This window comes from Muscardinus avellanarius (genome assembly GCF_963383645.1).
Source record: "Muscardinus avellanarius genome assembly, chromosome: 1".
Classification (NCBI taxonomy): Eukaryota; Metazoa; Chordata; class Mammalia; order Rodentia; family Gliridae; genus Muscardinus; species Muscardinus avellanarius.
In genome coordinates, this window is record NC_137786.1 from 239,510,818 (window position 1) to 239,649,402 (window position 138,585).

A 138,585-nucleotide genomic window follows, 5' to 3' on the forward strand; every position below is an offset into this window, starting at 1 on the left:
TGGTGGCCCTTGTCCACTCCGCAAGCTAGGGCAGTAGGCAAGGGCTGGCCTAGCCCGCATTTGCCCCCACATCGACCGTCTTTTCAACCTGTAACTGAGAAGAACCGCCTCCCTAGTCTCCCTCCCGCCAGCCCTGGTTCCGGTTTCCAGGCCCTGTCTGCACTGTGCTGCTCTGGCTGTCAGGTCTGCAGAGTCCTGCGTCGGCCCTGTGACCCTGACAGTCTACCTGTTCTCCCATCGCTCCCTCCCCGTAGGTCTGGCTGCCCGAGGGCCTGGCTCGCTTTCTGAAGCCCTCCGGTGCAGCAGGCACTGCTCGAGGTCTCTGCCTAACAGAGCTTAACGAGGCAGGATAAAGAGGAATCAGTTGAGCTGCCATGGGAGGACGAATGCTTGTGTGTTCTAACACGTGTGCAGGAGGGCTGGGCACTAGGCGTTTCCTGCTCTCCAGGTGGTGATAGTAATCTCTCTTCACCCACCTGAGTTTTTCCAACATCGTGCTGTTCTGCATACTTAAAAAACTGTATTGTCAGGTGTGGTGGTTCATGCCTGTACTCACAGTATTTGGGAGGCTGAGAAAGGAGGAAGCCTCAGCAACTTAGACCCTGTTTCAAAATAAAAAATAGGGCTGGGAGTGTAGGTCAGAGGTGCAGTGCCCTTGGGCTTAATCCCCAGTAACAAACAGAACAAAAGCAGTGTAGCAGATGGGTGTGGTGGTAGGCACCTGTAGTCCCAGTATTTGGGAGGCTGAGACAGGAGGATTGCAGGTTTGTGGCCAGCCTCAGGTACTTAGTGAGGCCCTCCACAGTTTAGTGAGACCCTGTTTCAAAATAAAGAATAAAAAATAGAGCTGGGGGCATAGCTCAGAGGTAGAATGCCACTGGGTTTAATCCCTAGTACCACCAATAAATCAATCAATCAATAAATAAAATTTAAAAAGGCTGGGGGTAGCCAGGCGTGATGGTGCATGCTTGTAATCCCAGCATTTGGGAGGCTGAGACCGGAGGATCGCAGTTCATGGACAGCCTCAGCTACTTAGTGAGGCCCTCTGCAGCTCAGTGAGACCCGGTTTTAAAATAAAGAATAAAAAATAGGGCAGAGGCTGTAGCTCAGAGGTCAAATGCCCCTGGGTTCCATCCCCAGACCCGCAAAAAAAAAAAAAAAAAAAGGGCTGGGGGTGTAGCTCAAAGATAGAACACCCCCTGGTTTCAATCCCCAGTACCACCACTGCCAACTACAACAAGCCGGGCGTGGTGGCGCACGCTTGTAATCCCAGCATTCGGAAGGCTGAGACTGGAGGATGATGGTTAGCAGACAGCCTTAGCTACTTAGCGAGGCCCTCTGCAACTCAGTAAGACCCTGTTTCAAAATAAAGAATAAAAAAAATAGGATTGGGGGTGTAGCTTGGAGGTAAAATGCCCCTGGCTTCCATCCCTAGTAACAAAAACAAAACAAAGCAAACCAGAGCAAACAACCTGGCCGAGTGTATAGACCCGCAGGTTGGAGGCACCGGAGAAGGGCAGGACTTTGGGGCCTGGAGCCTCTGCTTGCTCCGCTCTTCCTGGTGTGACCAGGGTCTGCCCCGTAGGTCTGTACCCCACCAGGGCTGTCGGAGGCCCTTAGTGCTGCTGCAGCTGGGCTCAGACCTTGAACTTAAGGTTGCTAGTTGCCCTTTGAAAGGCCTGACTGAAGCCTTGCTCAGACCCCCGGCCTGACCACACTGGCCTGCAGCTGGAGCACACTGGTGGGCAAGGTCTGATTCCTAGCCAAGCAGGGGACTGAAACTGGCTTCTTAAGTGGGCTGGTGGGGCCTCCTGGAGTCATAGGCTGGTGACGTGCTCATATTTTGGGGACCGTTGCAAGTTTTCGAGAGCTCAGTGACCCACAGAAGCCAGGAGCCTCTTCCTGGTCCCAAGGTCCAGCAGGGGGATATAGTGGGGTCTGCCTCCTTTAGGGATTGGACTCTGGCCGCCACGGTTCCCCATCATTATCTTTAACCTCAGAAAGTGGCAGGAAAGCTGGCTGACCCTGAGCCCACCCCCCACACCATACCTCCCCAGGGAAACACTATGGTGTCCCCTCCTTTGGGGCACAGACGATGTAGGTCAGCCTGCCTGGCCTGGGAGAGGGTGCACCTGGGACTGGAGGTCCTCCAGCTGCCCCTCCCACGCCCTGCCTCCACCTGTGACTGGTTCAGGTGACAAGCCCTGGGTTCCCAAGGGGACCTAGGGAGGGTTGGTTTCACTCACCTGCTCTGCAGCTAGCAGGGCTGACTCAGGGCAGTCTGTGGGAGGCCCAGCACCCACACCACACCCTTGGTTCAGTTTCCCCAGCAGGCCCTGTGCCTAGACACGCCCCCAGTCACGTTGGCGTAAGCATGAGAGACCCCTCCTGGCTGTGGACCTGAGCCAGCCCCGGGAAGGGAAGCGGGAGGCGTCCTCCAAAGGCCAGCATTCGGTGGTGTTCTTAGGAAGCAGTGGCTTCAGCCTGTGCTCAGCCTGGGGAAGTACAGCTGGAGTCTTCACTACGCCTTCTGCCTTCTGATGCCCGCCCTCCCCCACGCTGGCAGGCAGCACCGGTCAGGTCACTTCTCTCAGGCCCGTCCACTCTTGCTGCAGCTGTGCCCCCAGGCCTCAGGGACGGCCTTCCCTTCGATGGTCAGCCCTGCTTTGTTTATTCAGGCCTGTGCCTGTCCCTGTGTCCCTGTGAGGCTTGGGCCCACGATCTCCTCCTGCCCAGCCTGGTCTTCCCAGCCTGACTAATAGCTTGCCTTCTCTGCCGCCGCCTTGGCCAGGGTGGGGCAGACCCCTTCTCGGCTGCAGGTGAATGCTCCGCCCAGTCCAGCCTCTCCCACACCCACACCTCCCACTGCTGCCTCTGGGCTTCTAGGGACCTGGGTCCTGCCATCCTGAGAGCTCTGTGGACCTGCTGGCAGCGTGGCCTGTGGTGCTGCCTGCCAGCCCGCCTATTCTCGGGGTGGACGCTGGTTGGAGGGCAGGAGGGTGCCCACAGTGGTGTGAGGTCCCTTGCTGGGGTCTCCAGGCTCACACCCCACCCCTCATCTTTGCTCAGGCAGGTAAGAGACAGGGTCAGGCCAATCTTGCTGTCCTGCCCTCCTTGGGAAGGAGGTGGGGCTGGTGTAGCTGCCTGTGGTGGCCTTTGCCGGGGAACCAGTGGACGGGACGGGAGGCTGAGCAGGGAGATGGAGCAGGCACCTGCTGGGGAGAGCTGGGGCCCTCCAGGAGACATCCACCCCCTTGGGGCCAGTGTGGACTCTTCCTGTCCACACACTGGCACTGTCTTCCCTCTGCCTTCTGCCCAGACAGCACCGCAACCCATCATGAGTCTCGACATCCAGTGCGAGCAGCTGAGTGATGCCCGGTGGATGGAGCTTCTCCCCTTGATCCAGCAGTACCAGGTGGTCAGGTATGGGTGCCCCTGTGTGGGGCAGCATAGAGGGCGGGTTCCCTGCCTGGCATTGCCACACATTGGGGGCTTGCCCACGAAACTTGTCCATGAACACAAAGGCATTTCATATAATTTTCACATAGTGTGAAATGCTATTTCTGTGGGTTTTCTGACCATTTGAAAATACAAACACATGGGGGCCAGGCATGGTGGTGCCTGTCTATAGTCTAATACTGAGGAGGTTGAAATAGGAGGATGGCAGGTTCAAGGCCAGCCTTAGCTAGTAGTGAGACTCATCAACCTAGTGAGACCCTGTTTCCAAATAAAAAATTATAATAGGACTCAGAGTGTAACTTGAAGGTAGAATGCCTCTGGGTTCAATCCCCAGTACCGTAAAAAAACCCAAAACACCTCAGCCTGGCTGGGTGTGTCGGCGCACACTTATAATCCCAGTGCTTGGGAGGCTGAGACAGGAGGATAGAAGGTTCATAGCCAGTCTCAGCTGCTTAATGAGGCCCTCACTAAACCCTGTTTCAAAATAAAGAATAAAGAGCCGGGCGTGGTGGCACAGGCTTGTAATCCCTGTGCTTGGGAGGCTGAGACAGGAGGATGGTGTGGGTTCGAAGCCAGTCTCAGCTACTTAGTGAGGCTCTCAGCAGCTTAGTGAGACCCTGTTTCCAGATATAAAATGGGTCTGGGAGTATAGCCCGGAGGTAGAAAGCATCTGGGTTCCACCCCCAGTACCAACAACAGAAAACAAAAACAAAACAAAAAACAAAATAAAGAATAATAAGCCGGGCGTGGTGGCGCACGCTTGTAATCCCAGCATTCGGGAGGCTGAGACCTGGAGGATCCCAGTTCGCGGACAGCCTCAGCTACTTAGTGAGGCCCTCTGCAACTCAGTGAGACCCGGTTTCAAAATAAAGAATAAAAAATAGGGCAGGGGGTGTAGCTCAGAGGTCGAATGCCCCTGGGTTCCATCCCCAGACCCGCAAAAAAAAAAAAAAAATATTAATAAAAAAAAAAAGGACTGGGGGTGTAACTTGGAGATAGAATGCCCCTAGGTTCCATCCCCAGTACTGCAAAAAACAAAAACAGAAACAAAACAAGCGGGGTGTGGTGGTGCAAGCTTGTAATTCCAGCATTTGGGAGGCTGAGACAGGAGGATCGGGGTTCACAGGTAGCCTCAGCTACTACTTAGTGAGGCCCTCTGCAACTCAGTGAGATCCAGCTTCAAATAAAGAAGAAAAACTAGGGCTGGGAGTGTAGCTCAGAGGTACAGGTCCCTGGGTTCCATCCCTAGTGCCGTAAAAAACAGAAACAAAACGGAAACCTCAGGGTGTCTGAGTGACTTGGTGATCACTTGCTGAGCATGCACAGGACATGGGGTCCAGGCCCAGCACGCAGCCAACCAGACGTGCATACGTGTCGGTGTGCGAGTGTCTGTAGACACGAGCCGTCGTCAGTCTGGCCGAGCAGCAGGTCTGGTGTGCAGGTTGCGGCCATGGCTGGGAGCCCAGTGCCTGCTCTCTTGGCCTCTCTCCTTCCTCTGGGTCCCTGGCTCGGCCTCGGAGAGGTGCCGCCCGTCCCTGGAGCGGCTCTGTGCCCCAGGCTCGCCCAGCCCCACACGCCTGGGCGCCTGCTCCATCCTCAGCCCTTCCCACTACTGCAGTTGTCTAGTCAGCTGTCTGTCTGACGCAAGTCATGGGGGAGCACGGTGTCCCCTCGCTCTCCCTCGCCTCCCCTGGGCCGTGTGCGTCTAGCTTCCCACCTCAGGTGCCAAGGTGCCAGCTTTGCCCCGGCCCTTCCCCTCTGGTGGCCTTCAGCTGCGCCCTCGCTCGTGAGGGCCCTGCCCTTGTCTGGTGACCTCACGCCTGAGTCCTGCCGTCCTGCGTGGTCCTTGTCTGAGCCCGCTTGTTTGGCAAGAACACAGAGATGCTGTGGGTGCGGCCTGGCGAGGGGCGTCCTGGATGTATGGCGGCGCCGCGCGGCTCAGACCTGACTCTGCTCGCTCTTCACCACACCCTGAGGTCCTCGTGGGGTGCATTGTCCTCCTCGTTCTCTCCGCATTTGTCAACGCCATTCTTCTGTGACACGGGCCAGCCGTCATCACCGGTCAGGGTGGACTGGACGGCACTCAGGTCGCTGGGCCCCACCCGCACTGCTGGCTGTGTGCGCATCCCGTGGCTGGGGTCTGAGCTGCCGTCTCTTCTCTGCTGCCCCTTGCGCTGTCTGCCTCCCACAGCTGCACTCCTCCCCAGAGACGCCCAGGTGCTCGCACGCAGGATACCATGCAGGCGCTCCTCTTTTCTGTGTTCCTTTTTTGTGTATTTGAAGGGAGCACTTGGGTTAAACCCGGGGTACTCCATCACTGAGCCACATCCCCAGCCCTTTCTCCTTTTTTTAATCTGGTAGTGGGGATTGAACTCAGGGCATTTTTGTTGTTGTTGAGATATTGGAGATTGAACCCAGGGACATTATGCTGCTAAACTACATCCCCAGATCTATTTATTTATTTATTTTTTGTGTGTGGTACTGGGGATTGAACCCAGGGAAATTCTACATCTAAGCTATATCCCCAGCCCTATTTTTTATTCCTTAATTTGAAACAGGGTGTCACTAAATTGAGGAGGGCTTAACTAAGAAGCTGAGGCTAGCCATGAACCTGTGATCCTCAAGTCCCAAGTACTGGGATTACAAGCATGTGCCACCATGCCCATTCCAGATTTTATATATATATATATATTTTGGTGGTACCTGGGGTTCCTGGAAACCCTTCTACCTCTGGGCTACACTCCCAGACACCTATTTTTTATATTTTTATTTGGAAACAGGGTCACCTAAGCCAGTGTGGCTGCCTTCGAACCTGTGCAATCCTCCTGTTTCCACCTCCCAAGCGCAGGGATTACAAGCCTGGTTATATTTTTTATTCTGTTTATTCTTTGTGTGTGTGTGTGTGTGTGTGTGTGTGTGTGTGTGTGTGTGTGTGTCTGGGGATGGCACTCAAGGGCATTCGACCCCAAAGCTACACCCCCTGCCCTATTTTTTTTAATTTTTGAAACAGGGTCTCACTAAGTTGTGGAGTGCCTAAGTAGCTGAGGCTGTCCACGAACCTCATTCCTCCAGTCTCAGCCTCCCAAATGCTGGGATAACAAGCGTGTGCCACCATGCCTGGCTTCTATTTATTCTATTCATTCATTCATTCATTCATTCATTCATTTACTTATTTTAAGGTACTAGAGATGGAACCCAGGGGCATACTACCTCTGAGATACATCCCCAGCCCTATTTTTTATTCTTTTATTTTGAAACAGTGTCTCATTGAGTTGCAAAGAGCCTAAGTAGCTGAGGCTGGCCTTGAACCCGGATCCTCCTATCTCAGCCTCCCAAATGCTGGGATTACAAGCATGTGCCACCACACCCTGCTTATTCTTTATTTTGAAACAGGGTCTCACTAAGTCGCAGAGGGCCTCACTAAGTAGCTGAGGCTGGCCATGAACCTGTGAACCTTCTGTCTAAGCCTCCCAAGTACTGGGATTATCAGTGTGTGCCACTATGCCCTGCTTACTTTTCATTTTGAAACAGGGCCTTGCTAAATTGTCTAGGCTGGTCTCCAACTTGGAGTTTTCCTGTTTAAGCCTCCTGAGTAGCTGGGATTATAAGCATGAGCCACCATACTGTTTCATTATTAATTGTCCTGATTGTGAGCCACTTTCAATTTTCCTGGTCTGATGGGTCATGACCCGTGGTGTGCAAGGTCCTTGGGTCTCAGGCCGGCCCTGCCCTTTGCAACCTGTCCACAGGCTGGACGACTGTGGCCTCACTGAGGTGCGATGCAAGGACATCAGCTCCGCGCTCCGAGCCAACCCGTCCCTGACTGAGCTCAGCCTGCGCACCAATGAGCTGGGGGATGCCGGCGTGCACCTGGTGCTCCAGGGCCTGCAGAGCCCCACCTGCAAGATCCAGAAACTGAGGTGAGGTGGCAGAGAGGCACAGAGGAGCTGGCGGGAGGAGCTGGCGGGAGGGGCGCTACTGACCTGTGCCTCCAGCCTGCAGAACTGCTGCCTCACGGAGGCGGGCTGCGGCGTCCTGCCTGGCGTGCTGCACTCTATGCCCACTCTGCGTGAGCTGCACCTCAATGACAACCCCCTGGGGGACGCGGGCCTGCGGCTGCTCTGCGAGGGACTCCTGGACCCCCAGTGCCGCCTTGAGAAGCTGCAGTAAGTGTGCCCGCGGGCTGGGCCCGGGTTCGGGTATGCTCTTGGCCCTGAAGGTTTCCCAGGAGCGGGCTGTGTGTAGGCTCGGGTTTCTGGCACCCTGTCACTGGCTGGCAATCCTGGGGCCTCCGGGGGGCGGGGCACCCTAGCTGGGGTGGGAGACAGAGGCCTGCACCGGGCCTCCTGCTGAGCCCCCCTGCCCCCAGGCTGGAGTACTGCAACCTCACCGCGGCCAGCTGCGAGCCCTTGGCCGCTGTGCTCAGGGCCAAGTCCCACTTCAAGGAGCTGGCGGTGAGCAACAACGACATCCAGGAAGCCGGTGTGCAGGCGCTGTGCTGCGGCCTGAAGGACTCCGCCTGCCCGCTGGAGACGCTCAAGTAGGTGTGGGGCTGCGGGGCTGTGGCCAGTGGGACTGCAGCACCCCTCAGGCACTTCTCCCATCCCCAGGCTGGAGAACTGTGGCGTCACAGCGGCCAACTGCAGGGACCTGAGTGGTGTCGTGGCCTCCAAGGCTTCTCTGCAGGAGCTGGACCTGGGCAGCAACAAGCTGGGTGATGCAGGCATCGCGGATCTGTGCCCAGCACTGCTGCAAGCCAGCTGCAGACTCAGGGTGCTGTGGTGAGTGGCCCAGCCTCCTGTGGGGGCCGGGGTTGCTGGCCGTGGCGACAGGGTGGCCTTGAACCCTGTGTCCTGCAGGCTCTGGGAGTGTGACGTCACTGCCGAGGGCTGCAGAGACCTGTGCCGTGTGCTCCGGGCCAAGCAGAGCCTGAAGGAGCTCAGCCTGGCCAGCAACCCCCTGGGGGACGGCGGCGCCCGGCTGTTGTGTGAAAGCCTCCTGGAGCCCAGCTGCCAGCTGGAGTCGCTGTGGTGAGTGAGCCTCGGTGGCTGAGGGTGCCGGGGGGTGCAGGGGCACTCTCCAGGTGGGCCCGGCCCAGCTGCCCCTGGTCTCTCCACAGGGTGAAGACCTGTAGCCTTACAGAAGCCTGCTGCCCCCACTTCCGCTCAGTGCTGACCCAGAATAAGTCCCTCTTGGAGTTGCAGATGAGTGACAACAAGCTGGGTGATGCGGGCGTGCGGGAGCTCTGCCAGGGCCTGGGCCAGCCAGGCTCCGTGCTGCGGGTGCTCTGGTGAGTGGCGGGCTGCAGCGGGAAGGGCCAGTCCCTGGCTCAGGACGCCAGTGGCTGTGTCCTGGCCACCAGGTGGTGTGGGAGCCCCTAGTGAGCGTCTTCCCAGGCTCGCTCTGTGGTGAATGCAGTCCAGCAGCTCTCCGGGAAGTGTCCTGCAGACGCAGCCTGTGGGGCCTCCGGCGTCCTGCACCGTCCCAGTCCCCTGGCTGGTTTTGCAGGATTGTGGCTGCACATCTCCCAGCTTTCTGGCTCCTGGGGAGGGGTTGTGCTGCCTGTGGTTTGGTGAAGATCTGCTCTTTTTTTTTTTTTTTTTTCCGGGTCTGGGGATGGAACCCAGGGGCATTCGACCTCCAAGCTACACCTCCCTGCCCTAATTTTTTTTTCCTTTATTTTGAAACCAGGTCTCAACCAGGTTGCAGAGGGCCTCACTAAGTAGCTGAGGCTGTATATATGAACTGCGATCCTCTGGTCTCAGCCTCCTGAATGCTGGGATTATAAGCGTGCGCCATCATGCCCAGCTTGCTCTTTTAGCAGTTTTTTTTTTTTTTTTTTTTTTCAGTACTGGGGATGGAACACAGGGGCATTCAATCTCCGAGCTACACCCCCAGCCCTATTTTTTATTCTTTATTTTGAAACAAGGTCTCACAGAGTTGCAAAGGGACTAAGTAGCTGAGGCTGGCTGCGAACCGCGATCCTCCAGTCTCAGCCTCCCGAATGCTGGGGTTACAAGCGTGCGGCACCTTGCGTGGTGCCTGTAGGACCTGTGTTGGCTTCTTCAGTGGCCGTGCTGTCTGGACGTGGGTCTTACTCCTCTGTGATCTTGCCTTTCTCTCTCTGGAGGGCCTGGTACTTAGCCCTTGACTCTTAGGGGATGGTGCTAAAATATCCTAGTCTCTCATTTTCTCTTTGAGATACTTTATTTCTGGAGAACTCCGATTTCCTAACCAGGGTACTAAGCGTTAATTTTTGTTCTTTGCTGCTTGTCTTAGTCTGGGCCTCCTTTGGTAGCTCTCCCTGGGTACTGGCTGCTTACTTTGGGCTGGGCAGCCTGGACAGTAGCCCCGCGGTCCACCTGGGTGCTGGGTCCTGTCCTAGGAGACACTGGCCTGCTACAGCTGTTGGCAAGGCAGGGGATCTGCCGCTGTCCCACCTCCACCCTGGAGAGGCAAGCCTGGCACAGCTCCTTGGCTCTGTCTCAGGCTGTGCCTTGGCCCTCCTGGGGCTCCTGGCTGTGGGTGCCTGCCCTGCCCCACCTTCCTTCCTTGTCAATACCCCAGTTTTGTTCTGTGCACTCTGCCAGCCTCCCATACCCCTTGCGTTGGGGCCTGCACCTCCCTCTTCTGGGTCCTACTCTTCAGAGGTCGTCAGTGCCTGGCTCTGCCAGGAAGAAGCCAGCACTGTGTCCACCGCCCAGCTGGAGGGGGCTGGCAGTGCTCACTTTCAAGGCCCACTGGCAGGGTATGAGCCTGTCACTGTCCCTGGCACAGCCTGGCGCTAACCTCCACCCTGCTCTCAACCAGGCTTGGGGACTGTGGTGTGAGTGACAGTGGCTGCAGCAGCCTGGCCTCGATGTTGCTGGCTAGCCGCAGCCTGCGGGAGCTGGACCTCAGCAACAACTGCATGGGGGACCCTGGCATCCGGCAGCTGCTGGAGAGCGTCCGGCAGCCCAGCTGTGGCCTGGAGCAGCTGGTGTAAGTGGGCCTCCCATTGTGGTCAGGGATGCCTGTGGCTCGGGGTGGGGTGGGGATGTCCCTGTCTACTTCCCCCTTTCTGCCCGTGCATAGCTTGTATGACATTTACTGGACCGAGGAGATGGATGACCAGTTACGGGCCCTGGAGGAGGACAAGCCATCCCTGAGGATCATCTCCTGATGCGCTTTCCTGCGGCTCCTGAAACACTTTCCTGGACACAGCACCCTTAATCCACCCAGGGCCCAGCTCCATGGGGCTCTTGCTCCAGGTGTCCTGGTGTGACTGGAAAGAAATGCTCTAATCAGCTTATGTCTGCGAGGAGGCACTAGACCCTTTACGGTTATTAAAGTACTTTGCTGGCAGGAGGGGTCCTTTTCCTTCCTCGTGGGTCGTGAGAGTTCTGTGAGGTCGCGAAGCGCACCAGTGCAGGTTAAGCCAGGGCATCCACTCCCACAGCGTGTCTCCTTCGTGGCAGCCAGCGGGGAACCAGGCTCTGGAGACTGGTTTACGGTGCTGTCCATCCACCATTAGACTCGTGGGATGAGCAGCTCAGCCTCACCAAGGTGGGGCTGGGACACTGCCATAGTGCACCAGGGGCCTTGTATGCATTCCTCCTCTTGCTCTCAACTCCTGCAGGAGGTTTTCACCCCCAAGCCAGGTCTTGGTGTCGAACCTGCTGCACACCCCTGTGTCCACCAGGGATGGTTGGGGGGCTCAGAATCACACCCCCTTCCTCTTCACAGAGGGCTGGTGGAGCAGCTGTCAGGTCTTGTTCTACAACAGCAGATGTAAAAATACCAACCCGAGGAGGCTGCCCTCCCCTGAGCAGCTGAGCTGCTCCTAGCCCTGTCCCCCAGTGAGACAAACACGGGGGGGGGAGGGGGGCACACAGCAATGTGTCTTGGGGACGGGGCTGGAGGTGTGACCCCATCACTTTATTTGTTCTGTTTGCTCATGGAGATGACCCTAAACTCAGAGCCACAGAGACAAATGGCCCCACACCAGGCCCCAGGCCTTGGAGTCTGGCCTGATGCCCTCGAGGGGCCAGTCCGTGACTCTGGCCCCAGCCGGGTGAGTGAGGCCTCCGGGGAATGGCTGGTGCCACTGCCCATCCACTGCAGCTTAGCCATCCTGGAGTGGATGGGCCATAGGAGGTGGGACCCTACCTACCCACGGTAGGGCTCCCCTCCTGAGCCTGTGGAGCCTCGGCACCAGGGTGCTCTGTGGCCAGAAGGGGAAGGGCAAGAGCCGGGCTCCAGAGTGAGCCTTGCACACCAGTTGCTCACCACCATGGATGAGTCCTGGGAGCGCCAAGCACACACGTGTGCATCCTTGGATGCGGAACAGTGGGGCACAGAGAACATGGGAGGAAAGGGAACGGCCTTGGGGGGCAGGTCTGCAGGGAGGGCAGGTGCTCAGGAGGTGGTTGAAGGCCCCTCCTTCAAAACTGGCATCTGTTCCTCAGGGGCCCCTTCCTTCTCAGCGGCCCCGGGCCCAGATAGGTCATCTTCGGGGCCTGAGTGCCCATCCCCATTGTTGACAGCCTGGCCTTGGTCACCCTGCTGCTTCTGCCGCCGGGTCTCCTTGTACCGCAAGGTGATGTCCCTGGGGGATGCAGAGGTCACATCACCACCCACTTACGCACCAGCTCCCAGGACCCCCTGGACCCCCTCTTCCTGGAGGCAACATGGGACAGGGCCAAGGCCCCCGCAGCCGGCCACAGTGGGCCAGACCATCAGAGCCTCAGGAGCCCAGACCTACCGTATGGTAATGGGGTCCTGCAGGGGTGCAGTGGTTGATGGGTGGGTGCCCACACCAGGTGGGCAGGGAGGAAAGAGACTACCCAGGAGCCAGCTCAGCCACTCACCGCAGGAAGAAGCGCCAGACGGTCCAGGTGAGCACCAGGACAGAGCCAAGGGTCCAGCACTGGGAGATGTAGAAGGGCAGAGACAGGGTGAGCGTGTGTGGGTCGTACTTCACCACGATGAGCAGCTCGGTGACCGTGATGGCCGCCACCAGCCAGGCCTGCTGGCCCAGCTTCCTGTGAGGCTTCCTGTGGAGAGTGGCAGCTAGCCAGGCCTGCCCAGCGCCAGGTGGGCCCCAGGCAGGCTCCAGGCCACGCCTCCCGCCCAGGCCAGCCTCAGGCCTCACAGGTCGTCCATGAAGTCATAGATCTCGCGCATGGCCACGCCGCCCACATTCACAAAGAAGACCAGCCGCAGCAGGACCAGGTAGTGCTCAGGGGGCATCCACAGCACGAACTTCAGATAGAACGTGTTCAGCTCTGCCAGCAAGAACTAGGAGATGGGAGGGGTGAGCGCGCGCCGGGCCCCGGGGAGCGCGGCCGCGGGCCGTCCGCCTTACCACCAGGATGATGCCGCACACGGCCAGCCAGCGGCGCAGGCTGGAGCCGGGCTTCCACTCGAAGCGCACCCAGCTGTACGGTGTGAACTGGAAGGCGATCCTCTTCATTTTGCCCCTGGTGAGACAGGTGTTGGCTGAGGGCCCGGCCGCCCTGCACCCAGGGGCTCTGCCTCCCCAGGGCACGGGCCCTCTCCCCACACCCTGGCCCTGAAGGGCTGCCTGCACCCCAGCACCCAGACAGAGGGCACTCCCCTCCCACCGCCCCTCTTCACGGGTTGTTTCCTTTCCTTTCTTTTGGGACAGGGTCTCCCTGTTTTGCCTTGGCTGGTCTTAAACTCCTGGGCTCAATGACCCTCCTGTCTCAAGCCTCCCCAGTAGCAGGGTCTACAAGTGTGTTCCTCTACAATTGATTTTTTTTTCTTAAATTCCAAATAAAAACGACAGCAGAACTGAGTCTCAGAACTTGGGAGGCTGAGAGAGGAGAATCACAAATTCGAGGCCAGCCTCAACAACTTATAATGCCCTCCACAACTTGGTGAGACTGTTTTAAAATAAATAATAGGGCTGGGGTGTAGTTCAGAGGTAGAATGTCCCTAGACTCAACCAAAAGTGCCACAAAAAGAGAAAAAAAACCACACGCAACTGCCTTGTGATGGTGATGGGGTGAGGGGGCCAGCGGGGTGGGGAGGGCGCCATTCCTCCATAGGCACAGCGCAGGCTGGCAGCAGAGGGCCAGGCGCCATTCCTGAGCAGCATGCTCCCCGCCCCCGCGACCCCCGCGACGTACTTGTAGGTTGGAATGTTCCAGAGGCCTTGCCACTTGTATGTCTTCAGGGACAGCCACTCGAGGGTCTTCATGCCACAGTAGATGCCCAGCCCGTTGCAGATGAGCACATCCATGATCCACTGGGCGGGAACCAGGAGAGGGGCGGTGCGCATGCTGCACGCCACGGCGGGCCCCCGCCCGGCCGGCGTGGCTGGCCCCTCCCCCCGGCACCTACGTGGTCCCACCAGCACTCGCTGAAGTTGGGCAGCTGGTGCTCCAGGCTGTACTCCAGGAACTCGAACATGACGCTGATGATCATGCACATCCACCAGTCCCGGATCATGAGCGTCTGTGGGGACACGGCACAGGCCTCGCCGCTGCGCACCTCGCCCCCGCGGCCCCGGGCGCCCGCGCCCGCCACCGGGCCCTCGGGGAGCCTGGCCAGGGCCGGGCGGCCGGGCTTCCTGCCTTGTGGTCTCTCTTCTTAACTGGTCACCACAATGCTGGGGACAGAGTGCAGATCCCAGTGGCTGGGGCCCGTAGGGAAACCCAGGAACCCATGGGCGGCTCCACAGGCCCTTCGTCATCATGCTCGGCCACCTCCACTCAGGGCCAACTTGGAAATGGCCCAGAGCACAGGGCGGGCCGGAGAGCCAGGTGTCAGATCGTCTCACCTTCAGGTACCAGCCAATGAAGTGTGCAGGCACAAAGCCATCCAGCTTGTCCTGTGGGGGCAGGGCACATCCTCAGGCACAGCTCCCAGCATCACCCACGCCTGGGCAGCCATGCCCCTGGCCACAGAACAACAGAACCGCATGCCAAGCAGAGGCCTAGGGTCAGCACCATCCAGCCCCAGGTGGCAAGCTGGGGCTGCCACGCATGCTGTTGGGGGCTCCCACATATGGGTAGGATGATGGTCCAGGTGAACCCCATTTAGCCCGAGTGGGCCAGGCCTAGGCCAGGAGGGACCAGGAAAAGGGGTGGGCCTGCCAGGGGCACTGTGCCACCCACAGAGCCAGGGGCAGTGGGGTGGTAAAGCCCTGAACCCTGGAGGACGCCCCTTACCCAGACATTGTGGAAGGGGTCGGTCTTGTTGTCTGCGTCGTAGATGAGGCAGTTTCCCCCATAATCCCTCTCTGGCAGCGGGACACCCAGCCTGGGGTCGACATACTTCAGAAACTGTCGGCCATCTTGGACGGTCTGCAAGGCCAGCGCCGGTCAGTGAGGCCGGGCCCTGGGGTGGCAGCTTAGATGGGGTTTCAGCCGTGTGACCTATACCACGGTCAGCCAGCTGTGAGAACAGCAGCTTGTCTGAGCAGCCCTCCCTCCCCAGCGAGGCTGGAGTCTGGCCGGCCCCTAGCCCCACACCCAAGCCTCTGCAGCTGCCCTTGCCCTGGGGCCAAGGGCACAGAGGACTTGGATCTGGTCCGAACAGGCGGTCCTAAGCTGCTGCTCCCAGGCCTCATGCCCCACAGAAGCCACCTGGCAGGCCCAATGTGTCCCATGCAGCATGGGACAAAGCCTTTCCAGACACATGAACGCCAACATCAGCCATACACACCTGTGGGCCTCAGAACCGAGTGCTTCTGGGACTGACCTCAGCAGGAGGCGCCTCCTTGAGCAGGCCACCAGCTGGGGCCCGACACCAAAGCAGAGGTGCAGGAGGGGGAGGGCAAAGCGCAGACACGGCCACACCAAGGCCAGCAGATGAGGCAGGAGGAGCTGGGCGGCCCGAAGCCTTGGCCCGGGGAGGGCTGGACAGGCAGGAGCACCTGAGCCGCGCCGCCTGGCAGTAACAGTGGGTCCCATCCTCAGGGCAGGACAGCTCCTCTCCCGGCAGGGCCACCTGTCCCTGGTGCTGAGCTAGGGGGCTGACAGGTGTCCCACAGGCCACGTTAATGTTGTGCCTAGAAGCCAGCTGGACCTGAGGATCACACATGCTGAGATAGACAATACCCAGGGACCAGCCATGGGCAGGAAACGAGCTAAAGGCCAGCAAGAGTTTGCATTTGAGGACAGCCATCCCATCCCAGGGCACCACAGGTCAAGCACAGCCCCTGCTCAGACAGGCAAGGGGTTAAGATCATGGGCACTGCCCTCCTGCAAAGGCCAGGCCCCCTGGAGAGTAGGGGCAGCAGGGGTGACCAACCCTTGACGATGGGGTTGTCAAGCAATACAAGAACCAGGTGAGAGCAGTGGACTACAGGACTTAAGCAACAAAGTAAGTAGTACTGGAATACGACTCAAATCCACGCTGCCACAGAAGATAAATAGTGGGCAAAAGGCCAGATACCAGCTGGGCATGGTGGCACATGTGTGTAATCTCAGGACTCGGGAGGCTGAGACTTAGTGAGACCCTGTTTCAAAAATAAAATAATAAAAAATAGGGCTGGGGGTGTAGTTCAGAGGTAGAATGCCCCTGGATTCCACCCCCAGACCCACAAAAAAGGGGGAAAAAAGACAACAACCCAGGGACCCCATCAAGCTGGCTGAAGGCTAGGGAAGGTGGCGCTGTGTAGACACCCGTCCTGAAGGGGAGGCCTGACTGCCACTTTTCCTGTGCAGGCAGCACCAGCAGCCTCTCCAGAGTGTGGCAAGGGAGGGCGGCAGTACTCTCTGTCCAGTGGAGCAACCCAAAGGCTGCCTCGTCAGTGATGAGCCGAGTGCACCTCAACGCCAGCCAAGTGCCGAGAAGACATCGCAAAACCCGATCAACAGCTGGGTGTGGTGGTGCACACTTGTGGCCCCAGTTCTTGGGAGGCTGCGACAGGAGGACTGCAGATTCAAGGACAGCCTCAGCCACTCAGAATTGGTGGCGTTCAGAGAACTCAGTGAGAACGCGATGGTACAGCGCATGTCTTGCATGCCTGAGGCCCTGAGTTCCACTGCCAGCAACCTAGTGAACACTTGTTTAAAAAAAATAAAAAAGGGAGCCGGGCGTGGTGGCGCATGCTTGTAATCCCAGCATTTGGGAGGCTGAGACCAGAGGATCGCGGTTCGCGGACAGCCTCAGCTAGCTACTGGTGAGGTCCTCTGCAACTCAGTGAGACCCGGTTTCAAAATAAAAAATACAAAAAAAAAACAGGGCAGGGGGTGTAGCTCGGAGGTCGAATGCCCCTGGGTTCCACCCCCAGACCTGCAAAAAATAAAAATAAATAAATAAATAAAATAAAAAAATAAAAAAGGGCTGGGGGTAGGGCCGGCATGGTGGTGCATGCTTATAATCCCTGTGCTTGGGAGGCGAAGACAGGAGGATCATGCAGGTTCGAAGCCAGCCACGTGCGCTGGCTTAAGAGACCCTGTTTCCAAATGAAATATAAAAAAAGCTCTGGGAGTATAGCCCGGAAGTAGAAAGCCTCTGAGTTCCACCCCTAGTACCACCAAAAAAAAGGGGGGGGGCTGGGGGTATAGCTCAGAGGTACAATGAACTTGGGTTCAATCCCCAGTACCAAAAACAAAACAAAAAAAGGGGGGGGGGCTATAAACCAGAGGCAAAGCAGCCGGCAGAGAGCACGTTATGAAGTGCAGGACCCCGGCGGCGCTGGCTGGGGCTAGACGAATGGCGGCACTGGAGACGGCCGCCACACACCCACGACACGACCGTGTGCCACTGCCGTATGTCTCCTGGACACAAGAAAATTGTCCACACAGTCTGGACAGGAATGTAGGGAACAGCTCGACTCGATGCCTTTCCAAGTCTGTCGAGGGGACAGACTGGCCCAGCTGCAGAGGGAAGGGAGGCCTCTTGGCCATGGAAACACAGGGCCAGGGCTCCTGGGGCACCCCTGCTCGCACAGTTCCATACAGACACCATTCACAGAAACAAGCTGCTGTGAGGCAGGGGCATGGTGGAAACCTATCAGGGAAACTAGACGTGCTTTGGGGGAGCTCCGTGGGTCCTGGGTCCACGGGTGGTGCCTCCACCATCACAATGAGCCACGGCTCGTGGCTCTGCACCTCTGCCCCGGGTGACTTCACAGCAATGAACAAGCTGGCCTGATCAAGAGCTGGGTGGGGTGCCATCCAGAGGGAAGCGCCCGTAAATGGAGGGGCATCACCAAGGTGTGTGTTCATGAAGCGAAGCAGAACAGAGACCTGCAACATGCCCAGCCGTGTTCCCACCCACCGGCACCTGCTGCAGAACGGGCACCAGGCGGGGGAGCTCCCGAAGCCGCAGCCGGCCAGCCACCGACCCGAGAGACACACGGGCGCTGACGCTCGTCCTGCGCCGCAATCAGACGAGCTGTCTTCCCCCGTGCCTGGCCCCTGCTCGGATGCCCTCACCCCCGCCCTGTGCAGCCCGCGCCCACTGCTGCTGCCCAGTCTGCTGTCCTACAAGTGCCTCGGGCTCAGCATACACAGCCTCCTCGGCCCCATTTCCACAGCCAAGAAGAGCCACTTACCTGGAAGAGGATGAAGATGAGGAACAGCTCGTAGACCACACTAACGCAGAGCCAAAACCGCCAGTAAGCTACCAAGACAAGACAACACAGTCCCGTCAGGTGCCAGCCCTGGCCTCCAGGCCCGCCCTAACCCCATGGTGGGGCAGAGCCTCTGTCCAGGGGCCCCACGTGTCCCTGGGGAGCCCTTGTGAAGCAAGGTCAAACCCAGAATCAAGCACCCGGCTTCTCTCTAAAATAAGGCATGTTGTTCCCTTGTTTCCTTTAACTCCCTCCTCCTCGTCGTGCAGCAGGGCCCCGAGAGCGGGGCGCGAGCAGCGATGGCCAGCGCCTTGCTTTCGCTCTGCAGCAGCCTGCAGCAGGGCTTCGGTACACATCTTTCATCACATTAAAAAAAAGCTCCTTTTTATTCCAATATACTAGGTTTTCATCAGGAATATAAATCCCCCCCCCCCCCCGGTGGTACTGGAGATGGAACCCTTCTACCTCTGGGCTACACTCCCAGACCTATTTTTATATTTCATTTGGAAACAGGGTCTCTTAAGCCAGCAAGGCTGGCTTCGAACCTGCGTGATCCTCCTGTCTCCGCCTCCCAAGCATGGGGATTACAAGCGTGCGCCACCACGCCCGGCAGGAATATAAACTTTTATTTTTCTACATTTAAGAGGATCGACTTTTTTTGGCAGTACTGAGAATGGAGCCCAGGGTATTCTACCTCTGAGCTACACCCCCCAGTCCTATTTTTTAATTTCTTATTTTGAAATAGGGTCTCACTACGTTGCAAAGGGCCTAAGTAGCTGAGGCTGGCTGTGAACCTGTGATATTCCTGTCTCAGCCTCCCAAGCACTGGGATTACAAGCATGTGCCTGGCTAGGATCGAAGTGTTTAATCTGATGAATCACATGAGCGACCAGTGAGGTCCCGACTGTGGTGGCTGGAGGCAGGCATGCACGTGGCCCCAGGGCCCAGCTCACACCTGCAGCTCTGCACAAGGCTCGAGCCCTGATCTACTTGCAGTGCGATGGTCACGGTGGCTAAGGAAAGGAAGTAGCTTCTCAAGAAGCTACTAGAGTGGCTCTGGGTCCCGAGACAGAAACCCCAGTGATAAGCACTCTTCCCCAGCTTGCTGTGAGGACCCTGTGGCTGACAAGTGCAGAAGTGGCTGACAGGGCTGGAGGTCCAGCCGACTCAGGCTCCCCGTGCTACGAGACACCACACCTTCCTTAGGATGCGGCTCAGCCCCGCCAGTCGCCAGGCCCCAGTCGCCAGGCCCCGCCATTGCTGCCTCTGGGCTCCCCACATCCCCTCTGCTGGACCATCTTTGACTTCTGTCCACTCGTGAGGTGCACCCTTACTATCCCGCAGCCCTTCTATTCTCCTGCGCTGGCATCCCTGATCCCAGAGCCCCCGTATCCTCAACACAGCTCTAAACGAATAAGACAGGGAAGGGCACACAGCCTTGGCGGTACGGGGACCTCTGCCTCTGCCAGTGTTCGCAGAGAGCCATGGATGGAAAGTGAGAACTCTGGCAGAGCACGAGGCCCTGAGTTCTACTCCCAGCCCTGCCAACAAAACAAACCAACCCAGGAAGGGAGGGGCTCCGCCAATGGGCCAGGCCCCGCTTCAAAGGGCCTCCCTTGGAGCTGCAGCCAATTAATGTTTCCAAATAAAGCAGCTCCCCAGACAGGTCAGCTGGAACCTCATTTCTGCTCATTAGCAGTGAGCTGGTGGCTGATGGCCACAGGCGGCGGTCTCACCAAGCATCCCTGTAGCTGGAGCTGGCAGAGCCTCTCAGGACCCCTCTCTGGAGCTGAAACACTCTTCCCACGGTTCCTTGAAGGGCACTTGCTTGGGACTCGTACATGCCCACCTCACACCTGTTAACTGGAGGCTCCCTGCCCACCCGTGAGGACCTGAGGAGGATGGTGGCTGCAGGACAGGCTTCCTATGTGAGCAAAGACTGGCAAAGAAACACGGAGCTTCTGCAAAGCAAACTAAACTGAAGGGAGAGAGGCCAGCAGAGCACAACATCAAACTAAAACCGAGAGAGGGAAGGCAACGTCCAAGGGGGGAAGCCACAGTGATGCTCACGCAGCTCCAAGAAACTGGGAAGCATCCAGAAGCTCCAGACCTTGCAGACAAGATGGCCCGACCTGCCGGCAACTGCAGCTCATGCTGCTCAACTGGGGAGCCGAGGGCCTCCCTGCGCGGCTCCTGGTGCTGCTCACTGGCTCCCTGCAGGGCCACCAGGCCCCACTGGGGAGCCTCGCTGGCCACCCTGCACCAACTGACCCTGGCAGGAGTGACTCCTAAAAGGCGAACATTCTCATCCTTTTAATTTTTTATTGTAGTATTGGGGATTGAACCCGGGGGTGGTGCCAGTCCTATTTTATTTGGAAAGAGGACCTTGCTAAGTTGCAGAGGCTGGCTTTGAACCTGCAATACTCCTGTCTCAGCCTCCAAATACAGGGATTACAGGCATGTGCGAACACGCCCAGCTTTATTTTTTATTTTGAAACAAGGTCTCGCTAGGTTTCTGAGAGTCTCCCCACATTGCTGAGGCTGTCCTTGAACCTGCAATCCCCTGTCTCAGCCTCCCAAGAACTGGGATCACAGGTGTGTGCCACCAGACCTGAATTCATACTCATTCTTTAGCTCTGATGTTTAGGATGTTTCATAAACAATTAGATAAACACACAGAGACACATTTGCAAAAATCCACCACAGACTAAATTTTCACAAAAACTAGGCCTGGCTGGGTGTGGTGGCATCTGCCGAGGTGGGAGAATCACTTGATCCCAGGAGTTTGAGAAAAGCCTGGAAACACAGTGAGAACCAGAAAGAAAGAAACAAACAAACAAACAAAACAAAACAAAAAAACACAGATAGGATGACTTGCAACTTTTGAGGCTACATACACAAGCACATCAAAATTTAATTGTAGCCAGGCGTGGTGGCGCACGCTTGTAATCCCCGCGCTTGGGAGGCCGAGACAGGAGGATCACATAGGTTCGAAGCCAGCCTCAGCTACTTAGTGAGGCTCTCAGCAACTTAGTGAGATCCTGTTTCCAAATAAAATATAAAATAGGTTTGGGAGTATAGCCCGGAGGTAGAAAGCCTCTGGGTTCCACCCCTATTACCACACACACACAAAAATAATAATTGTAGTTGGGCGTGGTGGCGCACGCTTGTAATCCTAGCATTCGGGAGGCTGAGACCTGAGGATCACGGTTCGCAGACAGCCTCAGCTAAATAGTGAGGCCCTCTGCAACTCAGTGAGACCCGGTTTCAAAATAAAGAATAAAAAATAGGGCAGGGGGTGTAACTTGGAGGTTGAATGCCCCTGGGTTCCATCCCGAGACCTGCAAAACAAAAACAAAACACAGACCCACAAAACAAAACAAAAAACAAAATTTAATTGTAGTTTTATTTTTGGCGGAACTGAAGATTGAATCCAGGGACATTCTACCTCCAAGCTATACCCAGCCATATGTATATGTATATGTATATGTATATGTATATGTATTTATTTTTTTGCAGTACTAGGGATGGAAAACAGGGGCATTCCACTTCTGAGCTACACCCTCAGCCCTATTTTTTATTCATTTTTCTTCTTTTTTTTTTTTTTTGTGGTACTGGGAATGGAACCCAGGGGCATTCTACCTCCGAGCTACGCCCCCAGTCCTATTTTTTATTCTTTATTTTTGAAATAGGGTCTCACTGAGTTGCAAAGGGCCTAAGTAGCTGAGCTATCTGTGAACCGTGATCCTCCTGTCTCAGTCTCCCAAATGCTGGGATTACAAATGTGCACCACCATGCCCAGCTTACTTTTTAAATTTTTGAAACAGGGCCTCACTAAGTTGATAAGGCTGTCTGTAAACCTGTGATCCTATGTTTCAGGGTCCCAAGTACTGGGATTCCAAGAGTGTGCCACCATGCCCAGCTAATTATAGTTATTTTTTAAAACATTTAAAATATTTCTGTATTTTCTACAATTCATACCCCTGTTGGGACAGAAATGTATTTTTAGGTGCTGTGCTGTGACCCAAGGGAAAGTGGCCAGCCCAAAGCTGACTGGTCCAGAGCCAGCACAGCCCTCCAGCTCTCAGGGTGCAGGGAGGGCCGTGATTTTGATGGCAGAGATGTGTTAGAACCTGGAGGCAGAGAGCACCCAGCAACCAAGGCCTCCGGCCTGACCTTGGGCCCTGGGTGTGCTCAGTGGGAGAGCCACGGGACAGGAGCAGGAGCAAGAGGGTGAAGATGGAGGGGCCCCTTGGACGGCAAGGGGAGGGGAGGTGCGGGCCTGCGTGCCCAGGCTCTCCTCGTAGCACAGCGGCTGTTGCTGGGGGGGCGGGACGAGGACAGGACATTCACACGCAGCAGCAGGACACAGAGCGCCGCTCAGCACACAGTGCCACACGGAGAAAGAAATGGCAGTTACCTGGATGAGGTCTGGAAAATGGCCCATCTTTGGCTTGTGTGACTCCAAAACATAAGAAAACCAAAATACTGGCCACAATACCTCTGCAAATAAAGAACAAACAGCCCCTCAGAGTGTGCAAACTTCTCCCAGGTGGCGGTGGAAGGTGGCAGGGACCCGGGGCTACCCGGTGGGCCACCCTGACACCCAGGGGCAGGGCTGGCAACTGTGGCAGGGAGCTGGCCCATGGCTGGGCTGACTCCACCTCCACCCAGCAGCACCTCCCAACTCTGAATGCCCAGAGGCAGCAGGACCCTTGGGACACACCGTGTCAGGGGCCACTGGTCGTCAAGGGTGTCCGATGTTACACTGCTACTGCCCGAGTGCTGTATTAAAAAGCCTTTATGCCATGCGCTCACTAAGGCTCCTTCAAGATGTCAGGATATAACGCCTTCTGCTCTAACACAGAGGGCCCGGTACGTCTTCCTCAAGTGCTCCTTTGCACTACTGGAGTTGTCTCCAACCCTAGCGGGGCTCCTGTGGTCACCAGATGGGAACACAGTACTATGTCTACAACTGCGTGGACAAGCCTGGAAGGACGGAGGTGCACAGGGGCTGCCTGCCCGCCTGCCCACCTGCTGGGCCCAGGGAGAGGGGCAGCTCCACCCAGCTTCCAGGGTTTTGGCCTCAAAAGAACTTTTGGGGCCATCGCCCAGGCACACGACCAAGTCCCCAAGTCCCACCCCACTGTGCTGTGCCAGGGCAGGAGCAGAGCCCCTGGGGCTCTACTCAGCAGGTGGGGCCCAGTGGGCAAGTGGACTGGGCTGTCAAGTGGAAGGCCAGCTAAATGCTTTCTTGCCCTCAGAAGGAAGAAAGAGGAGCAGCAGCTGGGTGTGGAGGCTCACACCTGTAACCCAGGAATGGGAGGCCAAGACAGAAGAATTTGAGGTTCAAGGCCAGCTTTAGCAACTCAGTGAGATACTGTTTCAAAATACAAAACAAAAGCTAGGAGTGGTGATGCATACTTGTAATCCCAGTATTGGGGGACTAAGACAGGAAGTTCGCAGGTTCAAAGCCAGCCTCAGCAACTTAGCAAGACCCTGTTTCAAAAAAAAAAAAAAAAAATCAGGTTGGGAGTATAGCCTAGAGGTAGACTGCCTCTGAGTTCAATCCCAGTACCATGAAAAAATAAAAGAAAAAAATTAAATTAAATAGGGCTGCAGATGTAGCCCAGAAGTAAATATCCCTGAATTTGATGCCCAGTACTCACACACACACTAAAAAATGGCTAGGGGTGTAGCTAAGAGGTAGAATGCCCAGGATTCAATTCCTAGTACCACCAAAAAAAAAAAAAAAAAAAAAAAAAAAAAGTACACTTAGGAGCTGAGGCTGCTGCCTGGCACCAGGTGCTGCCTGCCCAGGGCTGGGTGCGTGAGCCAAACCACCAAACCAGTCACTATGCAGTGGCCACAACTCGCAGCCCAGGGGAGTTGTATGGAGCTCAGCTGTGGTACCCCTCTACCCTGAGTAATGACTAATTCATAAGAATTACTTAAGTACTTGGGAAGTACATCAGTTGGGCAAAAGAAGTAATTTAAAAGGAAAACAAATACCATGTGTGTGTGAGTGTGCATGCACGCATTCTTCAGCCATTCTGCCTTTTAACTACACATCCAGCCCTATTTTTTAATTTTTTATTTGGAAACAGGGTTTCACAAAGTTGCCAAGAGCCCTGCTAAATCGCTAAGGCTGGCGGGGCATGGTGGCACACGCTTGTAATCCCCACGCCTGGAAGGTGGAGACAGGAGGATCTCGCTGGTTCGAAGCCAGCCTCACTGGCCTAAGAGACCCTGTTTCAAAAAAAAAAAAAATTATATATATATGGTCTGGGAGTGTAGCCCAAAGGTAGAAGGGTTTCCAGGAAACCCAGTAACACACACACACAAAAAAAAAAAGCTAAGGCTGGCTTCTAATTTGTGAGCCACCTGTCCACCTGTCTTAGCCTCCCAAGTACTAGAATTACAGGCACACACCACCACACCCTGCCTACGTTTTTCAAATAAAGCTTTAAACCGGGTGTGGTGGACCACACTTGTAATCCCAGCACTGGGGAGGCTGGGACTGTAGGCTCACAGTTCATGGACATCCTCAGCTACTTAGCGAGGCCCTTTGCATCTCAATGAGACCCTGTTTCAAAATAAAGAATAAAGCCTGGCGTGGTGGCGCATGCTTGTAATCCCAGTATTCAGGAGGCTGAGACCAGAGGATCGTGGTTCGCAGACAGCTTCAGCTACTTAGTGAAAATAGGGCTGAGGGTGTTGCTCAGAGGTAGAATGCCCCTGGGTTTCATCCTCAATACTGCAAAAATAACAACAACAACAAAACCAAAAACAAAATAAAGAATAAAAAAATAGGCCTGGGGGTGTAGCTTGGAGGTAGAATTTTCCTGGGTTCTATCCCCAGTACTGTAAAATTAAAAAAAATAATAAGGTTTTAACTGAAGTCCACACACTGTTCGTGTTGTTTCCCCACTGTCCCTTTCACCCTGGACTCCCTCCAGCCCCCAATCCTGCCAGACACTCGGCTGTCGTGTCTCTGCAGGCTTCTCTCGGGGTGCTGGTCTCAGTCTGAGGGCTGGGAGCTGTGCTGCGGAGACCTGTTTGCTGTTCCCGTGACTGTACGGGGATGCCGTACCTCCCGTCGCCTCCCACAAGGTCCCAGCACCAGTGTGGTTTGTGATGCCGCCCTGGGGCACCTGGCTGAACGTGGCAGCACTCCTGGTCCTCCCTCCAGCACAGCGGCCCCTCCACTTCCCATGCCCGCTCCCGAGGGGGCAGAATGTGTGGCAACCTCTGCCCCTCCAGCCAAGGAGCAGGTCCCGAGCTCACTGGGAACTCTGCCACTTATGTTCTATGTGAGTGCGTGTGTGAGCACTGACCAGGGACACCTGCGTTACCCTCTGATGCTGAAGGCAGAGCATCTTTCATGGCTATTTGTCTTCTGTGTCTCATCCTAAATGAGGTATCTGTTCAGGCCTTTTGTCAAAAAAATATTTTTGTGGCACTGGAGATTGGATCCAGAGGCGTTCTATCACCAGACTAAACCCCCAGCCCGATTTTATTACTTATTTGGAAAAAGGGTCTCACTAAAAGTTGCTGAGGCTGGCTTCGAACCTGGGATCCTCCTGCCTCAAGTACTGGGATTACCAGCATGCGCCACCACTCTTGGCTCTTTTGTCTAATTTTATCTCTTTTTATTTTTTTTACAGTACTGGGGATGAAACCCAGGGGCATTCAATCTCCGAGCAACACCCCCAGCCCTACTTTTTATTCTTTATTTTGAAACAGGGTCTCAGTTGCAAAGGGTCCCACTAAAGGTGCTGAGGCCGTCTGTGAACCGTGATTCTCCTGCCTCAGCCTCCCAAATGCTGGGATTACAAGCGTGCACCACCACGCCCTGCTTACTCTTTATTTTTTGAACAAGGTCTCACTGAGTTGCAAAGGGTCTAAGTAGCTGAGGCTGGCTGCAAATTACAATCCTCCTGTCTCAGCCTTCCAAATGCTGGGATTATAAGTGTGCGCCACCACGCCCGGCTCTTTTGTCTAATTTTAAACTCTTATTTTATTCTGAGATGGATTCCCACTACGTTGCCAGGTGGGTCTCAAAATCATGTGCTCAAGCAATCTTCTTGCTGCAGCTCCCAGAGTAGCTAGGACTACAGGCGTGGGCCACCATGCCTGGCTTGTCCAGGTTTGTTTCTTTTTGGTGGTACTGGAATAGAATCCGGGGGCATTCTACCTCTGACTTACATCCCCAGCCCTATTTATTTTGGAAGTTGCTGAGGCTGACCTTGAACCTGTGATCCTCCTGTCTCAGCCTCCCAGGTACTGGGATTACAAGCATGTGCCACCATGCCTGGCTCTAGCTTGCCCAGATTTTTTGTTTATTTTGTGGTACTGGGGGTGGAATCCAGGGACCTTCTATCTCCAGGCTATACCTCAGCCTTATTTTTTTATTTAGAAAGAGGGTCTGGCAAAATTGCTGATAGCCTTACTGAGTTAGCTAATGCTGTCCTTGAACCTGTAAGTACTGGGATTACAGGCATACATTACCATGCCCGACTGTGTGTGTGTGTGTGTGTGTGTGTGTGTGTGTTAGAGATTGAACCGAGGAACATTCTACTGAGCTACAACCCCAGCCCTTTTTATTATTTTTATTTGGAAAAGGGTCTCACTAGTTGCTGAGGGACTCTCTAAATTGCTGAGACTGGCTTAAAGCCTGTGGTCTTTCTGTTTTAGTCTTCCAAATAGTGGGATCACAGGTGTGTGCACCCTGCTGGTTTATCCTTTAGTCACACTGTTTCTTCTTAGCCTTAGGAGTTCTCTGCATATCCTGAATACAGGTCCTTCATCAGATTCATATTTTGCAAATGCTTTTGAGCAGCCTGTGCCTGGTCTTCTTCACCTCACATCATATTCTGCATGGCACCAGCCTTTCACCAAAGGAAGTCCATCCCACCAACTGCTTCTTTCATGGATGGTGCTACTGGGCGTGCCTGAACAGTCCCCACCAGAGCCAGGGCCACCAGATGCTCTACGCTCTCCTCAAGAAGCCTTAGACGACTACTACTACTACTTCTACTACTACTACTACTTCTTCTTCTTCTTCTTCTTCTTCTTCTTATTATTATTATTATTATTATTATTATTATTATTATTTATGATTTTTGCAGTACTGGGGATAGAAGCCAAGGACATTCTACCTTTGCGCTACATCCCCAGCCCTATTCCTGTCTCAGCCTCCCAAATTCTGGGATTACAAGTGTGTGCCACCACACCTGGCCTCTTAGACTTATTTGATACTAAGGATCGAACCCAGAGGCATTCTTTCTCTGAGTTACATTCCATGCCCTACTTCAGCTACATCCCCAGTCCTATTTTTCAGTCTTTTTATTTCTTAAAACAGGGTCTCACTGAGTTGCGAAGGCCCTAAGTAGCTGAGGCTGTCCACAAGCCACAATCCTCCGGTCTCAGCCTCCCAAATGCTGGGATCACAAGCGTGTGCCACCACGCCCGGCTGGATGTATTAAATTCATGCGTGGAACAGAAAATTGTGAGATGAGAACACCTGAGCTGGCCCAAGGCCGCCGCAGGCAAGTGGACGGTGAACTGTGCACACCGTGGGCAGAGCTCCTGAGCAAGCCGCCAGCACGACTGTGCAAGTCACGTGGCTGTCGTTGGAGGAAGAAGCCAGATGCAGGAGTGCTAAAGCCCACTGCCATGCAGCCAGAGCACGGCGGCCCAGACACAGGGCCTACTGGTAGGCGCGAGGCACCTGGACAAAGGATACACTCCATCCCCCAAACAGTGGTGGGCATGCAGGTGCATACATTTACCCAAACTCACTGTGATGTAACATTAAAGTTGATCTAAGAAGAAAAAAGAAAAACAAAGTTTTATTTTTCTTCAGTGGTGTATGCCCATTGTCCCCGCTATTGGAAGAGGATGAGGAGGGAGGACTGCTTGAGCCCAGGAGTTTGAGACCAGCAGAGGCAATACAGTAAGACCCCATCTGAAAATAAATATAAAAGCCAAATACCCAAACTAAGTCAGGTACAGTAGTACAAGCCTACAGCCCAGCTGCTTGGAAGGCTGAGACAGGACTATAGGTTCAAAGCCACAGTATGTGTCAACGTAGTGAGACCCTCTTTCAAAATAACAAGTAAGCCAGGTATGGTGGTGTGCACCTGTAATCCCAGTATTTGGGAGGCTGACAAAGGATTAGCAAGAACTTCCGCAACTCAGAGAGACCCTGTCTCAAAACATAAAATAAAGTAGGGCTGGGGGAGTAGCTCAGAGACAGAATGTTCCTGGGTTCAACCCCCAATACTCCACCCCCATATACACACACAGTAAAATAGGGCTGGAAGCTGGGCGTGGTGGTACATGCTTGTAATCCCAGCATTTGGGAGGTTGAAACAAGAGGATCATGGTTCTCGGCTACTTAGTGAGGCCCTTTGCAATTCAGTGAGACCCTGTTTCAAAATAAAGAATAAAAAATAGAAGCTGGGTGTGGTGTCCCACGTTTGTAATCCCAGAATGGGAGGCTGAGACAGGAGGATCCAGGTTCGCAGCCAGCCCCAGCCACTTCATGATGCCCTCTGCAACTCAGTGAGACCCTGTTTCAGAATAAAGACTAAAGCCGGGTGTGGTGGCCCACACTTGTAATCCCTGCGCTTGGGAGGCTGAGACAGGAGGATCGCACAGGTTCGAAGCCAGCTTCAGCTACTTAGTAAGGCTCTCAGCAACTTAGTGAGACGCTGTTTCTTACTTTTTCTTTCTTTCTCTTTTTTTTTTTTTTTTTTTTTTGTGGTACTGGGGGTGGAACCCAGAGGCTTTCTACCTCTGGGCCATACTCCCAGACCTTTTTATATTTTATTTGCCTTTTTATATTTTATTTGGAAACAGGGTCTCACTAAGTTGCTGAGAGCCTCACTAAGTAGCTGAGGCTGGCTTCGAACCTGTGAGATCCTCCTGTCTCAGCCTCCCAAGCACGGGGATTACAAGCGTGCACCACCACGCCTGGCTGTGAGACGCTGTTTCTAAATAAAATATAAAATAGGTCTGAGAGTATAGCCTGGAGAGCCTCTAGGTTCCAACCCCAGTAACACACACACACACACACACACACAAAAAAAAAAAAAAAAAAAAAAAAGGAAAAAAAGAAAGAAAGAAGGAAAGAAAGGAAAAGACTAAAAAATAGGGATGGGGTGTAGCATGGAGGTAGAATGCCCCTGGGTCCCATCCCCAGTACTGCAATAAATAAGTAAATAAATAAATAAGATAGGGCTGGGATGTTGCTCACAGGCAGAACACCTGTGGGTTTGATCCCAAGAGCCCCCCCAAACTAATTAAAAATAATAATTAAAAAATGGCTGGAAATGTACTTCGGTAGAGTGCTTGTTTACCATGCCTGAGCCCCTGAGTTCACTCCCCAGAACCCCCCACAACAAAACAAATACACAAAAAGCAATGGATTTCAGGCATGGTGGTGCACACCTGTAATCCCAGTACTTGAGAGACTGAGATAGGAGAATCACAGACTCAAGGCCAGCCTCAGCAACTCAGTGAGACCCTGCTTCAAGATAAAAAGATAAAATAGGGCTGAGGGTATAGCTGAGAGGTAGAACGCCCCTGGGTTCAATTCCCAGTACAACAAAACAGAAGACACATAAAGTGAATTAAGAGCTTAATGAAAACAACCTAGTTTCCCAAAATTTTAATTTTAGCAACATAAATATTGATTTTTAAAACTAAGTCTTGGGTTTGGGGTATGGCTCAGTAATAGAGTGTGTATGTAAAGCCCGGGGTTCTTCCTGAGCTGTAGCTGAGCCTGCCTCTTGGGACTCCCTTCTTGCTGTGTCCAGAGTCTCCATGTGCTAATCATGGCAGATGAATTCACAGGAAGGACCCAGTTCCACTAGGAGAGCCCTCCAGGCACCACGCCCACAGGCCCAGCAGCCCCAGAACCCCAAACCCCAGCCCGGCACAAAGCACCACAAGCTTGTCTACTGCTGCCTCCAACTCCCCAAGTGCACAGGGCCTGTGACTCAGGGCAGTGGAGTCTGCCTGAGAAAGGAGGAAGGGTCAGGCAGGAGAAAGGCTGACAGGGCCTGGGAGGAAGGGAGACCCAGCAGAGCTGACTGGGGACGGGGCATCAGTGAGCTGGGAGGGAACCACAGTGTGTGGGGCCAGGAGAGCAGAACAGTAGGCAGCGAGAGGCCTTCACTGTCCAGTGAGCACAGAGGGGCTAGCAGCCTGACTGTGCCGTCTCTCCAGGAAGGCCTGGCTGCCCCCCAGGACCTGAGTGCTGTGGTGAGGGCCACGGTGGGTGGTTCTTGAGTGTCCAGGACAGATACGCTGAGCACTTGTGCTTCAGAGTCTATTGCACTAGAGGTGAGCCAGCTGGTGCACGTGGTCACCCTAAGAGGGCTTGGCACGTGTGGGGGTAGAAGCACACCCACATGCCACCCTACATCCACCCCATCTAATTCTCACAGACATACTAATACTCTGATTGCTCAAAAGCAACCAAGGAGATCCCAGGAGCCCAGGGCCCACCAGCCAGGGCAGACTCCCGGGCCAGCTCAGCTGGCTCCAGCACCTCCCTCGGCCTCCCCAGCAGACCCCCTCTGCTTCCTCCACCACAGCAAGCGGGCCTGGAACCTGATGGCAACAGCCTCGTTGACCAGGAAGCAGCCTGGCAGACACCCGAGGCCAAGGGAGAGAGGCTTGTGAAGTTCAGGAAACTGAGGGCAAGGGAAACTAAGCCAGCGGGTCCACACCTTGGGCCTCCCTGGAAACCATGCCACACAGGCAGAGATGCCTCAGGGCAGCCCACTTTGGAGAACCTGAGAAGTGAGGGCACTGCGGTCATTGGTGTCTGCCTGGCACCTCAAGTTTTTAATATTCAAAGTATGTCAGTATCAACATCACTCGAGAACCCTGGCAGCCAGAGGACCACCCCTGGAGGCCGCTGCAGCGAATCCCAGGCTCCGTCTGCAGCACAAGCACCTGGGGTCCTGCTGAGCAGTCTCTGGGCATGGAAGGCCACACGGCTCTGAGGGCAGCACAGGTAAGGTTGAGAGCCCTGCCAGCCCGAGGAAGGAGGACACGGCACCCTCCACACCGGTGCTTGGCTACCCAGTTACCTCTTGGTGTTGTAGGCTGTGTCCTGAGGTGTTTCCTCCAGGAGAGTCACGTAGCCCAGCGCACAGGTGAGGATGAACAGCACAGTCAAGGTGTGGGCTCGCCTGGAATCCAAACACACAGCAGCGTTGGAGCTCAGCATGACATGTGACCAAATCACCCGCACTGAGAGTGCTTGACCCTTGCTCCCCAGTCAGTGGTCCCTGGCTGGGTGCTAGAAGATTCTGTGCAAGCTGGCCCACACTGCACACAGCACAGGCTAATGTGCACGCTGGATGTTAAGGTACAAGAAATTACGATCACATTACTGGGTAAAGACTAAAGCCCATCTTTTTTTTTTTTTTGCGATACCGGGGATGGAAGCCAGGGGCATTGTATCTCCGAGCTACACCCCTAGCCCTATTTCTTAGTCTTTTTTTAATTTTAGAAACAGGGTCTCACTGAGTTACGAAGGGCCTCACTAAACAGCTGAGGCTGCCTGCAAACCGCAATTCTCCATCAGTCTCTGCCTCTTGAATGCTGGGATTACAAGCATGTGCCTCCACGCCCGGCTTAAAGCTCATCTTAGAAATAAATCCAGCCCTTTGGGTTCTTTACTATTACTTTCTACTAACATGATACTCCCCAGTAGTTTTTTAGGGCTGGTCTACCTGGGGCAGCCCTAATCATTTATTAGCCTCTCCAACAAGCACTAGCTTTCCATTCTCTAAAAACACAAGGATCACCTGAAAAATAAGTAACTCTGTGCCCCTTGGCGTAAGTGCTCACACAGCGTTTCGAGCAGTCACTGAGGGCTGGCCCCTGGCCCTGGACCCAGCTCTGTCCTGTCAAAGCAGGAAGGAGGACTGAGGGTTAGGGACCTCGAGGAAGGCTCCAGCACCACAGAACCACTGAACTCAGCGCTGCTGGCAGGCAAGACTGTCTTACTGCTCATCTTGCATGTGACACATGTGTAGTAACACACATGTGTTACTCAACATGTTGAGTAACCAGCTCCAGGGGCTGGCGTCCTTGTCCCTCTGGAGATGCCGGGTCCGTGTGATGGTGCCCTCCCTGCGACTCTCAGCAGAGTGCCTGGGTAAACACAGGGAAGCTCTGGGCCTGTGATGAGGCACAGCACAAGAACTGGGATCAATGCTGGGTTTAGTCACCCTGCAAGGGAGAGGGCACGAAGATAGCTGGCTCCTGGCCACAAGTGGAAAATACCCAGTTGCCACTCCTCTCCAGAGTCAGCCACACTCATTATGCTGAGGGGACCGCAAGGCAGGCCTGCCCAGACCAACCAGGAAAACCCAGCGGCACCTCAAGAAAGGGCCAGGCTGCCCCAGGCCTGCGACAGGCTCCCAGCCCATGACACTGCCCTCTTGGCCTGCTGACCAGCAGGACCCAAAGGGCATCAAATGGCCAGTCATGTGCACAGATGTGACCGACACTAGGAAAGGCAGGCATCTAGGCCACTCTCGTGCTCCTGAGGCTGCAGGAGGAGCTACTGGAGGGGCTCTGGAGCCACTAAGAAGGCTCACCAGAGGCCCCAGCTCTAGACTGAAGCAGACAATAAAATTCTCAGAACAGCACAAATCGCATCCCTGTGGGAGCTGGCCAGGAGGGTGGGAATCCAGTGAGCTTCCCTGCCTTCCAGCGGCCAGGTCACAGGTGTCACTCTGGGGTGACGGCCTATGAGCTCCTCCAGACAATTTCCACCAGGAGCAAATCCATCTTCACTCGATCCCTCTGAGTCCAAGACCCTAAGCCCCTCACACAGTCCCCTCTGGAGGGCTCCACGATTGCAGAGGAGGCAGCATCCCTGCCCCAGGAACCAAACTGCAGGCCTTATGGTTGACAGGCAGTCTCCCAAACAAAAACCTGTGCACCGGGCAGCCATCACTGGCCCCAAAGAAACCCACTGTCTTTGAAAATGAAAGCCCTAAGCCAGGCGTGGTGACATATGCCTGTAATCCCAGTACCTGGGAGGCTGAGACAGGAGGGCCACAGGTTCGAGAACAGCCTCAGCAAGAAGTGAAACTCTCATCAACCTGGAAAAACCCTGTTTCAAAGTAAAAATAAAACAGGGCTCAGGGTGAACTCAGAGGGAGAATGCCTGGGTTTAGTCCCCAGTGCCCACAAAAGCGAAAGAAAGCCCTAAAAACAAGCTTTTGGTCACACAAAAGTTGCTTTTGTAGCTGGACATGGTGGTACACACTTGTAATCCCAGTACTTGGGAGGCTGGACAGGAGGATCACAGGTTTGCTGCCAGCCTCAGATACCTAGTGAGGCCCCTGCAACTCAATGAGCCCATTTTAAAATAAAGAATAAAAAAAATAGCACTAGGGGTGTAGCTCAGAGCTAGAATGCCCCTGGGTTCAATCCCCAGTACCACACACACACAAATGTTGCTTTTGCAATTGGAATTACGTTTTAGATTAATCTTTATCTATCTCAAACATGGGCTGGGAAGCCGGGCATGATGGCGATGCTTGTCATCCCAGCATTCGGGAGGCGGAGACAGGAGGGTCGCAGTTCGCAGACAGTCTCAGCTTCTTAGTGAGGTCCTTTGCAACTAAAAAATAGGGCTGAGAGTGTAGCTCAGAGGTAGAATGCCCCTGGACTCCATCCCCAGTACCGAATAAATAAATAAATAAATAAATAAATAAATAAAACATGGGCTGGGGAAATAACTCAGTGGTAGAGCACTTGTCTAGCATATGGAAGGTTCTGGCTTCAATCCCCAGCACAAGAAGAAATAAAATCTCCAATATATAAAGAATTTAAGCTGGGTGTGGTGGCACACACTTGTAATCCCAGAACTTGGGAGGCTGAGACAGGAGGATCGCACAGGTTCAAAGCCAGCCTCAGCTACATAGTGAGGCTCTCAGCAACTTAGTGAGACCCTGTTTCCAAATAAAAATCACAACACAGCAACTTAGTTAGACCCTGTTTCCAAAAAAATTAGATCTGGGAGTATAGCCCAGAGGTAGAAAAGCCCCCGGGTTCCACCCTCAGTAACACACACACACACACACACACACACACACACACACACACACAATTTAAAAATCATAGCACAGCTGGGCATGGTGGCGCATGCTTGTAATCCCTGCACTTGGGAGGCGGAGATAGGAGGATCACGCAGGTTCGAAGCCAGCTGCTCTGGCTTAAGAGACTCTGTTTCCAAATAAAAATAGAAAATAGGTCTGGGAGTGTAGCCCAGAGGTAGACAGGTTTCCAGGAACCCCAGTACCACCAATAAAATAAAATAAAATAAAATAAATAAAAATCATAGCACAGCAAATCAATGAGGGAGACTGAGAAGGATCTGGCAGCACAGCTCGGTAGCGTTGCAGGTAGTATGGGTGAGCCCCACCAGGCAGGTGTCTGTCTCCTCTGTGGGGAAATGTGAAGCTCTAGCCCACCCTAGGTGCAGCAAGAGCCTGACCCATGAACCTACAGGTACAGAAAGAGTTTGGTGTGAAGCCAGACCACCACCCAGGAGACCCACAGCCAGCCAGCCCTGCATCACCTCCTGGAGAGTCCCCTAACAGGCAAGCTCTGCTTCCGCCAGGCACCTTCCCCAGGCCCCACTGTGGGCAGAGCCCAAGGGCCCTGTCTGCACACCCAAAGAGCCCAGCACCCGCCTTTCTTGCAGCAGCCGCAGCTGCCATGTGTTGGAACAGGGAATGCTCAGGCTTTCTGCTGGTTCTGCACACTCGGCATCGCTTCAGCCAGCACCCTCTGGGCCCTCTCAAGTTCCAAGGCTATGCCAGAGTCTAAGCTCTTGTTCAGTTTTCTGCTGTATCCCCTAGCATGGTAAGGGCACTCAGCTGATAGATGTGTTAGGTGGAGAACTCAATGAACAAGTGAATCTGAAACAAGGAAAGTGCTACCTCCTCCAGGGTTCTGTCTCAGGTGGTCACCAGCTGTGCCTTGGGAGGACAGCGCCCCCTCCTGTTTGGAGGGCATGGCAGGCCACCTGATAGAGGGGCCTCAAGTCTGTGTGCCACTAGCTCAGGGCCACATGACTGAGGCACCCCTGCTCCTCTCCCTCCTGACAAATCGATGGCCACCAGAGTCATTATCCTCAAAGCAGGCGCAGCTGGCTGGCCCTGTGCAGATACTATTCACAACTGGGGGAAGATGTGACATAAGGTCCAGATGCAGGACCTTCCCCACCCGGCCTGCCTTCCCGCCACTTCAACTCTATCTCTCTGCTGTCACTCCCACTTGCAAGCTGGAGATACAGGCAGCATACCACAGGGCCTTCAAGGGATCTTTATCTGGATGCCCTGTTTCCTGGAAGGTCCAATCACTCCCTAATCAGATGTGTTCTCCTCTGAAGCCAGAGCTCAGCTCTCCCAGAGCTGCTTCCACGCAGCACCCCTTCTACAGGGCTATGCATCTGTCCCTGTGGGCATTCCAGGACCCACCTGTCCCCAGGACACACCCCAGGCTCATGCTGCTCGAACACCTGGGAACTGAGCCTCCTGCAATGAAGAAGGGCCAAGTACTTCCTTTCGGGGATTTTTCTGGTCCCTGGAGTTCTTTCTCACAAGTGAGGAAAGGCAAAGGGTTAGCCCAAGGTCATGGAATAATGCCCCATACGTGGCAGCCAGGCCTGGTGTCTGGAGCCCTGCAACAGTACCCGGGCAGTTCCAGCCACATCTGGGCTTCTACCCCAATAAAAGATAGAGGGGGCAGCCCCTCCACCTGACCCCAAGACTGGGCTAGGGGTTACATTACCATCTAGGGCACTGAAGACAGCACAGGTCCCTTTCCTCTACAGTGCCAAGCAAACCCGCACGCAGCAAGATGCCATGCTGGCTAGGCCAGTTTACGCCACTGCCAAGAGGGAGAAGCCAGGGGTCTCCAGCTGCTGCCCGGCAGAGTGGAAACTCAAGGGGCGCCAACGTGACAGCGAGGCCAGGGAAGCCTCCGACCGCTCGCTCTGGGCGGGCGGGGCCGCAGCTCGCTACTGACCAGGAGAGGGTTATGCCAGGCCTGCGCACCGCCGAGCTCCCCCCCCCCCCGCCTGGGCGACCCGCCCCCGCCCGCAGCCCCTCCTCCGCCTCAGGCAGGGGAGCCCCTCCCCGGCCGCCCCGGCCGCCCCGTCCGCACCCCAGCCGCTCGGGCCCGGCCTGGCGGGGCAGTGGTGTCCGGTCCCGCCCCCACCCCGGCCAGGGGAGCCCCCGCGCCCCCCGGCCCGACCCCCGCCGCCCCTCACCAGAAGAAGGTGTTGGTGCCGTCGTCGTAGACCTCAGACTCGGTGCTGCGGCGGCCCTCGGGCAGCGGGGACCCGGGCCGCGAGCCCCCCGCCGCCCTGCGCTCGGCCCTCCGCATGGCGCCCGGCCCGCTCCGCCTCAGGCCGCGGGCGCCAGCCCCGGGTCGCGGCGCCGCCCGGCGGGGTCTCCGCTGCGCGGGGCGGGGCCGCGGGGCATTGTGGGGCGCGTAGTGCGCGCCGGAGCCGCGGGGCCCGCTGGGCGCCGGCGCAGGGGCTGCCGGGAGGACGCCGCCGGGTTGCTAGGCGACCGAGCGGGGCGGGGCAGCCGGGTCTTGGGGTCCGCGGGGCAGGTGTTGGTCCCGAAATAAGATCCAGTGAAATGAACGAGATGGACGGACCGGCCCGGGCCCGGTGGAGAGCAGCCCGGCGGCTCCGCCCGGGGTCAACGGAGAGACGCGCACCCCGTCCACGCAGCCGGCGTCCACGCGGCGCGGCCGCACACGAAGGGCGGACGCCGCCGGCGGCCGGGCTGGGGGACTCACGCTGCTCCCGACGCGTCGGGCCGGGGCTGCTGCTGCACGGAAAGGGAGGAGGCGCCGCTGCCACCTGGCGGGCGAGCCCCAAGGATGCTCCGTGGAGAAGGCGTCGCAAAGGACCCCCGCCACGCGAAAGGTCCTCAGCGGTCACCGGCCCGGCTGCTGGCGGGTTTCTTTCAGCCTGCTGAAAATGGCTCTAAATTCACCGTGGCGGTGGTGGGCACGTCCACTTGAAAATGAAAAGGAGATCCGTTGTAAGGAAAGGGGGTCAAGGGGTCAGGAGCTCGGGGGATGTGGGGCCCCGAACCGGGGAGGAGCAGGGGCGGGGTTTGAGAGCAGCAGGTCGGTTCGGTGGGGGCACGAGTAGGGTCCTGTTTGCCTGTCAGATGTGATTATTCAGCGGCAGGAACCTGACAACACAGATAGAGACTATAGAAAAGATTAGGCCCTCTTGCTAAGACACCCCACCCCGCTGGTGATCATGCATGAAGTGCCCTACCATTGAGCCACAACCCACAGCTCTCCTGAGCATTTCTGTCCTTTCCCCTAGGGGCTAAAAATAAGAGGTGCTACGGAAAGAATTACATAGTGAAGATTCAGACGAGAGAGACGTGTGGATGGAGAAGGATGATTCCCAGTCGGCAGAGGACAGCCAAGCCCCAAAAGACGACAGAAATGCAGCAGTGCTGGGTGTGGTGGCGCCCGCCCCATCCCAGTACTGGGAGGCTGAGATCGGAAAATAGAAGGTTCAAGGCCAGCCTCAGAGACTTGGCATGGCCCTCAGCAACAATTTGAAAAATAGCTGGGTGTGGCGGTGCAGGCCTGTAATTCCAGTGCTTGGGAGGCTGAGGCAGGAGGATCGCAGGTTCAAGACCAGCTTCAGCAACTTAGTGAGGCCCTCTTCAACTTAGTGAGACTCTGTTTCAAAATAAAAGTATAAAATTGGACTGAGGATGTAGCTCAGAGGTAGAATGCCCCGGGTTCTATTCCCAGTGCCCCCCTCCCCCAAAAGCCAGAGTCCAAAGTGATGTCTAAGGCTTCTAACCAGAGAGATGCTCACAGACTGAGCAGGTGGGGCGGGGTGCAAGAGGAGGAGTGTCCATCCTGGGAGAAGACTTTCTAATGGAAGGTGGTGATGATACTGATTGTAATAGTTCCCAAGAAGAAAATTAAATGATGGCTGCAAAGTCTCAAACTGAGAGAAAAGAAATACAGGTCAGGCATGGTGGCACATGCCTGTGGTCCCAGAACTGGGAGGCTAAGACAGGAGGATCACAGGTTGGAGAGCAGCTTCATAACTCAGTGAGGCCCTCTGCAACTTAGCCAGACCCCTGTTTCAAATTTAAAAGCGAAAAAGGGCTGGGGATCTAGCTCAGAGGTAGAATGCCCAGGGGTTCAAATCTCTAGGACCATGAAAAGAAAAAAGAAAGAAAGAGGGAAGAAGAGGGAGAGAGAAGAACAGGCCAGAGGTTCCAGCGTCCAGCAAGGGGATCAGGTCACATGGCTGACTCAAAGGCTCCTCTTTCTACAGAAGATGAGGAACCTGGGAGCCCTCCAGAAAAGAAAACATAGCAAGCCCCCACCTGAAAAATCTGGTGTCATGGTTTAGATATAGAATATCTGCTGAAGAGCTCTTGTAGTAACGTTCAGGGTTGGTGCAATCAAGTCGCGGGGTTGTAATCTCATCAGTAAATGAACTCACTATAATGGATTTACTGGCTGTAGCTGAGGCTGGAGGAGGTGTGTCCCTGGCATGTCTCCTCGAATCCCCATGCTTCTCTTGTTCCGGCCTCCACGGTGTGAAAGGAGAGCCCTTGCTCTCTCCCTCTCTCTGCCTCCCACCACAATGCCCTGAGCGCCCCAGATGTAACGGCTCTTATATGGACTGAACCCCTGAAATCTCCAGAACTGTAAGCAAATAAATCTTTCTTCCTCGAAGTTTGTGTGGTCAGTCTTCTTGGGTCACAGCAGTGAGTATGCTGACTGAAACACCAGGGAGCAAGAATCTGAAGACAAGCCTCTGAAGAGGGTTAAAAGTGATGCGAGCCGGGCGCAGTGGCGCACGCTTGTCATCCCCACTCTTGGGAGGTGGAGACAGGAGGATCGCTCAGGTTCGAAGCCAGCCTTGCTGGCTTAAGAGACCCTGTTTCCAAATAGAAGTATAAAATAGGTCTGGGAGTGTAGCCCAGAGGTAAAAGGGTTTCCAGGAACCCCAGTACCACAAAAAAAAAAAAAAAAAAAAAAAAAAAACCTGGGCGTGGTGGCGCACCCTTGTAATCCCCGCGCTTGGAAGGCAGAGACAGGAGGATCGCACAGGTTCGAAGCCAGCTGTGCGCGCTGGTTTAGGAGACCCTGTTTCCAAATAAAAATATAAAATAGGTCTGGGAGTGTAGTCCGGAGGTAGAAGGACTTCCAGGAACCCCAGTACCAACAACAACAACAAAAAGTTGAACCCGGGCGTGGTGGCTCATGCTTGTAATCCCAGCATTTGGGAGGCTGAGACAAGAGGATCACGGTTCAAGAACAGCCTCAGCTACTTAGTGAGGCCCTTTGCAACTCAGCGGGACCCTGTTTCAAAATAAAAAAATTTTTAAAAATTGGGTTGGGGGTGTAGCTCAGAGCTAGAATGTCCCTGGGTTCCATCCCCAGTACAGAAAAAAAGAAAGAAAGAGAAAGAAAGAAAGAAAGAAAGAAAGAAAGAAAAGGAGATGCATACTGTTTCTTCTATTGGGGAGCATGAAAAGGCAGAATGCCCTGCTTCCCATTCTGTACCCTTGATGTAGGATAGAAGGAATAAGTAGGTAGAAAGGAGACAGACAGGAAGGGAAAGTATAACTTTGATATAAGAACCTGGAGCTGAAGTGCTTCTGCCTCTTGTCCACAAACCAGTTCTTTTTCCCAGGCCTGACTCTATCATAGATTCCTGGGAAACCTGTAGATCCTAGAATTAACAATATCTCTGAGAAAACCTATAATTTAAGATATCCTAGCTTATCCGTCAGTCAGCTAATGAGGACCCCAATCAACCCAAGATCATTCACCCTAAGGCTGACCAGACACCAACCAGACCATCAGGAAGCGCCTCGGGACTACTGGACTGAGCTCATCCACCCTAAGGGCGACCAGACCACCTGCCCACCATAAACCGCCTTGGGACTACCAGACTGAGCTCATCCGCGCATACCTTCTCTAGCCCACCCCTCACGAAAGTCCCCTATAAGAAGAGAACCCTGAACTCCCCAAAACGCCTTCCTCATCTTGAAGGGCCCACATTCTCTCTTGAATGCGTATTTCCTCCCTTTTCCCAATAAACGTCTGTCTATGTCTCTAACTGGTGCGTGCTGAAGTTCTTTTCTGTCACGTTAGCAAGGACCCTGCAGACCCCGAGTTCCTGAGCCAAGAACTCACCCCAACATCTTTGGCACCCCAACAACCTGAGCTCTAACATAAGTTTTGTTTTGTTTTTGGTGGTACTGGAGATTGAACTCAGGGACATTCTACCTCTGAGCTATACCCTCAGCCCCCCCCCCTTTTTTTTTTTTTTTGCTGGTCTGGGTAAGCCACCTTTTTTTTTTTTCTTTTGTGTGGTACTGGGGATTGAAACCAGGGACATTATACCTCTGAGCCACACATCCATTCCCTTTTCTAAATAAAAAAACTGTGTGTGTGTGTGGGGGGGGTGCTGGGGATTGAAACCAGGGCATTCTACCTCCAAGCTATACTATACCTCCAGCCCTATTTTATTCTTTTATTTTGAAATAGGGTCTCACTAGTTGCAGATGACCTAGGTTGCTGAGGCTGCCTGCAAACCTGCTATCTTCCTGTCTCTGTCTCCCAGGTACTGGCTTTAGAAGCATGTGCCACCATGCTCGGCCTTGTTAAGTTCTAAAGCAAAGTGGCAGTTAATATGAAAAGGGAAAAGAAGCCCCAAGAGACAAGCTTTCCAGAATAATGAAGGCGCTGTAACCCAAAATACCCTTGTTACAGTGACAAAGAGGGGGCTTTGGAAGGCTGTGAACCCGAGCAAACAGCACAGCGTAGGAGCAGCTGGTGGAGAATGGACGGCAGGGCCAGCCTTTGTGGAGACACAGCAACCCAAAGGCCTATCAAAGGAGGCTTGGATAATCTGCAAGCATCAGGACAGGCGGGAATTCCAGAAATTCCAGCAGGAGGGGGCTCCGCCCCTATGCTTGGTTAGGGCCTTGACAAAGAATGATTTCTTTTTCTTTCTTTCTTTTCTCTTTTGTGGTATTGGGGGTGGAACCTAGGCGCTTTCTACCTCTGGGCTACACTCCCAGACCTATTTTATATTGGGCTACACTCCCAGACCTATTTTATATTCTATTTGGAAACAAACAGGGTCTCAGTTACTGAGAGCCTCACTAAGTAGCTGAAGCTGGCTTCGAACCTGTGCGGTCCTCCTGTCCCAGCCTCCCAAGCGCGGGGATTACAAGCATGCACCACCACGCCCGGAGAGTGATTTCTTTTTGATGCGAACAGCTTCCCTATGTGTCTGTGAGTCACCAAACACCCGGTGCTCGGAACGAGTGAATGGGTCTAAATGGTAAATGCGCTTGCCCCTGCCCCTCGGCCAGCGGAGTTGTAGGCCTGGGACCTTGCCCGGGGGGCGTGCAGTTTGGCCTTCCCCGGGCAGGGCCCGAGCCTGGGGTCCCCTGGGCGTCCGGGGCAGCCAGCTGCTCCGTCCTCCGTGAACGGGTGGCCACCGCTGCGGAGGCGGGTCGCGCAGGGCCTGGGTCTCCGCCAGGGAGGCCGGCGGCGCTAGGCGGCTTGCGGAGCGCTGGGATGTTTCTGGGTCTGGGAGGTTCTCCCCCACTGGGCCGGAGCCCTCCTCCGAGGCAGAGCCGGGCCTTCACCGCCCCTCCGCGGAGCAGAGGCCCGGGAGGGGAGCATGGCAGCTCTCAGGAAGGTGCTGGGGCTGAGTCAGGCAAAGCCGCCTCCCGCTGGGGCGGGGCCCGGGGCGGTGAGGTCAAGGGGCGTGTTCAGAGGGCGTGACGCGACGGGCGGGGCCCGCGAGGGGGTGTGGCCTGAGGGCGTGGTGGCGGGGCGGGGCCTACGCGCAGAGCCGGAGAGGGGCGTGGTCTGGGAGCTCAGGAGGGCCCATCCCTTCTGTCTACGCGGTTCTGCCCCCTTTGAGCAGATCACGTGACATTTAACCATCTCTGCGGAGCTCGGGCCGAGCGCCAATACAATCCTCAAAGCTTTATAAATGCTCTTGTAACCTCCACGAGCAGTTGGGATCGATTTTTGTGTCTTGTGTAGAGATTGAGAAACAGGCCTAGAAAGACCTTTGACTCCCATGTGCATCTCCTCCCACTGGGGCCCAGAGCCTCTCCCCCGCAGCCCGCATTCTTTTCTTCTTTTTTTGTTTTGGTGGTACTGGGGATTGAACCCAGGGGCTTTTCTACCTCCAGGCTACACTTCTAGACAGACCTGTTTTATATTTTATTTGGATACAGGGTCTCGCTAAGTTGCTGAGAGCCTCATTAAGTAGCTGAGGCTGGCTTTGGACCTGTTCGATCCTCCTGTCTCAGCCTCCCAAGCGCAGGGATTACAAGTGTACGCCACCACGCCCGCCTTCCAGCTATTATTTATTTATTATTTATTTATTTATTTATTTTTGTGGTATTGGGGATGGAACCCAGGGGCATTGTATCTTAAGCTACACCCCCAGCCCTATTTTTTAGTCTTTTTATTCTTGAAACAGGGTTTCACTGAGTTGCAAAGGGCCTTGCTAAGTAGCTGAGGCTGTCTGAAAATCGAAGTCCTCCTGTCTCAGCCTCCCGAATGCTGGGCTTACAAGCGTGAGCCACCACGCCTGGCTGTCAGCCCTACCTTTTATCCATCATCATTATTATTATTATTATTACTATTATTACTATTATTATTATTATTATTATTATTATTATTTTGATGGTACTAGGGTTCCTGGAAGCCCTTCTATCTCCGGCTACACTCCCAGACTTATATATTTTTTATTTGGAAACAGGGTCTCTTAAGCCAGCGCGGCTGGCTTCGAACCTGCGCGATCCTCTTGTCTCCGCCTCCCAAGCACGGGGATTACAAACGTGTGCCACCATGCCCGACTATCCATTATTTTGAAACAGGGTCTCACTGATTTGCAGAGGGCCTCACTAAGTAGCTGAGGCTGGGGGTGAACATGTGATCCTCTTGTCTCAGCCTCCCAAGTACTGGGATTGCAAGCGTGCACCGCACCTGGCTTGCAGCCCACATTCTGAGGAACCCGCCACCTGACTTTGCAGCTGAGGCCGGACCTCCACCCTGTCCTGGCCTCCTGGCTGCTCAAGGACCCACCCTCCCATGGGCAGCAGGGACCTTCGGGATCCTTCCAGGACTGGGAAGACATCTCCGATCGGTGGTTTGTGACTGGACTCTGAGTGGCCGGTGAGAGGAGGGCATAGGACTTAGGGTTCCCTTGGGGAAGGGCACCGTGCAGCCCCCTTCCTCGGTTGCAGAGACATCTTCCAGGCCTAAGCCACCGGAGCAAGGCACGGTTTAAAGGAAATGGCCAATTCCGGCCTTACCCAGGGCCAGAGCTGGCCAAACTCACATGGGTGTGGCCTGGCCTCAAAGCCAGGTTCTGTAGGCCCCAAACCTCACATTATGGTGGTAAACAGTAGGATCTTGACGGAAATGCTTTCTAAAAATACCCTCGCAAGGAAAGGAGAGAAAGCCTGTGGATCTGTAAAGGAACAATGACTTATTTCCACGGGTGTGGCAGATCTGTAGAGGTGAGTGGATTGGGAGCTTTCTCAGGGAGCTTGGGCTGCAGGGCTGTGATTTTAGCAAGGGCACCTCCGCTCTCCAAGGCAGGAGGCAGGCAGCGCAGGGGGGTCCTTGCAGGAGGACCCTGCCCGGGCCACCCTGGTGTGAGAGGCGAGGCCAGCTCCAAGCAGACCTGAGGGGCGGCAGCCTGGAAGGGATCTCCCACAGGACCTGAGGCTGGGAAGGCGTGTCTGAAAGAGAAGATGGGAAGGTCCTCGGAGACTCCCACCCCTGTAGACCTGGAGGAGACACCTGTGAGAGGCTTCCTGGGCAAGGCATCAGATCACCTTCAGCCACGTTGAGGCCACCGGGATTGGCGAGATAAATCCCCCAAGGAAAGCGTAGGGATGGGGAGCTGCCTCTGGTGCGCTTCGGCCCTGAGGGGGAGGATTGCAAGCGGTCAAGGTGTTCTGCTGTTGGAGGAAGAGGAAAAGGGTAGCGAGTGCAGGGTCCACAGGCCACAGGGAAGGAGCTGGAGCCACGTGGCCTGGACCAAAGTTCTCTGCCAGGAAGGGCAGGGCCACACCGCCTACCAGGAGCTCGTCCACCATCCTGCCACTTCTTCCTGGGCTGCATTCCAGGCCAAAGCGTGGACAGTCTGTGGGAAACAAGGTCTATAGTAAATAGGATATGATAATAAAGTCATTTAACAATAAAGCCTATAAAAGTATTAATGGTAGAAATTTTTTTTTGGTACTGGAAATAGAACCCAGGGGCTTTCTACCTCCAAGCTATACTTCAGCCCTATCTCCTCTCTCTCTCTCTCTCTCTCTCTCTCTCTCTCTCTCTCTCTCTCTCTCTCTTTCTCTCTCTCTCCCTCCCTCCCCCTCTCCCTCTCCCTCTCCCCTTTCTTTCCTTCCTTTTCTTTTATTTTGGAGTACTGGAAATGGAACCCAGGGGCTTTCTACCTCTGAGCTACACCCTCCAGCCCTTTTTTTATTCTTTATTTTGAAACAAGGTCTTACTGAGTTGCAAAGGGCCTCACTAAGTAGCTGAGGCTGGCCACGAACCACAATCCTCCTGTCTCAGCCTCCAAATACTGGGATTACAAGTGTGTGCCACCACACCCCATTTAGTGGTAGAAAAATATTTTTATTTATTTTTATTGGTGCATTGTAATCATATATCACATTGGAATACAAGACTTGAGAAGATATACAATCTCACATCATCCAATTAGCCCTCATCTACTCCCCATCCCATTCCCTCCCCCTCCCTCGACCCTCTGATTGGTCACCTTAATTGCTTCGCTACAGGGTCCTTTCTATAACTCGACCTCTTCCTGTTGCCCCTTTCTTCCTAGTTATTGCTGATTAGGGGAAGCATCTGGTTTTTATTTTCTTCAATATTTCTCTGTGCATGCCGCATTGCAAGTACCGATCCCACTCTTGATGGCCCCAGTAGTGGCCTGGCTACCCGATGGACTGATCCAGACCTCGCTGACTCAAGCAGCGGCCTTGCCTCATGGGAGGCCCTGATTCTGGCCTCGCTGGCCCCTGCACCGGCCTAACCCCTCGGCTGGCTCCAATCCTGACCTCGGTGGCACCAGGATCAGCCTTGCCTCAAGGCAGGCTCCGTCCCAGCCTTGCTGACCCTGGCACCAGCCTAACCCCTCGACAGTCTCCTATCCTGGCCTCAGAGGCCCCAGCACCAGCCTTGCCTCATGGCAGGCTCCGTATCTGGCCTTGCTGGCCCCGGCACTGGCCTTATCCCTCAGCAGGCTCCAATACCGGCCTCGGAGGCCTCAGAAGTGGCCTTGCCTCAAGGCAGGCTCCAATGCCGGCCGATGGCCCCGGCTCCGGCCTACCCCTTGGCAGGCTCCGATCCTGGCCTCGGAGGCCCCAGCACTGGCCTTGCCTCACGGCAGACTCCAATTCCTACTTTGCTGACCCCGGCACCGGCCTAACCCTTCAGCAGGCTCCAATCCCAGCCTCGGAGGCCCCAGCACCGGCCTTGCCTCATGGCAGGCTCTGCTCGTGGTAGAAAATTTGAAAGAAGCAAACTAGCCGGGCGTGGTGGTGCACGCTTGTAATCCCCACGCTTGGGAGGCGGAGACAGGAGGATCGCACAGGTTTGAAGCCAGCCGTGCTGGCTTAACAGACCCTGTTTCCAAATAAAAATATAAAATAGGTCTAAGAGTGTAACCCGGAGGTAGAAGGGTTTCCAGGAACCCCTGTACCACCAAAAAAAAAAAAAAGAAAAAAAAAGAAAGAAGCAAACTAATATAAGGAAGAAAAGCGTAATTTCACCACTTATGGTTCACCTCATTAAACAAGTGTAAATATCAAATACAAATGAGTCTTTCAGTACTTTAATGCCTCTGGCCATTAATACAAACTGGGCACGGTGCCACATGTCTGTAATCCCAATACTTGGGAGGCTGAGACAGGAGGATTGCAAATTCAAAGACAATCTCAGCAAGTTGACTTAACAACCTAGCAAGACCCTGTTTTAAAATAAAAATAAAAGCCGGGCGTGGTGGCGCTGGCGCACGCTTGTAATCCCCGCACTTGGGAGGCTGAGACAGGAGGATCGCACAGGTTTGAAGCCAGCCTCAGCTACTGAGTGAGGCTTTCAGCAACTTAGTGAGACCCTGTTTCCAAATAAAATATAAAATAGGTCTGGGAGTATAGCCTGGAGGTAGAAAGCCTCTGGGTTCCACCTCCAGTACCACCAAAAAAATAAAATAAAATAAAATAAAAATAAAGTGCTCACTTCGGCAGCACATATACTAAAATTGGAACGATACAGAGAAGATTAGCATGGCCCCTGCACCAGGATAACATGCAAATTCGTGAAGTGTTCCATATTCTTACGAATAGAAATAAAATCATATTAAGTACAAAGAAAAAAATATGTACAAAGATAATAAATAAAAATAAAGCTGTGCGTGGTGGCACATGCTTCTAATCCCAGCATTCTGTAGGCAGAGGGCGGAGGATCACAGTTCTCCGACAGCCTCAACTACTCAGTGAGGCCCTCGGCAAATTAGTGAGACCCTGTTTCAAAATAAAGAATAAAAAATAGGGCAGGAGGTGTAGCTCAGAGGTAAAATACCCCTGCATTCCATCCCCAGACCCCCCCCCCACACAAAAAGGGCGTGGTGGCGCATGCTTGTAATCCCAGCATTTAGGAGGCTGAGACAGGAGGATCATGGTTAGCCCACAGCCTCAGCTACTTTGTGAGGCCCTCTGCAACTTAGTGAGACCCTATTTCAAAATAAAGAATGAAAATTAGGGCAGGGAGTGTAGCTTGGAGGTTAAATGCCCCTGGATTCCATCCTCAGAACCACAAAAGTAAATAAAATATAAATAAATAAATAAAATAGGGCTGGGGGTGTAGCTCAGAAGTACAATGCCCCTGGATTCCATTCCCAGTACCGAATAAATAATAAATAAATAAATAAATAAATAAATAAATAAGTAAGTAAATAAAATAAAAATAAAATAGGGTTGGGGGTGGAGCTCAGAGGTAGAATGCCCCTGAGTTCAATTTTCAGTAACACACACACACACACACACACACACACACGTTGTACATGTTCATAATTTAGTTTTTATTCGTTTACCAGTATAAGCATTGTCCTATGTCTTTATAAACTTTTTTTGTGTGAGTAGTTCTGGGGATCAAACCCAGGAGTATTCTACCTCTGAGCTCCACTCCCAGCCCTATTTATTTATTTATTTATTTATTATTGGTGGTACTTGGGTTCCTGGAAGCCCTTCTACCTCTGGGCTACACTCCCAGACCTATTTTATATCTTTTAAATTTGGAAACAGGGTCTCTTAAGCCAGCGAGGCTGGCTCCGAACCAGCGTGATCCTCCTGTCTGCCTCCCAAGCGCGGGGATTACAAGTGTGCGCCACCACACCCAGCTTTTATTTATTATTTTTGGTGGTACTAGGGATGGAACCCAGAGGCCTTCTACCTCTGGGCTACACTCCCAGACCTATTTTATATTTTATTTGGAAACAGGGTCTCTTAAGCCAGCTGAGGCTGTCTTTGAACCTGCGAGATCCTCCTGTCTCAGCCCCCAAGCGCTTGGATTACAAGCGTGCATCACCACGCCCGGCTTTTTTTTTTTTTTTTTTTTTTTTTTTACTTTGAACAAGGTCTTACTAAATTATAGAAGGAAGGCTTCAATAAGTTGTTGATGCTGGCTGCGAACCTGCAGTCCTTCTGTTTTAGCCTCCCAAATATACGGAATCCAGGAATGCACCACCACACCCAGCTTCATAAACTCTGAAAGGTGTGTGTGTGTGTGTTTGTGTGTGTGTGTGTGTGTGTGTGTGTGTGTGTGTGTGTGTGTGAACGTGCACCACTAGAGATTGAACCCAGGGACACTACCACTGAGTTACATCGCCAGCTCCCCCTTTTGTGTGGTACTGGGGATTGAACTCAGGGGCATTCTATCTCTAAGTTACATCCCCAGCCCTATTTTTTACTCTTTATTTTGAAACAGGGTCTCACTGACTTGCAGAAGGTCCCACTAAATGGCTGAGGCTGGCCCTGAACTGGAGATCCTCCTGTCTCGTCCTCCCGGTACTAAGATTACATCCTAGTACTTGGGAGGCTGAGACAGGAGGATTGTGCAGGTTTGAAGCCAGCTTTGGGTACTTAGTGAGGCTCTCAGCAACCTGCTTCCAAATAAAATATAAAATAGGTCAGGGGTGTAGCCTGGAGGTAGAAGACCCCTGTGTTCCATCCCCAGTACCACAAAAAAAACAAAACGAAACAAAACAGTTTTATAATGAGACACAGTCTCACTAAGTTGTCCAGGCTGGCCTCAAACTTGTGACCCTCCTGCTTCAGCTTCCAGAGTAGCTGGGATTATAGGCATATGTTACCCCCGGCTCTGTTTTGGGGTTTTCTTTCATCCAGATCCTAACATGTCCTGCCTGGATTTGCTCCATAAGAGTGTCATGGCTCCATATGGCTAATTTCCTTCCCCACCTCTGCCCTGTGCTGGCCGCACTCACAGACTGCCAACGGGTGGCCCAATAGCAATGAGGGACACGTTGCTCTTTGGGAAATCCAACAGGGCCTGTCTGCAGGGAAGTGCTGCTTGGCCTCCTGATGCTGAGCCTGTGACACCATGGTGCCCCGCTCCTCACAGTGTGGGAGACCCCTCCCCTCACACAAGCCAGTCTGTGTCCCTCAAGGCCATGCTGCTTCCCCCTAGAAAGGGTGTCATACAACCCCTTCCTACAGCCCCAACTCCCTCTGCAAGGGGGCTTTGGGGTCCGGGGAGAGGTGCGGCTGGAGCTCCCCTCCTGCCCCATTCCCACCCCACACGGGTTCCCAGGAAGGTGGGAGGCTCCTGGGCTGGGAGGGCCTTTCCTGGCGGCCCTGGCTCCTCCCCTGCACACCTGGGTTTGCCAGCCCAGGAGAGGGTGGGGTGAGTCCCACGCGGAAGTCAGTCAGGTAGGACAGCCCGCCAACAGCGGCCACTCTCCTGCCGGGCAGCCACTGCAGCCCAGCCAGACCCAGGACACAGGTGGCGGCCAGCATGCAGGTGAGCCCAGGCTCTGTGGGTCCACAAGCAGCTTCTGAAACCACCCTGCACCTCCGTGGAGAGGGCTGCAGCCAGCCAGGTGGAGCTAGGGTGGTGAGCCCCTACCTGAGGACCCCTGGGGCAGGTCTGGGTGGGGAGGACGAGGGCGGGGGCAGCTTCCCTTCTACTCCTGGGGTCCCACGGCTGGGCTCCTGGTGAGTGTGTGTGACCTGCCGCCTGTCTGCCACAGTCCTCCTGGTCTCTGACCCACCCCCAGCTTCAGGCTGCGCACCTTAGGGAAGGGCTGAGGGCTCCAGGGTGGGCTGACCTGGGGTGGGGGCGTGGGCTCCCTGCTCCTCGGGGTCCTGCCCCAGGTGCAGGTTGCTGGACCCTGGTGCTGGGGGCTGGGGTGGGGCAAGAAGCCCTCAGAAAGATCTGCCAGCAAGGTCATCTGGGGCTCGGCTGGCTCCTGGGCGGCCCAGGGAGGAGGTCCACGGGAGGTGGAGAGTGAAACCAGCCTCCCACTCAGCGCCCCGGCCGGCCTCCAGGTGTGGGGCCGAGCGGCGACTGCTCCCTCCTTTACCCGAGACTCTCATTGGCCCTCCCTCCACCTGGCTGCTTGGGCAGGCACATGGATGCCCCGTGGCATTGGTCCTTGGAAACTCAGGGAACTTGGTCCTCGCTCCTAGCTGGGTGTGAGCATGCCTTCCGCTGCTTGAATTCCTTCTGTGGCTCCCTGTCAACTCTGCTGAAGCCCCAGCTCTCCAGCTGCCTAAGTGGCTCCCACCCGCCCTGGCCTCTGCTGCCCTCCTGGCTCCCTCTGTCCTTCTGCAAAGCTGAAGTGCCAAGGACTGAGTCATCAGGATAGTGACTTGGAGACTGAGTCCCTGGAGGTACTGAGGACTGAGTCCCTGGGATTAGTAACAAGTCCTCGGGTGCTGAGGACTGAGTCCTTGGGAGTACCAGTCCTCAGAGGTGCTGATTAGTGGGTCACCAGGAATACTGACTTAGTGGACCGTGGGACTGCAAAGTGCTCCAGGCCTGAGCCCAGAGGGCACAGAGCACCGGCCAGCACTCAGACGCGACTCCACGTGCCTTCCACGCCACCAGGTCACTTGCTGGCCAGGCCTGGGGGGAGCTGGGCGGGGGTCCCATCTGCATGGCCACCTCCTCTGCCTGCCCAGATCTGGGGCCAGGCAGAGAGCCGTGCCAGGGACCGACTGCCTAGCTCTGGTTCTCTGTGTTGCTGGCCCTCAGCAGGGAGGGTCACCTAAGAGCCGCCATGTCTCCAGGTCTCCTGCCTCAGAGGCTGCAGGGGTCTCCAGCTAAGCTCTCGGCCCAGCCTGCCATGTGTGCAGCCTGTAGGGCCAGAGGGTGAGCAGGACTTGGGGAGGTGAGCAGCCCCGGTGGCTCCACCCACCCTCTTCCAGCTCAGGCAAGTCATCTGGGAGGTTCTCAGGTAGGGTGGCATCACCCCATTCTGCAGATGGGGAAACTGAGGCCAGGCCCAGAGCCTGCATCCATCCAGGCCTGTGAATGGCAGGACTGAGGCCCTATGGCCCCAGTGGAGTGTGTGGAGATGACCCAGGGTCTTCTTGCAGGTGGGACCTGATGGATGGGGACACGGGGTCCTAGACACCCCACTTCGTGCCCCAAGCAGTCTGCTTGGTAGAGGTGGCAGCTTCGGGTAGGCCAGCCCCCACCCGTGAAGGCCCTGATGGGGTGTCAGACAGGACCAGTGGGATGTAGCCCTGTAAACTCTGGCCCTGGGGACCGATGGATAGATGGGCAGACTGATCCAGGAAGTTGGGTCTGGGGCAATGGGGTGAAGCTAGTGAGCCCAGAGTGTGTGGGCAGCAGAGTCCTGGACCCAGCTCCTGTCCAGCTGTGGAGCGGGGAGTAAGACCAGGGCTGGCCGGGCCCTGGCTGATGAAGTGGCAGTTGTCTGATTCCACGGGTGGCCAGGGTCCGGCAGCCCAGGTTGTGGCTTTGTCCTGGGCTCCCTGTCCAGCGGCCCACTTCCATACGCAACAAACTCCAGACTGCTCTCCTCTGGTTCAGCTACACTCCAGCCCCAGGGGAGGCGGGCTGTGCTTTGGGTAATCGTCCCAAAGCAGGACGGCTCTCAGCATGACCGTCCAGTGCGAGGAAAGCCCCCTTCCCTAGTCCCTCCTGTATGGGTTGGTCCCCTGCTTGTCTTGCCCAATCTGCAGCTTTGGGCCTGTGCTGATGGTAAGGGGTCCTGGGCATGGGGGCCAGAGGGGGCCTCCTCCTGGGTCTGAGTCGAGCAGGTGAGGACCCATTTTACTCACCAGTTCATCCTGCGGGATGCAGCCGAGAGCCTAGAGGGACAGGGGCTGGATTCTCTCCCTTGGGACGAGGTGGTAGAGGTGGCAGCTTCCCCTTCCCTGCGTGTCCCTCTGTGAATGCAGCTTTCTCCTGACCCAGGATGGGGAGAGGCTCAGCAGGGTACCCAATACCTGGGTGGCTAGAGAGAGTGCCCAGGAGTCTGAAGTGGGGGTGCTGGAGGGAGGGAGGGAGGGAGAGGTGGGCCATGGGTGCCCAGGATGAGCCACAGGGTGACTGTGGGGCTGGAGGTGGTGTCTGTTGGGCAGCCCCCTTGGCTTGGATTTGTGCATTTCCTGGCTTCTGTGAGGGGAGAGAGCCGGGTAGACCCATCCTGGTCCTGGACCAGCGGCTCCTGGTGTGACTGTGTGACCTGTGGGTTTGGGGTAGGGTTTCAGACTCAGCAGGACCAGTTCTAAAACAGATATCAGGTTAAACTGAATTTCAGATGAGCAACTTTTTTTTCCTAGGACAAGTACATCCCAGGTAATCATCGGGATACACTTATATTAATAAGTCTCTGTTGTTTATCTGAGCTCCAAATGTGACTGGGTGGCTGTATTTTACCTGGCAGCCCTTGAGGGCCAACCGGCTGGAGCAGTCAAGTGAGACTTTCTGGAGGAAGAGGCAGGAATGTGGCTGGGGAAGGGAAGGGATCTCAGGTAGGGACCAGCAGGAGCAGAGGCGGCCCGGGTGGCTGTGTGGAGATGCTCTGGGGCCGTGGAGGATGGGAGTGGGCTGGAGAGAGGCCAAGGCTAGAGCCAGGCTGGCGGGCAGGCTGCAGGGGTGGGCGGCATGCTGAGCTGCTGGCTCAGCTGGGAAGCGCTTACCTTTTGTCGCAGGTGCCCAGGAAGGGGAAGGCAGGGTGCTGGGAAGGACAGCCCCAGAAAATGCCTGCACCCTCAGACACCCATGCACAGGGGCCCTGTGTCTGCCTGCAAGCTTCCTGCTGGGACTGGGGCTCCTCCAGCCATGCAGGGCATGGGGCCATCAAGCATCGGCAAAGCCTTTACTCTGCCAGCTCCTTCCCCTAAGCCAGGGCCTCTGCCTGCTCCTAGCCTCCACTGGAAGGGGCTGGACCTGCTCTGACCCCTGGTGGCACCTCCTCCCCCACTCACACCCCTCTCACTCCCTGAAGAGTCCTGCACCTTGACTGAGCAGTTAGCCCTCAGCCCTGCACCCACCGGATGGGGATGGCATCACCCACGTGCGCCTGCTCGCCTCCTTCACAGAGCAGCTTCATCCCGTCCACAAGTATCTGAGAGCACAGCTTTACTTGATGGTCACTTCTCACTGAATCGAGTGTGTTATGGCCGGGCATGGTGATGCATGTCTATAGTCCCAGTTTTGGGGAGACTGAAATGGGGAGACTGAAGGTTTGAGGCTAGTCTCAGCAACTTAGCGAGACCCTGTTTCAAAATAAAAAATAAAAAGGGAGGCGGGAGTGGTGGTGCATGCTTGTAATCTCAGCATTTGGGAGGCTGAGACAAGAGGATTGTGGTTCACGGACAGCCTCAGCTACTTAGTGAGGCCCTGTGCAACTCAGTGAGACCCTGTTTCAAAACAAAGAATAAAAAATAGGGCTGGGGGTGTAGCTCAGAGGTGGAATGCCACAGAGTTTCATTCCCAGTACCGCACAAACAAACAAACAAACAAGTAAATAAAACCAGGCGTGGTGGTGCACGCTTGCAATTCCAGCATTCCAGAGGCTGAGACAGGAGGATCGTGGTTTGCGGACAGCCTCAGCTACTTAGTGAGGCCCTCTGCAACTCTGTGAGACCCTGTTTCAAATAAAAGAATAAAAAATAGGGCAGACTGTGTGGCTTGGAGGTCAAATGACCCTGGATTCCATCCTCAGACCCACAAAATAAATAAATAAAAATAAATAAGTAAATAAATAGAAAGGGCTGAGGGTGTAGCTCAGAGGTAGAATGCCCTGGATTCAAAAACTCCCCCAAACAAACCCCCCCCAAAACTGTATCATTCCAGGTGTGGTAGCACATGCTTTTAATCCCAGCATTCGGGGGGCTGAGACAGAAGGATCGCTGTTCATGGACAGCCTCAGCTACTTAGTGAGGCCCTCCGCAACTTAGTGAGACCCTGTTTCAAAATAAAGAATAAAAAATAGGTTTATGGGTGTAGCTCGGAGGGCATGTGTTACCCCTTTGGAGCCCACACACCCACTCAGTGGCTGCAGGAAAGACCAGTAAGGAGCCTTCTTGCTCCTGGGTGACACCCATCCCTCTGTCTGCTCTTCCAGGACAGTGTCCGGATCCTGGTGGGGACAGATGGGGACAGCTTCCCGCTGATGGATATCAGCAACCATGAGGTAGTCTGCTGGACCTTCCAGGCTTGGTCCCATGAGCTACTCCTATTGTCCTGCATATATCCAGCCCCATATCTCACCCTCCTCTGCTGAGCCTGCCCGCACCTCACCCTCCACCCCTGCAGCTCCTGCCCCACCCTCCTCTCTCCAGACTGCAGACTCCGAGCAGTGGGACTATGTGCTCGTGGCTGGACATCTAACCCAGTGGAGACTTAAGCAGAAGCAGCGGCAGCGGCAGTTCCTGGCAGAGCTTGAGAGCAAGGGCTTCCACTTCAAGGTGGACTGCTGCCTGGTTGGTGGGCGGCGGTCTTATCATCTGGAGATGACATCTTGGATGGGACTCGAGCTGTGCCCCCGCTGCAGGGCGAGGGACAGTGGGTTCCAGGTGTAACAGAGGGTCCTGTGTGGCTGCACCCCCAGATGGTGGAGGACGAGAAACAGGTGTTCTTTGGCATCCGAGCAGACAGCAGGATCTTTGACCTGTACTGCACTTTGCTTATGGAGCCTGAGGGTCCTGTCTCCAGAGCCGAGCCAGCCAAGCCTACCAGCATCCCAGCCACCACGCGGTGAGAGGCGGCACCCAGAGCCCTGGCCAGTAGGACCCCCTTTCCCCCTCCCTGCTCCTGGTCCATCGGAGACTCCAGCTGCCACAGAGGCAGGGCTGGCACTCTGTGGTCTCAGGTGGAGACCGCAGGCGTCAGACGTACCGCCATGCCTCAGTCTGCATATGACAGTTCTCTTGGAGTGTTCTGAAGGTTGCATGTGATAGTGTTCGTGGAACACAATCAAAGCCAGCTCTGAAGGGAGGGCAAGATTGGAGAGGCCCAGAGGCCCTGTGCAGCCATCCTTCCCCGAGGCCATCACCAGTCCCTCCTCTCCATCTTAAGAGCCCTTCCTTGGACATATGTCACGGCCTCCCAGGCACCCAGATTCCGAGGCCTATGTCCCTAGGCACCCACTTCCCCGGGCACACCAGCTCCCCTCCCTCCCCCTTCCCCATCACCTGCCCTGGCCAAGCCCCTCAGAGCCGGCTGGGGCCTCTCAGTTGTCACTAGCAAAGGATGCTTTTGGAATATAATAACAAGCCAACAGGGGTGTGTTGTGGGCAGAGAACTGGCTGGTCTCCGGGAGGAGCGAGGCAATGTCAGAGGAGCGGAGGCACCTTGACGGAGGCTGCGGGGCAAGAGGGGCAAGCTGGGGGCACACATCTCTGGGAGGGGGCCATGTCTCAGGGAATGGATGCGCCCAAGTGTGGCTTTGCATTCAGATGCCTGGCTGTGTGGCCTAGAGCAAGTTACTCGGCCTCTCTGAGCCTCAGGCTGCAGGGAGGGTTTGTGCCCATAAAGGCTCTCTGTGTCCTGCGAGGGACACGGCATGGAGCTCACGGGGCGGGGGTGTCTGGGAGGCCTGCGCAGGACTGAGCACAGGTGTAAGGGAGGGGCCCAGGGGCAGGCCTAAGCAGGGGAGGACTTTCATGTGATTCGTGGATTCTGACCTCTGGCCAGGCCAGTGGGCTGGGGGCCCCACCAGGACAGGCAGGTCCTGGCCCCGGCCAAACTCAAGGGCAGGTTAGCTGGTGGGGCCCGTTCTGCCGAGGTCTCCTGGGGCCATCCTGACCTCACTCTTGGGCTTCAGAATTCGAATTGTGAACTTCGTCATCCTGAACACCCGGACGCAGGCTGGTGGTGAGGACGGATGGACGGGCAGGCGGCTGGTGGCGTGAGAACAGGCCACTGGCACCCTGCCCTCTGACTCGACCTCGTCACCCCCAGACACCTTCGAGGACTTGGTGAAGGACGGGATCTTTGAGGCCATGTTCCCCCTGCACAAGGTGAGGGGCGGGCTGGCTGGAGGGGCCGGAGGCAGGGGTCCAGGCCGCAGGCTCTCACTGTGCCCTGGCCCAGGGGGAGGAAGACCTGAAGAAGAAATGGGCCCAGTGGAGAAACATGGTACGCGAGCAGCCCATCGATGACATCAGGTACCGGCGCCCAGACCACGCCCCGTGCCCGTGGCCCCACGGCCTTCCTCTGCGCGCCCGCCGCCCGCCCGCCTGCGAGTGCGTCTCATGGGGCAGCTTCCTGCAGGAACTACTTTGGGGAGAAGGTGGCCCTCTACTTCGCCTGGCTGGGCTGGTACACCTACATGCTGGTGCCCGCTTCCCTGGTGGGCCTCATCATCTTTCTGAGTGGGTTTGCCCTCTTTGATGCCAGCCAGATCAGGTGGGCCGGGGCCTGGGACCATGGGGGTGCTGGGCGCTGTGTCCACGAAGGGCCAGTGCCAGCCCCGTCCTCCACCCCAGCAAGGAGATCTGTGAAGCCCACCACATCCTCATGTGTCCGCTCGGCGACCACAGCCGCAGCTACCAGAAGCTCTCAGACACCTGCACTTTTGCCAAGGTTTGCTGCCCTGGCCCCCGGGCTGCGGGAGGGCGAGTGAGGCCTCTGCCTGCAGGTGGGAACGCCCTCCCTTCCCTCCTGGGGGCACAGGGGAGGCCCAGCCCGAAGCCCACTGCCCTTTCCCCAGCTCACCCACCTCTTTGACAACGAGGGCACCGTAGCCTTCGCCATCTTCATGGCACTGTGGGGTGAGTCGCCGCTGGACACCCTGAGGCTGGAGGGGCCAGCCCAGGCCCTGAGGCTCCAGTCACACTCTCCTGCCTCTGCAGCCACCGTGTTCCTGGAGATCTGGAAGCGGCAGCGAGCCCGCGTTGTCATGCACTGGGACTTGTACGGGTGGGATGAAGAGCAGGTAGGCGGGGCTGGCGGTGCCTGTGACCTGTGTCCTTCCTGTGACCCGGGTCCCATCTCCGAGCTGTGTCCGGGCCTAAGCTGTGCCTGTGTCTGAGGCCTGTGTCTGGAGGAATATCCCATGTCAGAGGCATTTCCTGTGTCTGATCCCGTGTCTCTATGTCTGAGGTGTATCTGTGTCTGAGATGTGTCCCATGCCTGAGTCCCGTGTCCCGTGTCTGAGGCATTTCTGTGTCTAGACGTGTCCCATGCCCAAGTCCCATGTCCCATGTGTGAAGTTTATCTGTGTCTAGATCTGTCCCATGCCTGAGTCCCGTGTCCCCGTGTCCCGTGTCTGAGCTGTGTGTCGGGTCCTCCCCGTGTCTGAGCGGTGTGTCTGAGTCCTCCCCATGTCTGAGCAGTGTGTCTGAGTTCTCCCCGTGTCTGAGCTGTGTGTCGGTCCTCCCGTGTCTGAGCTGTGTGTCGGTCCTCCCGTGTCTGAGCTGTGTGTCGGTCCTCCCGTGTCTGAGCTGTGTGTCGGTCCTCCCGTGTCTGAGCTGTGTGTCGGTCCTCCCGTGTCTGAGCTGTGTGTCGGTCCTCCCGTGTCTGAGCGGTGTGTCTGAGTTCTCCCCGTGTCTGAGCGGTGTGTCTGAGTTCTCCCCGTGTCTGAGCTGTGTGTCGGTCCTCCCGTGTCTGAGCTGTGTGTCGGTCCTCCCGTGTCTGAGCGGTGTGTCGGGTCCTCCCCGTGTCTGAGCGGTGTGTCGGTCCTCCCGTGTCTGAGCGGTGTGTCGGGTCCTCCCATGTCTGAGCGGTGTGTCGGTCCTCCCGTGTCTGAGCGGTGTGTCGGGTCCTCCCCGTGTCTGAGCGGTGTGTCTGAGTTCTCCCCGTGTCTGAGCGGTGTGTCGGTCCTCCCGTGTCTGAGCGGTGTGTCGGTCCTCCCGTGTCTGAGCGGTGTGTCTGAGTCCTTCCCGTGTCTGAGCGGTGTGTCTGAGTTCTCCCCGTGTCTGAGCGGTGTGTCGGGTCCTCCCGTGTCTGAGCGGTGTGTCGGGTCCTCCCGTGTCTGAGCGGTGTGTCGGGTCCTCCCCGTGTCTGAGCTGTGTGTCAAGTTCTCCCCGTGTCTGAGCGGTGTGTCGGGTCCTCCCCAGGAGGAGATGGCGCTGGAGCTCATCAACTGCCCGGACTACACGCTGCGGCCGCACCAGCACTCGTACCTGCGCAGCACGGTCATCCTGGTGCTGTCCCTGTTCATGGTATCCGGAGGCCCGTGCGGGGTGGGGGGGGTGGGGGGTGGCCCCTGGGAGCCGGCTCACGGCCACCCTCCCCAGATCTGCCTCATGATCGGCATGGCTCACGTGCTGGTGGTGTACCGCGTGCTAGCCGCCGCGTTCCTTGGCACCCTGTCCTTCCTGGAGAAGCAGGTGACCACGGCCGTGGTGGTGACCGGGGCCCTGGTGCACTACTTGACCATCGTCATCATGACCAAGGTGGGCTGGGCGGCGGGGGCAGGGGGCTGCGCCAGGCCAGCCACCCACTGATGCCGCCTCTCCCCAGGTCAACAAGTGGGTGGCCCTGAAGCTCTGCAACTTCGGTGAGGAAGGCCGCCCTCTCTGGGCACGGGGAGGGTTCGGGCCGCGGGTCCTGGAGCTTGTGAGGAGAGGGCGCTCCCTGCTGTCCCTGTGGGCCAGCGGCTCGGGTCTCGGGCGCCCGCCCGGGGTCCGAGGGCTGGGTGAGGGATGACGCATCTTGTTCCAGAGAAGCCCAGGACCTTCTCGGAGCGGGAGAGCAAGTTCACCAGCAAGTTCTTCACGATGCAGTTCTTTGCACACTTCTCCTCCCTCATCTACATCGCCTTCGTCCTGGGCAGGTGCGGCCCTCAGCCTCTTGCTTCCCCTCTGTTCATGCTCAGTGTGGCGAGCCGACGCAGAGTGCCTGTTCCCCCTCCGGCCCCCAGGCTTCTGCGTTCTACATGCACACGTTCCCAACAAGCACGGTCTGCTGTGTAAGCTGTCAGACCTGCTCTTTCTGTGGACATGCCCCGAGGGTCTTCATTTCAGGCCCTTTGGGGGTGTTGAGCCTCAGTCGATGTAAACTTTGCAAGTAATTGGAACTTTTTTTTTTTTTTGCGGGTCTGGGGATGGAACCCAGGGGCATTTGACCTCTGAGATACACCCCTGCCCTATTTTTTATTCTTTATTTGAAACCGGGTCTCACTGAGTTGCAGAGGACCTCACTAAGTAGCTAAAGCTGGCTACAAACCTACAATCCTCCTGTCTCAGCCTCCCAAATGCTGAGATTCCAAGCATGTGCCACCACGCCCAGCTTGAGCCATGCTTGCTTTGTACCCACCGTGCCCTCTGCAGCGGGCTCTCAGAGGAGGGAGGCTTGGGGGCGTCTCTCGCTTCTGTGACAAGGAGGCAGAGCGTCTCCTGAGCAGTGAGGTTGGTCCTGATGTTCCTTAGCCGTGCTTAGCCACACTCAAAGAGGTCTTCCCAGGCCAGAAATGTGCTCAGCCGAGATTTCCTTTAGATGTTTATGGTTTTGAAATTCTAAACACACCTTTGATTCCTAAGGAATTTGTTTCACTGTAAGGGCGAAGGCAGGAAGCTGGTCTTCTTGTCCCTGTGCTCCTCGTTGCCTGACCTGCGTCCTTGCCCCTGGAGGCCCGCTGGCCCAAGGGGCTGCCTCTATTGTCTGTGTGGGCCCCTGGGCTGTGGGCACTGGTGGCTGCCCGGCAGCACTGAACAGGGCTGCACGGCCTTCCCTGTCATTGGCTGTGCTTCCTTTCACTTCCTCTTCTTCTTCTTCTTCTTCTTCTTCTTCTTCTTCTTATTATTATTATTATTATTATTATTATTATTATTATTGTCCTGGGGATTGAACTCAGGGGCATTGTACCTCCAAGCTACACCCCCAGCTCTATTTTTTATTCTTATTTTGAAATAGGGTATCACTAAGTTGCAGAGGGCCTCACTAAGTAACTGAGACTAGCCATGAAGCCACTATCCTCCTGTCTCAGCCTCTCAAGTACTGGTATTACAAGCATGCACCATCATGGTTGGCTATTTTTATTTACTTGTTTTTATTTTAATTTTTTAATTTTTACAGTAATGAGAATTGAGCCCTGGGGTATTCTACTTCTGAGCTCTAACCCTGGTCCTATATTTTATTTTATTTCAGTACTGAGGACTGAACCCAACAGCATTCTACTTCTGAGCTACATCCTCAGCTCTATTTTATTTTTTATTTTGAAACAGGGTCTCACTAAATTGCAGAGGGCCTCACTAAATAACTGAGGTTGGCTACAAACCTGTGATCCTCCTGTCTCAGCCTTCCAAGTACTGAGAATACAGGTGTGTGCCACCCCACCTGGCTTTCATTTCATTTTAAAGTTGCTATTTATATATTTATTCTTCTTAAGAACTTCAGAATCATTCTGTCAAAGTACCTTGAAGTTCTGTGGGATGTTGCTTAAGACTGTGGTAAAATTAGGGAGAATTTTAGAGATAACTGGCATGGATACTGTATTAGTTTTCTATTGCTGCCGTAAAAATGACCACAGCTCAGTGGGTTTATTTTTATTTATTTATTATTATTTTTTGGTACTATACTCCCAGACCTATTATATAATTTTATTTGGAAACAAGTCTCACTAAGTTGCTGAGAGCTTCATTAAGTATTTGAGACTGGCTTAGAACCTGCGTGATCCTCCTGTTTCAGCCTCCCAAGTGCTGGGATTACAAGCGTGTGCCACCAAGCCCGGCTCAGCTCATTGTTTTATTTTTGGTTTTTTGTTTTTGTTTTTCCTGTGGTACTGGGGTTCCTGGAAACCCTTTTTTCCCCCGGGCTACACTCCCAGACCTATTTTATACTTTTTTTTTTTTTTTTTTGAAACAGGGTCGTAAGCCAGCATGGCTGGCTTCAAACCTGCCAGATCCTCCTGTCTCCGCCTCCCAAGCCCGGGGATTACAAGCGTGCGCCACCACGCCCGGCAGCTCATTGTTTTTAAACGACACAGACAAATGTATTATCTTCCAGTTGTGTAGGCCAGAGCCCTAGATGGCCTCACTGGCTGAGAGCAAGGGTCAGCAAGGCTATTTGCTTCCAGAGTTCAAGGGGAGAATCCATTCTCTTGCTGTTTCAGCCTCGGAGGCTGCATTCCTGGGCCCTCCATCTCCAGAGCCAGCATGCCAGGCAGAGTCCTTGTCACCTGGCTGCCCCTCTTTCTGATCAGGACCCTGTGGTCACACGGGCACTCACAGGTCACCCAGGGGAAGCTCTGGTTAAAGTCAGCTGGCCAGCAACCTGCACACATTGTCTGCCCTGTCAATGACGTTCCTTTGCGGGGTAGGACAGCAGAGCCCCAGGCCCCAGGGACCGGGGTGTGGTTGTCTTTAGGGGGCTACTACCTGCTGTGACAAACAAGACCCTGCCCCCCCCCCCTCTCTCTCTCTCTCTCTCTCTCTCTCTCGTGTGTGTGTGTGTGTGTGTGTGTGTGTGTGTGTGTATGTGTATGTGTTGCACTGGGGATTGAACCCAGAGACATTCTACCTCTGAGCCATACCCCCAGCCTTATTTATTTATTATTATTATAATATACATATTTTTTGCAGTACTCAGGATGGAACCCAGTTCTACCTCTGAGCTACACCCTCTCCCTATTTTTTATTCTTTATTTTGAAACAGGGTCTCACTGTGTTGCAAGGGCCTCACTAAGTAGCTGAGGCTGTCCATGAACCCCAATCCTCCTGTCTCAGCCTCCCGAATGCTGGGATTATAAGCGTGCGCCCCATGTCCGGCTTATGGAGCCTTCTTGCTGGTGTCTGTGTCTGAGACTTTCCCCAGCTGTAGTCCTAAGTGCTGTTTCTTAGGGAAGGCCAGCGTAGCTGGACGCCGCTCTGCGTCCGCTTTGGACACTCAGCAGTTGATTTATCATTCGGTTTTCAGTAGATTTAATTTGCTTTTCTAGGTCTGTAATCATATTTCCTGAAACAGTAATTTTTCCCTTTGCAGATTTATACTAGTTATATTTTATATTTCTCTTTCTGATTTGCAAGCCTTTCCAGCGCTGTGTTAAATCATAGTTACCATGGGCTACGGTGAGAGAGTCTCTAGGATCGCACCATCAAACACGAGCGCCACTGGCTTCAGATAGCTTATCCTGTACAGAAAGCAGATGATTTCAGTGGTCCTGGGGATGGAACCCAGGGGCTTTTCTACCTCCGGGCTAGACTCCCAGACCTATTTTCTACTTTATTTAGAAACAGGGCCTTACTAAATTGCCGAGAGACCACTAATTAACTGAGGCTGGCTTTGAACCTGTGTGATCCTCCTGCCTCTGCCTCTCAAGTGCTGGGATTACAAGCGTGCACCACCATGCCTGGCTAAGTAGGTGATTTTAAGCACAAAGGAACACGGTGTGCAGTCCCTGCTGCGGGGGGCCCAGCAGACCCTGTCTAGGATGTGTGTGACTGGGCTGAATCGTGGGCCTGTGTGAACCTGGGCTTCTGCCACACAGCCTGAGCACCTGGAGAGGTGGGCCCACCTGCTCCTCCACTGTCCCTCCTCCACCTTGACTGACCGCCGTGCCCCGTCAGAGGCAGGGTGCTAGCCCACCACCTGCCAAGCCTCTTTCCTCCCTAGGATCAATGGTCACCCTGGGAAGTCCACACGCCTGGCTGGCCTATGGAAGCTGGAGGAGGTGGGTCCTTCTGTCCTGAGGGCTGTCCCTGCCCACGTCCTCCCTTCCTGGAGCTCCTCCTGACTGCTGCCCCCCACAGTGCCATCTCAGTGGCTGCATGATGGACCTGTTCGTGCAAATGGCCATCATCATGGGCCTGAAACAAACCCTGAGCAACTGCATGGAGTACCTGCGCCCGTGAGCACCCCGGCCCCGCCCCGATGCCCACCCCCCAGCCCTGCGCCCGTGAGCACCCCGGCCCCACCCCGATACCCGCTCCCCAGCCCCTCCGTCGCCCCATGCCCCTCCTCGCCCACAGGTGGCTGGCCCAAAAGTGCCGCTCCATGCCCGCCTGCGTGCCTGGCCGCGGGCCCTGTGACGCCCAGCTCCAGGACTGGCAGCGCAACTACCGCCTGAACCCCGTCACCACTTTCAGCCTGTTCGACGAGTTTATGGAGATGAGTACGTGGGGCAGCCGGAGTGGGTGGGTGGCCCGAGCACCGCCCTGCGGGAATGACCGCCCTGCCCCGCAGTGATCCAATACGGCTTCACCACCATCTTCGTGGCCGCCTTCCCGCTGGCGCCCCTGCTTGCACTCTTCAGCAACCTGGTGGAGATCCGCCTGGACGCCATCAAGATGGTGCAGCTGCAGCGGCGGCTGGTGCCGCGCAAGGCCAAGGACATCGGTCAGGGTCCCTGTGGGCGGGTGGCTGAGGAGGGTGGCCGGGGCCGTGGGGGCAGATGCTGACCCTGGGCCACAATGAAACGATCTCATAGCAGCCCCAGCCCCTCACCCCGCAGACTGCCCCCACCCTTCTTCCAAGTCTGCTGAGGAGGGGATTGAGCGGGAGGCACCTTATAGACCCCTCCTTTGAGCCCAGCCCCTAAGGGGCCCAAGCGGAGGAGATGGCTCTGAGGGGTGAGGGAAAATGTCCTGGGGCTGGGGGCAGGAACCAATAGCCAATGGCCTCAGTCTTCTGGCATGGCCACGCTGAGATGGACAGTTGTCAGAGGGGCTAGGGTGCTGGGTGTGGGGAGAGGAGAGAGTGTTAAGGTGGACCCCAGTCTTGGGCCCAGGCTCAGGATCTCGTTCCAGGGGCTGGAGCATCCTGGACATGGCTTGGGGTTCAGGAAAAGATGAAGGGGTCTCCTGAATTGCTCCCTGTCTGTGATGGCCACCTGGGCCTTGGCAGGGGACCCCACTGGCTGTGAGGGGCCCCTCACTCCACTGCTCTGGCCCAGGCACCTGGCTGCAGGTCCTGGAGACCATCGGCGTGCTGGCAGTCATCGCCAACGGGATGGTCATCGCCTTCACCTCTGAGTTCATCCCCCGAGTGGTCTACAAGTACCGCTACGGCCCGTGCCGACAGGGGGCGCGCCCTGACCAAGAGTAAGGCCTCAGCTCATCCAGAGACCACTCAGCCCGGGAGCCTGACCCTCTCTCCTGGGAGGGGCTGGGCGCTGCTCTGCCTCCTGGGGCTGCAGTGAGGCTGGGTCCCAAGTGGGGGTGCTTCCTGCCTTGCAGACTCTGGGCTGGAGCCCATGGGTGACTGACTGGGCCCTTTTGGGGGCTGAGGTCTCCACTCAGCTGTTCTCTGAGCAGGCACAGCAGAATGGCCTCCTCCCAAAGTTAGACCTCTCATATCCCGCTTCCAGTGCGGGATGGCCGAGAAGAGTCCTACCCAGTGTCCTACCCAGCTCTCTGGCTCTCTAGGGGACTGACCTGCAGACCGGGGCAGCTCCAGGTGCTTCTCGGCCCCTGGCCGGAAAGGCAGCTGGTGGCCTGGGCATCCCGTGTGCCCACACAGGGAAGTGGAAGAGGCCATCTGTGGTGCACCCCTCACTGAGTGCCCTCACTGAGTGCCCTCACTGAGCTGACGGGTCAGCTCCTGGGAAGCACCTCAGGGCCTGGGAGGCCACACTGGGCCCATTTCCCTCCCTTTTGTTCCCTAGCTGCCTCAAGGGCTACGTCAACCACAGCCTGTCTGTCTTCTACACCAAGGACTTCCAGGACCCTGTCAAGATAGAGGGCTTTGAAAACGTGACAGAGTGCAGGTTTGGACCCTCCTGCCCCCAATGAATGCCTTCTGGACTCCTGACCCCTGACCTCAAGTACTTCCCCTCCCCAGGTACCGGGACTACCGTAATGCTCATGACTACAACTTATCTGAGCAGTTCTGGTTCCTCCTGGCCATTCGCCTGGCCTTCGTCATCCTCTTTGAGGTGAAGAGAACTGGGGGGTGGGGGAGGCTGCGCAGGGGCAAGGGTAGTGCTCTAGCTCTCCTCCTCCGCCCTGTCCTCTGGACCTCTGCAGCCCCAATCTCGCTGGGCCTTCTGTGCAGCCCTGACCTTGCTGGGCTCCTATATAGACCCTGCCCTGGACACCTGTGGGTCCCGGGCCTCGCTGGGCCTGCTGCTGGCCCTGACCTTGCTGTCCCCTCCCCAGCACGTCGCCCTGTGCATCAAGCTCATTGCTGCTTGGTTTGTTCCTGATGTCCCTCAGTCGGTGAAGAACAAGGTTCTGGAGGACAAGTACCGGACACTGCGGGAAAAGATGTGGTTAGGGAGGCAGAAGCTGGCTGGTGGGGGCAGGCCTGGGCAGGGGCCTGGCCTCTGGTCCCCACCAACCCATCCTGCCTCTAGCTTCAGCTCCAGGAGCACAGATGTGTAGGCGACTGGAGCAGCTGGAGAGGTGCTGGCCACCAGAAGCCCAGACTCTGAGGTGCGGCCACCTTCACATCCCACCCTGCCCGTGGCTGTGTGTACTGGGACTGCAGGAAGGCTGTGTGTGCAGCTCTGGGAGTTGGGAGGTGCATGTGGATGGTCTTACGGGATTCATGTATGTGATGCAAATGTGGGTGTGTAACAGGTATTAAAGGGAGCTGTGTATAGATGTGGGGTCCGAGGAGACCCTTGTACATATGGGGGGGCCACAGGAGTTCTTTGTATGTTTGGGGGACATCTGTGAACAGCACAGGTGTGCCTGTGGACCTGCTGCACCCGTCTGTACTAGCTCAGGCTTGGCACAGCCCTAACTTGGACCCCGGGGCAACCCTGGCACTCAAAATTAGGAGGAGAGGGCTTCTCACACATCCCAATGTGGGAAAACTGGCCCACGGTCCCTGGGCCTTCCTCTGACATCTGGGTGTCCCAGATCCTGCCCCACCCCATCCTGGAAGATGGGGGCCCAAGCCCATCTTTCTGGCTTTCTCTGGATGGGCCTGGCTCCTCTCATCCACAAGGATTTTATCTAATAAAATTAAATGTGGTGTTTGTGTTGATGTCTGAGCTTGGCAGTGTTGAGCCTAGGTTTCGGTGGATTATGTCTGTCCTGGGTGAGATGGGAACCGAGGCCAGAGTGTGGAAGGTCTGGAATGTGCAGCCTCAGGCCACCGGACTCTCCTTTGGTTTGCTGTGGACTTCCAAGTAAGGGGCACCTTACTGAGGTCCTACCCTTCCTGCACCTGTGGGGCTCTGGGGTGGCAGAAGCAGATGTCAGGACCAGTTACAGGTGGAACTGGGGTCAAGACAGCTTTCCTGGAGGTTAGGGAAAGTAGGAGGGGCAGACCTCAAGGCGCTCCTGGGATGGAGGAAAGCCGAGCTGCCCTCAGGGTCTCTGAGCCTCTCTGCCGCCGGTTGGGCCGGTTTGACTCCTGTCCCCAGGCCTGGGCTGCGGGCTCCGGCTCCGGACTGAGCGCAAAACAATCTCTAGCGCCAGCCTGGGGCATAAAGCGGACACTCGGGCCCGCCCTCGCCCTGGCTTGGGGCGGGGCTGCACCTGCTGCCGCCCTGGGGCTGTCGCTGCTGCGCACCTGGGCTAGGTGAGCTGGCCCGCCCCCAGCAAGCCCCAGGTCCGGCAGCAGGTGTGGCGGCCGCGACTGAAGCGGCGGAGGTGAGTGGAGGTCGTCGCCCCTCGGAGTCTCCTCAGGCCCGGAGCTGGGACCCTGGCGCTCCCCGCCCGGAGCGCGGCCCGCAGGAAGTGGCTCGGGGCCAGGCCGGCTCCGCGTCTCCGGAAGCCCGAGCGCCCTCCGGCCTTGCGGGTGCGGGGCTGCGCGTTCCGATCTGCCCAAGGGGCTCAGTGGCTTCCCGTGGCTCTCGGGAACAGCGCAGGGGTCGAGGAGCCGAGGCTCACTGGACCTCACCCTGGCCCCAGCCTGGCGCCTTCCAAGGCGGACGGAGAACCTGGTGCCGCAGGAGCTTCCGCCGCCGTGTCTGCGGCCCTCGGCGCGTCCCGCCCTCCGCGCCCCGGGCGGCCAGCTCACGCTCTTGGGTGTGCGTGTGTGCGCGTGCACGCCAAGGCCGTGCCCTCCTCCGGAAGGCCCAGCGCAGGATGAGGGCACGTGGTCGTTGTGGGCTGAGGGTAGCTGGACCCAGCCCCATGGAGCCCAGGCCTTTTACTTTCCTCTTTCGGGAAAGCCATCTGGGGGCTCTGTACACGGTGGGGGACACCTTCCACATGGGCGCACCCTGAAGGGGTTCGTTCGCTGGTTAGGGGCCGGTGTGGGCAGTGCCTAGGCTCTGGACAGTCCCAGCACGCTCAGAGGCGGGGAGGGCAGAGTAGGTGCCTCTTGGCAGGCACCACATAAGTGCAGGCAGTGCAGGGTGACCCCAGCTGCCAGACTCAGGGGTCCTGGGGTGCCCAAGAAGGGCAGTAGGGGCGAGTGTGCAGAGTTGACCTGGGTGTGCGATGGAGGATTTGCCGAAGTAGGGAAGGAGAGGGGCTTCCAGAGCCATCCTGAAAGGTGGAGTCTCAGATCAGAGCAGGGAGCTGAGGCTGCCTGGGGGCAGGGGCTTCCCTGCTACAGGGCCTGCCTGTTTGCTCTGGCCAGGGTGCTCCAGCTTTGCTGTGCCTCAGGTTCCTGACCTGTGATGCGGGTAGCACAGCACTGACTCCAGTGACTGCACGCTTGGGGCTTACGAGAGCCCTCTGGGCACCTTCGTATTGAATACCAGCTCCCGCAAGCATGGAGAAAGCCAAGGCCGGAGGGGCATCTGTTCCCTCCAGCTCTTTGGGGACTTGAACACAAGGTTCACATCACCCAAGGGTCTTGAGTGCCAGGCCACAGGGGTCTGAGCAGGGCTGGGATGTGGTCAGGCAGGGGCTTGAGAAAGCCTGCTGCTGTGTTGAGGATGCACCTGGTGGCTCAGCCCTGGGCAGGGAGACTACAGGGGCACCCTCCAGGATGAAGCCCCTTCCCCTGCAAGGGTGAGGGCTGGGCCAGGCACTGGAGGAGCCTCTGTCCCGGTCTATGGGCAATGCCAGCCACCTGTCACCAGGCTCCAAAGCCCAGGTCCATCTGGTGGGGGGAGGGGGGCCAGCGGTAACAACAGGAAATGCTGCTGCTCCCCACTAGGCTCAGAGCCTGGAACCTGTGGCCCCCTGTGTTTGCCTCCTTAAGAGGCACTGCGCTCCCTCCCCAGCCTGACGCTAAGGTCCCCCAGGTGCCACAGCCCTTTGCAACTGGTCACTCTTTGGGGGACAGGGCCTGGGAGGTGAACAGGGATTGTTATTGGCCCAGAGCTCCTGAAGAACCACCTTTAACCCCTGCAAGTCAGAGGCCAGGGATGCCCAAGGCTGCTCACTTTTGGGAGAGCAAGAGAGGACTCCTCTGCTCCTGAGTGCAGTGTCACGGGGTGTCCAGGAGGCAGGCTGTCCTGCCCCACTGTCCCTCCTGTGTGCATGCATGTGTTGCGTGAGCATATGTATGCACGCACACACAAGTGCATGCAGAATGGTTCTGGTTGGGGTCTTCTTGCCAGGACCCAGTGCATCACCCAGAACCCCTGCACCTCTGACCCCCACACACACTTACACACTGACCAGAAGAAAGCGCCGTGCCTGGGGGCTGGGGTGGGCCCTAAGGAAGGGGCTGCCTGACTCAGAGTTACAGGAAGAGCCAGGCGGGTGGGGCGAGAGCACCAAGTGCCCGCCCCCGGGGAAGGGGTGGGTGTCTGGGTGGGGTTTAGGTTTAAGAGAGGATGTGACTGCAGGACCAGGAAACTACGGGGGACGTTCTGATTAAAACATTTATCAACAAAAGCTGAGTCCTCACCCAGCTCCGTGATGCGTCCCAGGCAGCTGTAGTACTGTGGACGCTCTCCAGGGCCCAGCTGAGGGGACAGTTTGCTCCCAAAGCACGTCCATGACCTCAGGACGGACTCCCCTTGGGAGGAAGGAGCCCGAACCAGGTGACTGTGCCCTCCCTGCCGCTCCGAGGGAGCCTGTGCACTGGGGCCTGTCCATGAAGCCCGGCTGAGCCTCAGAGGTCTGCAGTGCTCCGGCACGTGCAAACACACACTGTGTACATGTGTGTGTGTACATGTGTGTGTGCTGGAGGGGCAGGAGGTGCCGTGCGTATGCTGCGGGTGCCGTGGCTCTGCGGGAGTGTAGCAATGTGTGCCTGGGAGGCTCCTGCAGCCTGAGCAGGGGAGTGGGAGGTATGTGTGTGGGAGGCCTGCTGTGTGGAGGGTGCGTGTGCTGGACGAGGGGCCACGGAGGGCATCTGCCACCTCGGAGGGCATCTGCCACCTCGATGGTCATATCCGGGGGCTTTGGCCTTCACTTAAGGAGGGTCTGAGGTGCCTTTGTGGGAGTCAAGGTCTTCTGAGCTTGTGGAGGCTGCTATAGAAGCTGTCTGGGGCCTTGTGGGGCTGGGGGACTACCTGGCACAGCATGAGGGGTCTGTGGCATGAGAGGGTGTGGCTTCTACAGGCCGTCAGTGGGTGGTCTGCTGCTCCCAGGGCTTTTGCAGGATTGCCCCCCCCCCAGTACTTCAGGGAGGGCCTCCTTGCTAGCTCCTCAGGGACAGGCTCTTCTCCCAGGTTTTGGCTGTGTGACACTCCCTGCAGAAGGGAAGGGTGGGCTAAGAGGCTCATGGCTGCCAAAGCCTCTGGGGCCCATGGGTGAGAAGACACCTGAGGAGCCTGGGTGCAGGGCCTTGGGTCTCCACTCGATGACCCCACCACCGTGCGTCCACTCAGCATGGAGGGGAGGGGCACTCGGGAGAGGGCACCCGGGGCTCTGCTCCGCCCGGTGAGGATTAGAGGGTCCTGGCTTCCTCCTCCTGCGGCCACCTCACCACAGGGCCTTTTGAGCTACAGGCGTGTGTGTAGCTCAAGAATGGTTCAGGAGCCGGGCGCGGTGGCGCAGGTTTGTAATCCCCATGCTTGGGAGGCTGAGACAGGAGGATTGCACAGGTTCGAAGCCAGCCTCAGTACTTAGTGAGGCTCTCGGCGACTTAGTGAGACCCTGTTTCTAAATAAAATATAAAAAATAGGTCTGGGAATATAGCCCGAAGGTAGTAAAGCCCCTTTCTCACCCCCCCTCCCACACGAGTGGTTCAGGACCCTGCATAGGAAAAGAGTTGCCCCGGGGCAGGGGCCTCCTCAGGGCACCACCACTCCAACCTGGCCCCCATTTGCCCCCCTTGGCACGATGATCTGAGCCCCGCTGAGCCTCAGGGTGTCCACAGGTGTAATGCATCTCCACGAAAACACAGATGTGTGAGTATCTTCATGCACTGAGCCCACGCACTGCTGGTAAGGAGCTTGGGCAAGAGCCAGGCAGCCAGGGGCCCACCGCGTGGTGAGGGGCATATGGTTTACAGCGCAGCCCTCAGGGCTTGGCATGTGACAGACACCCAGGCACTCACCTTTGTGTAGCAGCCTACCCTAGGGCACAGCCAGGGATGAGGCCAGCTGCCACCTTGTGAGGCCAGGTGCTGCCTAATGCACGTCCCTAGACTCCTGGGTCATCACGGCGGTCCCAGGACAGGTGCAGGCGGCCCTGCAGTTGAGGTTCCTTCATGCTGTGTCTGGGAGCTCCCCCGGCACCACAGGCAGCCGCGGCTGACAGTTACTGGTTAACTCACCTTGCTTCTGTTTAACTTGTTCTGTGGGATGGTGGCAGCCTCTGACCTGTCCGGACACCCTGTCCAACTGGCCACAAGGACAGAGAGGGGTCCTGCCCAGCCCTCGGTGGACAAACCTGCAGGGTTAAGGAGCCCCGTGGACCCAGGGGTGGCACCAAAGAGGCCGCAACCAGAGCCATGACAGGTATGTGGGTCGTAGAGGGACAAGTATGACCTCGCACTCCACCTTCTGCTCCTCGGGCTGGCTGAACGCAGGGCTCTGCTTGGATGCACACCAGGGTACAAAGGCCTCTGCTCACCCCTCCCCCTCTCTTGGTCCTGAACCCAGGGCAGGTAGTGAGGATCAGTAAAGCGCAGAAATGCCCAGGGTGGGGTGGGCGCATAGGCTGGCTGGTGTTCCTACTACGGAGGTGGTGGGGTCTCCTCGACATCCGACCTCCAGTCAGGGCTCACTGTCCTGATTTAAAGACCATAACTGATTACAGTGGTGCATGCCAGTAATCCCAGTATTTGGGAGGCTGAGATAGGAGGATCGCAGGTCCAGCCTGAGTAACTTAGTGAGACTCTGTTTCAAAATTAAAACTTAAAAAGGGCTGGGTGTGGTGGTGCACGTTTGTAATCCTAGCATTGGGGAGTCTGAGATAGGAGGATCCTGGTTCCCAGACAGCCTCAGCTACTTAGTGAGGCCCTTTGCAACTCAGTGAGACCCTATTTCAAAATAAAGAATAAAAAATAGGACTGAAGGTGTAGCTCAGAGGTAGAATGCCCCTGGGTTCCATCCCCAGTAACACACACACACACACACACACACACACACACACACACACACACACACAAAGGGTGAGGGGTATAGCTCAGAGCTCAGAGGCAGAATGCCCCTGGGTTCCATCCCCAGTAACACACACACACACACACACACACACACACACACACACACACACACACAGGGTGAGGGGTATAGCTCAGGGGTAGAATGACCCCGAGGAGTTCAATCCCCAGTACCAAAAATAAGGACAAGAAAATTCAGGCGAAACCAGGTGTGGTGGTGCACGCTTGTAATACCAGTGCTTTCAAGGCTGAGACAGGAGGATTGCACAGGTTCAAAGCCAGCCTCAGCTACCTAGCCAGGCTCTCAGCAACTTAGTGAGACTCTGTTTCCAAATAAAGTATAAAATAAGTCTGGGAGTATATCCTGGAGTTAGAAAATCCTCTGGGTTCTACCCCCAGTACCACCAAAAAAAAAGTTCAGGCATGAGACGAGCAAGGAGGGCTTTGCCAGCAGAGGGCCAGGGAGGCCATTGCCCTCCCTGCTGATGTCCCCTCTGAGGGCAGTCACAGCACACAAGACTGGCTACTCTGAGGGGAGTATGTCTCTGGATGGACATGGTATGACCACTGAACAGCGGCACCGCTTGTCCGCTGCCTGGCTTTTTCCTGAACCACAGACCATCTGTGAATGGGGTGGGAGCCTGGGCACAGCTGACCTGCTGTGTCTTCTCTCTGCAGGTGTCTGTGACCTCAGATTCCTCTCCCCATCTGAAGACCAGGCACTGTGGTCTGCCCTGGGCAGTGTGGTCGTTCTGAACTGCACGGCTTGGATGGTGTCTGGACCCTACTGTCCCCAGCCCTCAGTCCAGTGGCTGAAAGATGGCCTTCCATTGGGCAATGGAAGCCACTACAGCCTCCATGAGAATTTCAGGTAAGAAACTGAGATATCCAGGTTCATAATGGCCACCCAGACATACCCAGAGTCAACAGCCTCTCTGATCTACACCCTGGTCTATAATCACCTGGATGTGGGCTGGGTAGTGACTGCCCAGACCTGACCCGGGCGGTGCCCTGTGGACACAGGGTCAGTGACTGGCCAGAGATATACCAGGATCTTTGTGACTTCTGTAGACATGTTCCTTGTGGGCTGCCAAGGCTATGAATGGCCACAGGGTCCTAGGACCATCTAGCCCAACCTGAGATAAGAGGGATCCGAGGACCGAGACCTAATTTTAGAGTGACTGTCCTAAAACAGAACCACACCCCTTTCAGGTTCTGGCCACTTCTCTTAGTTTACAGCCCAAGAACTACCCGGGAAGCCCAAAGCCGCAATCTCCCGGGGTGAGTCCCAGACAGGAGGGGCCTGGGGCCTGCACTGATGTTTTCCTGCCCCAGGTGAGTGTTGGGCTTGTTTTTTCCAGTGTCAAAGCCAACCTCTCAGAGACGATTGTGTCCAGCGTGCTGGGGCTCAACTTGACCAATGCTGAGGACTATGGGGTCTTCACCTGTTCTGTCCGGAATAGCTCCTTCTCCTTCACTCTCTGGAGAGCTGGTGAGGCGGTCACATGGGGGTGGAGCACGGGGTACCTAGGGGCCTTGAGGCTTGAAGGCAGTGACTCAGGCCCATGCCGTCCTCAGGCCCTGCAGGCCACGTGGCCGCAGTGCTGGCCTCCCTCCTCGTGCTGCTGACTCTGCTGCTGGCAGTGCTGCTCTATGTTAAGTGCCGCCTCAACGCGCTGCTGTGGTACCAAGACAGGTATGGAGAGGTGGAGATGAACGGTAAGTACGTGGGGGCTGAGGCAGGGTCCCCAAGGACCAGCAGCAGGGTCAGTGGCCACCCTCCGGGTGCAGCTCTGCGGGGGTGGGGGATAGCTACCACTCTGCAGGATCCCGGGTGCACAACCCAGGAAGGGAGGGGTGTCTCCTTGCGGCTGAGGCATGAACAGGGCTGGCTGGGGACAGAGGGAGAAGTGTCCCAGACCTGTAGGCAGGAGAGATGCTGGGCGCTGGGAACCCCTGGGAGACCTGCGGCTGACTGGCCGCTGGCTGTCACCCACAGACGGGAAACTCTACGACGCCTACGTCTCCTACAGCGACTGCCCTGAGGACCGAAAGTTCGTGAACTTCATCCTGAAGCCACAGCTGGAGAGACGTCGGGGCTACAAGCTCTTCCTGGACGACCGCGACCTCCTGCCGCGCGCAGGTGCCGCCCGGGCCAGCCAGCCCCGCCCTCGCCCTCGCCCCTAGCTAGTGTCCAGCGCCCCGCCCCGCCTTCCGGCCCCGCCCCTTCCAGGTTCCCAGCACCCTGCCCCGCAGCTGGCCCCGCCCCACCGCTGGCACCACCCCGCACTCCGCCTGGCCCCGCCCAGTCATTGGCCGCGCCCACCCAACAACTGGCCACGCCCTCCCTAGTGCCAGCTTCCCTCCCTCACTCCCGCCTCGCCCCTGATGGGTCCGCAGAGCCCTCCGCCGACCTCCTAGTGAATCTGAGTCGCTGCCGGCGCCTCATCGTGGTGCTTTCCGACGCCTTCCTCGGCCAGGCCTGGTGCAGCCACAGCTTCCGGTGCGTCCTGGCAGGGGGCTGGGGCGGGGAGCTGGGCTAGGCCCTACCTGACGGCCCCGCCCCCGCAGGGAGGGTCTGTGCCGGCTACTGGAGCTCACGCGAAGACCCATCTTCATCACCTTCGAGGGCCAGCGGCGCGACCCCGCGCACCCGGCGCTGCACCTACTGCGCCAGCACCGCCACCTGGTGACGCTGCTGCTCTGGAGGCCCGGCTCCGTGGTGCGGGACGTGCGGGAGCGCCGGGTGGGGGTTGGGAATGGGACCTCATGTTGCTGCGGGTGTGGGAGCCTTCGGGTCAGCTTCCCCCAGTGCTCTTGGGGACTAGAGTGGCCAGGGCTTCCGATTTGCGTGCGTTCAGGCGTCCCCGCTGATGCCCCAACCTGGCCCCCAGACACCTTCCTCCGATTTTTGGAAAGAGCTACAGCTTGCGCTGCCGCGGAAGGTGCACTACCGGCCCTTGGAGGGAGACCCTCAAACCCGGCTGCAGGATGACAAGGATCCCATGCTGATCGTGCGAGGCCGTGTCGCTGAGGGTCGGTCCCTGGAACCCGAGCTGGACCCCGACCCCGAGGGAGACCTGGGTATGCGTGCCCAACCACGCTCCTGACCTGAGAGACGTGGGCCGGGGCGGGGGCAGGCACAGGGTCAGGGGCCTAGAAAGAACCCAGGAGTGACGGACTTCCTCAAAGAGGGCCCCTGGTGGAGATGCAATTCCTCTGGCTACAAAGCACCCTGGGAACTTCCTGGGCCTCATTGCCACCATGACTAGAGGGTGAGCAGGGAGTGACCTCCAGCAGTGGGTCCTGCTGTAAGTCTAGCCTCAGGCCTTGTGGTCCCCCCAGGTGTACGAGGACCTGTCTTTGGGGAGCCCGCAGCCCCTCTGCATGGAAGTGGGGGCTCTCTGGGAGAGGCCCGCGGCAGTGAGATGGATGTGTCAGACCTTGGCTCCCGGAACTATGGTGCCCGCACAGACTTCTACTGCCTGGTGTCTGAGGATGATGTGTAGCTAGCCCGGCCCTTGCCCAGAGTGCAGGCTGACGGGGCCGCGGTGGGGCAAGGCAGGCAGGTTTCCATCTGCGGGACCACAGCCCCTGCAGGTAGCACTGGTATGGCCCCAGGGTAACAGAAAATAAAGCCCTTTGGCTTTGGCCTGGTTCTTCTCCTCTGGATGGTCTCTTCTCACGTCAAGCCAGGCTCTCTGAGGCCCTCTGTCCCCGTCTGGCTGTCCACTTAGAGCTGCTTTCTGCACCCTCTGCCACCCTAAGCCAACTCAGGCATGTCCCTTGCAGTGGCCCCTGCCTGGTTGGTGGTGTCCCAGCCTTCCCTTCTAGACAGACCCTGGAGGAGACAGGCCCTAAGAGACCCCAAGTTCTGAGCTTTGAAGATGTTTTCTGTAAAATTAACAGTAGCTTCATGGCCAAGTGGGCTCTGAGACAGATGGGTGGCAGCACCCCCAAGCCTTCTAGACCCCAAGCCTTGGATGCCCTACCTCAGGGCACCTCCAGGCTGGGGGCAGGCTAAGCCCCCTGTCCAGCACAGCTGTTTACGGCATGAGTGTCACCCATGGGACAGCCCACCTCTGTCCTTCTCCTTCTCACGAGGCTCCAGCTCTGCTGCGTCCCTGACTCAGGTGGCAGAGGCCTTCTCTGCCGTCTACCTCGTTTCTGCTCCCTCTGCTGGACACGTCTTTCCTGTCCTGGATCCTTTGACCTTAGGAGGCCTGTGTGTGAGCCTAGGGACTGAGTGTCCTCCGGAGCAGGTAGGCATGCTTGGGGACACTGTCAGTTCCAGGCGGGCAGCCAGCTGTGGACACACACAGGCCTGGCTGTAGTCATGGTCACCTTTATTCCCAGTGTTGCTATTCCGAGGCCCTTCCGGGCCCTGGCCAGCCCTACCTCTGCTTTCGTGACTGGGTCACCACCCACACACCAGAGCAAGCTCACGCGCTGCCCACCCCTTGCCCTGCAGAAGCCAAATCCCCAGCTGCAAGCCCCGTCCACTCCCGGTGGCCCAGGCCCCTTGAAGGTGTGCATGGGGCTCTGCGGAGAGGCCTCCTGGCCAGCTGCCTCCTCCTCCAGGCCAGCTGGTGAGCAGCTGGAGTTGAGCCTGTCCCTTGGAGGCTGGGCCACACCACTGTCTCCTCCGGGCCTTCTTCTATGGGCCCAGGAAGTCCTCTTTTCGATAGCCCTTCTGCAAGGGAAAGGGAGTCAGGATGCCCCTCTGCTGGTCTGCCTGGCCCCGATGTCCCTGAGACCCCCGTCTTGCCCGCAGTGTGCTGGGTGTGGCTCAGGTCCCTCCTTTCTGGGTCCCAGGTATCCTGCCCCACATGGGCTTCTGTGTCCTCCCCTGGCGTCCCTGGCAGCTCCCTCCTGGGCTGCAGAACATACCGCCCGGAAGTCACGGTGGAGCTTGCTGTACTGCCACAGGTTGGCCAAGAGGCTGGAGGCCGCCCGGGAGGACTTCTCACTGTCAGGGCTGGGGACAGTCAGAGGGTCAGGGTCGGGGGCAGGGTGGCTGGACGCCGCTGCCAGGCTGCGGCAGGGTCAGGGTGGTCTCACCTGTCTCGTTTCTTCTTGATGAAGACCAGCTTTCGGAGCCCATCGAAGTACAGCAGGTCCCGGGCTGCGATGGGACTGGCCACCACCAGGTTGTTAAGCACGGCTATAATGTTGACCAGCACCTCGGCAGGGGGGCACTTCTCACCCACGCTGCCAGGAAGCTTCTCGATCAGGTGGCTCACCACCTTTGTGGCTGTGGAAACCAGGAGCTTAGTCAGCTTCCCCTGCGGCCCCCTGCCCTCCAGAGAGTCGTGGGGCCCGCCCCTGCCTCAAGCCCGCCAGCCCGATGGGCAGAACCCAGCCTGTGGCAGCCTGACTCACACATCTCATCCTTGTTCCTGGCGTTCCGAGACAGGTTCCGGATGAGGCCCGTCAGCGAGCGCAGCTGGTGGTGGTCGGCGGTCCGCACGCGGTCCAGCAGTGGGTTCAGGATGCGCTCCTGCTCCAGGGCTAGGCGGCTCAGCACGCCTGCCCACTGTGGGGGAGGACCATGGGGCGGGGGAGGACCATGAGGGGACCTCTGCCTGCTCTGCCCTTGGCTGGGCCAGGAGCCACTAGATGGTCCTCAGCCCTCACAGGGCCCCATGCTGTGGGCCCGCCTCTCTGCCTGTGTCCCTCCCCACAGACCATGAGCGCCTGGGGAACTGGCTCCTGCATGCGCCCCTGGTGCTCGGCGCAGGACCCAGTGCTGGGTCGGCGGCCCCCTCACCCTGCGGTCCCCTGCGGTGATGTTCTGCAGTGCCCCTGCGGCTGCCTCAGTCGTGTGCCGGTTCAGCTCACAGCGCTGCAGCAGCCGGTTGTAGAGGCCCACGATTTGGGGGCTCCACAGCCACTCGAGGCCCTTGGGGTCCTTGGACACCTCCGCAAAGGTGAGCGCGTCAGCTGTGAGTGGCAGCTGGGTGGGGGCAGGGAGGTCAGCTGGGCAGGCGGCTGGCCAGGACTCCCTGTCCCACCTGCCCCGGCCAGCACCCACCTCACGAAGCCGCCGGCTCTGCGGTGTGAAGCAGCCCACCACCTCTCCGGGTGGCGCCCCCGCCAGGTCCCTGCGGCCCCGGCCCTCCAGCCGCTGCAGGGCCGATGGTGGCATCTCGTCATACAGGCGATAGGACAAGTTCCTCAGCACGCATACTGCATTCTCAACGCTCTGCAGGGGGTGGGGTGGTCAGAGCCGGCCCGAGCCCCTGGGCCACCCGGGGAAGCAGCCGCAGCCGGCCCTCACCTTGTCCTCGCATTTGCCCACGTCTAGGGCATGGTTGATGTAGGTGACCAGAGCGTCTACTAGCCCGTGGCACTCACGCATCTTCTGGCGAGTGGCCTGGGAGGCTGAGCTGAGATTCCTGGGGATGGAAGTAAACTCAAAGTCCTACCAGGGACCCCGGGGGAGCTCCTCTGCAGACCCCGGCTAAGCCACCCTCAGGACCCAGCCCCAGGCTACCCCTAGGGGTGAGACCCCGAGACCCTGGTCTCTCCTCCACCCTGATCTGGGCCCAGCTTGTGGGCACCTCCTCTTCCTGTCCCCACTGGGCACCATGGCTCTGTCTCTTTGCATGCCCATCCCCAAACCTGTTCCTGAAGTTTGGGAAGATGGTGAAAATCAGATCAAAGGATCTGATTTACTGACATCTGAGCCTCCAGCTCGAGGGTCTACTGACACCCCCACCTGATGACCACACCTGGCCTGACCTACTCCTGTCGGTGCTAAGCCTTTCCCAGCTGTCCACTTCGCCCAGCCCCCTGGCCAGCTCCTCTTTGCCATTCAAGCCCAGATGAAAATACTGCTTCTTAGAGAGCCCCTCCTAGTGTGCACCTGGCTTCCCTCGACCGCCCCACCCAGTGACCTGAGGAAGCCGGTGGCGTTGTAGAAGATCTCAGCCTCAGATGCGTTTTGCTGGATGAGAGGGGGGCCTCCTGCACCTGACAGCGGGCTTAGCACCAGGTCTGTGAGCTGCTCCAGCGTGTCACGGGCCAGGCGGTCCTTCAGGTGGTCACTGGATGACAGGTTCCACAGGATCCCTGGGCAGGTGGGCCAAGGCCATGGTCAGGGTCAACCTGCTGGCCCCTTCTGGCTCCCTTGAGGAGGTGTGGAGGCCCCACTGCTTCCTCAGGAGTCCTACCAGGGGACCCTTAGTGTGACCATTGTCACCAGTGTGACCATTGCCCTGGGGATGGAGGAGTCGGCCACGTGCACTCTGACTGCCTTGCCATGTGTGTGTGCCCTGGGTTGGATCCCAGCACCACCAAAAATACATCAAAGATGAAACCCAAGGAAAGAGGCAGGGCAGGGAGGGGCAAGGTACACAGCCAGTGGAGACAGGTGAAGGACAGGGGTGGTGCAGTGGCCGGGGCAGAGGAGGGCAGGCGCCGGGACCTGTGACGTTCTTGCGTAGCTCATCGTCTTGTTCTCGGAGTGTCCGCAGCAGCTCAAAGATGCCGTTCTCCTCCACCAGGGCCAGCTTGTTGTCCGCATTGTCATAGATGAGGTTGCGCATGGCACCAGTGGCATGGCGCTGCACTTCCTGGTTGGCATGGTTGAAGAGCTTCACCAGCCTGGGCACAGCCTGAAGGCTGCGGGCCTGTGGCACATGGATACAGGCTTGTGGAAGCACGCAGACACAGCCACATGTGTGGAAATGAGAATAGATGGTGGTGGTGGTGCAGACGACACAGGTATATGCAGATGAGGAAGGTATATACAGATGCTGCCAGCGTATGCAGGTATATACAGATGTATGCAGGTGACACAGGCATAAGCAGATGACTAAGGTACATGTAGATGAAGGTGTGTACAAATGATGTAGGTGTGTACAGGTGGTGCAGGTATATGCAAGTGTGCGTATTTGTATGCAGGTGTAGTCAAGTATTGCAAATATATGCAGGTGACGGGCATCCAGGTATATGCAGATGTGTTCAGGGGATGCAGGCATATGCAGGTATATGCAATGTATTCAGGGGATGTAGCCATGTTCAGGAGATGCAGCCATATGCAGGTATATGCAATGTATTCAGGGGATGCAGCTGTATGCAGATATATTCAATGTATTCAGGGGATGTAGCTGTGTTCAGGGGATGCAGCTGTATTTAGGTATATGCAATGTGTTCAGGGGATGCAGCTGTATGTCGGTATATGCAGATGTGTTCAGGGGATGCAGCTGTATGTCGGTATATGCAGATGTGTTCAGGGGATGCAGCTGTATGTAGGTATATGCAGATGTGTTCAGGGGATGCAGCTGTATGTAGGTATATGCAGATGTGTTCAGGGGATGCAGCTGTATGTAGGTATATGCAATGTGTTCAGGGGATGCAGCTGTATGTAGGTATATGCAGATGTGTTCAGGGGATGCAGCTGTACGTCGGTATATGCAGATGTGTTCAGGGGATGCAGCTGTACGTAGGTATATGCAGATGTGTTCAGGGGATGCAGCTGTATGTAGGTATATGCAGATGTGTTCAGGGGATGCAGCTGTATGTAGGTATATGCAGATGTGTTCAGGGGATGCAGCTGTATGTAGGTATATGCAATGTGTTCAGGGGATGCAGCTGTATGTCGGTATATGCAGATGTGTTTAGGGGATGCAGCTGTATGTTGGTATATGCAGATGTGTTCAGGGGATGCAGCTGTATGTAGGTATATGCAATGTGTTCAGGGGATGCAGCCACATGCAGCTAATGCAGGTGGTGGGGTGTAAGCAGTTATATACAGGTCATGCAGATCAGATGGTACATTCTGCCCAGCCTGCCAAAGAGGCTCTGAAAAGGGCAGGATCTGTCCAGTCAGCTTAGAGGTCAGTGAGGGTGGTCAGGGACCAGGGCTCAGGAAGGTGGGGCCATTGTGCAGTCACTGAGAGGCAGTGAGGGTGGACAGAGGGACGGTCACCTGCTTCTTGGCCGCTGCATCGCTGTAGCACCTGTGCTGGATGTAGGCTGCTCCCAGCACCTGCAGGTTGGGGTCTGAGGCCATGAGGTACTTGACTGCTGAGGGCAGGTCGATGTCATCAAAGCTGCAGAACCAGGGGTCAGGGTCAGGCCGACCTTACCTTGAGTTCAGGCCAGGCTGTGAGGCTGAGCCCCCTCCCTGCACCAGGCCCAGCTGGCTCACCCACTGCTGAGCCTTTGCAGGGTGCGGTGGCCGGCGTAGCTGTCCAGCCCACGCACATCAGGCAGGTGGCCTGAGTCCGCCAGGCTGAGGCTGAGGCTGCGCATGGACGGGGCACGGGCCACGGGCTCCAGGCCAGCCCCTGGCACTGCTCCGGTGCCTCCTCGGCTTCGGTGGCTACTCTGGAATCTCTGCAGCGTTCGCATGGCGGGGGCACGGATGGTCCGGCAGGGGGGCCCCTCTGCGGCTTCTGGCCAGTCCAGCCCCCCTGCCCGGCTTGAGCCGGAGCTGGCCTGACGCTCATAAGCAAAGGCCCTATAGGCTGAGGTGGTCGCAGGCTCCAGCTGCTCAGACACCACGCTGTAGCGGTCATCCAGGCCCCCAGAGCCCAGCCTCAGTGAGCGCAGGGATAACGTGTCGTAGTCGGCCCGGCTGCCCACCCCTCCCCGCTCGTGAAAGGACACAGGCCGGGTGGGGACAGGCGGGGTGGGCTGGGCACCCCCGTACCCTATGGCCCCAAAGGCGCTGCCCCCATTGTGGGCAGAGCTCAGCCTCCGACTGCAGCTCAGGTCTACGGCGGAGCGGGAGGACCAGGAGGCCGGGCTGTAGGCTGGCTTGGCAAGGGGCCGGAGGGTCTGTGGGTGGGAGTGAGTGGTAAGAGGATGCCACGGCCAATTGATGCCCACCCCCTCTATGTCCCTAGAGCTCCATCCATGACACAGCCCCCTGCTCAGTTTGGGCTGCCCAGCTGCTGGGAGGGGGCTTACCGAGGTCTTGTCCATACTCAAGCCCTGAGAGCGGGAGCTGAAACCAGTTTGCAGTGTGTGGTACTGGCCCCTGGAGGCGCCTGTGGACAGGAACAGTGGTGGCCTGGCCTGGTCAGATGGCAAAGCACTGGCCCCTCTCTTCCTACCCTCCAGAACTGTCTGTGACCCCAGAAGTGGGCTCTGGGATTGGCCTTGCCCCCCGTCCTACCAAGGCCTTAACCCCTCTCCTCCAGCGGCTGCTCTCGTGGTCCCTTTCCCATAGCACCCCAGCCATGTCTCCTCTGCTCGAAGGAGGACAGACCACTCACCCTGCTGACCTCCCAGATGCCTGGGGGATGTGCCAGGGTCTCCATCCATTCTCCAATCCCCATCACAGCACAGCACCTGGCCCCCTCCTTCAGGAAGCCATCCCAGCCTGCCCTGGCCTACACTGACCTCCTTTGCGCTCCTCCTGTGTCCAGGCCCCATCTGTGCTGTGGTCACAGGGGAGTGAGGCTGTGCTGGCCACGGTCTCCCTGGACCAGTCTGCCCTGATGGGCAGTGGCCTCTCCACCCACAGAGCCCAAGGCAGGGGCCACGCCCACCCCATCCAGCCACACGAAGCCCAGGCAGTAGACAGAGAGGTGGGAAAGCTGGTGGCCCTTGGCAGGACAGGTGGGTGGGTGGACAGTAGAGGCTGAGGGTGGGTGAGAGGGCAGTGAGTACAGTCATGGGTGGGCACTGGTGGGCACCTGGGTGAGCACATGGCAGGTGCAGAGTGGACTGGTGGGTGGGCACTGAGAGAGCAGATAACCCCCATAGACAGGGCACCCAGGGTCACCCCAGCAGGCTCCCTGCTTGTGGGAAAGGCTCCTAGGCAGTGACCAGCCAAGGAGGCCAGATGGACACAGGAAAGAGGAACAGCTCCTTCTGCTCTGCCCCAGAGCGCTAGTATGGGGGACTCCCTACCTGTATCTGACCCACCCTGCTTAATGAGGCTTCTGGGCTATTAACCCTTTGACAGTGAGCTTGGCCTGGGGGGCACGCCCCCTGCCTGGGGACCTTACACCCACCCCCAAATTACAGCCCTCCTCCCCCTAATTGGCAGGGCTGCCAGGTAGTAATTAACCCCTCCCTGCACCCCCACCCCATGACCCCTGGGCACCCACTTGGCCCCAGCAAGGCCGAGGCCCAGAGAGATCTCAGGCAGCAAGCCAGCACCCTGCTGGCCCCTTTGGCCAACCCTCTTCCCCCACCAGTGGCTGGAGCAGTCCTGGGACCCCCAGGTCCAAGTGGCCTGCCACTGTGACCGGGGATTTGGGCCCCTGACTAGAGGCCTATCTTCTGTCTAATCTCAGGCTGCATTGCTATAACCCAGAAAGGGAGGAAATGACATTTCCAGAATGATTAGCACAAACACGCCATCTCCATGAGACCCTTACACCACACACACACACACACACACACACACACACACACACACACACACACACACACGTCCCCCCAGGTGGGTCTGGCTGCCCCGGGTGGCACCGCCAGCCGTGGTTCTCATGGACAGTATCTGGGTCACTCCTCCCAGGCCCGCCCCTGCAATTCCTTGGGGAGCCCTCGTCCAGACAGGCCCTGGCTCTGGTCCAGGGTGTCCCAGGCCCCCTGCCCATGTTTCTGCTCTTCCCGTTCCCACGGGGCGCCAGAGACTCTGGCCTCTGAGGCAGAGTCCTCTGTCTGGTCTCTGTGTTCCAGGGACTGGTGTGTATCTGTTCCGGGTTTACCGACATTTGGGCCTGGCTCACGTTACATGTCCCCATACTCCCCAGTTGTACCCCAGGGAGGGCTGGAGGCCCAGGGGTAGGTGGGCCAGGCTGGGTCACCACTGGAAAACCAGGGGTCCCTGCTTGAATGCCCCACCCGTGCCGCTCCCCTGCCCGTTGAGGCGGGGCTGTGACTCAGAGCAGGCCTCGGTGAGTCAAGGCCTGAGCCCCAGAGCCATTGCGGCCTCTGCCCCTTGCACCCTCACACGGCCACACCCGCCGAGGCTGCCTCTGCCGGCAGGGTACCCAGGGTGCCCGCCACCACCCCTCACCCACCTTGCCGGCTGGCCTACCTCTGACCGGGGCTGCGCCCTCGGGCTCAGCCGCCCCATTGTGCCTCGGTTGCTGGCCCATCTGCTGCAGGCGGGCTCGGACCTGCTCCTGGACGCGGGCCGCCCTTAGGCGCTCGGCCTCTGGGCCCTCAGCGCCCCTGCGGTCCAGCTGCAGATCCGAGGGGAGAGCCAGGGAGCACACACCGGCCTCGGGCTGCAGGGCCGACAGCAGGAAGTTACTGTCCTGCATAGTGTCAGGGTGCCTGGCCCGCCTGGCCCGGGCCTCTTCCCGGTCTAGTCCCTCAAGGCCTTGTCCCGAAGTCCCCTCCCCACAGGCGCGCCAGGAGCCGGCCTGGAGACAGACGCCCGCCCGCCCAGCCCAGAGCTGGGGGCGGGGACACCTGGGCCAGGTAGGAGGGCGGGCCGCGCCTGCTTAAGGTGGAATTTGGGCGGAAGAACAGGCCTGGTGTGTCCTCAAGACCCAGCCAGCCTCCTGCCTCCTTTTCTCCCATCCCAGGACAGGGCCACTGGTTTGGGCTTTACTTGCTCTCAGCCTGCAAAGACCAGACCATGCCCTTTGGGTACCCATGTTCTGGGTGTTGCGGAGCCTTGGCCTGCAGACCCCAGCCCAAAAGGAAGTGGTGTCCTCATCTGGGGGCGCTGGAGCTCCAGAGACCAGGCCCAGGCAGGGGCCGGGGGGCTGTTGAGGGCTGCGGGTGGCCTGCAGAGGCCCTGACCCTCTCCTGGAGTCCCTCCCTTTCCCCCAGGGCTTAGAAGGGCTGCTTGGCCCTCTCTGGCGCCTCTCCTGGCTCCTGCCCCCCAGGCCTGGGGTGGGAGGCCCGTTTTCAACAAATGAGTCAGGGCGCAGCAGGGCTGGCGGGGCGGGGCTGCCCCAGGGGGGGTGACTCAGAGGGGCCTGGGCTCATGTCAGCGCCTGCCAGGCTGGGGCGCAGGAGCTGGGATATGCAAGATAGCCCAGGAGTGGGGGCAGGGCCTTGGGTGGACAGGGTAGGGGGTGGGAGTCAGGTGGGCAGCAGAGCCATCTCTAGAGGTCTCCCCAGCACACAGGCATGCCTGGAGGTGCTCCTGCCCAGGCCTTGGTGGGCCGGCAGGGGGAGGTTCAGGAGCCTGGGGTTTGGTCTGAGTGGCCGCAGTGGGCCTGTGGGTTTCCCTTGAACAGCTGCTGTCCCAATGGCCTCTGCCTCTCCTTGGACCCTGGCTCTGGCCTCTGTCCACACTCTGTCCCCCATGGTAGGCCCTCAGCCTGAGCCCAGGTCCCCTAAAGACATCTGCCTTACTGGGGGTGGTGTCTGGGGTTGGGGATGAGAGAATCAGAGTCAAGAGGGGCTCAGTCTGAGAAGGAGGGGCTGGGAGGGTGGGATTTGGGGGTAACGGGAAGGAGCAGAGGGGCCGCATGCGAAGCACCCCAGATCAGGGCTGCTGGGCAGCAGTGGGCGACCTACCCTGCCGGAGGAGGTCCGGGTCCCTCCGGCCCCTGGGCTCATCGTGGAGGACGCTGCCACCCGCCGAGGCGTCCCGGGCTCCATCCCGGGCCCCGTTCCTGTGGGCAGCCTCTGCTTGGTGCTGGCACGGTGGGGGCACTGGAGGGCGGGGTGGGAACACAGCACGCCCAGCTCATCAGACCGGTTGCTTCCCTAGGAGACGTGTTTCGTGTGGAAAAATCCCGGGAGACAAGTTTGTGCGGTGCAGAGCGGCCCGGAGGCACACGCCTGGCACGGGCCGGGGCGCACCCTTTGCCCAGGCCCACCTGGGGTCCTGCGGAGGCCCGACCCCACTGGCGGCCAGGGGTTCTGTGGAGGGCAGAGCCATCAGCATGTGGGGGCCTCAAGGGGAGGAGGCTGGTGGAGGCCAGAGGGCGGCCTGCTGCCCTCCACCCTCCTCTTGGCAGAGGGTTGTGAACGACTCTGAGGATGTGTGGACCCTAGCTTCACTCTGCCACGCCACAGACCACTGGCCTCTGGGGCCCGGTGTCTCAGGAAAGCCTGGGATCTGGATGCTTCCTCTGAGTGCTATGGGCCAGAGGGACAGGCTGTGCCCATGTCCCCTCAGATCTCAGCCCCAGGCTTGGCCCCCCACCCATGTCCCCCTGTTCTTTCCCTCCCCCTCTTCCCAGAGCCACTGTGTGGGGGGATGGATGGCAGGCTTCCTGGGCAGGAGGCCTGGTGTGCTGAAGGGCCTTCACCAGACAGCTGCCCCCAAGAAGGCTCTGGTGCCCTGGGAACTGAAACCCTGGCACCCAGGGGCATGTCAGTGATGCTCTCAGTGGGCACCCGGGTGGCTGTCACCTCTCAGAGAGGGGTGGGGGACAGGGAGGCCCTAGGGGTCAAGGGCTCTGAGGGAAGCAGGAGGACTCTCCATGCTAGATTGAGGGACACTCACAGAAGGTAGGCTGGGCAGGGGTAGAGCTGCCAGGTGCCAGCTAGCAGGGTTGGAGAGGGGCACAGAGGCCAGCCTAGGTGGGGGCGGAGCCTGAGGGGTTAAGGCCATCCTTCTAAGTAACTGAAGGCCCAGGATTGGGGATGGGGAGAGAGGAACAAGGCTGGTTAACAGCTGAATAATTATTTATTTATTTATTTATTTATTTATTTATTTATTTATTTATTTGGTGGTACTGGGGTTCCTGGAAGCCCTTTTACCTCCGGGCTACACTCCCAGACCTATTTTTACATTTTTATTTGGAAACAGGGTCTCCTAAGCCAGTGCGCGCGGCTGGCTTCAAACCCGCGCGATCCTCCTGTCTCTGCCTCTCAAGCGCGGGATTATAAGCGTGCGCCACCATGCCTGGCTACAGCTGAATAATAATAATAAAAAAAAAGTCAGACTGGGTGTGGTGGTGCACACCTATAATCCCAGTACTTGGGAGGCTGAGACGGGAGGATCACAGGCTGCCAGCCAGCCTCAGCAACCTTCAGAGGCCCTCCGAAAATTAGTGAAACCATGTTTGTTTGTTTGTTTGTTTTGTGGTACTGGAACTTACCCCACAGGCATTCTACCTCTGAGGTACACTCCCAGCTCTATTTTATTATTTCTATTATTTATTTATTTATTTATTTATTTATTTATTTATTTATTTCTGTTAGTACTGGGGATGGAACCCAAGGACATTCTACCTCTGAGCTATACCCCCCAGCCCTATTTTTTATCCACACCTGCAAAAAAAAAAAAAAAAAAAGAAAAAAAGAAAAGAAATCAGGCTGGGCGTATAGCTTGGAGGTAGAATGCCTTTGAGTTCAATTTCCAGTAAACCCCCCCAAAAAAGTTAAAAGTTAAAAAATAAAATAGGCCGGGCGTGGTGGCACACACTTGTAATCCCAGCGCTTGGGAGGTTGAGACATGAGGATCGCACAGGTTCGAAGCCAGCCTCAGCTACTGAGTGAGGCTCTCAGCAACTTAGTGAGACCTTGTTTCCAAATAAAATATAAAATAGGCCCTGGAGTATAGCCCAGAGGTAGAAAGCCCCTGGGTTCCACCCTCAGTACTACAAAAATAAATAAATAAATAAATAAATAAATAAATAAATAAATAAAATAGGAGCTGGGCGTGGTGGTGCACACTTGTAATCCTAGCACTTGGGAGGCTGAGACAGGAGGATCGCGCAGGTTCAAAGCAGCCTTAGCTACTGAGTGAGAATCTCAGAAACTTAGTGAGACCCTGTTTCCAAATAAAGTATAAAATAGGTCTGGGAGTATAGCCTAGAGGTAGAAAAGCCCCTGGGTTCCACTCCCATTACCACAAAAAATAATAAATAAAAATAAAATAGGGCTGGGGTGTAGCTCAGAGGTAGAATGCCTCTGAGTTCAATCCTCAGTCACACACACACACACACACACACACACACACACGCATGGATTCTCAGAGAGGTTAAGGAGGTCGCCTTTGGTCGCACAGCCTGCGGGGGGCACAGCAAGGGAGTGCCAGTGCAGTCCCCACAATGGACTGGAGCAGGGACGTAGCCACAGGGCTCCTGGCCCCTGAGGCCTGTGTCCTGGTGCTTCCAGTTCCTAAGGCCCATCACAGCACCCATGCTGGCAAACCGGGCGACATCCTGCGGTCTGGGATCTGCAAAGTTCGCCAGTGGCCTGCCTCCTCCACGGAGCCTGCCTGGACTCGCCCGTAGGTCCTGTGGCGCCTCCCAGTCTGGGGATTGTGTGTAGTGTGTAGTGTGCCGTACAGTCTCTCAGGCTGGGGTGGGAGGTAGTGAGGCATGTGGGTCCTGGTCGCTCCAGGACGGATCCTCTCAGGCATGCAGGGTGCACATCCGCCCACCTGCCCTCCATCGCGCCACGGGGTGCACTGTTGATGGAAGTGCTCTTTTTTTTTTTTTTTGGGCAGGTCTGGGGATGGAACTTAGGGGCATTTGACCTCCGAGCTACACCCCCTGCCCCATGTTTTTATATTAATTAATTAATTTATTTATTTTTGGTGGTACTAGGGCTTTTCTACCTCCGGGCTATATCCCAGACCTATTTTTTATACTTTATTTGGAAACAGGGTCTCACTAAGTTGCTGAGAGCCTCACTAAGTAGCTGAGGCTGGCTTCAAACCTATGTGATCCTCCTGTCTCAGCCTCCCAAGCGCCAGGATTACAAGTGTGCACCACAATGCCTGGCTTTTTTTTTTTTTTTTTGCAGGTCTGGGGATGGAACCCAGGGGTATTTGACTTCCGAGCTACACCCCCTGCTCTATTTTTTTTTTTTATTCTTTATTTTGAAACTGGGTCTCACTGAATTGCAGAGGGGCTCACTAAGTAGCTGAGGCTGGCTGCAAACTGCGATCCTCCGGTCTCAGCCTCCCAAATGCTGGGATTACAAGCGTGTGCCGGCTTCATGCCCGGCTTTTTAATTCTTTATTTGAAACAGGGTCTCACTAAGTTGCAGAGGGCCTCACTAAGTAGCTGAGGCTGTCCGTGAACTGCGATCCTCTGGTCTCAGCCTCCCAAATGCTGTGATCACAAGCGTGCGCCACCATGCCTGGCTGATGGAAGTGCACTTTTGAGCTCCAGGTGATACCTTTGGAGCAAGTGTGCCAGGCAACAGGCAGGGCTTCCCTCTGGGCTCCTGGTCTGCTGCTATTCGCAAACAGGGCTGCCTGCCAGGCCAGAGACCCCAAAGAGAAACTGATCCCAAAGCCACAGAGTGACAGGGCCCAGTGGCTGAGCCTGTGGGCAGAGGGTAGGGGGTGGGCAGCGGTCCAGGAGTGGTGTAGGGAGCTCAGCCTTGTAAGATGGAATTAAAGAGGGCGAGGGAAGGAGGGACAGTGGCTGGCCTGGCCCCCAGGGTGGCAGCTGAGTGGGACAGAACTCTGGGGTCACCTAGGATGAGAGGTCAACACAGGAGTGCCGCTGATGCTGGCCCCAGAGAAGCAAGAATGGGCTGAGCACACTGTCCTTATCCTCTAGGAGCCCCAGGGGCGTGGGCCTGCGATCTCCTCCACTTTACAGGCAGGGAAACGGAGGCTCCAGAAGCAAACTGAGTTTCCAGGAGTCACAGAGCAATCAGGGTGTCTAGAGATGTTTCTGGGCCTGAGTGGCAGCAGAGCCAGCAGCTGGAGGGCAGGAGGAGGGGCGTGGAGACCTCGGTGCTCCCCTTGCTGCGCCTGACCACAAGCTACGGCCGGTCCTCCTCTCCTGGGCGGTCTGCCTTCTCTCAGCAGTTTAGCTTCCGTCTGGCTTGAAGACGGCTCTTCTGTCCCCAGGAATCCTTTCCTAACTCTGGCCCGTGGGCATTCCAGCAGCAGCCCAGCTGGCGCCTCTCTGGGTTCCCTCTTTCCCTCTGCACTTGGCAGATGTTTTGCTGAGCTCCCCAGCTGGAGTCCCCCTTCCCCATCCACGTAGCAGGGCCACCCATCACCCCATCTGAGGCCACTGGTGTCTCACCTGGAAGCCCAGTGGCTTTATTTGCATACGCACGGACTCACTTTGTGGCGTGGTGTTTTTAGAGATTCTGGAAAGTACTTGAGAAATGTTTTCTTCTAACTGGAGCTGATGCACACTAGCAATCCCAGTACTTGGAGGCTGAGACAGGAGGAGTGCAGGTTTGAAGCCAGCCTCGGCAATTTAGAGAGGTTCTTGGATGCTTAGCAAGACCCTGCTTCCAAATAAAAAAAATAAAATAGGGCTGGGGGTGTATTTCAGAGGTAGAATGCTCCTGTGTTTAATCACTAGCACCACACACAAAAAGAGAAACCTTGAGCTGGGCGTGGTGGGGCATGCTTGTCATCCCAGCACTCGGGAGGCTGAGACAGGAGGATCACGGTTCGTGGACAGCCTCAGCTACTTAGTGAGGTCCTTTGCAACTCAGTGAGACCCTGTTTTAAAATAAAGAATAAAAAATAGGGCTGAGGGTGTAGCTCAGAGTTAGAATGCCCCTGGGTTCCATTCCCAGTACTGAAAAAAAAAGAAAGAAAGAAAGAAAGAAAGGAAGAAAGAAAGAAAGAAAGAAAAGAAACCTTTTTTTCAAAACACACAAACAGAAATGGCTGGAGTGTAGCTCAGAGGTAGAAGGCTCCTTGGTTCCCAGTATCAATAAAAAAAAAAAAAAAAGGTTTTCTTCTGCTATATCATTTACAGGTTTTTATTTTCTTCTATTTTTTTTCTCTTGGTCTCTTCTGTATTGAGCTTTCTTGCTGGTCATTTTTTTTTTTTTTTTAAGTTCTCGGGATTGAACCCAGAGTAGTTCTACTCCTGAGCTACACTCTCGGATCTGTTTATTTTTATTTTGAAACAGCATCTCACAGAGTTGCTGAGGATGTTGATAACGTGCTGAGGCTGGCCTCAATCCTGAGATCCTCTAGTCTCACCTCCCAGGTACTGGGATTGCTGTGCCCGGCTCACAGGACACTTTTATCTGTTATTTTCCATTTTATTCTTTGTGCTTTTTTTCAGGTTTGTCTCCTGTGTCCCTCACTGAGTTTCCAACAATAGCTAGTCTTAGGTTTTGAAACTGTTAACATGGTTTTGACTTCTGTAAAGGTTTTATTTCTCTCTCACCTCCTTCCCAAGTGCTGTCAGACAACTCTTATCTCCACTGTTTTCATCACTGCTTTTATTTTATTTTATTTTTTATTATTATTATTTTGGTGGTACTGGGGTTCCTGGAAGCCCTTCTACCTCCGGGCTACACTCCCAGACCTATTTTTACATTTTTATTTGGAAACAGGGTCTCCTAAACCAGCGCGCGCGGCTGGCTTTAAACCTGCGCGATCCTCCTGTCTCTGCCTCCCAAGCGCGGGGATGACAAGCATGCGCCACCACGCCCGGCTTAATCACTGCTTTTAAAACATTTCAAGTAGCCAGGCGTGTTAGCGCATGCTTGTAATCCCAGTACTTGGGAGGCTGAGACAGGCAGATCGCAGGTTTGAAGCCAGCTTCAGCAACTTAGTGAGACCCTGTTTCCAAATAAAAAATAAAATCAGGTTGGAGGTATAACTTGTAGGTCAAATACCTCTGGATTCAATCCCCAGTACCACAAAACAAAAACAAAAACATTTTACATGCTGGCTAACCCCTTCCAGGGCTGGGCTTAGCCGCAGGCTGGCTGCTCTGACCAGGTGTTTACAGACACAGCCTGCCTCCACTTCCAGCCTCTCTTTGGTGCCAGCAGCCCACCCAGACATTGTGTTTTGGGTGTGCTTCCTATCCCACACCAGCACTGAGGTCTCCAAGAACAGGTCTGACACAAAGTGGGTGCTCAATAAATTGTTCTTAAATACGTTGCATCATACACATTGCATGGAATTTTGCCTGACTTTCCTTTTCCTTTTTTTTTTTTTTTGTACTGAGGATTAAACCTAAAGGCATCTACCTGCAAGCTACACCCCTAGCTTGATTTTATTTCTTTATTTGGAAGCAGGGTCTCAGTAGATTTTTGAGAGCCTCACTATATTGCCAAAGCTGGCTTTGAAGCTGCGATCCTCCTGTCTCAGCCTCCCAAGTACTGTGATTACAAGCATGTGCCACCATGCCTGGCTTGCTTGACTTTTCTTTCTGCTTCCAAGACAGCACTGTGTGTGCCCCACCTGTGCATTGCTTATACCTCTTCTCCTCCACTCCTCATCTTTCCTCTCCCCCGTGGGTAGCATGTATTCTTAAATCCACTACTTTTCTTGTTATCAAATATCTGGGTGTGGAAGCAATTGGTCTGAACTAGGTATTGGGGAAGAGGGGAAATATGGGCACCTGGGATTGCCAGGTGAGCCCATGAGTCTGAAGTGGGCTGGCTGCTCTGCCCCAGGGTCCTCTGTACCCGTGAGGTCCCTCTACAGACACTTGCTGTCTGCCAGCACCTGCCTCTGAGGGCTGCCCCTGAGGGCTGCCAGCATCTGCCTCTGAGGGCTGCAGTGCCACCTTGAGAGTCCTCTCGGCATCAGGAGTGCTTGCCTGGGTCCTCCTTTCCCTTCATCTTTCAGATTGTTCTGTATTCTGCTGAGGTGTGACTCAGGGCTGCAATGTGGCCAAATCTCAAAGGATGCTGGGCAGACCTGCTGCCTTCCACCAAAGTGAAAGTTAGGGTAGATTTAAAATGTCGCTTAGAGCTGGGCATGGTGGTGTATGCTTGCAATCCCAGCATTCAGGAGGCTGAGATAGCAGGATCGTGGTTCACAGACAACCTCAGCTTGCGTGAGGACCTCCCCAACTCAGTGAGACCCTGTTTCAAAATAAAGAATAAAAAATAGGGCTGAGCGTGTAGCTTGGAGGTAGAATGCCCCTGGGTTCCATCCCCAGTACTACAAAAACATCCTCCAAACCTCATGTGTTGGCAGTGCAGCCAAGTTCAGAGGCGGGACATGCTGGGGGTGTAGGTCCCTGAGGCATAGCCAGGGACTAGCGGTTCCTAGCCAATTCCATCCTCTTCCCTCCTTCTCTCCTTCCCTCTCTTCTTCCCTCTGCCATGAGCTGAGTGTGGATTTTCCTCCTCCACCATCCTCTAAAGTCCTGCAATCATGGCGTCTGCCTTGGAGCCACTGCTGTGGACTGACAGCTCTGCACTCGTGAGCCCGAAAATCAACCCGACTTCCTCTAAGTAGTGCTTGTCAGGCGTTTGGTCATCACAACAAAAAAGCTGACTGAAGCAGTGAGTGAGGGGAGACAGAAGAGGGGCCCCAAAGATGCCACACCCTGACCCCTAATCTGCAAGGCACAAGGGACTTGTATGGCAGGTGACACGAAGAAAAGGGTGTTCAGAGGGGAGGGTATCCTGGGTTACTTGGGTGACCCCGGTGATCACTGGGTCCCTATAGGAGGAGCAAGAGTCAGAGTTCATGGAGACAGAGGCAGAAGAGAGTCATACAGAGAGACACAGAAAGAAATAGCCTAACAGACAGACAGACAGACACACACACACACACACACACACACACTGTCCACACCAGCTGCCAAACTGCTTGTTTTGAAGATGGGGGCATGGGCCTAGAAGTCCAGTTGGAAAAGGTAAGGAGAGAGCCCTCTAGTTTCCAGAGGAAGCAGCCTGCCCAGCCATGATTTTAGAATTCAGATCTGAGAACTGTAGGATGAATTCCTCTTGTTTGAGCTCTTGTGTTTGTGGTGATGTGTTGCACAGCCGTAAGGAATTCACACGGGACCTGGACACAGACAGAGCCTGGAGCTCCGACGCCCAAGGGCAGAGAGTGGGGGGAGGGCTGATGCTGTGCAGCCTCTGTGTCAGTCCTGACAGTGGCAAAGGTCGAAAGAGCACCTCAAAAAAAAATTTTTTTTTTTATGGTACTGGGGATGGAACCCAGGGGCATTCTACCTCTGAGCTACACCCCCAGCCCAATTTTTTTTTTTTATTCTTTATTTTGAATCAGGATCTCACTGAGTTGCAAAGGGCCTCACTAAGTAGCTGAGGCTGTCTGTGAACTGCGATCCTCCTGTTTCAGCTTCCCGAATGCTGGGATTACAAGTGTGCGCCACCACGCCCGGCTTGGTTTGGGGTTTTGCTTTATTTTGCAGTGCTGTGACTTGGACCCAGGGTCTTGGGCTTGTGTGTGCTCTCCTACGGAGCTACACCTCCAACATGAGTTGGGCTTTCTCTTTTGGGCAACCTGGGGTCCTCCCCGACTCCTGTGCTCCCCACCTAGAGGAAGATTAGGAAGGGACTCACACACAGTCCCTCTCCAGAGGGAAGAGAACTGAGATGGCTGCTGCCCCTTTTCCCTGTGCAGGGGACCCACTGTCTATCCTTGCACAGGAAATAGGTGTTAAAGAAGAAATCTGAATCCCACATGCAAGCCAAGGGCGGGCAGGGGTCCAAGAGCGGTACTGAGCCAGTGGCAGTGCCCAGGGCCACCCGGGTTGGGCTCCGCCTCCCCAGAGAACAAGTCAGAGCACAAGTCAGAACTAAAAAAAATATTTCATTTCATTCTGAATAAAAAACAGAACAGACAGAACTCTTGGAAATCTTGAAAACAATGTCATTGCTATGGAAAATTTCACAGAAATCATCGTGGACTGTGGGGACCGAGGTGGCCTGGCCCAACCTGCGCTGCCTGCATCCCTGGGGAGGGCCGTGGGGCCTTGGTGGGTGGAGGGACTGGCACCGGCAGTGCTGTGCTGTGCCCGGGCTCAGAGCACGGCCCTCAGGTGGCGTGCCGCAGGACGTCCTCAAGACCGCTCTGCCGGGGAGCCCTTCCGGCTGCGGGTGCCCCACATGCCCCTCTTGGAGTGGAAGTGGTGGAAGAAGTTCCGTAGTCGGAGCCGCTCGACCTCCAGCCCTGCCTGCAGGACCCTGGGGAGGGGGGCAGGGTCAGCACCCTGGCTCAGGGGCTGTGGGTCCAGGCTGGCCTGCCTGCAGGACCCTGGGGAGGGGGGCAGGGTCAGCACCCTGATACAGGGGCTGTGGGTCCAGGCTGGCCTGCCTGCAGGACCCTGGGGAGGGGGGCAGGGTCAGCACCCTGGCTCAGGGGCTGTGGGTCCAGGCTGGCCTGCCTGCAGGATCCTGGGGAGGGGGGCAGGGTCAGCACCCTGGCTCAGGGGCTGTGGGTCCAGGCTGGCCTGCCTGCAGGGCCCTGGGAAGGTGGGGTGGGATTCCAGGGAGTGGGGAGGTATAGGGATCTTCAGGCACCTGCAAGATGGGGAGGAGGGCACAGTGCTCTCAGATGTGGAGCCCTGCACTCCCACCCTCTGGAGGAGGATGGACACCCCAGCCTGGGGGCAGTCACCTGTCCAGGAGCTCCCAGTCCTCGCCCCCCCACTGGTCCCGGAACTCCTCCGTGTTCATTCCTCCCACGCGGTCAAAGTCAGATTTGTAGATCCCAAAGAGGCCAAAGCCGTTGACTTCCCAGTAACCTGAGGTGGAGGTACCATATCTTCAGAAAGCAGGTTCTGCCGCTTGCTCTCTCGAGCATCCAGGAGGCCTTGGGGGTGGGGGGGACTGGTATAGGGTCCCATCTCTCTGGGACACTCAAAATCGCCCTCTGGTGCTGGTCATCGCCCAGGAGCACTAGGCATGACTGTGGGGCACGGGGTGAGGTTCTTAGGGCTCTGGGATGACACTGGGGTTCTGAGTTTGGGCATCACGGGGGCACAGGGTGGAGTGGGAGAGGCCTCTGGCTTCTGCCCTGTTGGTTGGTGGGGCCCCTGGCATTCCTGGTGGCGGGGCCTTACCGTGGGGATTGTGTGGGGAGCTCCCGCAGCCCAGCCGCATGACCACAGGTGCAAAGGCCAGCGTGCCCTCCACGCAGTGCTTGCGGATGCCATCCAGGATGTTGGCTGGGAAGTGGATGTGCAGATCACAGAGGAACACGATGCTGCTGGGGTCCTGGAGGGCGGGAGCAGGCCTGAGTCCACCCTCTGCCCCCCAGGCACCCGTCTCACTCCCCCAAGCCCGCCCGGCCCTGGCACCTCCACTGCGTCCACTCCAGCCTGCAGCCCAGCAGAGCGCTCGAAGTTCCCACTCCGTCTCAGGTACTGGTACCTGCGGGTGGTGGGGTCACAGGCATGGATCTTGAAGTGGGGTCAAGAAACCACACAGGGGAGGAAAAGTGACGCAGGGGATCCATTACCGTGGCAGCCGTGCCACACGCAGCGCCTGCTCCACGTCCATGTCCTCACTCTCAAAGTCCACCAAGATGACGCTGAAGTGCGAGTCTCCGGTGCGCGCGTGCAACGCCGCCATGTCTGCCAGAAACTGCACCACCCAGCGCGCCTGGTTCTTTACTGGAAGAGGGGGTGCCTCTGAGCCCACCCAACTCCGAGGCCCCTCGTCCCCGACCCCAATCCTCAGCATCGCCCGCCGGCCCGCTGCGACCCAGGCGCCCGCACCTGGCACAATGAAGTGCACCATGACATCCTGGCGCCAGGCCAGGCGCAGCGGCCGGCACAGCTCTGGGCGGCCGTCAGGGCGCGCGGAGGCGGCTGGAGGGGGATCAGGACTCTCTCCATCCGCGTCCCCGACGCGGGCCCCAGGCAGTGGCAGGAAGACGTACTCCGACAGGCGCCGGCGGCCGCCCCCTCGTTCCTGCAGCTCCAGCTCCAGCAGGAAGCGGCTTCCCCGCGCCGAGTCCCGGCGCTTCTCCACATTCACGATGCGCAGAAGGGCGAAGCGCCTGCCAGGCGGGGCGGGCGGGTCAGGGCTGCACCTCCATGCCCGCCCCGCCCAGGGGCACCTGGAGGCAGGCTGACCCGGAGTCTCCCTGCCCGGGGTAGACAGGAGGACAGGAGGGCAGCCCACACCCAGAGGCCTCCCAGATGTCTGCCCCGACCCTCCTGAGAGGCCAGGATCTGCGGGTGGAGGGAGCTGGGGCCTCCCCAGGGCCCTCTCCCTTCCTCTGCCGCACCTGTCAGCCTGCCCCCTGCTCTCCACTGCCTCCCCAGGGGGCCAGTTGCCCTGCCTTGGGAGCCCACCAGCATGAGCTCTGGGGTCAAGACTCCCTTCAACTCCTTCCACTCCCTGCTCTCCCAAAGCAGGGACCTCTGTCACAAATGCCTCGGTCCTCTTTGGGGCCAGCCACGCCGTTGCACCCAAATGGCAAAAGTGCGGCCACAGCTGTGGCCACCTGGGCTGGACAGGCCCCTCATTCCCTGCTCTCAGGAAGCTAGAGCAAGGGCAGGCTGTCCACCCAGTCACCAGGACCAAGTGCCGCCCCCAAGCCGTGACGCCAGAGGTCAGGGCCAGCTCGTCACAGCCCGGGCCAGGCTCGTGCCCTCCAGGGAGCACCTATGCACAGCTCCTGGCCCAGCCTGGCCCGCCCCAAACCTTTCCTGCATCATGCCTGTGTCTTCATTTTCGCCTACCCACACTGGCCTATGGAGACCTCTCCCTCAAGAATGTCATCACACAGGGCGGCTCCGAGACTCCTCAGAGGACAAACAGGTGTCCCACCCGGGCTCAAGACAACCTGGATTCCTGGGGCCAGAGCTCTGGTGAAGACCCTGTAGTGCTGTGCAGGGAGGGGAGGGGCCTCGGGGTCCTCAGCCTGACTCTTGGTGTCTGGCCCCTAGAAGGGGCTGCTTGCCCAGCATCTGTCTGAGACGGACTACGAACCCCTGCAGCTTGGATTCATCCTTGGATCCAGGTTGAAGGTGACCAACATGGGGCTTGGAGGACAGGAATATGGGAGACAGCTGTGGGTGGGAGCCCGGGGGGGCCCAACGTGGACATGGTCCCCGAGCAGGAGGGAGCCCGGGTTGGGGTTTGCTTGGGTGTGCCTAGGGCTGAGCATGTCTGCTCCTGAGCTCAACACTGCCGAGCTGGGGGAGGTCTGAGAGTCCCCAGAGACCACTACCCCTCTCCCACACCTCATACCCCGCATGGCGCGCATTGAGACGCTCCATGTACTGGGCTACCACGTCCACCGCCTCAGTCTCGGGCAGCTGCAGGTTCCCCGACACATTGCAGCGGAGGTCGTTCCAGTCAGAGCGCAGCAGCTCGAAGTCCACGGCACCCACGCTGAAGGTGCGCTGCCAGTCGATGGCGTCCTCCCGCCAGCGGCCCAGCGCTGGCCCGGCAGCCTCCTCCTCACTGTCCTCTGATGCAGCCTCATCCCCTGGGGCCCCCTCCTCCCCATCCTCCTCCTCTTCCTCCTCCTCACCCTCCCCAGGCAGCTGCGGCCTGGACACCTGGGACAAGGTCAGGAAAGAGGTCACGGGTTGCGCTTCCAGTGATGAGTTCACGTCTGCCCTTGGCGCCGCCAGTCCTGTGGCACGCGCCTGGCCCTCCCGGCCCCCCTGGGTGGCCTGCGCCCGGGCTGGAGGCCGAGGCTCTGTGGCCTGGGGGCTGCTGGTCCTGCGGCCTTGGGGCCGTGGTGGGCGTGGGGGTGCCCGCAGCTGTACTCTGGGCAGGGGTCTGGGGTGCAGGAAGACTCCTGGAAAGGGAGGCCAAGGTGGGCTGCGCGGTGCCCGCGGGGAAACCCGCTGTCCCGGCCGCACCCTCGTCACATACACCTTGGAGGGTGGCCTTGGAGCCCGGCCCAAAAAGAGGGGCAGGGGGCGGGCAGCCCCAGCAGCCCAGCTCAGGGCCCGGGAGCGCCTGGGGGTCTGCTCATCCAGGGGGCCAGGTGGTGTCGGCAGGGTGGGGGTGGCTGCTGGCTCAGTGTGGCCGGCCAGGGCCGGAGGCTTGCGGCCCATCTGTGGCAGGGATGCTTCGGTGGGCTCCAGGCTGTCCAGCAGCTCCCCTTCTTCCTCGTCCGCCAGGAAGTCTGCAGGAAAGTGGGGATAAGCCAGGTGCACCCAGGGGGCAAGCTGGGGGCGCGGGGCGCTGGGAGCTACTCACCGTCTGGGTTGAGGAAGAGGAAGGCACGGCGCTGCACCTCATCCTCTTCATCGTCCTCCCCCTCCTCCTTGTCCATCTTCATGTACTTATAGAACCCAAACCTGGGGTGGGCTGGGCGTCAGAGGCCCTCCCTGCAAGGCCCCTCCCTGCTCCTCGCGGGACCCACCCACCCACCTTTCCAGGTACAGGGGCGACTCCCGGTAGAAGCACTTGTTGTCAGTCTCCATGTGAGTGAGGCGGGTGTAGTCGTTGGGATAGACGAAAGACAGATACACCTGGGGACAAGCCGAGGGCTTAGGCCGGGCCGGGAACGCAGGAGGAGCTGGGCCTCGGGCAGTCGCAGCAAGGCACTTACGAACTGCAGGCCCTGGTATCTGGCGATGGGAAAGTCCTTGAGGACGTAGGTGGGGGCGTAGGCACAGGGCTCCAGCACGTCCTCCAGACTCGAAGGCTCCATCCGAGGGGCTGCGGGAGGGGAGGTCACCCTGCGGCCTGGCCCGGCCCCCACCCTCATTCCTTGTGGGCCCCTTCTCACTGAGGAAGAAGGTGTCCCTGGGGTCCGGCCGCAGCATGTCGGCGCTTGGCTCCTCTTGGGGCAGGTACCCTCCCACATGGCTGGCAGGAGACTGGGGCACATGGGCCACGTGGTCCATCTTCAGAGAGGACTCATCTGGGGGCAGAAGGATGTATGCCACACCTGGAACCCACCCGTCCTGAGGCCGTCCTTGCCCACAAGAGGTACTAGCCCTGCACCTGTGTACAGCGAGATGTGAGCGGAGCCGATGACTTCAAACTTCAGGCCAGGCAGGAAAGCGCGCCACTGCGGTTGGGGACAGGAGAGAGGCTGAGTCCAGGGAGTAAGGTCCTCCCTGGCAGGGGTGGGGGACCAGTGGGGGCAGTCACTCAGAGGACACAGGAAGCACTGAAGGCTAGAGGGGACGGGGGTCCTGGATCCCAAAGGCTGAGAGGCCCTAGGGGAAAGTGTGGCCCAGCTCCCTCTGGCCTTCCTTGCTGGGAGGCCTTCACAAATAGGGCTGCAAACAGTGCCCCCATGAGGTCACTGCTGGCTGTGGAAGGGCTAGACTCAGCACTCTGGCTAGACTCCCCTCTCCGTGCCCTCCCACCCCGCTTTCTGAATCTCCTTTGCAGAGGCGGCCCTGTTCAATCCCACAGGTTGAGGTCTCCAGGTTCCTGGGGGCTGACCTGGGCTCTTCTGTTCCCAGCTGATTCTGAGCCCTCTTACCAGCTCCATCAGCTTCTCTAGCGTCACCCCAGCCCCAGACACATGTGACGTCCAGGAACTCACCACTGTGCCCCGTAGCCAGGGCTCAGGCCCTTCTTACTGTGAACTCCCTCCCCGCCTCCCAGGTCATCTGAGCTCATCCTCTGCCCCCACCTCTCTCCATGGTGGCCGGAGGGTTTTCCTGGAGCACAGAGCCTGCTGCCTCATTCTCAGGACAGCATGAGCTGTCCAGCATGGCACTGTAGCACTGGCCAGGCCGATCTGGCCACCAGACCCCTTGGGGTCTCTGAAAATGCTGGAAGGCAGGGGTCTGTTCCCCAGGTCTGGAGTTTACCCTCTGCACTTCCCACCTGCACGTCTCACCCCAAACCCTCTCCTCTCCACGTCTTCAGGGTACAGGGTCGCTCTTTGGTGAAGTCCCTCTGCATCCCCAGGGGGTGCCGCAGACCCTCCTGGCCATGGCCATGCCCCTGAGCATCAGCTGTGCCTAGCCTGGATCCCTCGGAGTGGGGACATATTGAAGCAGTCCTGTGGGAAGCTGTGAGGGGTCTGGGGTCTGGACACTCACGCCTACTTCCACGTGGTCGGAACCCCGGTCGTCCTGTTTGTGAAGCAGTTCAAAGTAGTACCTCCGGGAGGCCATGAGCCTGTGGATCGGGGGAGTCAGGGGTCGTCCCCACCGTACCCGGGAACCCTGAGCGTTCAGAGACCCCAGAGAAGGCCAGACAGCCTGTGTGTTCCCAGGGACGTCCTCAGGTAGGCCAGTATGGTGCCGAACACTGTGTGCAGGGGTGCACAGGCAAGGTAACATCAGCCAGCCTCCCCTGCACCCACCAGTGCATGTGTACATACACACGAATGCTTGTACACAGTTACTCACCGCCGAGGCCTGGACACCTGGGAGCTGAACTTGGTGAATTCTCCAGGCGCCGTCCATTCAGAGCCGGTCTGGGGGGGTAATACAGTAGGGGCAGGGGATTCACCCTCTCCTTGGGGCCCCAGACCCATCCAGCCCCTATTCCCAAGAGGCTGCAGGAGGCCTTGGATGCAAGTGGGGGAGGGCAGGGCCTGGGGTCAGGTACCTTGCCCACGAAGGCCACAAGCTGGGCGGCTGCTGGGCTCTCATCCAGGCTCAGCCAGAACTCAGAGTTGTCGTCAGAAGCCACGGAGAACTGTACATCACCTAGTCCGGGGACAGGGGCTCAGGGGCAGGCCCTTCTGAGGCCCCTCCCCCAACATGCCCTCCCTCACCATCTCTGGCTGGGTGGATGAAGCCAAAGATCCGGAGGCCATAGTTCTTCCACTTGGGGGACACAGCTAACTTCTTTACGGTGGTGCGAGTCTGGGGAGACAGCGACCGCTGCCGCTGATGGCCATGGCTTGCTGGCCACCCTCCCCGCCCCCTCTCTGGGACTCACATGTGGGAAGAGCGGGAAGTGTAGGTTCCTCCGCAGGTGGCCCACGGCGCCCCCACACCAGTCCTCAAACACGTGCAGGTTCACCTGCCCCTTGTACTGGGGAGGGAGGGGCTTCAGCTGCACAGCCCCACCCCGCCCTGCCCCCCAGCTGCACAGCCCAGCAGAGCTCACCTCCTCCCGCCAGGGCGGCGTGTGGTGGGTAAGGTTGGGCGGGGGCGGCCTCCCAGGCCCTCCGGGAAGCATGTTCGCGTCCCCGGGCTGCAAGAGAGGACCAGGCACACGCTTCACACCTAACCACCTCACCCTGAGTACACCCGGGGATGCAGCTGAGCAAATTCCAACCCCACTCACCCCGATCCCTTCACCGCACCTCCCAGGCAGACATGTGGCCCCTACGTGACATGCCAGTGCACAGGCAGGCCACCCACGCCGTCCCAGACGTGGCCCAGGCCAGACTGCTGTGCTGGAGCATACACAGGCCTTCCTCCCTCGGGCCCTGCTCACTACCTGCTCCTCCTCACGGCTCTCACTGGAGTCCTCTGCCTTCTGCGTGGACGGCACTGCCCGGACGCCGCGGCCCTCTGTCACGCCGGTCAGCTTCTCGCCATCTGCGGTGGCAGGTGAGGTGTGTCTGGGGCCCGGCCCTCTCCAAGGCCAGAGCCCCATGTGGCCAGAACAGGTGGGGTGGCCCTAGCAGGGACCCCCATCCCCTAATAAGCTGCGGTGTCTCCTGCTCATTCAGGCCCCAGAAGCCCCGCCTACTTCCACGTCCCCCCTGGGCGGGAGCCGGAGAGGCAGTCTCCACCAGCTTTCCCACCCCCGCTGGTTCTATTCTGCAGGACGCGCATATACAGGGAGGGGCCCTGCCTCAGACAGGACTCAAGACTGCCCCACCTGTGCTGGAGCACGCCTGTCTGCCTCCCTCCCCAGGACTGCGGGCTGAGGGCTACTACAGGGGCGTTGGTTTGAAAGCCCACACTGTCCTCCTGGGCTAAGCTAGGTTTGCCCCTGTCCCCTTGGCCACAGGAGTCGTGGGACCGGCCTGGGCAGAGGAGGGGTGGGCATACTGTCCTATTTTTCTTTTTTTTCGGTACTGAGGATGGCACCCAGGGGCATTCTACTTCTGAGCTATACTCCCAGCTCTACTTCTTATTCTTTATTTTGAAACAGGGTCTCACTGAGTTGCAGAGGGCCTCACTAAGTAGCTGAGGCTGTCTGCAAACCGTGATCCTCCTGTCTCAGCCTCCCGAATGCTGGGATTACAAGTGTGCACCACCACGTCAGGCTCATACTGGCCTATTTGCAAGAGAACCTGGTGCAAGGTGATCCTGGACCAAAACCATCCCCAGGAGAGACCCTGGCCAGACATCCTTCCTGCCCCATCCCAGGCCTTTGACAGGCCACCTCTGCACCCAAAGTGCTCCACTTCCTGGATTTCTTCCTGTGGGCCTGGGAGCCTGTGGGCCTGGGAGGGCAGCTAAGCCTCAGGATCTGAGCCTGGGAAAGCTTCGATGTACTCTGATTCTGTCCTTCCTGGTTTTCCCACTAGGGTCACCCAATCCAGGAGTTCCTCTGCTTCAGAGCTAAACCTCGTGCCGACATCCATTACCGTCCCCACTGTGCACCACAGCATCCAGTGCAGGCACCGCAGACGGCTCACTGGCCTGGGCTGCTTCTCAGGGGGAGGGGGGCTGCCATGGTCTCCTGCTGTTGGAACCCCAGCAATGCCTGCTCACCTGCTCCTCCTTCCAGGTCCTTCCCCAGTTACTCCTCCCTGACTAGCTGTGAGGTGAATAACTAACGGGCTTTCAACAAGTCCTCACGCTTGGCCCAGATGCCTGCAGCTGGGCAAGCGAAGCCCCGGCACCTGGGGGTGTTGGGAATCTTCCACAGCGAGGGCCCAGCCCACTGTCCTGCAGAGGCTGAGCCCCAGCACAGTGAGTGTCCAGACTGGCCACTGCCCCTCCCCAGGACTCCCCCTCTGTGCAGTGCTGGGCACCCCTCAAGTCAGGGAAGCCTTAGGCATATTCAGCTGTGCCCAAGGCCTGGCCTGCTGGACACACCCAGGTGATGGGCTTCAGCCTAGAGCTGAGTGTGCAGGGCTGGTACCACCTGTACTGTCTAGGCTGCTATGGGCAGTGCCACTTACAGCTTTGAATTTCCAGGACCCAGAACAGCTCCCGCCTATGCAGAAGGTGCCAGGGCCACCCAGCAGCCTCCTGGTGAGAACAGAGGGGCCTGACCTGCACGAGTGGGGCTCCTACGCCTCCACCCCCTCCTGGCTGGGCTCAGATGAGGCTCAGGAAGGCAGACTGGGGGAGCCTTTGGCTGCTAAGAAAACCACAGCGGGGCTGGTTTCATTGCATTGCTGGGTCAGCTCTGACCCTGAACTTCTGTTGACTGCTGGGGTTGCCTCCTTTAGGGATGGGATAATGCTGGGTCTCTCAAGGTGTGGCAGGGCGAGGGGCCTGTGTTGGGATAACCCACACACCCTCTTGGGGACTGTAACCAGCCCCAGGCCCCTACACAGACAAAGGATCTGTGCAGCCAAGTGTCCAGGCACAGGAGGAGCAGACGGCCTTCTGCAGGTGGGAGGCAGGAGAGGTACCCAACAGGAGCTTTGGACCCACAGGTGGGGTGGGCCAGGGTCATGAGTCAATGTTGCTGCTCTGAGTCTGAGGGGAGAAGTATGGGGTCCCCTGCCCCACGCCCACCACCTCCTGGATAAGGGGCAGAGGCAGTCTGCTGGGGCCTGTCCTGCCTGGACAGGCTTCTGCCCCCACCCCCAGCCAGCACAGGGCCTCTCTTTGCAGCCTCCTCTTCCACCAGGCTTCCATCAGTGCCTTCCCCTGCTGGAAGCTCTCCCCCTAAACACGTGTCAAGGAGCACCATCTGCAGAAGTCCACCGGCTCCCACCCACAGGGCGCCAGGCCCTCAGCGCTGTTTGTGGGTCGCCCTCTGGGTGGGAGCACCAGGCCCCGCGGTGTACTCTGCGCAGAGGGGCCCAGGCATCTAATCTCTGGTCACAAGTGTACCCAGGGCGTCCCTCTGCCTGCACGGGTCACTCCTGAGCTCCGGGGGACTGGACTCCTGGGCGCCCTCCGACAGATGGAGAAACTGAGGCCCTGCAACTACTAACCAGGCAGTGGGCGAAGGCCACGCCTGGCGGGACTCTTGCGCGGGGCGAGATCTCGCTAAGAGCCCACGGTTAACCCAGCACTACAGCGACCAGCCCAGGTCCTAGCGTCCGCCCGGGTCAGGGACGCTCCGGGAGGGGGTCGCTCTCGTCACTGCTGACGTCACGCGCCCCCGGCCGCGCCGCGCCCCTCCCCCTAAGCGGCGAGCGGGGAGCCGCGCGGGAGGGCCCCCGCCCGGCCCGCGCCCCGCCGTACCTCGCCCGGAGCCCAGCCGCTGGCGCGGCGCGCGGCCCTGGCGCGCCAGGCTCAGGTGCACGTACGTGAGCCACGCGGCGCAGGTCAGCAGCAGCAGCAGCAGCAGCAGCTTCATCTGCTTGCGGACCTTCTTCACCGGGAACCACGGCATCGCGGCCGCCGCGCTCAGGGCGCCCCCGCGGCCCCCCGGGCCCGCGCCGCATCCCCGGCCGCGCTCAGCGCCCGCGGCCCCGCATGGCCCTTTGTCCGCGGCCCGCGGCCCCCGGCTGCGGCCTCGACCGGCTGCCCGGGCGGCGGGCCCGGTGGGCGGCGGGAGCGGCTCCGCGCGGCGCCTGTGGCCCCGGCCGCTCCCGCTCCTCGCTCGCCCGGGCCGCGGCGGGCCGAGCAGCATCCACGCCGGGTGCTGCCCACCGTGGACCGGGCCGGCGCCGCCCCAGCCAATCGGCTCCGGCCAGCCCGCGGGCAGCCAATCGCGGCGCGCGGGGCGGGGCGCGCCCGGGTGTGCCCGCTGCATCCTCCCGACGCGCATCCACCTGGGCCGCGGGGCGAGGAGCGCAGCAGGGGCTGGGGGCGCTCGGGCCCCGGGGAGGTGCGGGAGGCCCGGGGATGCCGCCATCTGGCCTGGGAGTCTGGGGAAACCTGGGTACAGTGAGCCCAGGAAGAAAGGGGCTCAGACAAAATGGGGAAAAGAGAAGGGGTGTGGAGCTGGAGGACGCCTGGGGCAGAGGGACGAGGAGTGTGGATGTGCTGGGGTACTACTTGCAGGCCAGGCTGAGGAGGGGTCTTCTCCTGGGGGCCTGAGCCCTACTGGCTGTTGGTGATGGGGTCAACAGAAGGGAGTGGTCAGGGGCCGTCCAGGGCACAGCGTATGGGAAGGGGTGGCCTCCCCTGAGGGTGGGCTGGGGGTGCAGAGGAGTCCTGCGGGGTCAGCTCTGCTCCTGGGCTTTCTTGCTCCGTTGTGTGGGAGCCTGGATCGTGGGTGCTGCCGGGGTCAGCTTGCCTCTGGTCATGCACTTCACTCCCCTTCTTGCTGTCTCCAGTCTGTTCCCTGCCCCCCCCCCAAGACATGACGCAGCTGGAAAGGTGGTCCCAGAAGTTGTCCACACACTGTTCTTAACAGTGCTCCACCGTCCTTTTGTCCCCCTGGGGGCATATAATCAAGTTGGCCACATTCTGCTGTTTATATCATTCTGTCTTCTATCTTGAAAACACCTCTCTCTCTCTCTCTCTCTCTCTCTCTCTCTCTTCTCTCTCTCTCTCTCTCTCTCTCTCTCTCTCTCTCTCTCTCTCTCTCTCTCTCTCTCTCTCTGTATTGGGTATTTTATTCTTATTTTTGTGGTACTGGGGGTGGAACCCAGAGGCTTTCTACCTCCAGGCTATACTCCCAGACTTATTTTTATATTTTATTTGGAAACAGGGTCTCACTAAGTTGCTGAGAGCCTCACTCAGTAGCTGAGGCTGGCTTTGAACCTGCACAATCCTCCTGTCTCAGCCTCCCAAGCACAGGGATTACAAGCATGCGCCACCACGCCCGGCTCTGTACTGGGTATTGAACTCAGAGACATTCTACCTCTGAGCCACACCCCAGTCCTTTTTTTATATATTTTATTTGAAACATTGTCTTACTTAGTTGTTGAGGATCTCACTAAGTTGCCAAGGTTGGCCTCAAACCTGTGATCCTCCTGTCTCAGCCTCCCAAGTACTGGGATCACAGGCCTGTGCCACCACGCCTGGCCAAAAAGAATCTTTAGATTCTGCTTGGAGAGAAGTGTTTGGGACCCTCTTGCCTTCATGGGCCCCAGACTGGGGTTTTCCTCAATCTATCTGAAAACCAGGTGGGATGAAGGGCTGGAGGCAGAGCAATAGGAGGATAAACTGAGAGTGGCCAGGCTCACCTGGTCCACCGGCCATATATCTGGTTGAACATGATGGACGCCATGTCTGTCCAGCCTAATCCTAGTGGGAAGGGTCCCAGCCCACCAGTTTTCAGTGGAATAGCCCCATGGTGGCCCTTCCTAACAACTCAGCATGCATACACACACTTTTTTTTTTTTTGTACTGGGGATGGAACCCAGGGGCACTCTACCTCTGAGATACACCTCCAGCCCTATTTTTTCTTTTTATTCTTTATTTTGAAAGAGGGTCTCATTGAGTTGCAAAGGGCCTCACTAAGTAGCTGAGGCTGCCCGTGAACCGCTATCCTCCTGTTTGAGCCTCCCGAATGCTGGGATTACAAGCGTGCACCACCATGCCCCGCACACACTTTTTTTTTTTTTTTTTGTGGTACTGGGGGTGGAACCCAGGGGCTTCCTACCTCTGGGCTATACTCCCAGACCTATTTTATATTTTATTTGGAAACAGGGTGTCACTAAGTTGCTGAGAGCCTCACTAAGTAGCTGAGCCTGCCTGGCGTGGCTCTCCGTCTGCTGGGGTGACCCAAGCCTTAATTCTCAAGGTCTTTGCTGTCAGCAGTTTGCCCGTGCGAATAAAGTTTTCTGTAGTCATTTCCTGTGTGGGTTAGGGTTAGGGTTAGGATGCTAAGAGACATTCTCCAGGAACGCCTCGTCAACACATTCTATGATAAACCCCCAAGTTACTTTTTTTTTTTTTTTTTTTTTGCAGAAATAGGAATCAAACCCAGGGGTATTCTACCTCTGAGCTACACCCCCAGCCCTGTTTTTTATTCTTTATTTTGAAACAGGATCTCGCTGAGTTGTAAAGGGCCTAAGTAGCTGAGGAACAAGCACCCCCGGCAGGCATAGGAACACTCCTCTGTTGCTGGCTTGTCATGAGAGCCAGTGGTCAGGCCTCAACTTCATGTGATGTGTCCTGGGTTTGCCCAAGATTGAAGGGATTCCCAGGAGAGGGACTTTCAGTTTTAAACTCAGAAAAGTTCTGGGGAAACTGGAATGAGTTGGTCCTTTGGACTCTTTTTTTTTCTTTTCTTTTTTTTTCTTTTGGTGCTGGGGATTGAACCCAGGGGCATTCTACCTCTGAGTTACACCTCAGCCCTTTTTAATTTTAATTTACTTTAATTAAAAAACTTTTTTGCGGTACTGGGATTGGAACCCAGGAACATTGTACCTCTGAGCTATACCTCCAGCCCTGTTTTTTATTCTTTATTTTGAAACAGGGTCTCACTGAGTTGTGAAGGGCCTCACTAAGTAGCTGAGGCTGTCCCCAAACGGCGATTCTCCGGTCTCCACCTCCCGAATGCTGGGATTACAAGCATGCGCCACCACACCCTTTTCAATTTTTATTTTTTTAAAGCACTGTAACCAGCACTGAGGTACAGGTCCCAGGCAGCCCCCCATAGAGCCACGGGTGATTGTGGCTCCAGAGAGATGCTGTCAGGCCATGGAGCTACCACTGGTCCTCGGCCACCATCTGCTCCTTCTAGTCACGTACCTGGCCCTGAAGGACTGTCTGAGCCCACGGCACACACCCTGCTTCGCTAGAGAGTGGACCTGTGGCTTGGTAGCCAGGCTGTTGTAATGCTGTCCCAGGGATGGGTGTTCAGAGTCAGGGCTGGCTAGAAATCAGAATAGTGACCTTCAGATGGGTGGGTGCTTAGCTCACACCTGCAGTGTGTCCCGAGGGCCGGCCATGGGCTCTGCTGGACACAGCGGGCTGGCGGTGTGGCAGCTGGGACCTACCGCAGAGCTCCTTGTTTGGAGTTTCTTGGTTATGGGCTTGCATGCCCAAACGAGGCAGGTAAACACTGCCTTCCAAATAACAAGGGACCTCCTGGTGCCGTGCCTCTGTCCATGGTCGAAGGGCCTGGGTGCAGCCCCTGTTCTCTGCTTTCTACCTGCTGGGTCCTGGGTTCAGAGGTGGCACTCACCTTCCACTGCTGGACACACATATCGTTGTCTTCCTCCTCCTCCTTATTTACTTATTTATTTATTTTTTCTGATGAATTTGTGATACTAGGAGGTATTTTTTTTTTTTTGGTGGTACTGGGGTTCCTGGAAGCCCTTCTACCTCCGGGCTACACTCCCAGACCTATTTTTACATTTTTATTTGGAAACAGGGTCTCCTAAGCCAGCGCGCGCGGCTGGCTTCGAACCTGCATGATCCTCCTGTCTCTGCCTCCCAAGTGCGGGGATTACAAGCGTGCGCCACCACGCCCGGCAATACTAGGAGGTATTGACTCCAGGAGGATTCTTTCTCTGAGCTATACCTACGTTCCTATTTTCTTTCTTTCTTTCTTTCTTTCTTTCTTTCTTTCTTTCTTTCTTTCTTTCTTTCTTTCTTTCTTTCTTTCTTCAATACTAGGGATTGAACCCAGGGGCATTCTACCTCTGAGCTACACCCCTAGCTTTTATAATGTTATGTATGTATGTATGTATGTATGTATGTATGTATTTTGTGAGCTGGAGATTGAACCCGGAGGCATTCTACCTTTAAGCTATACCCCCAGACCTATTTTTTATTCCTTCCTTCCTTCCTTCCTTCCTTTCTTCTTTCTTTCTTTTTTTTTTTTTTGTGGTACTGGGGGTGGAACCCAGGGGCTTTTCTACCTCTGGGCTATATTCCCAGACCTAGTTTATATTTTATTTGGAAACAGGGTCTCACTAAGTTGCTGAGAGCCTCACTCAGTAGCTGAGGCTGGCTTCGAACCTGCGATCCTCCTGTCTCCACCTCCCAAGCGCGGGGATTACAAGTGTGCGCCACCACACCCGGCTTTATTCTCTATTTTAAAAGAGGGCCTCACTCAGTTGCTGAGTGCCTTACTCAGTTGCTGAGGCTGGCCTGTGATCCTCCTGGCTCAGCCTCCCAAGTGCTGGGATTACAGGTGTGCACCCCTACACCTGGCTCACACAAGTCCTTCTAAGGTATTAAGGGTGGTTGCCATGTTCCGCCTGTCTGGTCACCCGTACAGTGGATGACAGGCCGGAGAAGGAACAGACGATGAAGGCCACATGGGCTATTTGACAGTTGTGGGCTGCAGCGTCCATGTGTTGGGGAGTTAGCTTTTGCCTTGCCTGTTGAAAGCAAACTCTCTTTTTTTTTTTTGGTGGTACTGGGGTTCCTGGAAGCCCTTCTACCTCCGGGCTACACTCCCAGACCTATTTTTACATTTTTATTTGGAAACAGGGTCTCCTAAGCCAGCGCGCATGGCTGTCTTCGAACCTGTGCGATCCTCCTGTCTCTGCCTCCCAAGCGCGGGGATTACAAGCGTGCACTATCACACCTGGCCGAAAGCAAACTCTTCCTGTGGTCCTTGCTAACAGGTCTACAGAAAAAAGCAGCCACTGCTCAGGAGCTGCCCACTGGGCACCAGGTGGGTGCTATCTGCCTTGAGAACCAGACTCTATGAGGAGTGGCAGGACTGCTCGTGGCTGTGGGTTGAGTTTGCAGAAACCTACCCCCATGCTCTGAGATCCATCTGTCTTCTGCACAGGCCAAATAGGAGAGGTAGGTGGGGCTCTGGGGGACCGTGGCCCACCTCCTTGGGGTCCTCGATGGCGGCACTGATCCCTTGGTCCTGCCAGGGTGCTATTGCTTTTGCTCTACTGTTTTCCCAGGAAGAGGCAGCTCTAAAGGCTGCAGGTGGCCCTTCCCACCATAATGGCCCTCACTTCCTGGGCCATCAGTGGCAGGCAGGGGGTGGGGGCATTCTTCCAGCTGCTGAGTATGTCGATGACAGCTCCATCATTCTGAAACAGGGGATGCCACAGTTAGGATAGAGTATGTCCCTCAGAGAGCTCACGTGTGGACATGTGGAGCGACGTAGTTGATTTATGAGGGTCCTGGCTTTCTCAGTGGGTAAATCCATTGATGGAGTAGTGGATTCCCTGGGTGGTGATGCAGGCAGGTAGAGTGTGGCTGGAGGAGGTATGTCACTGGGGTGGCTCGGGGCGGTATGTAGTCAGTGGCCCCTTCTGGCTTGCTCTCTGTGCCTCGTCCTGACTCCGCACAGGCACCCGGCCCAACGTGGACTGCAACTTCCAGCACTGTGAGCAAATCAGACTTCTTTCCTTTCGGTTTTGGTCCTCAGGTATTTTGGTTACAACAGTGGACATGCTGACCACCATGGAGTTGCCCATCTCACAGGATGGGCACACGGACCCACAGACACTGGGAACTGGCCTGAGTTAAACGCCTGGACCGCAGTCTCCAGGAGCCTCCTCTGACTGGTGGACCAGAGTAGAATTTCAGGTCCCCAGGAATCGGTCAGTTTAGATCAGTGATCCGGAATGTGTGTTTCCCCTCTCCTGTCATGGCTACCTCGTACGTGGCTCTTTGAACCCACAGGAAGGCTGGTTGGGAGGAAGCCTAAGGTTGGCGGGCTGACCAGCCCTTCTTCAGGGCTTGACTGTGCTCTCAGGCAGGGACTCAGACTCAGACCAGGGGCTCAGGCTCAGTTTCAGACTAGAAATTGGTGGAAGGAGTGGGGCTTGTTGGCACATGCCCAGCACTTGGGAGGCTGAGCCAGGTTTAAAGCTAATACTCTTTAACTTAGTGAGACCCTGTTTCAAAAGAATAAAAAACATTTTAAAAGGGCTGGAACCCAGGCATGGTGACATATGGTTGTAATCCAAGCATTTGGGAGGCTGAGACTGGAGGATTGCGGTTCATGGACATCCTCAGCTACTTAGTGAGGCCCTTTGCAAATCAGTGAGACCCTGTTTCAAAATAAAGAATAAAAAACAGGGCTGGGGGTGTAGCTTGAAGGTAGAATGCCCCTGGGTTCCATCCCCAGTACCACAATAAATACATAAATACATAAAAATATAAATACATAAATACATAACATAACATAAAAAATAGAGCCGGGCGTGGTGGCACACGCATGTAATCCCAGCATTTGGGAGACTGAGACCCAAGGATCGCGGTTCCCAGACAGCCTCAGCTACTTAGCGAGGCCCTCTGCAACTTAGTGAGACCCTGTTTCAAAATAAAGAATAAAAAATTGGGCAGGGGGTGTAGCTTGGAGGTCAAATGCCTCTGGGTTTCATCCCCAGACCTGCAAAAAAACAAAAACAAAAACAAAACATAAAAAATAAAAAAGGGCTGGGGAGCTGGGTGTGGTGGTGCATGCTTGTAATCCCAGTACTTGGGAGGCTGAGACAGGAGGATCACAGGTTCACTATCAGCCTCAGCTGCTCAGTGAGGCTCTATGTAACTTCATAAGACCCCGTTTCAAAATAAAGAATAAAAAATAGGGCAGGGGATATAGCTTGGAGGTAGAATGTCCCAGGGTCAGTCTCCACCACACACACACACACACACACACACACACACACACACTGGCTGAGGGTCTGAGCTCCTGTTATGAACTGAGTGACTGGATCCCAGCCCCAATCCAAAGGTTGGCGTCCTCACCCTCAGTGTGTGGCTCTGGAGGCAGAACCCGTGGGAAGTCATTAGAGCCAGGTAAGGCCCTGAGGATGGGCTTGGCTCCACCCATGCACTGAGGACCCAGTGGGACGGCAGCCACTGGCAACAGGGGTGGGGGTGTCCTCTCCAGAGCCTCCTGCTGGTGGCCTGGGTTCAGTCACCTCCACCCTCCACAGCAGTGAAGAAACACTTTTTTTTTTTTTGGGTCTGGGGATTTTACACTCTGGTCACTCAGCCAACAGCAAGCCGTCCAGCTTCCTTTGTTCTTTGGTGCGCGGCTCATTATGGTGCCCAGACCGCCTTGTCTCTAGAAGCGAGCGCTGCCCCTTAGCCCTGTCATCTGGGGCCCTAGAGACCCCATGGAGCCGGGAGCAGCTCCCCCTCTGATGCTTTGGGGCATAGCCAGGGGGCGGGGGTGGGGGAGTGTGAAATACAGCCCAGTTAGCAACGCCAAAGAGGAACAGAACTGAATTTTTAGAATGGTTTTAGAGTAACAGACATACTGAGCAGTCAGTAAAGTTCCCCATGTGCTTGCAATCCATGGTTTCCCTATTAACACCTTTTGGGAGGAAGCTTACCCAGCGCTGTGTGTGCGTCATCACTGTGATCCACACTGTGATGTGACACTACACTGCACCAATAAAAATATATTAAAACAACACGTGGTGTGTGTGTGTGTGTGTGTGTGTGTGTGTGTGTGTGTGTGTGTGTGTTGTGGTCCTTGGAGTTGAATCCCAGGGGAGCAATACTGAATTATACCCCTGCCCCTATTTTTTTTTTAATTTTAAACAGAGTCTCACTAAGTTGCTGACACTTGCTTTGAACCTGCAATCCTGCTGTCTCAGCCTCCCAAATACAGGGATTGTGGATGTATGCCACCACACCCAGATTGGCATACTTGTTATAGTTAACTAAAGGCTTTAAATTTGAAAAATAAAAAAGGGGAATTGCTGAGGCCCGGTCCCTCGAGCCGTTTGACAAGGTCCCAGTGAGAGAAGGACCGGAGGACACTGCGCTCACATATTGACCTGTTTCGTATTTTGTGTTCTATTTGGATTATTAATCAAGCCAAATGATCTGGGTGGTCTCAGTGAGACATTCTGTTCTTTGCATATGAAGATGTTACAGGAAAGGGTATTAAAAAACCTGGGGATTGCTCAGAAATTCATAAAATACCAAGTAGTCAGAATCTGGCTAGTAGAAACAGAAACAATTCGAGTTGTTTGTAGATGCTGGGTCTTCTGAGGAAAAGCCGGATGTGATGCCTGCAAAATTAATTGGGCCAGTTTATATGGTCAAAATGCATACGTGGTTGCACTGGGCATGGCGGCGCACGCTTGTAATCCCCGCACTTGGGAGGCTGAGACGGGAGGATTGTGCAGGTTCGAAGCCAGCCTCAGCTACTTAGGCTCTCAGCAACTTAGTGAGACCCTGTTTCCAAATAAAATATAAAATAGGTCTGGGAGTACAGCCCGGAGGTAGAAAGCCTCTGGGTTCCACCCCTGGTATCTCACACACACACACACACACACACACACACACACACACACACACACTGTCCATGGTTGCCACTTCAAGGGGCTAGAGCTAATCAATACATAGCCCCTCCCCTGTCTTTTATTCCTTTATAGGAATAATATAGGATAGAGAATGGATGGGAAGGGTTAAGGGAAAATGAGTTTTGGCTGGAAAACAGACTTATGGATCTCCTTGGTGTTTGCTCAGTAAAGCACAAAATAATTTTCTTAGTAAACAACTTAATAGGTATTATAGAAAAATAGGTATAGACATTGTATGTCAGAGAAATAGAATAACTTCAGTATGGGTTTGGTGGTTGGGTCAGAATAAGTTAATAGAATACCTAGTGGTCAAAAATAGAAGATAAAATTAGCAGTTAATTTTAGAAGTAGAAACAGTAAGTATAGCACTTAGTAGTTAAGGATAAGTTTAGTTAAGTTTGCTATGAGTGATGGAGAGATTGGTCAGGTGAGGGCCCCCTTTTTGGTGTTTTCTGACCAAAAATAAGAACTTAAGAAAATAAATTGTATACTTAGTTTTTTTTTTGTGTGTGTGGGTCTGGGGAAGAAACCCAGGGGCATTCTACCTCCGAGCTACATCCCCTGCCCTATTTTTTTTATTCTTTACTTTGAAACAGGGTCTCACTGAGTTGCGGAGGGCCTCACTAAGTAGCTGAGGCTGGCCGCGAACTGCGATCCTCTGGTCTCAGCCTCCCGAATGCTGGGATTACAAGCGTGCGCCACCACACCCGGCTATGCTTTGCATTTTAAAATATGAAGTATAAAAGTAAAATGCCTTGTGCCCTTTAAAGATCTTTTATAATCTTTGTGTCCTTTTTAATGGAAAAGCCCCCTTTTTTATATACTTTTGGTTTAGCCTTGGGTGTGAAATGTGCTCTGCTGCTCTGCAGAACTACATTGTTATTTAGGTTGATATTAAATAGAATTGATTTTTGTGGCTAGGTAACCAGAATGAATTGTATGACGTTAATTTGGATGGTTTCGGGTGTTTATCCAACCATGAAAAATGAGCTCATCAGGGCAGGTGTTTGCTGAGAAATTTGTATAAAAATATGTTTTGCCAAAAGTTGTTTGTACACAGGTGTCCAGAGGACATGTTTTGTCAAAAGTTAATACCAAATACTTCCATGTAGAGCATATAAAAATAAAGCATTGCCAGGCGTGGTGGCGCACGCTTGTAATCCCAGCGCTTGGGAGGCTGAGACAGGAGGATCGCACAGGTTCAAAGCCAGCCTCAGCTACTGAGTGAGGCTCTCAGCAACTTAGTGAGACCCTGTTTCAAAATAAAATATAAAATAGATGTGGGAGTATAGCCTGGAGGTAGAAAGCCCCTGGGTTCCACCCTCAGTACCACAAATAAATAAATAAATAAATAAATAAATAAATAAATAAATAAAGCATTGACTCTGAATGACAGAGTCACGCCTCCATAAAAGGCTGTCTCTCATTCCCTCAAAGCGCAGACTCCTGGTTCACCTTCGAGAACCTCTGTATTGGCCGGAGCTGGTCTTCAGAAAATGATCCCATACCAATATATTACTTTTGTGTGCTGGGGATTGAACCCAAGGGGATTGAATAGTCTATTTCCAAGCTACAGCTCCAACTCTATTTTATTTTTCCTTGGGATCAGGGCCTCACTAAAGTTCCTGAGGCTGGCCGGCCATGAACTTGCAATCCTGTTTTAGCTTCACAAGTACGGGGATTACAGGCATGCACCACTACACCTGGGTCCAACCAAGTAAAGTACACACACTGTTCATATGTCCTCGGTTTCCCCACTGGACCTTTCTGCCCCGGACTCCCATCCAGGCCCTGTACCCCCACCAGACACCTGGCTGTCACGTCTCCGCAGGCTTCCCTTGGGGTGCTGATCTGTTTCAGATGACCTGGAGGGTTGGCTCTGAGGCCTGGTAGCTGTGTTGCAGAGATCTGTCTGCTGCTCCCATGACTGGACGGGGCCAGGGGAAAGACCAGTATGCAACTCTTAGAAAGGTGCAGATCCAAGAAACCGACAAACCCAAAGCTGGCAAAGGTGTGTGGCAACAGCAATTACTGGCGGTGTGCAGCAGGCCTAGCACTGTGTGTGTGTGTGTGTGGTCCTGGGGGTGGAACCCAGGGGCTTTTCTACCTCTGGGCTAGACTCGCAGACCTATTTTATACTTTATTTGGAAACAGGGTCTCACTAAGTTGCTGAGAGCCTCACTCAGTAGCTGAGGCTGGCTTCGAACCTGTGCGATCCTCCTGTCTCAGCCTCCCAAGCGTGGGGAGTACAAGCGTGAGTCTCCACACCCAGCCAGGCCTAGCACTTTGGAAGACAGGGTTCTCTCCACCGCTGGATGAAGGCTGCCACCTGGCACTTCTGGATACCTACCGGGTGGCTGGGTGCAGCTCAGTCAGTAGCACACACTTGCCAGCATGTATAAGGCCCTGGGTTCCATCCCAGCCACACACACACACACACACACACACACACACACACACACACACACACACGCACACACGTTTGTAGCCGTTTTCTTTATAATCGCTAAGTACTGGAAGCAACCAAGATGTCCTTAGAGGTGAATGGACGAGCTTCGGTGCATTCATACAGTGCGCCAAATGAGTCATATTACTCCATAAAGAAGAAAAAGGAAAAAAAAAGACAACGAAGAAGAAGCATGTGGCGCACGCTTGTGATCCCAGCATTATGGAGGCTGAGACAGGAGGATCACGGTTCGCGGCCAGCCCCAGCTTCTTAGTGAGGCCCTTTGCAACTCAGTGAGACCGGGTTTCAAAATAAAGGATAAAAAATAGGGCCGGGCGTGGTGGCCCACGCTTGTAATCCCCGTGCTTGGGAGGCAGAGACAGGAATATCGCGCAGGCTTAAGAGACCCTGTTTCCAAATTTAAAAAATATAAAATAGGTCTGGGAGTGTAGCCTGGAGGTAGAAGGGTTCCATCCCCAGTACCACAAAAAAGAAAATACAAATAATAAATAAATAAATAAAAACAAATAGGGAAGGGAGTGTAGCTCGGAGGTAGAATGCCCTTGGGTTTCATCCCCAGCACAGCAATAAATAAATAAAATTAAAAACAAAAGAGCTAGCCGGGGGCACAATATCTAGTACTTGGGGAATCCCAGGCGCCGTCCCTCCATCACACTGCCCAAGCTTTGGGCGTCCAGTCCCTGCGGCTTATTTACCCCTGTTTCCCCGCCACCTTAAGGACCATGGGGACGAGGCCTGGCGCTTTTCCTCCCTTTGCACCGCCAACTCTTGGGGAGCCTGGTGTCTTTTCCTGGGGATCCACAGGCTTGGGCACGCTGAGCAAGCTAACTGTCTCTGCTCCCTGACACTAGCCGGCAGGGGTCAGACCTCCTCCATCTCTGCCTTGGGCAAACCACGCTGGCTGCTCCCCTTCCCCAGCTAAAGCGCGGCTCATTTTGGCGCCGGGGTGATGTGGGCGGTCTGGCCCGGCCTGCGGACTCCAACCGGACAGCTCTTGGGGCCCGCTGGTCCCCGGGAGGTCGCATTTTGCTCTACGGCCACCAGGTGGCGCCGCAGGCTTGCGCGCGGCGGGAGGCTCTGGGATCCAGGTCGGCGCCCAGGGGCGGCCTTGGGAGTCGCCAGCAGCTGCGGGGCTTCTAGTTTCCCAACGTTGGCCCCCGTCCTCCCGCTCCGCCCAGCTGAGCCCGCTTCCCCGAAGTGGCCGCGCCTTCCCGCTGGGAGGAGGAGGGAGGGGGGGGAGTGGAGAGTGGGGGGGGGGCGGGGAGGGCTGCGGAAGGGGGATGGGGCCCTGGAGAGGAGGTGGGGCTGGAGGGGACAGAGGGGTTGGGGAAGGGGAGAACCGGGCGGAATAGGAGGAGGGGTCGCGACGCCCCCCCCCCCATGCGGTGGAGAGCAGCCAGGGATTCCTGCTCCTCTAGCCAGATTCGCCTTTGGTGGAGGGGCAGGTGAGCCTGAGGTCTTAGGCTGCAGGGAGGAATGTCCTTTGTTCTTTCAGCCCTCCGATCTCTCTCTCTCTCCTTTTTTATTTTCCTTTTTTTCTTTTATTTTGACACTGAGGATTGAACTCAGGTGCATCCAAAGTCTGAGCTACACCCCCAGCCCTTTATTTATTTATTTATTTATTTATTTTTGTGGTACTGGGGATGGAACCCAAGGGCATTCTACTTCTGAGCTACAACCCCAGCCGTATTTTTTATTCATTTTGAAACAGGGTCTCACTGCGTTGTAAAGGGTCTCACTATGTAGCTGAGGCTGTCTGCGAGCCCCGATCCTCCTGTCTCAGCCTCCCAATACTTATTTATTATTCGTTTTGGTTTTGAAACAGGGTCTCACAAAGTTGCCTGGAGGCTCACTAATTTGCTCAGTTGGCCTTGGACCTGCAATCCTGTCTGAGCTCCAAATTATTGGGATTAAAGGTGTGCACCACCACACCAGGACCTGAACACTATTTTATTTTCTGTTTTGAAACAGGGTCTAAGTTGCTGAGGGTCTTGCTATGTTGCTGAGGCTGGCCTCAAACCTGCAATCCTCCTGGCTCAAGCCTCCCAAATACTGGTATTACAGGCCACTCACCCCCACCCCTGGCTTTTTTTTTCCTTATGGGGATGGAACCCAGGGCATTGCCTGCCTTCTGATTGTTTAACTGGGGTAGATACTTGTTGAAAAAACTACCCCACGCAAGGGAATTGGAGCTCCCCTGTCTCAGAGCAGTGGGGAGGCCTGGCTCATAGGCCTGATCCTGATAAGGCAGTAACTTAGAAGATGGAGGGGCAGAAGTTTAGAATTGGAGCAAGAAGTGCACGCTGGGGTTGAGGGCCTGGACCTTCTGGCTGGATGCACCTCTGCCCCCAGGATTCTAGGGAGAAATATGTGGGTTTCTCCAGGGCCGGCCCAGACAAGCACAGCATCCTGGCCCCAGCCCCGCAGGACTATGAGGGAGGAGACGCCTTGCCTCCCACCAGGCAGGGGCCCTGTGTGTGGAGGCCCCCTCCTCAGCAGCCCAGTGCAGTGGGGTTGGTCTCACACCGCATGTTGGAGGAGCTGGGACGTGCCCTGGCACCCTCCTAGGAGCTGGGGGCCAGCCAGCGCACAACAGAATAGGCGGGTTGGTATGTGGGTGGTTTCCTGTTGAAGTCTTTTGAGGCGTGACCTCAGAAGCCGCCTTTGTGGCAGTCTTTCCTGACACCCTGCACCTCCTAAGTTTCCCTTGAGAGGTGGAAGCAGCCCTGACCATGGGTGGGTGGGGTGGGGGCGCCGGGCTGCAGAGAGCTGGGTGAACACTGCAGCAGTAACCCTGCTCTGCCTGGCTCTGCCCCAAGCACACCTGGCTTGGAATTTACCACCTCAGTCCAGAGAGAAGTCTGGCCCAGGCTTTCTTCGTGGTCATTGTTCTGTGTCTAGAAAGCATAAGAATGAGGAGGAAAAGAAGAAATAATAATTTAGGTAGAAAGGAGACAGATTCAGAAGGAAAGGAAAATAAGGTTTTAAAATCTGAAAAACTTGCCAGGCGTGGTGGCGCACACTTGTAATTCCTGCACTTGGGAGGCAGAGACGGGAGGATCGCGCAGGTTTGAAGTCAGCCACGTGCGCTGGCTTAGGAGACCCTGTTTTCAAATAAAAATATTAAAAAAAAAATAGGTCTGGGAGTGTAGCCCAGAAGTAGAAGAGCTTCCAGGAACCCTAGTACCACAAAAAAAAAAAAAAGAAAAAATCTGAAAAACTTTATAATCTTTAGTTTTGCTTTAACAGAGCTTGTTTTTCCTTAAGGAAAGCCAGGCCCATACTTTTAAAATCATAATGTGCTGGGACCAACCATATTGGAAGTTCCTCAGCTGATTAGAACCTTTGATCAGAACTTTGACAAAAGTTCTGTTCCCAAAGAAATTCCTGCCTTTTATGAACCAGAAAGCTTCAAAGAGAAGAGGCTGCCATCCAAGTCCCCTGTACTTCTTAGCCAGCCCCTTCCTAGGTACCCTATAAACAGGAGTTGTAGAGGAACCTGGGGCTGTTCTCACAGTCTGGAGGTGGCCCGTGGTTTCTCTGAATGTGTATCTTTATTTGAATTACCACCTCTGCCTTTGAGCCAGGCACGGTGGCGCATGCTCATAATCCCAGTACTTGGGAGGCTGAGATAGGAGGGTTGCAGATGAAGGCAGCCTCACTCAGCAGCTTAGTGAGACTCTCAGCATCTTAATGAGACTCTGTTTCTAAATAAAATATAAAATAGGCCTGAGGGTGTAGCCTGAGATAGAAGGACCCTGGGTTCCATCCCTAGTACCCCCCAAAAAAACCCCGAAAAACAAAGAACCTCTGTTGATCTTTTTTTCACCACGGAAGTTAGGAACTCACAGAAATTATTGTGCTGGAATCACAAAAGCAGCAACCATGGTCATTTCTTTGAACTTCCCTCTCTCCTGAAAGCCCTGTGTGTGCCCTTTCTCTGCAACTTGTATGCTTTTTTCTTGTTAAACAAGATGAAAATTAATTTGGTTCCTCACCCAGCAAAGAGCTCACTGGTGAACTCGAGGGTAGAGGAGTCTGTACCTCCCGGTGAACCAGACTCCCATGAAGTTAAGGACAACTTGCTCGTGCCTGAGAGCTAAGCTCCAACTTCTGCTCCCTCCCCCTCCTGTCTGTGGTGGTGCTGGATAGTGAACCTAGCAGTGTTCTACCTCAAGCTGAGGAGATAGAAAGGAAGTAGGCAGGTAGGGAAAAAGCCTCGGTAGAAAAAGCTCCTGAGTTTCCTGAGGGGCGATGAATATCTGAAATTCCAAAGGCTCAGAGATAAGAAGGACCTGAGCTTCACAAAAGCCATCTGTTTACTAATCAACAAACCCAGGAGCAAGTCTGGCAATCCTGAAAGGAGACTCTTCAAAGGACTTGCAAATACCCTATGCAAATTATAAGAGCTGCTTCCCAGAATTCCCAGAATCCCAAAGTCACCCTAACCAAAAGAGGACTCGCAAACATCAGGCAAAGGCCCTAGTCAGCCAGCAAATGGGGTTTTTCCCTCTCGGCACCCCCTCCCCTTTTGGGGAGCTGTTCTCTCTCTCACAGGTCATGTTAGCCCTGAGAGAAGGCAGAGTGCAACTGAGGGCACGTGGCTCAGGCTACTCTTGGGTAGTGACCTGAAGGTTTCTGCTGGACATCAAGGCTGACCAGGGTCCCTGTACCTCTTTTCTGGCAGATTGCGTGGACTCTGGGAGAAAGTAGTTTGCAACTGGCGGCACTTGGCTCAGGCGACACTCGGGTAGTGACCTAAAGGTAGCTACTGGACATCAGAGACCCGACAGCCGGAGTGGTGTTCTGCCACTCTCCCTATCCCTTTCTGGCAGATCGCGTGGACTCTGGGAGAAAGCCGCCTGTAATTGAAGGCATTAGGCTTGGGCTACTCCCGAGTAATGTCCTGAAGGCAGTGGCTGTACATCAGAGACCTGACAGCCCCTTTGGGGTGTTCAGCCGTCTTCCTTATTCCCTGCTGCTTCCAATAAACCTTTTACTCCCCTTCCTGAGGTCTGCAGGTGTCATTCTTCACTCACCGTAGACAAGAACCCTGTAAGGAAATGCCGAGTTTAAGAGGAAACTCCGTTTCATCTATGATGAAACTCTAGGTTTCTTCTCAGGAATCCCCTGTTTCATCTTGGGGGACTCAGAAGAAACCCCCATTTCAAAGCTATGCTCCCAGCCCCCTTTTTTAAATTTTTGAAACAGCCTTGCTAAATTGCTGCGTCTGGCCTTGTCCTGTGACCTTCCTGTCTCAGCCTCCCAAGTACCAGGATTACGGGTGTGGAACACCACACTTGCCTCCAAATTGTCTTAATTTCTGAGCTTGTTCTGTGTTTCCTCTTGTTGAGAGCAAAGGCTGGCCCCTCTACAGCCTGCGGGCACACTGGCCATCTAAACCTGCTCAGGTCGATTTCCTCTACTCTGTTCACAGTGCTGCCCTTCTTTTATAAAATACCCTTACCATCAAGTGCAAATGATGAGGTAAAAATAGAAGAAATAAAATTTTAGGGAAAAAGGAGAAACATTGGGAAGGAAAGAAAAAATATGGTTTTAAAATCTGAAATCTTCAATTTAACAGGGCTTGGTTATTCTTAAAAAAAAAGGCAGGCCTATATTTCAATTTTTAATTTTTAATTTTTTTTTTGGTGGTACTGGGGTTCCTGGAAACCCTTCTACCTCCAGATTATATTCCCAGACCTATTTTATATTTTTATTTGGAAACCAGGGTCTCTTAAGCCAGAGAGGCTGGCTTCGAACCTGCGCGACCCTCCTGTCTCAGCCTCCCAATCAAGCTCGGGGATTACAAGTGGGCACCACCACACCCGGCTTGGTCAGCTTGGCCCATACTTTTAAGTCATAATGGGCTGGCTCAGGAAATTCCTTAGATGATTAAGCCTGAGTCAAAAGTTCCTTTGCACCGGGCGGGGTGACACAAGCTTGTAATCCCAGCTTTCGGGAAGTGGAGACTGGAGTATCTTGTTCCCCAGGCAGCCTCAGCTACTTAGTGAGGCCCTTCTCAATTCAGTGAGGCCCTGTTTCAAACAATAAAAAGACTAAAAAATAGGGCTGGGGTATATCTCAGAGGTACAATGCTCCTGGGTTCCATCCTCAATACCGCAAAACAAACAAACAAACAACAACAACAAAAAAAACCCCTAGAATTCCACTGTGTAATGTGAATACATGTGAATATAACATTGTTAACCTGGGAGGGAAGGAAAAGGGGGAGGGGGAACCAAGTACTGTGTGAAATAGATGCTACTGTCAACATGATCCACATTAGGATGTGAGACTATAGTGCACCAATGAAAAACTTTTTTGAGAAAAAATTTAAAGGTTTATTTCAAATTGCAAAGATAAACCCACTGCATGTTAACATAATATTTTTATAAAAAAGTAACTAGGCTTTCCAAAGCAAATCTAAGAGTAGTATGTTAGCTGGGTGTGGTACTCCAATCCCAGTATTTAGGAGGCTGAGACAGGAAGAGTATAGGTTTGAGATTAGCCTCAGCAATTTAGCAAGGCCCTCTAAAACTTAGTGAGACCCTGCTTCTTTTTTTTTTTTTTTTAATATGGTCAAGTTATTTTTGACAAGGTTTCCAAGAACATTTGGTGAAGAAAATAATAATCTTTTCACTAAATATTGTTGAAAAATAATAATTACATGAAAAAGAATAAAATTGGATCCTTACATAACACCATATACAAATATTAACTCAAAATAGATAAAAGACCTAAATGTAAATCCTTTTTTTTTTCTGTGGGTCTGGAGATGGAACCCAGGGGCATTTGACCTCCAAGCTACACCCCCTACCCCATTTTTTTATTCTTTATTTTGAAACAGGGTCTCACTAAGTTGCAGAGAACCTCACTAAGTAGCTGAGGCTATCCGTGAACCGTGATCCTACAGTCTTAGCCTCCCGAATGCTGGGATTACAAGCGTGCGCCACTATGCCCGGCCTAAATATTAACCTTAAGACCATAAACTTTTAGAAGAAAACCTGGGTCATAAAACTTCACAACATTGAAATTGGCAGTGATTTCTTGGATATGATTCCAAAGGCACAGGCAACAAAAGAATAAACAAACTTCATAAAAAATAAAAAAATATTGTACATTCAAAGACAATGTAAACAGAATTAAAAGTTACTAATAGAATGGGATAACATATTTCCAAATGCTATATCTGAAGGTATATTAATATTCCAAATAGAAATCCTAAAAATTAGCAACAATAAAAGCAAACAATACAATTTAGAAATAGGTAAAAGGCTAAAATAGATAATGAACCTCCAAAGATTTTTATATGACCAATAAATACATGAATATCACTCATCATTATCATAATATAGCTAATCATTAAGGAAATACAAATAAAAACTATAGTGAAATACTACTTCACATTTGTTAGAATTGCTACTTAACATGAATTACCTTGCTCCAGCCCTTTACCTTGAGGTTGTTACTATCTTTACTTGTAAAGTGTGTTTCTTGTAAGCAGCAGATGGATGGATTCTGGTTTTTAATCCATTTTGCCACTTTATGTCTTTTTATTGGGGAATTGAGGCCATTTACATTCAGTGTGATTATTGAGAGATAACTTTTAATTCCTAATATGTTAAGATTTTATTTCTGCTTTAAATACTGTTTATTCTTCTTTGCTTAGTTGTCTGCTGGATGGAAAATCTTGTTTCTCTGGTTCTTGTGTGTATTACCTATTTCTTCTTTTTAGTTAATCTCTGAGTATTTTTTCTAGCACTGGTTTTGAAGACATAAATTCCTTCAGTTTCTGTTTGTCATGGAAACTTCTTATTTCCCCATCTAATTTGATAGATAGTTTTGCTGGGTAGGAAATTTTTGGCTGGAAGTTGTTTTCTTTCAAAGTTTGGAATATGTTACTCCAAGCTCTTCTGGCTCTCATGACTTGGTTTGGGAAGTCTGGAGTGATTCTAATTGGTTTGCCTCTGAATGTCACTTGGCCCTTTGTTTTTGTTGCCTTTAAGATTCTCTGTTTGGCTTCCACATTGGTCATTTTGACAATTATGTGGCATGGGGATCCTCTTCTCTAATCCTGTCTAAAGGGAGTCCTATAAGTTTCCTGGGCCTGTGTATCAACGTCTTGCTTTATGTTTGGAAATTTTTCTGCTATTATTTCTTTGAAGAGATTATTGATCCCTTTGGTTTCACCTTCTTTTCCCTCCTCTATTCCAATTATTCTTAGGTTAGCTCTCTTAAAATGGGCCCATATTTCTTCAATGTCAGATTTCTGCTGTCTGATTTTTTCTAATTTATAAATTATGTGTTCGTTTTTGGAGTGATCATCTTCTAGGAGTGAGATTCTATTCTCCATGTGGTCTAATTGATTGTTTATAGTTTGAATTGATGCCTTTACTTCAATGATTGCATTCTTTATTTCTTTTAAACTCTCTCTAAATTCCTTTCAAAAGTCCTGTATTATTTCTACAGTTATATTCCTGATTTGATCTTCTGGAGATCTCTGAATTTCTGTGTTATCGGGTTCTGATATTATGGGGTTGTGGGCATTCATTGCTCTATTGTTGTTCCTCTTTCCCATGATTTCAGAAGTTTGTGCCTTCTCTGGGTTCTTCCCCAGGTCACCACGACTTCACTTAGGGTGCTCTGGATCTCGAATTTGTGGTAATCTCAGCTGCCACTACACCTTTACTTGGTTGTATTGCAAAGTCTCAGACCTAGGGAGTTAATCGAGGCTGCGCGAGACCATCCCACGGGGAGCTGCGACTAGGGTGTGGCATCTCTGCCACCACTACTCCTTCACTGGGTTGGACTGCAAAATCTCAGACCCAGGGAGATTATCAAAGCTGCGCAAGTCCCTGGGGGTGCAGTGGTGGGATTTCTCCTTTAGGGGGCCACAATTTCACTTATGGTTATTGTGTGCGCTGATCTGGAGCTGTCGCGGGCGTGGTGAACTTGCTGCTGCTGCTGGCAATATGGCACCGTTGCCATGCCCTTGGCCGTGAGGCTGGCATATTTCTTTTCTAGTTTTGCGCTCCATTCTAAGTCCCAGGAAGGTGTGATGAGCTTGGTCACTTGGAGTTTTAGACAATTTTTGCGCTGAAAGAACTGATGAATTATACCCAAATGATCCACAGCTGCTCACTTCAGCTCCTTGATTACCTTTCCTCTCTGGAGCCTGGTGCTGTGAGGCAAGATGGCGCTGGCCTGGCATCCGCTACCGCAACGCGGGATGGTTTATTTTCTGGTCTCTGGTTGTTCTTCTAGTCTTCTTTTTCTCTGTCCCTTGTGTTTACATTTTTTATTTCTCTGCTGATAGTGTTTTCTGGCTATGAAAAGTGCTGATTTTGTGGCAATAGAGATCAAGTGTTAGCAGGACTCGTAAACACTGCTTTTCTCGGTCGCCATCTTCCCAGAAGTCCAAATTTTTTTAAATGTCCCTTCTGTACCAGAATTGGGTAGAGGCTTCAAAATGTATTAACATAGCAGTATTGGGAAATATTTCCAACTTTGAAAATATATCTGTGGTAGTAAAAGAAGCCAGGAGCTTCAAGGAAAGGGCTGCAGATCTCCAGGTGCCAAGATTGATAAGCAAGAGAATAGAAGCCTAGGGCCTTTTTACATTTCTAATTAATTAATTTATTTTTTTGTGGTCCTGGGGATGGGACCCAGGGGCATCTACCTCCGGGCTACACCCTGACCTATTTTATATTTTATTTTGAAATAGAGTCTAAGTTGCCGAGAGCCTCACTCAGTAGCTGAGGCTGGCTTCAAACTTGTGCGATCCTCCTGTCTCAGCCTCCAAAGCGCTGGGATTACAAGCGTGCGCCACCACACCTGGCTCTTTTTACATTTCTAAAGAGAGGCAAACTTCCTCAAGGATGTGGGGGAATCCCAGACTCCAGAAAAGCAACTTAGCACATTTTGGAGAGTAACAAAAGGCTGGGGTCTGGGCTGGAGACAGAGTAGGTCATCTACATATCAAACGACCTGAAGGGATTTGGTTGGGTCAGAAGACTGGTTATAAAGATACTCTGTGTCCAGGAATCTTCGGTGACTCCATTCCGAGTCGTCCCTCTATGTCACTCTGTGGTGCAGTGCTTTATTCTAAGCTCTCTCTTTCCCTCTTTCTAATGGGGCCATAACAGTTACAACCTATATTTCTATCTTTGTAATAATAAACTCATTTAAATCTTCAGCAAGAGTCTGGACTAATGTACATCTCTCCTAAGTCTGGACACGAACCCATGGTTATGGGAATAATCTCCAGGACCCTAACCGAGGTCCCAGGGGACAGTTCCCCCAAACCATAACAGTCCAAACCATAACATCTTTGCCTCAAGAAAGATCCTCAAAAAAGTTACACCTTTTGTTAAAGAGCCCTGCACCCCAGCTGCCCAACTCCTGTCTCAACTGGACTCCCTCCCCAGGAGTCCTATCTCCAAAGGAATTCCCACCTTTTGTGAACCAGAAAGCTTCAAAGGAGCCTGCTATCCCATGTGCCTGGGCACCCCCTCTTTAGAGGCCCTTATACTATGAGGCCGTAAGATCTCATAGAGCTGGTGTGACTGGGGCCACTCTGGGCCTCTTGGGCAGCACTTGGGAAATTCCAGCCTATTTGCTATAAGTTATTTATTATGTAAACTTGTCTTTAAGATATGAAGGCCCTAGGTCCCAACTTTTTTGTGTTCTTGATAATTACTTTTGGTGAGGGGACTCTCCATTATAATAGCTGCCTGAGTGCCTGGGAGCAACGAGGCCCTGACTGCTTTTTACATTTTGACACTAATTTTTGATACATTAATACCAAATTCATTTTCCAATAAATACCAAAGTCATTTTCCAATACTGGCACATTAATACCAAAGCGATATTTTTGTGTGTGTGTGGTACTGGGGGTGGAACCCAGGGTCTTTTCCACCTCCGGGCTACACTCCCAGGCCTATTTTTTTTTTTTTTTGTGATGGTACTGGGGTTCCTGGAATCCTTTCTACCTCCGGGCTACACTCCCAGACCTATTTTATATATTTTTTTAAATTTGGAAACAGGGTCTCCTTCGAACCCTAACCCTAACCTGTGCGATCCTCCTGTCTCTGCCTCCCAAGCGCGGGGATTATAGGCGTGCGCCACCACGCCCGGCGCAGGCCTATTTTATACTTTATTTGAGTATAATATAAAGTATAATATAAATATACTTTATTTGAGTCTCACTAAGTTGCTGAGAGCCTCACTAAGTAGCTGCGGCTGGCTTTGAACCTGTGTGATCCTCCTGTCTCTGCCTCCCAAACGCGGGGATTATAGGCGTGCGCCACCACGCCCGGTGCAGGCCTATTTTATACTTTATTTGGAAACAGAGTCTCACTAAGTTGCTGAGAGCCTCACTAAGTAGCTGCGGCTGGCTTTGAACCTGTGTGATCCTCCTGTCTCCGCCTCCCAAGTGCGGGGATTACAAGCATGCGCCACCACGCCCGGCGCAGGCCTATTTTATACTTTATTTGAGTATAATATAAAGTATAATATAAATATACTTTATTTGAGTCTCACTAAGTTGCTGAGAGCCTCACTAAGTAGCTGCGGCTGGCTTTGAACCTGTGCGATCCTCCTGTCTCAGCCTCCCAAGTGCGGGGATTACAAGCGTGTGCCACCACGCCTGGCTCATACCAAAGCTATTTTCAAATACATTTTGAAGCCATACCCCAGTACTGGCACACTGGGGATGGAACGCAGGGCGTTCTACCTTTGAGTTAAACTCCCAGCCCTATTTTTTAGTCTTTTATTTTTTTGAAGCTGGATTTTGCTGAGTTGCAAAGGGCCTCACTAAGTAGCTGACCCTGCATGATCCTCTGGGCTCTGCTTCCAGAATGCTGGGATTATATGCAGGTCTTCATCTCTTAAATGGCTGCACTGAGCCTGAGGCCAGCCAGGCTGTGCTGGGCTCATCTCCCCAGCCTCCTCCCTGTTCCCTTTCCACACAAGCCACAACCCCAGGCTGCTGGGGTCTGGCTCCTTGCCCCTCACACCCCAACACAAAAACAAAAGAGCCTGTTGATCAAATGGTGTCAGTGCTAGAAAAATTACTTCCCTCCCAGAAAAATCCTCACAGAAACTGAACTGCTGTTCAGAAGTTCAAGTCCAGAAGAGTTGGGGAAGGAGAAATATCCCAGACATGGGGGAAAAGGTGAATTTAGTCCTGAAAACCAAAGTGTCTTGCTGTTGTTCCTCATTCCTGGCCTGGCAGGCTGTGGCTCAGCTCTCCTGGCTTCTCGGAAGAGGTAGGTAGATTCCCTGGAGATGGGGTGGGTTCTTGCCCTGTGAGGCCTGAACCTGCCAAGACAGTGTCCAGGGGGCTGATTCCTGGCAGCAAGCCTGGATGCATGCCCACAGCCCGAGGCTTCTAATTAACCAGTAGAAAACCTGGGCTTCTCTTTACAAAGCCTTTCTCAGGGCCCTGTGTGTCCTACCTCCTGAGGAAGTATAAGAGCTACTCCTTTAAAATTGGGGGACTTAACCTGGGCATGGTGGCACAGGCTTGTAATCCCAGCATTTGAGGGGCTGAGACAGGAGGATTGTGGTTCGCAGGCAGCCTCAGCTACTTAGTGAGGCCCTTTGCAACTCTATGAGACCCTGTTTCAAAATGAATAGAAAACAAGGCTGGGGGTGTAGCTTGGAGGTAGAATGTCCCTGATTTCTGTACCACTATTAGGAAATGACCTGAAAAGATTCAAAAAAGAAGTTTTGGTTATTAATATATTTGTCAAAAATCGGTTTATGGAGGTCAGATCTGTGAAGGAGAAGGGCAGTTAGGGCTTCTTTACTGCCAGGACTCAGGTAGCGGTTATAATGCAAAGTGCCCTCACTAAAAGTAATTAGCAAGTGGATAGAGGAGTTGGGACCTAGGACTTTCACTTTTTTTTTTTTTTTTTTTTTTTTGCGCAGGTCTGGGGGTGGAACCCAGGGGCATTTGACCTCCGAGCTACACCTCCTGCCCTATTTTTTATTCTTTAGTTTGAAACCGGGTCTCACTGAGTTGCAGAGGGCCTCACTTAGTAGCTGAGGCTGCGAACTGCGATCCTCCAGTCTCAGCCTCCCGAATGCCGGGATTACAAGCGTACACCACCACGCCCGGCTGTACTTTCACATTCTAAAAACAGGTTTGCATAATAAATGATATCTAGCAAGGAGCTAAGAATTCCCCATGAGCGTGAGGGAAGGGTACTGACCTTGGTGAAAGGGGAGCAGATACCATGTGTAAATCATTCTGAACAAAGAAACCTGGGTTCATGCTCGCAGTCAGGCAGGAAGCTGAGGGGCGGACTCACACCTAGGTCACAGGATTCCATGGTAGAGCAAGATGGGGCCTTTGAACTCCGGCGACTTCGCTCCCTCTGTGTCACTCTGTGGCGCAGCGCTTTACTCTAAGCTCTAGCTTCCCCCCTTTCTAATGGGGCCATAACTGTTAACCTGTATTTCTGTCTTTGTAATAATAAATTCATTTTTTTTGGTGGTGCTGGGGGTGGAACCCAGAGGCTTTCTACCTCTGGGCTATACTACCAGACCTCTTTATATTTTATTTGGAAACAGGGTCTCACTAAGTTGCTGAGAGCCTCACTAAGTAGCTGAGGCTGGCTTCGAACCTCTGCGATCCTCCTGTCTCAGCCTCCCAAGCGCGGGGATTACAAACGTGCGCCACCATGCCCGGCTAATAAACTAATTTAAATCTTGCTGAAGATTTAATGTATATTGATCCTGGTATTGATTTAATGTATATTGATCCTGGTCCAGAAAAGGACCCATAGTTATGGAAATAGTTTCCAGGAGCCTAACAGAGATCCCTGGGAATGGTTCCCCCCAAAACATAACATAGCACTTTAAACTGTAACAGTTTCCATACCCAGTACCACAAGAAAAAAAAAAGGGAGACTTAGAGACGCACTCGCCGTTGTCCCCACTGTCTCCATTCTGTCCTCTGTAAGATGCCTTTCCCTTCCAGCTTTGTCTGCCCCCATGCCTGGGGTGTGGGGACTCCAGAACTACAGGCAGCAGTGTGCACAGGGACCCTGGCCTGGACGCTGTGCCAGTCCCATGTCCAGGTCCTTTCCCTACAGAATCCTGCAGCTGCAGTCCCAACCTGGAAGATTTTTTTTTTTTTTTAGACTAGCTGTCTCCCAGTTTGGCAAACCTAAAATAAATTTCTTTCTTGCTTCACCAATTTTCTCTTTGTTAACTAAAGACGTGAGTGTTGGACCTGATCCCAGGGTGGGGAGCGCGGTGGCTGGCTCTCCCCAGGCGGGGCCCCTCAGCCACCCTCCAGTTACACCAACACACCTCAGGTCTCTTTTCCTTTTTTCCTTTTTTTTTTTTTTTGTGGTCCTGGGGATGGAACCCATGGGTATTCTACTTCTGAGATACAGCCCCCAGCCCTATTTTTTATTCTTTATTTTTTAAACAAGGCCTCACTACGTTGCAGAGGGCCTCACTAAGTAGCTGAGTCTGTTCACAAACTGTGATCCTCCTGTCTCAGCCTCCCAAGTACTGGGATTACAAGCATGCCACCACACCCAGAGCTCTATTTTTAAATTATAATTTTTTATGTGTGTGTGGTACTGGGGGTGGAACCCAGAGTCTTTCTACCTCCAGGCTATACTCCCAGACCTATTTTTTAAAAATATACTTTATTTGGAAACAGGGTCTCACTTAAGTTGCTGAGAGCCTCACTAAGTAGTAGCTGAGGCTGGCTTTGAACCTGCGAAATCCTCCTGTCTCATCCTGCCAAGCATGGGGATTACAAGAGTGCACCACCACACCCAGCTTAATTATTATTTTGAAACATGGTCTCACTAAGTTGCAGAGAGCCTCACTAAGTAGTTGAGGCTGTCCATGAACCTTGATCCTTCTGTCTCAGCCTCCCAGTACTAGGATTACAAGCATGTGTCACCATGTCCTGCACCCTATTATTTAATTATTATTTTGAAACAGGGTCTCACTAAGTTGCAGAGAGCCTTACTAAGTAGCTGAGGCTATCCACGAACCTGCGATCCTCCTGTCTCAGCCTCCCAAGTACTAGATTACAGGTATGTGCCACTGACAGGTCCAGCCCGTCAGCGGTGGGGCGGAACAGGAAAATGAGTGCCGACGACCCCAAACAGAACCACATGGAGCTGGGAGACATGTCAAGCAGGATCTCGTTTATTTCTCTTCGGCAACCCAATTTAAAGCAAAAAACCGCAAGGGGGATTTCCAACAGGAAACTATTCTAACCTATCAAGCTAAAGGTCACTCTTGCATGTGCAAAGCACATAACTTGCAGCCAATCATTATCCAGTGCAGGAGGGGTTCACGAGCACGGAAGCATTATTTGAGCCAATAAGGCTCAACATTACCAAACTGGGCTAGCGGGGGCAAGGGGAGTAGTTACGCCCTCCGTATCCGCTGGCGCTACATGTTGCCGATTCGTTCATTGGAAGTTCTGGTGGTTGGGCAGACCTGCGCTCGATACTACATGTAGCTGATTCATCGGAAGTTCTGTCAGGCGCTTGAGCAGACCCCAACATGCCACCACACACAGCTTTACTCTTTATTTTGAAAGAAGGTCTCACTGAGTTGTGGAGGGCTTCACTAAGTATCTGAGGCTGGCTATGAACCTGTGATCCTTCTGTCTGAGCCTTTCAAGTACTAGGATTACAAGTGTGTGGCACCACACCAAGCTAAATTTTCCTATTACAGCCTACATACAGAGTTTGCCTACATGATGTATTCTCAGATTAAGCAGAGGAAGATTTTAGGAAACCTATCATATAGGTGCCTTTTGAACATCCTGTAGAGAGGAGGAAGCCGGGCAGCATGAAGGTCCAGGAGAGACCCAGGCCACCATAAAGGTCTGGGGTCTGTGATTGAAGGCCCAAGCTCACCAGGCTGCTGGGACTCCCTCTGCCTCTCCACGCCAGCCCCCGAAAGTGTGTGTTGCCCTTGAGAGCTCACAATATAGTCTGTGAATGTTGCCTGCACCTTCCATTTTCCAATAAAGCTCGTCTTCTCTGCTGAAACCCATGAGTCCTTAAATTCTGTTCTCTGATGTGTCAGATCCTGAGGTCTGAGTAGAGGCCTCCTCTGCCTCTGCAGAGACCTCCTTGGACCCCTTACAGTGACAGGTGGATCTCAGGCTCCCTAGTGGACCCCCAGGAGCAGATTCCCAGTCCCAGAAGAGGATGGAGGCTACAGAAAGCCAGCCAGTGTGCAGACACACAGTGCGGGAATCATCACAGGATGGGCCCACGCCGGAGAAGCACCTCCTTGCAATTAAACTCAGAGTAAGTGCCCGGGGCAGTGAAGAAGGAAGTTTGTGGACAGGGAGGCTCTCCCGAGCTGAAACGGGAGCACCGACCTGGACCTGCAAGTGCAGGCAGCGAGGGCGGGGCAAGCCCAGGACCCCCAAGATTAAGTTGGACTTTTAAGTAAATGGCCTGGGGCCACTGGTGAAGGTTGCTAAGCAGTGACTCCAAGTCCTATCCCTCCTCAGACAGGAAACAAGATTGCCGCAGCTCAGGAATCTGAACCCGAAGCTGAGACCACAGGGGAACTGCAGGGACCCAGGAGGCTCCAACTTCAGTGCCAGCAAAGGCGTGCTTGCTTTTGCTTTCTTTTTGGTGCCGGGAATTGAACCCAGAGGTAGTCTACCTCTGAGCTACATCCACAACCCTTTTTATTTTTTATTTTTGTTTTATTTATTTTGTCAGTACTGGGGTTCCTGGAAGCCCTTTTATCTCCAGGCTACACTCCCAGACCTATTTTATATTTTTTATTTGGAAACAGGGTCTCTTAAGCCAGCGAGGTTGGCTCCAAACCAGTGCAATCCTCCTGTCTCCGCCTCCCAAGCACGGGGATTACAAGCATGTGCCACCACGCCTGGCTTTATTTTTTATTTTGAAACAAAGTCTCCCTAGAGTTGCTAAGGCTATCCTCAAACCTGCAATCCTCCTGTCTTGGCCTCCCAAAGACTGGTGCAGTTAAGTCTAGGAAAGACTTTCTAACAAGATTCAAAGACCAGGTGCAGCAAGAGGATAGATGAATAAACCCAATAATGTAAACACAGCTTAAAAATTTGCATGACAAGCTGGGCATGGTGGTGCGGGCTTGTAATCCCAGTACCCAGGAGGTTGAGACAGGAGGATCTGCAGCCAGCCTCAGCAATTTAGTGAGACCCTTTACAACTTAGTGAGACCCTGATTCAAAATAAAAGAATAAAATAATGCTTGGGATATAGCTCCATAGCAGAATTCTCCTGGCTTTAATCTCTAGCACCAAAAAAAAAAGACCCCCCCCCCAAAACCCACTTTTGCATGAGGAAGTACCATAAACAAAGTAAAAAGACTAATAAGTTGAAACAAAGTATTCAAAACATGTGTCATAGACAAAAAGTTAATATCCCCAATGTGCTGCTAAGATACTATCTTTACTGGCTAGAGCCAGAGAGTATCTTTTGTTAAAACACTTGGTCTTTGGGATCCTGAACCAGCTCTAGAGCACTGGAGGCAGAGGGATCTTTTACTACTTTGAAAAGCTGCTTTGAAGTACACTGGAGCTTCTGTCCAGGAAGTGATTTTTGGGAAGTCCCTGGGTGACCACAGGATGGGGGCTGAGGTTGCAACTCAGCCCACCCCACCCCAGCATCTAAGGAAGGAGAGACCTGTGGGTCACCAGTGGCCAATGATTTTTTTTTTTTTTTTGGCAGTACTAGCAATTAAACCCATGGAAACTCTACCACTGAGCTACGTACCTAAACCTATCATTTGTTTATTTGTTTAATTAATTAATTAATTAATTAATTTTTCGTGGTACTGAGATTGAACCCAGGACATTTTATCTCTGAGCTACAACCCAGTCCTATTTCATTTTTTTATTTTGAGACAGGGTCTCACTAGGTTGTGTATGGCCTTAACTAAGGCTGGCTGCGAACCTGCGATCCTCCTCTCTCAGCCTCCCAAGTGCTGGGATTACAGGCATGTACCACCATGCCCAGCTCTACCAAGTCCTTTATTTATTTATTTATTTATTGGTGGTACTGGGGTTCCTGGAAGCCCTTCTACTTCCGGGCTACACTCTCAGACCTATTTTATATTTTTATTTGGAAACAGGGTCTCTTGAACCAGCGCAGCTGGCTTCAAACCTGTGCAATCCTCTTGTCTCTGCTTCCTGAGTGTGGGGATTACAAGCGTGCACCACCACACCCGGCCTACCAAGTCCTTTAAAAAATTCTTTTTTAAAAAAGAATTCTAGATTTTTTCAGCCCGACTACCCCTGTCCGTGCAGCTGCGGTGAGGTTCTCAGCCCCGCGAGCTAATAGGAGATGTCTCCTCAGCTGTATGAGTTCCAACTGCCTTTATCCCCAGAAGACTTGTTGAAAAGTGGAGGTGTGAATCAGTATGTTGTACAGAGGTACTGCCCATCCGACATCTGTCATCCCAACTTAGAGTGTTTCAGGCTGCCTTCCGGGCTCAGGGACCGCTGGCTCTGCTGCAGCACTTCGATACTGTCTACAGCATTTTACATTGCTTTCGAAGTATAGAGCCTGACCTCAAGGAAGATACTCTGGAATTCCTGATCAAAGCGGTCAGCTGCCACTCCCAGGAGCTTCCTGCCGTCCTGGATGGTGCATTCTGAGCGCGTCAGATAGAAATGCCCACCTGAACGCCCTGGCACGCCTCTTGGAATCCTTTGAGACCGTGGCCAGCCAGACAAGCCTCATGGACCTGGGCCCGGCTGGGAAGGGTAAGAAAGCCCGGACCAAAGCAGCCCATGGTTTTGATTGGGAGGAAGAGAAGCATCCAATCCTTCAGCTTTTAACACAGATTCTCCAGCTGGACATTCGCCATCTGTGGAACCATGCAGCAATTGAAGAGGAACTTGTCAGCTTGGTGACTGGCTGTTGCTACCGCCTCCTGGAGAATCCCACCATCGGTCACCAGAAGAACCGGCCCATGCAGGAAGCCATAACACACCTGCTGGGCGTGGCGTGACGCGGTACAACCACATGCTCAGTAAGTCGCCCTCCGCGTCCTGTCCTCGCCGCGGCGCTGTGGCTTCTCATGACCAGCCCTTCCACAGGTGCCACCCTGAAGACCATCCAGATCTTGAACACCTGGCACCCGTGCTGGTGGCAGCCGTGAGTCTGTGGGCAACTGATTACGGAATGAAGAGCATAGTGGGAGAGATCGTAAGAGAGATTGGACAGCAGTGTCCCCAGGAGCTGAATCGGGACCCTTCAGGGGCAAAGGGCTTCGCCGCCTTCCTGACAGAGCTGGCGGAACGGGCCCCGGCCACGCTCATGTCCAGCATGTGCTCGACATCTGGATGGAGAGAACTACATGATGCGCAATGCCGGCGGCCATGGCAGAGATGATCCTGCAGGTTCTGAACGGCGATCAGCTGGAAGCAGCAGCCTGAGAAACCAGACATCAGTTCTTGGATACCTTACAGGCCCACGGCTGTGATGCCAACTCTTTTGTTCGGAGCCGTGTTTTGCAGCTCTTCACCCGAGTTGTCCAGCAGAGGGCCCTCCCCCTGACACGTTTCCAGACGGTGGTGACCTTAGCAGTGGGACGCTTGGCAGACAAGTCGGTGTGTAAAAACGCCATCCAGCTGCTGGCCAACTTTCTAGCCAATAATCCCTCTTCCTGCAAGCTCAGTGATGCTGACCTTGCTGAGCCGCTGCAGAAGGAGACCCAGAAACTGCAAGAGATGAGGGCGCGACGGCGGGCTGCAGCTGCTTCCGCAGCACTCGACCCAGAGGAGGAATGGGAAGCCATGCTGCCAGAATTGAAGTCCACCCTGCAGCAGCTCCTGCAGCCCCCCCAGGAAGAAGAGGAGCTTCCCAAGCAAATTACGGGCCCAGAGACCATAGAGGAGGTGAAAGGACGCATTCATCAGCTACTTGCCAGAGCAAGTTGTAAGCAGGCCATCATTCTCACTCGAGAAGCCACAGACCGTTTCCAAGAGTCTGAACCATTCAGTTATACAGACCCAGAAGGGTCGGAGGAGACCAGGTTCCTGATTCTCTTAGGAATTATCTTCAAAGGCCCAGCATCTTCCTCACAGAAGAACAATCCCCAAGAGTCCGACGAGGACGTAGATCCAGGACACAGTGACCGTAAAGGCACCCCCAGTGTGTCGGAGCCTGTGGGACCCAAGGAGAACGAAGAGCTGATGAAGCAAGAGACGCCGGTGCAGTGTCTGCAGGACGCCTCCAGCTTTTCCCGGAAGATTACAGAGGCCATTAGCATCATCAGCAAGATGATGTATGAAAACACCACTACAGTGGTGCAGGAGGTGATTGAATTCTTTGTGATGGTATTCCAATTTGGGGTACCCCAGGCCCTGTTTGGGGTGTGCTGCATGCTGACGCTCATCTGGTCTAAGGAGCCTGGTGTCCGGGAAGCTGTGCTTAATGCCTACCGCCAACTCTACCTCAACCCCAAAGGGGACTCAGCCAGAGCCACGGCCCAGGCATTGATTCAGAATCTCTCTCTGTTGTTAATGGATGCCTCAGCTGGGACCCTTCAGTGCCTAGAAGAAATTCTCTGTGAGTTTGTGCGGAAGGATGAGTTGAAACCAGCAGTGACCCAGCTGCTGTGGGAGCGGGCCACAGAGAAGGCGCCCTGCTTGGCCCTGGAGAGCTGCTCCGCTGTGATGCTTCTGGGCACGATGGCACGAGGAAAGCCAGAGATCATGGGAAGCAACTTGGACACGCTGGTTAGCATAGGAATGAGTGAGAAGGTTCCGCAGGACTACAGGCTGGCCCATCAGGTGTGCCACGCCATCGCCAACATTTCTGATAGGAGGAAGCCTTCTCTGGGCAAATGCCACCCTCCCTTCCGGCTGCCTCAAGAACACAGGTTGTTTGAATGGCTTCGGGAGATGGTCACCAAAGACTTCACCCACCCAGACCCACTGTGGATCCCATTCAAAGAGGCGGCTGTGACCCTCACTTGCCAACTGGCAGAGGGTCCCGAGGTGATCTGTGCCCAGATGTTGCAGGACTGTGCAAAGCAGGCCCTGGAGAAGCTGGAGGAGAAGAGCGCCAGCCAGGAGGAGCCCAGGGAGACCATCCCAGCACTGCCCACCTTCCTGCTGATGAGCCTGCTCTCGCTGGCTGGGGATGTGGCCCTGCAGCAGCTGGTACATCTGGAGCAGGCAGTGAGCGGAGAGCTGTGTCGGCGCCGCGTCCTTCGGGAAGAACAGGAGACAAGACCAAAAGCCCCAAGGGAAAGAACACAAGCTCCGAGACCACCATGGAGGAGGAGCTGGGATTGGTTGGAGCCACTGCTGATGACACCGAGGCAGAACTGATCCGCAGCGTCTGTGAGATGGAGCTATTGGATGGCAAACAGCTGCTGGCTGCCTTCATCCCACTTTTGCTTAAAGTCTGTAATAGCCCGGCCTCTGCGGCAGCCCAGACCTCTCTGCGGCTGCTTCGCTTGCCCTTGGCAAGTCCTGCATGATCAGCGCCACTTCTGTGACTCCCAGCTTCGTCTTCTGTTCACCCTGCTAGAAAAGTCTTCACTCCCTGTTGTCCGGTCTCACTCATGATTGCCGTTGGGGATCTGGCCATCTGCTTCCCCAACCTGGTGGACCCCTGGACGCCTCATCTGTATGCTCGCCTCCGGGACCCAGCTAAGCAAGTGCGGAGGACGGCGGGGCTGGTGATGACCCACCTGATCCTGAAGGACATGGTGAAGGTGAAGGGGCAGGGGAGCGAGATGGCCGTGCTGCTCATTGACCCTGAGCCTCAGATTGCTGCCCTGGCCAAGAACGTCTTCAACGAGCTTTCCCACAAGGGCAACGCAGTTTATAATCTCCTTCCAGATATCATCAGCTGCCTGTCAGACCCCGAGGGTGGGGTGGAGGAAGAGCCTTTCCACACCATCATGAGGCAGCTCCTCTCCTACATCACCAAGGACAAGCAGACCGAGAGCCTGGTGGAGAAGCTGTGCCAGCGCTTCTGCACAGCCCGAACTGAGCGACAGTACAGAGACCTGGCCTACTGTGTGTCGCAGCTGCCCCTCACCCAGTGAGGCTTTCGCAAGATGCTCGACAATTTTGACTGCTTTGGAGATAAGCTGGCAGATGAGTCCATCTTTAGTGCTCTTCTGTCGGTTGTGGGCAGGCTGCGCCGCGGGGCCAAGCCCGAGGGCAAGGCTGTAATAGACGAATTTGAGCAGAAGCTTCGGGCCTGTCACACCAGAGGACTGGATGGAATAGAGGAGCTTGAGGCTGGCCAAGGAGGCGGCCAGAGAGCCTCGTCGGCCCGGAAGCCACCCACTGCCTCTCGGCAGCAACCTCTGGCTTCTGCAGCCTCAGACAGTGACTTCGTCACACCTAAGCCTAGCAGAACTGCCCGGCGACTTGCAAACGCTCACCTGCGCAGCTCCAAGAGGAAACCTAAGGTTGTCTTCTCAAGTGACGAGTCCAGCGAGGAAGGGCTTTCAGCAGGTATGACAGAAGATGAGACACCCAAGAAAACGACCCCCATCCGCAGAGCATCCCGTGGTGCTCGCAGGCACAGGTCCTAGGAAGCAGCGTGCCTGCTGAGCAGGGAATGTCTTGTGGGATGACTTCGAATCTTACTCCCTTCCCCCTGTAAAATATTTGCTTGCCTTTCTCTTATTTTTAATACATAAGTGATCTTTTAATTGTAAGGCGTTTCTCTTAACTAGTCTGTCTGAATTGTCAGTCTCCTTGTTTTCTAATAAATAAATGTTTTTACATACTTTAAAAAAATTAAAAAAAGAATTCTACATCCAAGCTACACCCCCAACCCAATTTTTTATTATTCATTTTGAAAGTGTCTCACTGAGTTGCAGAGGGCCTCACTAAGTACCTGAGGCTGGCCACGAACCATGATCCTCCTGTCTCAGCCTCCCAAATGCCGGTGGTAGGTCAGGTCCCTCTCTTCCCCCATGGGATCCCACATGGGACAGGAGGTGGAACCCCAGAAGCCAGAAGCGGAGATATCGCGAGAATCCCGGTGCCTTGAGACTCCAGGCATTGCGGGGCAGACTCCAGGGGTCGCGAGATCACGGATGCCATGAGAGTACCGGTGTTCCCACACTGCTAGCCCCCCGACTCCCCTTTAAACATCGGTATTTCTGCTCCGCCGCACGACTCTATGGACCGTGTGGTTCATCGGTTCCTTCCCCCACGGTCCGGAGATATCATCCGCAAGGGGCCATGTTTGATTAAAGCAGCCTTTTAATAACCTGGTTGGTATTTACTTCCTTCGTGACTCCCCAGCTCAATTTCAATGTTAAACTGGGATTACAAGCATGTGCCACCACACCCGGCTCAAAAAATTCTTATTTAAATTTTTTTTGTTGTTGTTGCAGTAATGGGAATGGAATGTAGGGGCATGCTACCTCTGAGCTACACCTTCAGCCCTATTTTTTAACCTTTATTTTGAAACAAGGTCTCACTAAGTTGCAGAGGGCCTCACCATGCTAAGTAGCTGAGGCTGGCCGAGAACCTGCAGTCCTCTTG

At 55.1% G+C, this 138,585-nt stretch overlaps 6 protein-coding genes and 1 pseudogene across 8 annotated transcripts; 4 read left to right on the forward strand and 3 right to left on the reverse strand.

The window, feature by feature from the left end:
• Nucleotides 1-3,337: 3,337 nt before the first annotated feature.
• Nucleotides 3,338-10,633, forward strand: RNH1 (ribonuclease/angiogenin inhibitor 1; the record flags this gene model as incomplete). Its single annotated transcript, XM_080716425.1, has 9 exons — nucleotides 3,338-3,423; nucleotides 7,209-7,379; nucleotides 7,455-7,625; nucleotides 7,829-7,999; nucleotides 8,070-8,240; nucleotides 8,319-8,489; nucleotides 8,579-8,749; nucleotides 10,270-10,440; nucleotides 10,534-10,633. 9 exons carry the CDS (start codon nucleotides 3,338-3,340, stop codon nucleotides 10,619-10,621), a joined length of 1,371 nt encoding a protein of 456 aa, XP_080572551.1. The 3' UTR covers nucleotides 10,622-10,633.
• A 1,223-nt stretch (nucleotides 10,634-11,856) lies between these two features.
• PTDSS2 (phosphatidylserine synthase 2) lies at nucleotides 11,857-36,430 on the reverse strand (the record flags this gene model as incomplete). Its single annotated transcript, XM_080695538.1, has 12 exons — nucleotides 11,857-12,046; nucleotides 12,309-12,494; nucleotides 12,593-12,738; nucleotides 12,806-12,920; nucleotides 13,593-13,711; nucleotides 13,807-13,920; nucleotides 14,246-14,296; nucleotides 14,637-14,771; nucleotides 17,975-18,042; nucleotides 22,413-22,495; nucleotides 31,102-31,203; nucleotides 36,315-36,430. 12 exons carry the CDS (start codon nucleotides 36,428-36,430, stop codon nucleotides 11,857-11,859), a joined length of 1,425 nt encoding a protein of 474 aa, XP_080551664.1.
• A 17,212-nt stretch (nucleotides 36,431-53,642) lies between these two features.
• ANO9 (anoctamin 9) lies at nucleotides 53,643-66,040 on the forward strand (the record flags this gene model as incomplete). The annotated part of the gene is made up of 24 exons (XM_080694007.1): nucleotides 53,643-53,696; nucleotides 53,751-53,819; nucleotides 53,968-54,108; nucleotides 54,237-54,382; nucleotides 55,452-55,501; nucleotides 55,589-55,647; nucleotides 55,721-55,794; nucleotides 55,901-56,035; nucleotides 56,116-56,212; nucleotides 56,340-56,400; nucleotides 56,482-56,564; nucleotides 57,688-57,792; nucleotides 57,868-58,026; nucleotides 58,094-58,130; nucleotides 58,295-58,406; nucleotides 62,183-62,240; nucleotides 62,320-62,417; nucleotides 62,539-62,681; nucleotides 62,753-62,905; nucleotides 63,462-63,609; nucleotides 64,173-64,274; nucleotides 64,349-64,442; nucleotides 64,666-64,801; nucleotides 65,883-66,040. 24 exons carry the CDS (start codon nucleotides 53,643-53,645, stop codon nucleotides 66,038-66,040), a joined length of 2,472 nt encoding a protein of 823 aa, XP_080550133.1.
• A 4,259-nt stretch (nucleotides 66,041-70,299) lies between these two features.
• SIGIRR (single Ig and TIR domain containing) lies at nucleotides 70,300-74,427 on the forward strand (the record flags this gene model as incomplete). The annotated part of the gene is made up of 9 exons (XM_080694019.1): nucleotides 70,300-70,369; nucleotides 71,597-71,789; nucleotides 72,280-72,410; nucleotides 72,497-72,637; nucleotides 72,918-73,061; nucleotides 73,319-73,421; nucleotides 73,490-73,640; nucleotides 73,813-74,002; nucleotides 74,264-74,427. The coding sequence occupies 9 exons, from the start codon at nucleotides 70,300-70,302 to the stop codon at nucleotides 74,425-74,427; spliced, it is 1,287 nt and encodes a 428-aa protein (XP_080550145.1).
• A 1,148-nt stretch (nucleotides 74,428-75,575) lies between these two features.
• On the reverse strand, nucleotides 75,576-84,448 carry PKP3 (plakophilin 3; the record flags this gene model as incomplete). 2 transcript variants are annotated; one of them, XM_080707547.1, is made up of 14 exons in its annotated part: nucleotides 75,576-75,611; nucleotides 75,809-75,896; nucleotides 75,980-76,172; nucleotides 76,301-76,454; nucleotides 76,689-76,874; nucleotides 76,953-77,123; nucleotides 77,199-77,316; nucleotides 77,818-77,992; nucleotides 78,348-78,552; nucleotides 79,854-79,977; nucleotides 80,076-80,707; nucleotides 80,840-80,919; nucleotides 82,923-83,115; nucleotides 84,365-84,448. In XM_080707547.1, 14 exons carry the CDS (start codon nucleotides 84,446-84,448, stop codon nucleotides 75,576-75,578), a joined length of 2,439 nt encoding a protein of 812 aa, XP_080563673.1. The 2 variants fall into 2 exon arrangements, with proteins under 2 accessions (XP_080563673.1, XP_080563674.1); XM_080707548.1 differs by lacking the exon at nucleotides 84,365-84,448 and having other exon boundaries at nucleotides 80,840-80,902; nucleotides 82,906-83,151.
• A 9,074-nt stretch (nucleotides 84,449-93,522) lies between these two features.
• On the reverse strand, nucleotides 93,523-103,965 carry B4GALNT4 (beta-1,4-N-acetyl-galactosaminyltransferase 4; the record flags this gene model as incomplete). Its single annotated transcript, XM_080715956.1, has 20 exons — nucleotides 103,684-103,965; nucleotides 100,796-100,899; nucleotides 100,463-100,549; nucleotides 100,292-100,387; nucleotides 100,125-100,215; nucleotides 99,956-100,056; nucleotides 99,754-99,821; nucleotides 99,442-99,520; nucleotides 98,384-98,450; nucleotides 98,166-98,300; nucleotides 97,986-98,095; nucleotides 97,805-97,905; nucleotides 97,631-97,731; nucleotides 96,665-97,556; nucleotides 95,182-95,465; nucleotides 94,923-95,076; nucleotides 94,762-94,834; nucleotides 94,525-94,678; nucleotides 94,080-94,206; nucleotides 93,523-93,646 (listed from the first exon to the last, which is right to left on the reverse strand). The coding sequence occupies exons 1-20, from the start codon at nucleotides 103,832-103,834 to the stop codon at nucleotides 93,523-93,525; spliced, it is 3,099 nt and encodes a 1,032-aa protein (XP_080572082.1). The 5' UTR covers nucleotides 103,835-103,965.
• Nucleotides 103,966-133,399: 29,434 nt separating this feature from the next.
• LOC308270004 (condensin complex subunit 1-like) lies at nucleotides 133,400-137,621 on the forward strand (annotated as a pseudogene). Its single transcript has one exon. The product of its transcript is annotated as a condensin complex subunit 1-like (transcript).
• Nucleotides 137,622-138,585: the final 964 nt, after the last annotated feature.